The 123110-nt window shown below is 43.3% G+C and overlaps 5 protein-coding genes across 10 annotated transcripts; 2 read left to right on the plus strand and 3 right to left on the minus strand.

Moving 5' to 3' along the window:
- Positions 1 to 6009: 6009 nt before the first annotated feature.
- LOC115163185 (hypoxia-inducible factor 1-alpha) lies at positions 6010 to 30707 on the plus strand. 2 transcript variants are annotated; one of them, XM_029714859.1, is made up of 16 exons: positions 6010 to 6191; positions 6387 to 6486; positions 15332 to 15519; positions 15706 to 15860; positions 17989 to 18073; positions 18202 to 18317; positions 18858 to 19045; positions 22253 to 22359; positions 26347 to 26494; positions 26611 to 26816; positions 27083 to 27222; positions 27323 to 27415; positions 27603 to 27733; positions 28397 to 28508; positions 29166 to 29289; positions 29418 to 30707. In XM_029714859.1, exons 3-16 carry the CDS (start codon positions 15474 to 15476, stop codon positions 29477 to 29479), a joined length of 1713 nt encoding a protein of 570 aa, XP_029570719.1. In that variant the 5' UTR covers positions 6010 to 6191; positions 6387 to 6486; positions 15332 to 15473; the 3' UTR covers positions 29480 to 30707. The 2 variants fall into 2 exon arrangements, with proteins under 2 accessions (XP_029570719.1, XP_029570717.1); XM_029714857.1 differs by lacking the exon at positions 6387 to 6486.
- Positions 30708 to 34195: 3488 nt separating this feature from the next.
- On the minus strand, positions 34196 to 40820 carry LOC115163186 (sushi domain-containing protein 6). Its single transcript, XM_029714860.1, has 5 exons — positions 40172 to 40820; positions 38240 to 38346; positions 37430 to 37636; positions 35597 to 35738; positions 34196 to 35129 (listed from the first exon to the last, which is right to left on the minus strand). Exons 2-5 carry the CDS (start codon positions 38331 to 38333, stop codon positions 34808 to 34810), a joined length of 765 nt encoding a protein of 254 aa, XP_029570720.1. The 5' UTR covers positions 38334 to 38346; positions 40172 to 40820; the 3' UTR covers positions 34196 to 34807.
- Positions 40821 to 41851: 1031 nt separating this feature from the next.
- LOC115163187 (serine/threonine-protein kinase PAK 4) lies at positions 41852 to 74251 on the minus strand. Of its 3 annotated transcripts, none has more exons than XM_029714862.1 (10): positions 74093 to 74251; positions 54772 to 54993; positions 54018 to 54238; positions 53474 to 53897; positions 52889 to 53332; positions 52421 to 52554; positions 51675 to 51801; positions 45963 to 46088; positions 45737 to 45871; positions 41852 to 45609 (listed from the first exon to the last, which is right to left on the minus strand). In XM_029714862.1, exons 2-10 carry the CDS (start codon positions 54970 to 54972, stop codon positions 45454 to 45456), a joined length of 1968 nt encoding a protein of 655 aa, XP_029570722.1. In that variant the 5' UTR covers positions 54973 to 54993; positions 74093 to 74251; the 3' UTR covers positions 41852 to 45453. The 3 variants fall into 3 exon arrangements, with proteins under 3 accessions (XP_029570722.1, XP_029570721.1, XP_029570723.1); XM_029714861.1 differs by lacking the exon at positions 74093 to 74251 and adding an exon at positions 58758 to 59065; XM_029714863.1 differs by lacking the exon at positions 74093 to 74251 and adding an exon at positions 55672 to 55903.
- A 9660-nt stretch (positions 74252 to 83911) lies between these two features.
- On the minus strand, positions 83912 to 98121 carry LOC115163188 (coiled-coil domain-containing protein 9). Of its 2 annotated transcripts, none has more exons than XM_029714865.1 (15): positions 97997 to 98120; positions 97391 to 97484; positions 96925 to 97029; positions 96371 to 96532; positions 93575 to 93952; positions 93152 to 93235; positions 92863 to 93030; positions 92429 to 92613; positions 91562 to 91620; positions 90650 to 90755; positions 90441 to 90555; positions 89649 to 90156; positions 89311 to 89466; positions 88584 to 88691; positions 83912 to 85712 (listed from the first exon to the last, which is right to left on the minus strand). In XM_029714865.1, the coding sequence occupies exons 2-15, from the start codon at positions 97391 to 97393 to the stop codon at positions 85708 to 85710; spliced, it is 2142 nt and encodes a 713-aa protein (XP_029570725.1). In that variant the 5' UTR covers positions 97394 to 97484; positions 97997 to 98120; the 3' UTR covers positions 83912 to 85707. The 2 variants fall into 2 exon arrangements, with proteins under 2 accessions (XP_029570725.1, XP_029570724.1); XM_029714864.1 differs by lacking the exon at positions 83912 to 85712 and adding an exon at positions 87656 to 88417 and having other exon boundaries at positions 97997 to 98121.
- Positions 98122 to 109063: 10942 nt separating this feature from the next.
- On the plus strand, positions 109064 to 120245 carry bbc3 (BCL2 binding component 3). 2 transcript variants are annotated; one of them, XM_029714866.1, is made up of 4 exons: positions 109064 to 109470; positions 112106 to 112379; positions 115191 to 115396; positions 117555 to 120245. In XM_029714866.1, exons 1-4 carry the CDS (start codon positions 109402 to 109404, stop codon positions 117648 to 117650), a joined length of 645 nt encoding a protein of 214 aa, XP_029570726.1. In that variant the 5' UTR covers positions 109064 to 109401; the 3' UTR covers positions 117651 to 120245. The 2 variants fall into 2 exon arrangements, with proteins under 2 accessions (XP_029570726.1, XP_029570727.1); XM_029714867.1 differs by having other exon boundaries at positions 109065 to 109474.
- Positions 120246 to 123110: the final 2865 nt, after the last annotated feature.

The raw sequence follows: 123110 nt of genomic DNA on the forward strand, positions 1-123110 counted from the left end.
AGTGTGAAGGTGAACGGAAAGGCTGGAGCAACGAACCGCCCTTGCTGTCTCTGCCTTGCCGGTTCCCCTCTTTCCACTGGGATTCTCTGCCTCTAACCCTATTACAGGGGCTGAGTCACTGACTTACTGGTGTTCTTCCATGCCGTCCATGGGAGGGGTGCGTCACTTGAGTGGGTTGAGTCACTGACGTGGTCTTCCTGTCTGGGTTGGCGCCCCCCCCTTGGGTTGTGCCATGGCGGAGATTTTTGTGGGCTATACTCAGCCTTGTCTTCGGACGGTAAGTTGGTGGTTGTAGACATCCCTCTAGTGGTGTGGGGGCTGTGCTTTGGCAAAGTGGGTGGGGTTATATCCTGCCTGTTTGGCCCTGTCCGGGGGTATCATCGGATGGGGCCACAGTGTCTTCTGATCCCTCCTGTCTCAGCCTCCAGTATTTATGCTGCAGTAGTTTATGTGCCGGGGGGCTAGGGTCAGTCTGTTTCATCTGGAGTATTCTCTTGTCTTATCCGGTGTCCTGTGTGAATTTAAATATGCTCTCTCTAATTCTCTCTTTCTCTCTTTCTTTCTTTCTCTTGGAGGACCTGAGCCCTAGGACCATGCCTCAGGACTACCTGGCATGATGACTCCTTGCTGTCCCTAGTCCACCTGGCCATGCTGCTGCTCCAGTTTCAACTGTTCTGCCTGCGGCTATGGAACCCTGACCTGTTCACCGGACGTGCTTGTTGCACCCTCGACAACTACAATGATTATTATTATTTGACCATGCTGGTCATTTATGAACATTTTAACATCTTGACCATGTTCTGTTATCATATCCACCCGGCACAGCCAGAAGAGGACTGGCCACCCCTCATAGCCTGGTTCCTCTCTAGGTTTCTTCCTAGGTTTTTGGCTTTTCTAGGGAGTTTTTCCTAGGGAGTTTTTCCTAGCCACCGTGCCTCTTTCACATGCATTGCTTGCTGTTTGGGGTTTTAGGCTGGGTTTTTGTACAGCACTTTGAGATTTCAGCTGATATACGAAGGGCTATATAAATAAATTTGATTTGATTTGATTTGAGGATGACTTCCAGAGAGTGGCGAAGTGATCAATAAGCACATCGAGTGTGTTCGAGCAGTAAGGCTTTAACGCTGCCGGCTAGACGAAAGTCAACGAGTGAAGTCGGGGAGGGGCATGGTTTACAAACAGCAAGAGAGAGACTATAAGGACACTGCTGACCTGCAACACAACTAACCACAATCTAAAACTGACCCTTAACTCTAACCTTAACTAAATCCTTAACTACTTTGGTCCCAGAACTAAATCCTTAACTACTTTGGTCCCAGAACTAAATCCTTAACTACATTGGTCCCAGAGATTCTCACAATGAAAAAGCTGAAATTCATAATTTCATTCATCTGCTTGCTCTGCCCTCATATTTTCAGGAGTATTGAATAACAATGAAGTACCCCTCAAGATACACATGATTTAGCGAGTTAAAATGAAGTGTAACACCTAGTAATTACATTGTACTTCTGCAGATATTACATGTACTCTGTAGTGTACTAGTGCAGGGTTTCTTAAACTTTTTGTAGACTTGATGCTAAGTACAGATTGGACATTTTTTGCTTTAGTGTGTGTGTCCAAAAACCACTTGCCCAACATCTTCTTAGTTATGTTAGGAAGTTTGCCATCTTCATGACCGCCCTGGTAACTTCACCCCAACTTCTCTTATCCCCAGAACACAGTAACTTAAAACAAGTGTTTTTCTGATATTTGAGGGAAATTTAACTGAAGAAAAAAAAATACAGCCATAGCAGAGCCCAAAGTCCCATGGGGACATCCTCTAGGGCCCGGATGTTCTCCCCATCAAAGGCCAGCGTGATTTCACTCTCATGGTGAAATGGATTTCTGCCAATGTGCAGTAAAGGACTGGGAAGCGGTGTCAACAAAGTAATAAAAGATAAATACACATACATAGAACATAACAAATGTTCAGCTGTAGTTTTATATAAGCATACACACTTATTTTTATGAAAAAATATTATTTGTTTATAGGCATACCTTGTCACGGATATACTGCAAAGGCCACTCGGGTCCTCATTGTAAAGGTAGGGCAAGAGCAGGATCGCTGCTGTGGTGTCGAGTCCTAGTAAAGTAAAGCAATGATCTTGCTCATTTTATAACAAAATACACATTTTGAATGTACTATGTATAGGCTACATTACAGAAAGGGAAGAAATAAGAGCAAATACCTGTGTGCCTCTTCTGTATTGTCCTTCAGCGACTGTCGAAATAGCAGGATGATGTCCTCACCCCTGCCTCGCCTCTCTACCTCTGCTATCATTTTGCCACTAGCCTTGTGGAGTCCTTGAATTATCTTTTTGCCTATATCCATTCCATGTTCTTGCTTAATTTATGAGAAGATCTGAAAACATAATTTTTACACATTGTATTTCTGGAGGTTTAACTTAATTCACATACACTTTCAAAAAAATAGCAAATGTGTGAGCTAACTCACAATGCTGCAGTGAAGCAGTGCAGGAAACTCATTAAGGCTCTCTTTGAAACACTTAGGTTGGAGTCATTAAAACTCGTTTTTCAACCACTCCACAAATTTCTTGTTAACAAACTATAGTTTTGGCAAGTCGGTTAGGACATCTACTTTGTGCATGACACAAGTAATTTTTCCAACAATTGTTTACAGACAGATTATTTCACTTATAATTCACTGTATCACAATTCCAGTGGGTCAGAAGTTTACATACACTACGGTGACTGTGCCTTTAAACAGCTTGGACAATTCCAGAAAATGGTGTCATGGCTTTAGAAGCTTCTGATAGGCTAATTGACATCATTTGAGTCAATTGGAGGTGTACCTGTGGATGTATTTCAAGGCCTACCGTCAAACTCAGTGCCTCTTTGCTTGACATCATGGGAAAATCAAAAGAAATCAGCCAAGACCTCAGAAAAAAATTGTAGACCTCCACAAGTCTGGTTCATCCTTGGGAGCAATTTCCAAATGCCTGAAGGTACCACATTCATCTGTACAAACAATAGAACGCAAGTATTAAGACCATGGGACCACGTAGCCGTCATACCGCTCAGGAAGGAGACAAGTTCTGTCTCCTAGAAATGAACGTACTTTGGTACAGAAAGTGCAAATCAATCCCAGAACAACAGCAAAGGACCTTGTGAAGATGCTGGAGGAAACAGGTACAAAAGTATCTATAAACAGTAAAACAAGTCCTATATCGACATAACCTGAAAGGCCGCTCAGCAAGAAAGAAGCCACTGCTCCAAAACCGCCATAAAAAAGCCAGACTACGGTTTGCAACTGCACATGGTGACAAAGATCATACTTTTTGGAGAAATGTCCTCTGGTCTGATGAAACAAAAATAGAACTGTTTGGCCATAATGACCATCGTTATGTTTGGAGGAAAAAGGGGGGCACTTGCAAGCCGAAGAACACCATCCCAACCGTGAAGCACAGAGTTGTGGGGGTGCTTTGCTGCAGGAGGGACTGGTGCACTTCACAAAATAGATGGCATCATGAGGCAGGAAAATGATGTAGATATATTGAAGCAACATCTCAAGACATCAGTCAGGAAGTTAAAGCTTGGTCGCAAATGGGTCTTCCAAATGGACAATGACCCCAAGCATACTTCCAAAGTTGTGACAAAATGGCTTAACGACAACAAAGTCAAGGTATTGGAGTGGCCATCACAAAGCCCTGACCTCAATCCTATAGAAAATTTGGGGGCAGAACTGAAATAGCTTGTGCGAGCAAGGAGGCCTACAAACCTGACTCAGTTACACCAGCTCTGTCCGGAGGAATGGGCCAAAATTCACCCAACTTATTGTGGGAAGCTTGTGGAAGGCTACCCGAAACGTTTGACCCAAGTTAAACAGTTTAAAGGCAATGCTACCAAATACTAATTGACTCTATGTAAACTTCTGACCCACTGGGAATGTGATGAAAGAAATAAAAGCTGAAATAAATCATTCTCTCTACTATTATTCTGACATTTCACATTCTTAAAATAAAGTGGTGATCCTAACTGACCTAAGACAGGGAATTTTTTCTAGGATTAAATGTCAGGAATTGTGAAAAACTGAGTTTAAATGTATTTGGCTAAGGTGTATGTAAACCTCCGACTTCAACTGTACACAGCTGAAATATTGTTTTCCTTTTATTGATCCAAGTGGATTGACAACCTCAAATTAATCTATATAAAAATGAGGCCACATCGTTTGTTTTGCGTGAGCAAGGGATTGCTCTTGAAAAATCCCTCATCTGTGAAATCACTCACGATTTTATCATTGGCATGTTCTTCTTCTTCTCTATTTAAGCTCGCCCAAACATCTTCATTTTGTGCCACCTTCTTCAAAAGGTCAGGTAGTGGGATGTGTTGAAAACTGCCTCTGTCCTGTTCTTCACCACTCAGATGTATCTCACTCAGTCTAACCATTCTCATTTCTTTACAGCAGTATTGCTCCAGTATCCACTCTGTGTTGATGCTTCTCATGCACTCTTCAAAAACCTTTATCTGGTTTAAAAGCTCACACAAGTTATTGTCCTCATCTATATTGATATATTGCCAAACTGATTAGAGACACGGCTGCTACGCAGAGGGTGCATTGGAAAGAGAACGCAGTTGCACTTGGCCAAATCAGTTCCAGTAATGAATGAAATAATTACACTCAGACACGTCGCGACCCATACTTTAAGAAAGGCTGTACGTGTGTGTTTATCTTCCCACTTGGATCGCGCTTCCAAAAGCTTTCAAATTAGGGGCAGGTTGGGACTTAGACCCTAACCAAATTTTTACAAATTATGAAATTAAATATCGGTTTGCAGGTCAGGAGTGTCCTATAGCCTTTTCCCTGCAGCATGCTCCGAGCAACATGGCAGTGTTGCCATTGTCTATAAAAGTTATTTGTAATGTCGAAATATACATATCCAACGCCCATATCACACACTCACAAACTGTACATATATATGTGTACATTGTACTATCAAGTAGTGAGACTGAGAGCCTCAAAATAATATCACATTAAATTGTACATATCCACTGTATAGCCTACATATGAGTCGTGGAAAAGGTGGTTCCAGTCAGGTCTTTAGCGCCGTTTGCGTGGGTCAAACAAAAACACCATAATGAATAGTGCCTCCCACTTGGTAGGCTAACTGCATGGTGCAGTCAGTGACAAGCAACTGCAGTGACTTGAAGGTGACTGCATAAAAAAATGCATGACCTTTGATCACATGTTTTTGCAAAGTTCACGTAGTGTACATGTAAATGCAAGTTAGATTGTTTTCTTCCTATAACGCAACACACTTTGAAAGGCGTGACCACCGATTTAGCGAAACGCATCCATAGGAAGGATAATGGGCGTGCTCAAACGGATCACTTTTGTCAGTCACCGGCTTTCAATGTGTGTTGCATTATGGGGACACAGATTGCCTGACTTGCAACTACATGTCGACTGCATGCACTTTACATAAATCATGTGATCCGATTTCATGACGTTTTGACTACAGTCAACTGTTAGTTTCTGCAGTTGCTCTTTACCAAATTCAACCAATCATTAGGATGTTTTTGTCTGTCCTACATGAACGTGACCAAAGACGTTACTAAAACAGGAACCAACTTAGCTGCCATTCATGTACACAGTAGATACATACAAATTCATGTGATATTTGAGACTGTCACTAATTGATTGTACAATGTGCACACATTTGATTTCAGTTTGTGAGTGTGTGATATGGGGGTTGCAGGCATACCTAACGGAGCAAACGTACCTAAAAGTCTGTTCAAAAACGTTCTTCAACAGACTTTTTAGGTACGTTTGCTCCGGTGCTTGAAGCAATGAGTTACGTATTGAAAGGACAGCGGAGCGTTCTCCAACCCTAAACCCTCTCCGTTTTTCAAATTGTCGTTTAGAACAGCACCATTTCCCTTTAATTGAACGTTGCCGTGCTTTTTTTCGTACTGAACGCAGCCCTGTTGTTCACATGGGAATCTGCCCCCTCATTGGCTAGAATGTCTGCAAAGACGGAAAGCAGGCAGTACGAGGCGTTGTGGTTAGATCTTTCTCGAGTTGAACAAAACAGTCAGTGTAGAATAAAACAATAATAAAATAAAACCTGAAGTCTTAGACTTAAAGTTTACGATTTGAATATGGATACGAAAGAAAAGCCTGTTGGAAAACGGTAAGACATTTGTAAATGAGTTATACATGTACGTTTTCAGTTAGACATCGTCGACGTATTCCAAGTGTTCTCGTAGCCCATTGTCTGCTGACTCCAAAATAACTTGGACATGCGCAACCTTGTACACATCCGAAATATCAAAATGTCTAACAAAGTTTTTAAAAAAAGTACAATTCACTTATTCTATTTTTCAAGTCTTGTCTCCCAGGGGCGTCATGTACCCCAAAAATCTGAGGGGGCACAAAGTCCATGAGGAGGAACTGCTTTTTCCTGCTATGTAGGGCCAAAAATCTGGGTAAGGAATGTAAGTCTTATTCAGTACATTAAGTTATTGCTTGCATTTCTGAAGTCTACCAACCTTGCCGCACAGGCATGTGTAGCTGATGGGGATGTGTGAAACTTACTCCTCATCAGCTATCTTTTCATGTGGTGTTGACTGGTAAGACTCTTCAGGAGAGTGGTTACTTGTGCTAGCAAGGCAGAGGATCTGAGCTCGCTCCAGGTATGGTCTGAATCGGGAGGAAGTAGTACTCGCTAAGCAAGCAGCGTGATGTCCTTTACACTTGCCAGCTAAGATAGTTAGCCAAGCTTGCTACTCTAACTTGATTGATAGCCTGAAATGGCTTCTTGGTAGCTAGTTATGAGGTTGGGAGATTGGGAACCTATCTGGGCTAGCTAAAGCCAACTTGATAAAAACTATGGCTAGTAGTATTACAGACAAATGTTATTATCCTTTATATATATATATTTTTTTTTTTACACAGGACAACACTGAGGGGGCTTGTGCCCCCTATGGGCATGACACCAATGTGTCACTGCATTTAGCTCGTGGCTTTGTAAATTGTCCAACAACTATTAGACAACCTTATTTTATTTGTTGTAGAACATGTTGAGCATGTTTAAGTATTTATTTTGATACATAGTTTTGGTTGAGGGAATAACTATAATTCAGGATAGGATTGAGCCTACCCAATTCACACATCTCAATATCATCAATCTTGCCCTTATCATGACTCCAATTGCATTGCATTGGGTCATTCCATGTAGGCTACTTATATACCGGGTGTGGGAAATGGTCTGACGCTGCCCAAATGCTCTATCTAAATAATGATACCCCTTGCTTGCGATCTACGGTTTTGGAACCCTTTGGAAGCTAACTTTTTTTATATCGAAGAGAAATCTTTTTAAAAAATCAAAAGGTTAAAGAGAGAGGCCTAGTTCAGTCAAAATCTATATTTGGGTTGATTTACCTTGAGTTGTCTGAACTGAAAGCCCATGGTGACAGAATCCACAATAATGTTTGGGGGGGGGGGGGGGGGGGTTTCAGCTTGCAGTGCAGCATTGTTAACATCGGTTTGGCTGTTTACATTCATGAAATGTGGCCGTGCTGGCTGTGGCAGAAGTAATAAATAGATGATTGTAGATTCTGTCACCATGGACCTTCAGACACAACTCAAGGTCAGGATAATTAGACCCAAATATAGATTTTGACTGAACTATCCCTGAACTGAACACCTTTTATAGGACTCTATTGTGTTTCTGCAGAGGGCTTAGACAGGTTCACAGTGTTTGGTAGTCTTAAACAAATCTTTACCTTTTCAAAAGTATACATCTCACACAGTATGGGCTTCAATTGAAGACACATATACCATGTCAAATACAGATGTAAATGTATTTAAGTTTGAGTTTACATCCCAATATTACATTGAAATATAACAAAATGCCTTGTTTCTTTATTGAGCGGTACATGAAGAGACTATTCAGAAATGCTCAGTGCTTGCCTGGCTACGCAAACTCCTTTCCCCGGCCAAACACTACGCCACGCCCATGGACATTAGTTTCTTCTCCGCAATGAGTCGATCTGAGTACCTCCCCGACGATTTCTAGAACACAAAAACATTCTAACCGTTCTGGTTGGTCCCAGAAACCGATGGGTTGGGCCAGAGCGAGAACACGTGGCTAAAGCGGCGTTTTGAAAATTAGTCATTGGTTTTGATACTCTGGTTAGAGATGATCCAATCGCTGATTACTTTGTTTTGTACAATACCACTCCTTTTGACATCACCACAAACGACTTCAACGATGGTAGTCTGAGATTGAAGTATGTAGCAAACATAGAGCTGTGGAAAAATTCAGTTTGAGTCATAAGGCAAGCTCAGTGGGTCAATATTCCACTTCAGTGATTCCCCAATATCTTGTCAACATGTGGACAAATAAGGGAGCAGATATCTCATAACAATCTGTCTGTATAAATGTTTAACTGTAACAAGGCCCAAGTGTTCTTTAGGTGTAAAACATCTCTCAAATATCAAATTGTATAAAATCTTTCCATTCATTCCTGTAACTTAAGACAGTATTTTTATTGCCAAAATGGCATTCCTTGATATAGACCTTTTTTTTCCTAAATGCTTTTTCAACCCCTACAAATACAATTATGTTTTTAGACAGATTCACAAAATATCTTGCACTCTCTTTAATCATGTCAAAAGCTGACGAACAGGCTGGCTGAGAGGCGCCATCTCACTCAAATACCCCTCCCCCACTCCAGCATACCAGCCACAGCTATAAAGATCCCAGGAGTTAAAAGGATCTGGCTCCAATGAACTGACCAATCAGCAGTCGGGGCCTGGCAGGCAATGCACTCTGACCCCTTCAACACAACAACTGTTACTTCAATAGCAACAAGTACAGTATGGGTAGGCTGCAGTATTGCTGTGAGATAGGAGTGTGACATCGTAGCCTATACCAAGGCAGAAGATAGAAACACAGTCATCTTTTGACAAACAAAATGTTATTTTGCATAGTGTGGGCTGTAGCATTTACTTTTAAATTGTTTGAATAATTGAATAACAATCAAGCATGCAAAATGCATGGCCAGTGTGTTTGGAAAAAGTGACTGTAAAATATTAAAACATTCTGGCCACACCTCTACAGAAATGTGATCAAATTTTCTATTGTTCACAAGAGCACAAATATAATATGGTTCTGATTCATCAATGAAAACATGCGTATATGTTGCATATGACAGTTTGATAAATCCCAATCATTTGTGGCACACAAAAATCCTAGAATCTTCACGTACGCCAGAACCTAGTAAGACATTTACGCACGGTTGATAAATGAAGGCCCTGGGCTGGTTTTAATAGTGGAGGAGAGTTCAGTACAGCACACAATAGAGCACACGAGTTGAGTACACTAATGTACTTTACTGAACTATACTCTACTTGACTTTACTGAACTCTACTGTTCTGTTCCCTACTGTACTGTAGAGTGTTGAATCCCGCGGGTCCTACGGGTCCCTACAGAGAGCATTGAATCCCGCGGGACCTACGGGTCCCTACAGAGAGCATTGAATCCCGTGGGTCCTACGGGTCCCTACAGAGAGCATTGAATCCCGCGGGTCCTACGGGTCCCTACAGAGAGCATTGAATCCCGCGGGTCCTACGGGTCCCTACAGAGAGCATTGAATCCCGCGGGACCTACGGGTCCCTACAGAGAGCATTGAATCCTGCGGGACCTACGGGTCCCTACAGAGAGCATTGCCATTCGTTAGCATTTCTTTCATGCTGGGAGCGGGCGGTCAGACGGACAACTTTGGCATGATCATATTTTTTTAGTCCTGCAGATTATTTTGAACGGTTGTCTTTCTGTTTTATTTTTTATGTGTTATCTATTCTATTAAAGCACCTCTGTCGCACTATTCACAAACTCTCATAGGATAATTGTTCTTCAAGTCAAGTTCCTTACATCATCTCTTTTGTGTTGGGCGTGCAAGATCAAATGTTCCTAATGCGTGTTCTCAGTTAAATAACTGTAGGCCAGGACTCTCCAACCCTGTTCCTGGAGAGCTACCCTCCTGTAGGATTTAAATCCAACCCTGTTCCTGGAGAGCTACCCTCCTGTAGGATTTAAATCCAACCCCAGTTGGAACTAACCTGATTCAGTTTATCAACCAGCTATTGATTAGGATCAGGTGCGCTAGATTAGGGTTGGAGTTAAATACCTACCGTCCAGTAGGTCTCCAGGTACAGGGTTGGAGTTAAAACCTACCATCCAGTAGGTCTCCAGGTACAGGGTTGGAGTTAAAACCTACCGTCCAGTAGGTCTCCAGGTACAGGGTTGGAGTTAAAACCTACCGTCCAGTAGGTCTCCAGGTACAGGGTTGGAGTTAAAACCTACCGTCCAGTAGGTCTCCAGGTACAGGGTTGGAGTTAAAACCTACCGTCCAGTAGGTCTCCTGGTACAGGGTTGGAGTTAAAACCTACCGTCCAGTAGGTCTCCAGGTACAGGGTTGGAGTTAAAACCTACCGTCCAGTAGGTCTCCAGGTACAGGGTTGGAGCTAAAACCTACCGTCCAGTAGGTCTCCAGGTACAGGGTTGGAGTTAAAACCTACCGTCCAGTAGGTCTCCAGGTACAGGGTTGGAGTTAAAACCTACCGTCCAGTAGGTCTCCAGGTACAGGGTTGGAGTTAAAACCTACCGTCCAGTAGGTCTCCAGGTACAGGGTTGGAGCTAAAACCTACCGTCCAGTAGGTCTCCTGGTACAGGGTTGGAGTTAAAACCTACCGTCCAGTAGGTCTCCTGGTACAGGGTTGGAGTTAAAACCTACCGTCCAGTAGGTCTCCAGGTACAGGGTTGGAGCTAAAACCTACCGTCCAGTAGGTCTCCTGGTACAGGGTTGGAGTTAAAACCTACCGTCCAGTAGGTCTCCTGGTACAGGGTTGGAGTTAAAACCTACCGTCCAGTAGGTCTCCTGGTACAGGGTTGGAGTTAAAACCTACCGTCCAGTAGGTCTCCAGGTACAGGGTTGGAGTTAAAACCTACCGTCCAGTAGGTCTCCAGGTACAGGGTTGGAGTTAAAACCTACCGTCCAGTAGGTCTCCAGGTACAGGGTTGGAGTTAAAACCTACCGTCCAGTAGGTCTCCTGGTACAGGGTTGGAGTTAAAACCTACCGTCCAGTAGGTCTCCAGGTACAGGGTTGGAGCTAAAACCTACCGTCCAGTAGGTCTCCAGGTACAGGGTTGGAAAGCCCTGTAGCTATAGGCTATATGCATGGGCGGGGAATCACATACAGTTGTTTTTCCATGGAAATTAACTTCTTAAATAAGATGGGCCGGTGGTTCCTAACCGGTTTTCCACTGCCCGCTGGTGTGCCTTGAATAACTCTTAAGTGTGCCATGAAATTTTTCCTAATCTTGATTATTTACATTTTTTGTCATTAAAAAATGAGCTCATTTATAAACGTGGAATGCACATGGAATTTTGACTTGGGAGCACAAGTGTCGGTCAGATAATACATTAAATGGCTCATGGTTGCATCTGTACCCTTGTTTCAGGTCCAGTGCACTCAGGCTGTTACATTTGTATCATTTGAGGGGCATGCATCACCAGTCATTTGTATCATTTTACTTTGTCTTTGAAAACCATTAGCACAGGAATGTCTGATTAGGCTTAGCCAAAGTAATTTATTTATGTATGGCTTTGGGCATAGCTATACCACAGCCTCTGCCATAGAAACGAACAGAGCATGGCTTTGTGTCCCTGGTTGCACCTTAACAATGCAGAAAACCACTCATCTGTAGCCCAAACTGTTCAAAACTAAAGACCAGGGCTGCAAATCAAGCTGCCTCACATACACCTAAAATAACTTTGTGGGACTGTGGTCGGGTTCAGGACCAGTTCTTGCGGGAGGAGGTGGGCGGACAAGACATCAGTGGGAGCGGGCGGGCGTGGTATGAAAAGCAGCGGGAGCGGGATGAAGAAATCAGTTCTACACTGTACTGTATTCTACTGAGCTCTGAGCAAGTTTTGATGTCCAAACTTGTGAAACAGAAACTTCTATGATTGGTTAAGATTTTGTCCGGTCTGGACCAACCAAATTTGGTCTTGTTTGGTAGCGGATGGCATTAAAATAATAGCCAGTGTGTAGAATAATACCAAAATATGCGAAGGAGGATGTTGCTTATTTCTACCTTTTTTTGTGCACATATTTAGTATCCATCACCATGAAGAGAATGACATCCATAATTATGCATTTCTGTGTGGTACAGATCAGGGACCAATGATGAAATTCCGTTGCCGCATTTCTGTTACCGGGTGTAAATCCACTTTACTTACTGTAGTTCTGCAGCTTTGAATCTTAATTCGGAGCAAATTTTTTGAAAAACGTGGTCACATAAAAAGGGAGATTATACCGAAATTCTGTTACCAAACTTTGCATCTGCACAGTTCTTCTAGTAATAGTTTTTTTTTGTTGTTGTAAAATGTTTAGTGTAAATTGTTTAAAGTAGTTCTTGTGGATAGAGTTGTATGGTTTGTTAAACTTTGAAATCAATGTTTTTAGTTTAGCATATATTTTTAAGTGAAAATTCCATTGCCGTGGAAGTGCCCTTATGTTGCCTGTTACTTACGCTAATTCTTTGAGAACACTTATATATCTGACCATATTAAAATCAAACCGAGCACATTTTGTCACACCCTGGCCAATGACGAAACTCATTACTCTCACTTCATATTACCTCAGCTGGTAAGGATCCATTACACTTATTATATAATCAATAACATTTTCTTTGGATAAACACAGATTGGGGAGAATTCCTGAACCATTTCACCCAGCCTGCAGTCATACATCTAGATACACATCGCATCTGTTTTAAACTTCCTGTGAAAAGCCAGGGGGAAAGAAGTGGGCACAATCTCAGTAGCACTTTTGAGACTACTGGGGGGGGGCGCGGAAGTGGGGGTCCGACTGTTGATTGGGGTCAGATGCCATAAACAGGTTAACAGAGCCTGCCTGTGTCCCCGTGGAGCGAGGGAGGAAGATCAGGGGAGGGAGGTAAGAGGAGATTGAGGGCTGTGGTTTAGGTAGGATCGTTTCCCTTCTCCCTCCCAGACACAGTGTGACTCAGGGAACACGTAAACTACAAACGGTGGCCCCTACATGCTGAATCAAAGAGGAAACAATTTAGGAAATACATTTTGTTCCATCTGTTTGTATGTGTGAGTTTGAATATTTCGATATTTGCTTGTTTGGTTGTGGAGGTGTGATAGCGAGAGTAGAAAGAGGGTCAGAGAAGTTTGATAACGAAGAGTATTAAACAATGTTTGAAATTTAGAATTTTGTTTGGTGTCTGAGAAGGAAGTGGATATTACACTGTAGATAGTAAGTGGATGTTAAATATCTGGTTTGGCATTGTGGACCCAATGACTGATTTCACAGAAACAATATATTGAAATCTGTTGAAAGTGTTTTAGGTAGAGGTCGACCGATTAATCGGAATGGCCGATTAATTATGGCCGATTTCAAGTTTTCATAACAATCGGAAATCGGTATTTTTGGACGCCGATTTGGCCGATTTTAAATAATTGTAAAAAATATATATATATTTTTTATATATATATATAAAATATATATTTTTTTACACCTTTATTTAAACATCAATGCCTTTCTTAAAATCAATACACAAGTATATATTTTTAAACCTGCATATTTAGTTAATATTGCCTGCTAACATGAATTTCTTTTAACTAGGGAAAATGTGTCACTTCTCTTGCAACAGAGTCGGGGTATATGCAGCAGTTTGGGCCGCCTGGCTCGTTGCGAACTGTGAAGACTATTTCTTCCAATCAAAGACAGCCGACTTCGCCAAACGGGGGATGATTTAACAAAAGCGCATTTGCGAAAAAGCATAAATCATGCCTTTCTTAAAATCAATACACAGAAATATATGTTTTTAAACCTGCATATTTAGCTAAAAGAAATCCAGGTTAGCAGGCAATATTAACCAGGTGAAATTGTGTCACTTCTCTTGCGTTCATTGCACACAGTCAGGGTATATGCAACAGTTTGGGCCGCCTAGCTCGTTGCGAACTAATTTGCCAAAATTGTACATAATTATGACATAACATTGAAGGTTGTGCAATGTAACAGGAATATTTAGACTTAGGGATGCCACCCATTAGATAAAATACGGAACGGTTCCGTATTTCACTGAAAGGAAAAACGTTTTGTTTTTGAGATGATAGTTTCCGGATTCGACCATATTAATGACCTAAGGCTCGTATTTCTGTGTGTTTATTATATTATAATTAAGTCTATGATTTGATAGAGCAGTCTGACTGAGCGGTGGTAGGCAGCAGCAGGCTCGTAAGTATTCATTCAAACAGCACTTTCGTGCGTTTTGCCAGCAGCTCTTCGCTGTGCTTCAAGCGTTGCGCTGTTTATGACTTCAAGCCTATCAACTCCCAAGATTAGGCTGGTGTAACCCATGTGAAATGGCTAGCTTGTTAGCGGGTGCGCGCTAATAGCGTTTTCAAACGTCACTCGCTCTGAGACTTGGAGTAGTTGTTCCCCTTGCTCTGCATGGGTAAGGCTGCTTCGAGGGTGGCTGTTGTCGATGTGTTCCTGGTTTGAGCCCAGGTAGGAGCAAGGAGAGGGACGGAAGCTATACTGTTACACTGGCAATACTAAAGTGCCTATAAGAACATCCAATAGTCAAAGGTATATGAAATACAAATCGTATAGAGAGAAATAGTCCTATAATTCCTATAATAACTACAACCTAAAACTTCTTACCTGGGAATATTGAAGACTCATGTTAAAAGGAACTACCAGCTTTCGTATGTTCTCATGTTCTGAGCAAGGAACTTAAATGTTAGCTTTCTTACATGGCACATATTGCACTTTTACTTTGTTCTCCAACACTTTGTTTTTGCATTATTTAAACCAAATTGAACATGTTTCATTATTTATTTGAGGCTAAATTGATTTTATTGATGTATTATATTAAGTTAAAATAAGTGTTCATTCAGTATTGTTGTAATTGTCATTATTACAAATAAATAACAAAAAATCGGCCGATTTAATCGGTACTGGCTTTTTTTGGGCCATCCAATAATCGGTATCGGCGTTGAAAAATCATAATCGGTCAACCTCTAGTTTTACGCGTTTCATTGGTTCGAATTTCACACATCGGAAAATTCAATTACATTTGTGAGCGCAGGGATGTCAAGAAATCTCAAAGGATTTATCTTCCGGAATGAACACCCCCTCAGTATGCCTTGATCTGTTCTTCTACTTCTCTTCCTACCTCATCACTTCCTCACCATTTATTTTGGTCTCCCTCTTCCCTGTGTCCAGGTCGAGTACGGCTCAGCGGAAGGTGCGTTCCCGGGATGCGGCGCGCTGCAGGCGGAGTCTGGAGACAGAGCTGTTCTACAAGTTGGCCCACACCCTGCCCCTCCCCCGCAGAGTCTCCGCCGACCTGGACAAGGCCGCCATCATGAGGGTGACGCTCAGCTTCCTTCGCATGCACCACCTCCGCTCAGGTGGGCTCCCATTGGCCAGTTATGTCCATGTACTGTGACTGGTTGAGAGAGCCAGGCCTACTTTCTTTATTACTTTCCAAGTAGTAACCAACTCCCAAGGTGGTGGTAGTCCAGACCAAAAAGGTTCTGATTTGACATGACATTGGGTGTGTGTTTCATAATGACGTGTGTTTTATATCATTGCAGGGGATACGAGCGAGGAGCGCGTCACCGATGGAGACGAGGACACGGTGGATGGGTTCTACCCCCGGGCGTTGGCAGGCTTCATCATGGTGATGACCGAGGAGGGGGATATGATTTACCTGGGTGACAGCGTCAGCAAACACCTGGGCATCCCACAGGTACATACAGCCCCATCTTCCTGGCAACGTCCGGGTCATGGGTTCGATTCCCCCTGGGGCGATCCATATGAAAATGAATGCATTCACTGTTGTCTCTTTGAATATAAAGCATCTGCCTAATGGCATATAGTAGTACTATAGTAGTATACAATTCCACTGCTGTTGTGCGATGTTCCCATGTGTGAGTTTGTTTCCACAAAGCTCTGTTGAGTATAGTCAGGTAGAATGAATCAGTTAAAGACTCAATACAAAAAGTGGATACTCCCACGTAACGAATGGCAAAGAGTAATGTTAATATTATTCTGTTTTTACTGCATGTTTTACAGAGTTTCTATTCATGGCCTTTGATGAACAGTTTGGTTGTCCAATTGCGTAGTTCTATGTTGCGTTATTGATTTTAACATTTTGAAATCATGAGGCTTATTGGATATTTCAGTGTCTGACACGTGAGTTAAACCACACATGATACACTTCCTGCTCGTAGAACATCTCATTCTAAAATCAAGGGCTTTAATATGGAGTTGGTCCCCCCTTTGCTGCTATAACAGCCTCTACTCTTCGAGGAAGACTTTCCACTAGATGTTGGAACATTGCTGCCAGGACTTGCTTCCATTCAGCCCACGAGCATTAGTGAGGTCGGGCACTGATGTTTGGCAATTAGGCCTGGCTCGCAATCAGCGTTCCAGTTCATCCCGAAGGTGGTTGATGGGGTTGAGGTCAGGGCTCTGTGCAGGCCAGTTAAGTTATTCCAGACCAATCTTGACAAACCATTTCTGTATGGATCTCGCTTTGTGCACGGGGGCATTTTCATGCTGAAACAGGAAATGGCCTTCCCTAAACTGTTGCCATAAAATTGGAAGCACAGAATCGTTTAGAATGTCATTGTATGCTGTAGTGTTAAAATGTCCCTTCACTGGAACTAAGGGGCCTAGCCCGAACCATAAAAAACAGCCCCAGACCGTTATTCCTCCTCCACCAAACTTTACAATTGGCACTATGCATTCGGGCAGGTAGCGTTCTCCTAGCATCCGCCAAACCCAGATTCGTCCGTGGGACTGCCAGATGAAGCATGATTCATCACTCCAGAGAACGCTTTACACTACTCCAGCCAACGCTTGGCATTGTACATGGTGATCTTAGGCTTGTGTGCTGCTGCTTGGCCATGGAAACCCATTTCATGAATCTCACCAATGAACAGTTTTTGTACTTACGTTGCTTCCAGAGGCAGTTTGGAACTCGGTAGTGAGTGTTGCAAACGAGGACAGGCGATTTTCACACTTTGCGACCTTCCGCACTCGGCGGTCCCGTTCTGTGTGCTTGTGTGGCCTACCACTTCGCTGCTGAGCCGTTGTTGCTCCTAGACGTTTCCACTTCACATTAACAGCACTTAGTTGACCAGGGGAGACATTTGACGAACTGACTTGTTGGAAAGGTGGCATCCTATGACGGTGCCACTTTGAAAGTCACTGACCTTTTAAGTAAGGCCAATCTACTGCCAATGTTTGTCTATGGAGATTGCATGGCGGTGTGCTCAATTTTATACACCTGTCAGCAATGGGGGTAGCTGAAATAGCCGAATCCACTCATTTGAAGGGTTGCCCACATACTTTTGTATATATAGTGTGTGTGTTCCATATACGTGCTTCCTTTTCTTCTTTCAGAATAGGTTGTCGTCTCTGAGGACCCTCAAGTTCTACAGAATATATATATATATATATATCACTTTTTTACACTTTTCTTACAATTATTATATTTATATATATGTGTGTGTGTGTGTGTGTGTGTGTGTGTGTGTGTGTGTGTTTTATCATAAATTGAAGTGTAGCCCCATGTAATACAATCAACAGCCATTACAAAGAATCATCCCACAATAGTGAAGTGGGAGCTAAAAGTTAATAGTCCCATAGATTACCCTGCAGAACAAATCTAAGAGTCTGTTTGGATTACCAAGAAAATGCAGACATCATCCTGTTTGTAGAAGTTAGCAAATACAAGCTACAAAGCACCTGGTGATATTCTCTGACTTAGTATTTTGAGAGAACCTGCACTGCAGCTTTTCAGAGTCTGTAATTCATGGGAAGGGGCCTGTGTGGTATTGACATGGTTGTATTGTTGTTATGTTGTCTAGTTGGAGTTGCTGGGTCAGAGTGTGTATGACTTTGTCCACCCATGTGACCAAGAGGAGCTACGGGATCTCCTGGCTCCTAGGCCAGGTGAGAAAAAACACCCTTTGTGTGTGTGTGGGTGTGTGTGTGAGCGACTGTGTGTGTGTGTGTTCATCATGCATGCTCACATAGGTTCCAGGCTTTAGGTATACAACTCTACCATCTCTCCAACCCAGGTGTGTCCAAGAAGAAACCAGCGCAGCAACACACAGAGATGAACTTCTTCCTTAGGATGAAGAGCACTCTGACTAGTAGAGGCCGCACTGTCAACATAAAGTCTGCCACCTGGAAGGTACGTTTGCCCCCAAGAATCCTCCAGATGTGACGCTTGGCATTCAGGCCAAAGAGTTCAATATTGTTTTCATCAGACCAGAGAATCTTTTTTCTCATGGTCTGAGAGTCCTTTAGGTTCTTTTTGGCAAACTCCAAGCGGGCTGTCTTGTGCCTTTTACTGAGGAGTGTCTTCCGTCTGGCCTCTCTACCATAAAGGCCTGATTGGTAGAGTGAGGCAGAGATGGTTGTCCTTATGAAAGGTTCTCCCATCTCCACACAGGAACTCTTAACATAGTCCATCTGCCCTGAGTTGACGCTACAACAGAGATGGGCTTCACGCGGCCCCCCCCCCCTTTTAGTTTAAAGACCCTCGTATCAATTCCCACACAAAATAAAGCGAGCAACTGCAGCCCCTTACGATGACTTCAGATTTGTTTGTGTCCCCCATCAAAGTTGCCCATCCCTGCTCTACAACAATCACATGGGTCCTGATGCCCATTCATGTGCCCTGTAAGTATATATGGATAGCCATTATCTTAGTGCGGTCTGTGGCCCCCAGGTGCTGCACTGTACAGGCCACATGCGTGTGTGCTGCAGTGGCGAGGATTCGTCACCTCCTGCAGGAAGCTTCATGACAGTGCTGTGTGAGCCCATCCCCCACCCGTCTAGTGTGGAGTTCCCCCTGGACCGGAGCACCTTCCTCACTCGACACAGCATGGACCTGCGCTTCACACACTGCGATGGCAGGTGAGGCTGAGCGAACACACACACGGGGAGTATTCTTTTACGTCGGTTCTGTTGCAAAACGTTTCTTCAACGTGATGTAAAAGCTGTTGGGTTGTTAAAACGGAAGTTGTAGTTTATTTAAATGTTATGGTTTCCACACGTTTCCATTCCAATCTGAAAAGTATTTGGCTCAAGCTGCCCATCTATAAATGATCAGTTCTTCCATGCTCTAAAGCACCCCCTATGGGTGCACATTTAGGTTTCGGGGGCCGAGTTTGGGAAACCCTGCTTGAAAGTGGAGTGAAGTCCTGGGGTCACTTCCAACTTCTTCCAGACACAATATTATTTTTTTTAGAGCAACACAACTGAACTGCAATTTCCGTTTAAGATCAAAATGCCACTCCACCGTGTATGGAGTAAAGTGTTGGTTGCAAAACCTTTTGCAACAGTATCGACGTAAGGAATACACCCATGATTAAACCAGACCGAACGCTCACTTTTAGGCAACAGAAACCTCACACACACACACACACACCCCAGGGTTTCCGTTAGCCGGTAATAGCAGGCTTTTGTCCGAACAAGTTACATTTATTTTTATTGCAGATGGAAATACATTTGACTGGGCATGCATATCGGTCTATAGGTTAATTTGCATAGTCTGGTGGAATTGAATTGCTGCGTGCGTACAGTATATTCGTTATGTAGGCTATCTTATTTATCATCCGCATACAGATACACAGCCTTTGAGTGGAAAATGTGTCAGACCTCGCAAGAGCTGGTGCCGCATCTTGTGGTGCTTTCACGACAACTGGAAACTCTGAAAATACGAGGTCTGTGATCTTCAGGTCTGAAAGTCGGAGCTCTAGCAAGAGGCCCGAGTTGGATGACTGTTCACAACAAATTTAAACAAAAGTTTTCCCGTTAATTGCATTCAGAACTCAGTAAGAAGGACCACACATCGCTGCATCCTGGACTTGCATGTTCTGTTAATATGAATGACCATATTCTAAAGGTGGTTTCTGTCATTCTGAGCACCGTGGGTGGACGCCCTAGTCAGGTTACGCACCCAATGCATATGGGTCCGGTACATTTCTCAAATGTCTGGTAAATTAAAATGTTGCCGGTCAAATGTCTGGCGCCACATTTTCCGAACAGAAACCCTGATACACACACACACACACTGTAAAGGGGATTGTCAAGTGAATAAAAGCAGAGGTTGGAACCAGTTCAGGGAACGGCACCAAAAAACGTAAAAGAGCAACATTTTTCGAGAAACGGAACCGGCAACGAAAGTGATCGATCTCTAGTGTTCCGGAAAATAACTGTTATTTTAATAACGTTTAATAATATTTTTTGTTTCAAATATATGCATAATATCTAGTATATAGTTCTGTTCAGTGAAGTTCTGATGCTAGTAATAGCCTAAACACATTCCAAGTCATGCCATGATGTTCAGAACTTCAAGCCCCCTACAATTTCACCCCTTTTTCTCGCTCTCTCACCACTCATGAAATTTCATTCGCACCTGCACTTGTATGACCAATCAAACATGTAAACCACTTGTTCACCCGTTCCGTAGCAAGCTTCTCCATCCACGCTAATTGGTGGAGTAAATGAATGAGCTGAATGTAAAATAATGTTGATTTCAAGTAAAAAAATGTACGAAAAGGAACTAAATTAACCATTACTTTTTGGCGGATTTGACCCGGTTCGGAACTTTATTACACTGGTCGGAACACTGTAACGGAACAAAACAAATAGGAGTTATATTCAGAACGGAATGTTTGGAAAATGATTTTGGTTCCCAACCCCTGAATAAAAGAGAAGAGCAGTCACGGATATAGTCAATCATAAATCAATTTGATTTCAGACAAGTTGCAACAGGGAGACAACCTCCAGCGTAGAAAAGTCTGCCTGGCCTCCTCGGATAAGGCCCTTATATCCACTATCAGCAGACAACTGTTCTGTCAACAAGGCCACTAAATCTTCTGACTGCAGCTAAGTCAGTGGCCTTAGCCACCGTCGGCACAGATTACCAGAAAGTATACCATCAGCACTTACAGGTCAAAGGTCTGTTTTTAAGAAGTAAAAGGATATCAGTAGTCAGTTAAAACAGATAATTATAGACTAAAAGAAGAAAACTACTTAACCAAACATGGCATTAACATGATGTTAACATGGGGGTACATGGTTCATGCCGGTTTCACCTCCTAGGGGAATGCCTCCCTCGGGGTGTCTCCACATATACAATTATATTTATAACATATCATTATCAAATCTAATTTTATTTGTCACATACACATGGTTAGCAGATGTTAATGCGAGTGTAGCGAAATGCTTGTGCTTCTAGTTCTGACCATACAATAATATCTAATAAGTAATCTAACAATTTCACAACAACTACCTTATACACACAAGTGTAAGAATATGTACATAAAAATATATATGGATGAGCGATGGCCGAACGGCATAGGCAAGATGCAGTTGATGGTATAGAGTACAGTATATACATTTGAGATGAGTAGTGTAGGGTATGTAAACATTATATAAAGTGGCATAGTTTAAAGTGACTAGTGATACATTTATTATATCCAATTTTGAATTATTAAAGTGGCTAGAGATTGAGTCAGTATGTTGGCAGCAGCCACTCAATGTTAGTGATGGCTGTTTAACAGTCTGATGGCCTTGAGATAGAAGCTGTTTTTCAGTCTCTCGGTCCCAGCTTTGATGCACCTGTACTGACCTCGCCTTCTGGATGGTAGCGGGGTGAACAGGCAGTGGCTCGGGTGGTTGTTGTCCTTGATGATCTTTTTGGCCTTCCTGTGACATCGGGTGGTGTAGGTGTCCTGGAGGGCAGGTAGTTTGCCCCCAGTGATGCGTTGTGCAGACCTCACTACCCTCTGGAGAGCCTTACGGTTGTGGGCGAAGCAGTTGCCGTACCAAATCAAATACAGGAAATCATTAATAAAATAATTTCCCACTACACACAAACAGACAGACAGCAGGAGATGGCCATCCCCAATCCGTGGGAAAGTTTATAACCATTGTTGCCCACTCTCAGCGGGGCTCAGAATTACAATAACTCGTAACTAATTTACCCCAGCAGATTAAGATACCATGTTATACCATTCCCTCTTGCAATACTACCATACTGCATCATCTCTGGTGGTTGACTCAAAGCTGACCTCTCACCCCTGACCCCTCCTTCTGTCTCCACTGTCTTGCCAGGGTGTCAGAGCTAGTGGGATACGAGCCAGAAGATCTGATTGGCAAATCTGCCTACAAATTCCATCATGCCCTGGACTCGGATCATGTGACCAAGAGCCTGCACATCCGTGAGTGTCTGAGAGCAGGGCAGATTGTAGGTGGAAGGGCCCATGCTAAAACATTGGTTTCACTGAACTAGACCGCAGTCCAAATTCAAAGTAGACAGCCCTCGGATCTAAACCCTCAGCTACAGCTGGCTAGCTAGTTTTATAGTTTGGTCATTTATTCCAATACATTTCAGAATTCCCAAACATGTTTATGAAGCTAGCTACGTTTTATAGGGTCCTCATTATGAGACTAAGCCAATTTTGCCAACGCTAAAATCAATGTAATCTATATATATATTTTTTTAATGCAAGTTAGCTTCAGAATTTTGTCTGACATGCCGAAAAATGCAGCAGTTTTGATTAAGTGTGACACTTTGCGGCCACCGAAGTATGACGTGACTACAGTTTGCATTGAATTGTGGGTCATATCAACCCCACAAGTGATCAAAGTTCTTCACTCGCTCCCTCGAGTAAAATCAAGTGCTGAGGGGGCAAAGTTACGCCTTGATCACACCGATAGTGTTTTTGCGTGAAATAGTAAGCAGCATCATCTGGATATGTGAGCAACAAAAGTTCAACATTCACCTTCTGCTACCATTTCTGTCAAGCCGTCTACGCAGACAGTTTGATGCATACGTTCTATAAATACAACGTATGCACCACACAGAACGCACTGCAACTGCCTCTGCAACACAACGCTGCAAGGAAATGAATGTACTTCTGGTGTACCAAAATGCTATGACGCTGTCAATCAAACTGCATCCGGTTTAGACTGGGATTCCCCCAAGGGAAAGTGGCGAGGGCTGAGGGGGGTCAAAATAACGTGTTTGGACTGCAGCCCTAGTCTCCTTTGTAACTTTATCATGTGACAAATGACAGTACTGTGAGAGTCAGTGTAACACTGTAATGTGTTATGCCTGTGAGTGATGCATAAGTAACTTGACACTGTGAGTACTTGATAATGCTACTGTTCAGCCTTTCCTCCTGGGTGTATGTGGGAAGTAGACTGATCAGTGTGGACAGAGCCATGGACAAAGACATCAGAGCTACTGCTAGGCTCTGCTCAAATACATAGGGCTGTTTCTCAATATGCATACTACCATGCTCCACGGTCTCATGCTCCGAGTGCATTCTCCGAGGACGTTCTCTTGAGCATGTTCTTGTGAGGATGACAGTGTGGAGAGCGCATAAAACATTACATTTAAGAAGCACTCGCACTCCCCCCTACTGTATTACCTCACGCTGCACCTCCCCCTACTGTATTACCTCACGCTGCACCTCCCCCTACTGTATTACCTCACACTGCACCTCCCCCCACTGTATTACCTCACGCTGCACCTCCCCCTACTGTATTACCTCACGCTGCACCTCCCCCTACTGTATTACCTCACGCTGCACCTCCCCCTACTGTGTTACCTCAAGCTGCTCCTCCCCCTACTGTATTACCTCATGCTGTACCTCCCCCTACTGTATTACCTGCACCTCCCCCTACTGTATTACCTGCACCTCCCCCTACTGTATTACCTGCACCTCCCCCTACTGTATTACCTGCACCTCCCCCTACTGTATTACCTGCACCTCCCCCTACTGTATTACCTCCCCCTACTGTATTACCTCCCCCTACTGTATTACCTCCCCCTACTGTATTACCTCCCCCTCCCCCTACTGTATAACCTCACGCTGCACCTCCCCCTACTGTGTTACCTCACGCTGCACCTCCCCCTACTGTATTACCTGCACCTCCCCCTACTGTATTACCTCCCCCTACTGTATTACCTCCCCCTCCCCCTACTGTATAACCTCACGCTGCACCTCCCCCTACTGTGTTACCTCACGCTGCACCTCCCCCTACTGTGTTACCTCACGCTGCACCTCCCTCTACTGTATTACCTCACGCTGCACCTCCCCCTACTGTGTTACCTCACGCTGCTCCTCCCCCTACTGTGTTACCTCACGCTGCTCCTCCCCCTACTGTGTTACCTCACGCTGCACCTCCCCCTACTGTGTTACCTCACGCTGCACCTCCCCCTACTGTGTTACCTCACGCTGCACCTCCCCCTACTGTGTTACCTCACGCTGCTCCTCCCCCTACTGTGTTACCTCACGCTGCACCTCCCCCTACTGTATTACCTCACGCTGCACCTCCCCCTACTGTATTACCTCACGCTGCACCTCCCCCTACTGTATTACCTCACACTGCACCTCCCCCCACTGTATTACCTCACGCTGCACCTCCCCCTACTGTATTACCTCACGCTGCACCTCCCCCTACTGTATTACCTCACGCTGCACCTCCCCCTACTGTGTTACCTCAAGCTGCGCCTCCCCCTACTGTATTACCTCATGCTGTACCTCCCCCTACTGTATTACCTGCACCTCCCCCTACTGTATTACCTGCACCTCCCCCTACTGTATTACCTGCACCTCCCCCTACTGTATTACCTCCCCCTACTGTATTACCTCCCCCTCCCCCTACTGTATAACCTCACGCTGCACCTCCCCCTACTGTGTTACCTCACGCTGCACCTCCCCCTACTGTGTTACCTCACGCTGCACCTCCCTCTACTGTATTACCTCACGCTGCACCTCCCCCTACTGTGTTACCTCACGCTGCACCTCCCCCTACTGTGTTACCTCACGCTGCACCTCCCCCTACTGTGTTACCTCACGCTGCACCTCCCCCTACTGTATTACCTCACGCTGCACCTCCCCCTACTGTATTACCTCACGCTGCACCTCCCCCTACTGTATTACCTCACGCTGCACCTCCCCCTACTGTATTACCTCACGCTGCACCTCCCCCTACTGTATTACCTCACGCTGCACCTCCCCCTACTGTGTTACCTCACGCTGCACCTCCCCCTACTGTGTTACCTCACGCTGCACCTCCCCCTACTGTATTACCTCACGCTGCACCTCCCCCTACTGTATTACCTCACGCTGCACCTCCCCCTACTGTGTTACCTCACGCTGCTCCTCCCCCTACTGTGTTACCTCACGCTGCACCTCCCCCTACTGTGTTACCTCACGCTGCACCTCCCCCTACTGTGTTACCTCACGCTGCATCTCCCCCTACTGTGTTACCTCACGCTGCACCTCCCCCTACTGTGTTACCTCACGCTGCTCCTCCCCCTACTGTGTTACCTCACGCTGCACCTCCCCCTACTGTATTACCTCACGCTGCACCTCCCCCTACTGTATTACCTCACGCTGCACCTCCCCCTACTGTGTTACCTCACGCTGCTCCTCCCCCTACTGTATTACCTCACGCTGCACCTCCCTCTACTGTATTACCTCACGCTGCACCTCCCTCTACTGTATTACCTCACGCTGTACCTCCCCCTACTGTATTACCTCACGCTGCACCTCCCCCTACTGTATTACCTCACGCTGCACCTCCCCCTACTGTATTACCTCACGCTGCATCTCCCCTACTGTATTACATCACGCTGTACCTCCCCCTACTGTATTACCTCACGCTGTACCTCCCCATTCACTGAACCTTCTTCCAGCCACTAGAAATCCAGCTTTCTCCTCTGTCTTGTGGTATAAATATTGTCTTTGTGCGTTTTAATCACCATCCAAGCGTCGGCGTTGTAAAAGATGCCGATCAAAATCCACGTTGCTGTTGACATTTTGAAGGGTACCAGCATGTGTTTGAGCGGTCATGACAGACATTAGCGCAAACGTAAAATCTACAGGAAAATTTGCTTTGTACAAGCAAGGAATGGGCATTGATTTTCTTTTTAAGCAAATCGACCCAGCAACAATTATGTGACATTCGTTTTACACCACACAAAAACAGGGAAGTAATGTCTGGAAAGGGGAATCCTGAGATGGGCGGGGCATGCGCTTTGCTTCCTTTTTAAGAGTGCTACAGTGAAGGGGTCAACTTGAAGTGTGCGTGCCGGTGGGTGTATACACATGTTTTATCTGTGTACATTTATGTGTACATTTCTAATTGTCATCCACTGACCTGTCCTTCCCACTGTCCCCCCCCCATCCCAGTTCTGTCCAAAGGCCAGGTGTGCACCAGTCTATACCGTTTCTTGGCTAAGAGTGGGGGCTTCGTGTGGGCAGAGACCCAGGCTACAGTCATCTACAACAACAAGACCTCTCAACCAGAGGCTGTGGTCTGTCTTAACTTTATCCTCAGGTAATGCCTCATCTCCTTTTTCATGACACATACGTTCATCCCTTTCCATTCTCCCTACCCTACATCTTCTCCATCATCTGTCACTATCTGTATGTCTGTCTGTGTCTCTCTCTCAGTGTGGTGGAGCAGGCAGATGTGGTGTTCTCAGTAGAGCAGACTGGCTGTGGGCTGAAGAGTGATCCTGTCTCTGAGGCCTCCGAGGAGACCTTGTGTGACAGTGACAGCAGCAGCAGTGTAGAGCTTTCCCTCCAGCTGAAGGAGAACCCAGAGGACCTCCTCCAACTGGCCCCTGTCTCAGGAGACCCCATCGTACCCCTCACAGGTCATCCTCACACTTTAATTCACACCTTAGTACTATACCAACATGTGGTTAGTGTCTCCCCTGAGATTGGAAGGTTGGGAGTTTGATCCCCGGTCGAATGCGACAGACTAGTGTACTAGTAGATCAAGCTGCCTCGCGCTACAGAAGCAGCCTCCTGCCCTATGGGCCATTCTGGCTCAGACAAGGCTTACTTACTACAAATGAATTCACTCTCATGAGTGCTCACAGGGCTTTTTATGTTTGTGCCTTGACATGTGTTTCTGCAGACTTTGCGGAGCTGTCGTTCAGTCTTCCATCAAGCCCTGACTCCGCCCCAGATTTCCCTCAGGAACTGTGCACCCCTGAGCTGTGGACGCTCCTCTCACCCATATTCAGCAAGCTCACCTCATCACCAGCACCAGCGCTGGTAAGAACTTTAGTTGATTCTTAAATGTCAGTAAAGATACAGTATCTAGAGTCTAGTGTTCTCACTGATGAGGAGTCCACTATATATCTGTCCTCGTCAGATCCCCATTGAGGAGCTGCCAATAGAGGACGAGGTGGAGAAGTTGTTTGCCGTCTGTCCAGATGAGAGTGTGCAGAATAAAAACCAGCCTGAGGTACATGCAGTATACAGCTGAACACATAATGATGTGCGTGGTCGCCACACAATTACCTAGCTAGACCACACACAACAGAGCTGGATTTCTAGTGCTTTCTTCAATACCTGAAACTATTTTGAGAGAAGGAAATTAGTAGGAGGGAGCCTATACCTGTGAATGAGCAGTCTGTCTCCTGTGCTGGTAGGACGTGGAAGTGGTTGATCTGGACATGCTGGCTCCGTATATCTCCATGGATGATGATTTCCTGCTCAGCGTCCAGCTCCCTGAGACCCCTGACAGCCCCTCCCCAGAGCCCCCCACTGCTACCAGGAAACGGTAACCATCTACTCTACTGCACCACTGTCTGGGTCACACCAGTGAGAGAGACAAGACGACCGGTTGGATTTAGTGACAGTGGTGTTTGGATGTTTTGGAGTGACAGTGGTGTTTGGATGTTTTGGAGTGACAGTGGTGTTTGGATGTTTTGGAGTGACAGTGGTGTTTGGATGTTTTGGAGTGACAGTGGTGTTTGGATGTTTTGGAGTGACAGTGGTGTTTGGATGTTTTGGAGTGACAGTGGTGTTTGGATGTTTTGGAGTGACAGTGGTGTTTGGATGTTTTGGAGTGACAGTGGTGTTTGAATGTTTTAGAGTGACAGTGGTGTTTGAATGTTTTGGAGTGACAGTGGTGTTTGGATGTTATAGAGTGACAGTGGTGTTTGGATGTTTTGGAGTGACAGTGGTGTTTGGATGTTTTAGAGTGACAGACAGTGGTGTTTGGATGTTTTAGAGTGACAGACAGTGGTGTTTGGATGTTTTAGAGTGACAGACAGTGGTGTTTGGATGTTTTAGAGTGACAGACATTTACATTTAAGTCATTTAGCAGACGCTCTTATCCAGAGCGGCTGTTTGGATGTTTTAGAGTGACAGACAGTGGTGTTGGATGTTTTAGAGTGAGTGTGTTGCTGAATGTTAACGTTCCAAACTGTAACTTCCACAGGAGTCATGAGCAGGATGAAGACATGCCCTCCCAGTTGATGAGTCAGGACAAGAGACCGAGACACTTGGTGTCCCCCATCGAGCACAAACTGCCTCTCAGCTACGCCCTGCTGGTGAGGAGGGGGTTTAAGGTTGGGGGAGGAGGGGGTTTAAGGTTGGGGGAGGAGGGGGTTTAAGGTTGGGGGAGGAGGGGGTTTAAGGTTGGGGGAGGAGGGGGTTTAAGGTTGGGGGAGGAGGGGGTTTAAGGTTGGGGGAGGAGGGGGTTTAAGGTTAGGGGAGGAGGGGGTTTTGGGTTGGGGGAGGAGGGGGTTTTGGGTTGGGGAGGAGGGGGTTTAAGGTTAGGGGAGGAGGGGGTTTTGGGTTGGGGGAGGAGGGGGTTTAGGTTGGGGGAGGAGGGGGTTTAGGTTGGGGGAGGAGGGGGTTTAAGGTTGGGGGAGGAGGGGGTTTTGGGTTGGGGAGGAGGGGGTTTTGGTTGGGGGAGGAGGGGGTTTTGGGTTGGGGAGGAGGGGGTTTGGGGTTGGGGGAGGAGGGGGTTTGGGGTTGGGGGAGGAGGGGGGTTGGGGTTGGGGGAGGAGGGGGGTTGGGGGAGGAGGGGGTTGGGAGATGGGAGAGAAGGGGGTTTTGGGTTGGGGAGGAGGGGGTTTAAGGTTGGGGGAGGAGGGGGTTTTGGGTTGGGAACAGTGGATAACATTTGTTCAAGGTATCATTAAAATGACTTCATGCACAATGATGTGTTATTAAAGTTGAAACGGTGTGTTTATTTGTTTCAGGACTGCCTGGAGGATGCAGACAACCCAGAGTTGGAGCTGGGGCCAATCCCCCACAGGCGGAGCCAACTGCTGACGGACAGAGACCCCATCCTCGGTGAAGCCCAGGGACTATGTGACACTGCAGGTACAAACACACGTCATGGTACTTACTGTACCAAATTCACCTTTGCTAATATCTACTGAAATAGGTGATGTTGACCAGTCCACCTCAGTTCTCCACCTCTTCCCCTTCTCTCTCATGTTCTCCCCCAGCCTTGATGAGGGACCTCTTCTTGTCCCGCCCACCTGACCCCCTGACCTCCTCTCTGACTTGAGGAAGCAGCTGCCAATCTTCCCCTGCCAGCTGGGGAGTGCTGAGATCAGAGCCTCAACAGGATTCACACACTCCCCAACCAAACCAGCACCTCCAACTCAGACTTCCTCACGCTTGCCAGCCCATGTTCACAACAACAGTCTGCTATGGTTTTCCTTGTTTTCTCTCTGTTTCATGTCTCATAGAGTAGGTGGCAGTGCTATGTTCAGCCCCTCCCCCTTCTCATTCAGGGTTGATAAAAGTGTTCTCCTCTATTCTTGTGAACACTTGTAGACTTTAGTCTAAACACTACACTTGACCCCATGGTGCTTCCGAGGTCAGAACAGACAAAAAAACCTGCCTAAGACACATGCGTCCAGTACGTCTGACAAAGTGGTGTTTTAGGACAGTGATGACCCTTCAGATGGTCTACTGTTGTTTAGTACGGTATGTGGACCTAGCAGTCTGTACAGGACATTTAGGTTTATTATTATTGATATTATTATTTTGTAACAAACGCACAACGGTTATAATATATTCCAATAATACCTCAGAACAATCGTCAGTGGCATATATGGGTCATTTTTATAAGAAAAGATCAAATGAATTCCTATTAACACAAGCCATTGCTATTGACCATTTGGATGCAGTACTCAGGCAGTTGTTACCTCAACAAATAATCTGTATGTCACAAACTCGCCTGTCATACAAGGGCTCTTTGACTGCCATCTCTTTCCAACCAAACGGACAAATGATTTCAGAGGCATCTTTTTACCTAGTCTTTTTTTTATATACTTTCATGCTAGACTTTAGAACAGTTTGATGTATTAAATGAATGTTTTGTATGCTCGCTTATAGACTACTATTGTATAAACCGCAATGTTTGTTGTTTTTATCATGTATCTCTAGGTGGCGCCAGATGATCACCTTGTCATATTTAATCAGTAATTATTTCTTTTCGGAATATGGTTGCTATTTTGCAAATCCAGTGGATAAATATCTGATGTACGCCTTTTGCGCATTCATTTCACACCAAGTCGAAATGATTACTTAACAACTTATCAATTACTCCCCCGTTGTCTTTATTATCAATCTATCCTTTAGCAAAGAGAAAAGATTATTGGTTTCATCTCCATTAGATTCATCTCAATGTATTAGTTCCATTTAGACATTTGCCTTTTATCATAACTTTCATTTTCAAAGACTAGTGTTTGTATGTATTATTGACTGAATAAACTGATATAGACAAATTCAGGTTTTATTATTATTTCATTCACGTTTTAGGATTTAATGTAAAGAAATACTGCCATCTTGTGGTGTTAATGGTAGATTGATATTTTGGTTGCTGCCTGACTTCAGATTGCATCTTGTTGCTTTAATTGATGTTCAATAATGCTCCTTTATCAGGGCAAACTGATATCGGAAACTCAGAACTAAAATCTCAGTTATGTTACATTTGTCTGTCCACGAGAGATTAGGGCACTTCTGACCTTGTTTTATTCTAAGTTTAGTCAGGGGAAGTTGACCATTTTCCAAGTGTGTGCCATGACCATAACACCCATATCAATACTGGCCACAATACTTCACCATAGCTACAAAGTAACTGGCACTTTAGAGCAGGGTTGTCCGGCCCAAGAGGGGTTCAATCCAGCCGTGTGTGTAACTCAATATACTTTAGAATTACTGAAACCAAATCAAAAATGTTTAGAAAAGATAATGGACCTACATTCATAGTTTGACTGTGTCCAGCTCTCTAATAATGGAAAGCTAGACAGTCAGGGAGCATCGAAAATTACAAGGACAATCTTTTTTTTGTTGCACATTTTAATGGCAAGGAAAATAAAATAAAAAATTCAGCGCGATCTTCAGGATCTCGTTGAAGACCGAATGCGGCCCCCAGGGCAAAAATAGTTTGACACCCCTGCTTTAGAGGGAAGGTAAAGAATGCTGTGAAGCATGATCTGTTGTGGAGACCCAAACTGATGCTGACAAACCTTGTTCTATTGCATATCACTTCCTGCTTAAAACTGTTTGATGTGGAAACAACCATAATGCAACAACTCTGTTTTGTCAATGGCTCTTCCCATTCATTCTAACTACAACCTCGATCAGGGTTAAACACTGATTATTCAACTGATTCCAATAAATAGTTCAGTTTAGTCTTTTTACATTCCTCAAGTGGTTTATGTACCTTCCATTTGAACACAGTCAGCAGGCTTAACATGTTAAAGTGAGTTTTAGTTTATTTTTATAGGGACAGTGCACATAAGTCTACTCCACTTCCCTCACAGTGCCTTGCCCTGGCCATCCTGCTTGTACAAAGTTGTTAGAACTTTAGCTCAGGCAGATTCTTGAAGAATATAACTAATGAGTTTATTTCAACTGTCATACCGCATCGGAACTCAAAATATAAGGGTCTCTATTCAATCTGTAAATTGAAGTGTTAACATTTCTATTGTGGAATCTGTAAGGTCATTTCCGATTGAGCCGACATATGCATATTTTACCGCGAATGCAGTCTCTTCTATTGCGGAATCTATAATGCTTCAGCTTTACAGATTGAACAGAGAGCCCTACGCTTGTTTGGCTAAAACTACTCATGACCAAAAGCATGTGGACACCTGCTCATTGAACATCACATTCCAAATTCATGGGCATTAATATGGAGTTGGTCCCCCCCTTTGCTGTGAAAACAGCCTCTACTCTTCTGGGAAGGCTTTCCACTAGATGTTGGAACATTGCTGCAGGGACTTGCTTCCATTTAGCCACAAGAGCATTAGTGTGGTCGGGTACTGATGTTGGGCGATTAGGCCTGGCTCGCAGTCGGCATTCCAATTCATCCCAAAGGTGTTCGATGGGGTTGAGGTCAGGAATCTATGCAGGCCAGTCAAGTTCTTCCACACCAATCTCGACAAACCATTTCTGTATGGACCTTGCTTTGTGCACAAGGGCATTGTCATGATGAAACAGGAAATGGCCTTCCCCAAACTGTTGCCACAAAGTTGGAAGCACAGAATTGTCTACAATGTCATTGTATACTGTAGCCTTAAGATTTCCCTTCACTGGATCTACGGGGCTTAGCCCGAACCATGAAAACATCCCCAGATCATTATTCCTCCTCCACCAAACTTTACAGTTCTTTACAGTCCTGTTATGTGAGCTTGTGTGGCCTACCACTTCACGGCTGAGCCGTTGTTGCTCCTAGACGTTTCCACTTTACAATAACAGCATTTACAGTTGACCGGGGCAGCTCTAGCAGGGTAGACATTTTACGAACTGACTTGTTGGAACGTTGGCATCCTATGACGGTGCCACGTTGAAAGTTACTGAGCTCTTCAGAAAGGCCGTTTAACTGCCAATGTTTTTGTCTATGGAGATTGCATGGCTCTGTGCTCAATTTTATAAACCTGTCAGCAACGGGTGTCGCCAAAATAGCCAAATCCACTCATTTGAAGGGTTATCCACATACTTTTGTAAATATAGTGTATAAGTTTTATATCATGAATGGTCAGTCCTTGCATCCATAGCTCTGTCTATGAATTTGAGAGTGGTTACATTTCTCCAGCCCCATCCCTCAGCTTTTTACCGAAATGAGGGTGGATTTTTATTGTTTCAACTGCTTATTGCTGCTTTTCCCCCCCATATAAATGTAACTTAATTATTCAACATGGTTATTGGAATAGCTCTGTCTGTACTGTGTCCTAAATGGCACCCTATATGGCTCTGGTCAAAAGTAGTGCACTTTATAGGTAATAGAGTGCCATTGATCGAAGACAGAGTCTGCACCCCAACCATGTGATCTACTTTCCTTTGACTAATTCGTCCTAGAGAGCACCATAACCGAGTAAGGCCAAGAGGTTTAACAATTAGAAACAATGTTGACTTTTAATCTTCTGTGCAATACGATAATTGCAATATTATGTGAAATGTTACATTACATAGTTCCATTTCATTTTTTCTATTGAAAAGAAAAACTACATTCAATAACTATAACAAATAAGTACATCCTGGGGGTTTCTGTCTCCGACCCTCCCCGTACTCTGTTCAATCATTCAAAGCAGATAGAGGAGAGGTGAAAGCTGTGAACAGGGCGGTGTAAGGGAGAGGTGGTTGGTACATACTCAGCGTGGGGTACACTTGGCATGGTGGAGGGTTTCATGTGTGTGCCTGGTGGGTGTAGAAAGTGCAGTGGTGTAAAGTATTTAAGTAAAAATACTTTGAAACGCTACTTAAGTAGTTTTTTTGAGTATCTGTACTTTGCTATTTATATTCTTGACAACTTTTACTTCCTAAAGTAAATGATGTACTTTTTACATTTTCTCTGACACCCAAAAGTACTCTTTACATTTTCAATGCCAAGCTGCACAGGAAAATGGTCCAATTCACACCCTTATCAAGAACATCCCTGGTCATCCCTACTGCCTCTAATCTTGCGGACTCACTAAACACAAATGCTTAATTTGTAAATGATGTCTGAGTGTTGGAGTGTGCCCCTGGCTATCCATAAATAGATCAAAACAAGAGAATTGTGCCATCTGGTTGGCTTGATATAAGGAATAAGAAACAATTTATACTTTTACTTGTACTTTTGATACTTAAGTATATTTTACCAATTACATTTACTTTTGATACTTAAGTATATTTAAAACCAAATACTTTTAGACTTTGACTCAAGTAGTATTTTACTGGGTGACTTTCACTTGAGTCATTTTCTATGAAGGTATCTTTTACTCAAGTATGACAACTGTGTACTTTTCCCACCACTGTGGTGAAAAAAAAGTGAAAACTCTTCCATGTGGTCAGTCAGTCACCACTCCCAGAAATGGCAGTCAAAATTGGACTGGGTTGTAGCTAGAGCTCAAAATATGTTTCAGGGGAGGGAGAACACAGATTTTACTCCTAAACTGACATCATGTGATCTCTGTGTACACTGTCCAGTCACCTGCTGGTTTCCATAATCGACGCTACAACTCTGCCATCATTGCAAATCATAATTCAACAAGAATGAAAGGAGAGCGAGTAACCTCCATTTCTACTCTCACCAGCTGGGTTTACCCACAGTGCACAATCAATCAGTCACAGTAGAGACGCACAGGTCCCTGTGATGTAACAGTAATGGCATTAAAGTCACCTCTACAAACGAGGCTCAGGTCCCATCCCTGATGGGATATAAACCATGTCTCCATGGCAGGATACACCTCATAACATTACAAATAACCAATCAGAACTGGTGTGCTGTGTATAAGGTTGAAATCCGATAAAGCTGGTAGGCTTGAATCTATATAAGTGCCTGAGCACATTATTAAAAAATCAGTACATGATTGGTGGGTAATACAAATACACCAGTCACTCAAATGTTCTTGTCATCGGAAAGTGCAACTTGTAAGGCCTGCACGTCCCCCTCATTCTGATCCTCTCTGGGATGGGATTCCATCTCCTCGTAAGGGGGCGGAAGGATATCGGGGCTTTGATTGGATGGATGGATACGGTGACTGGAATCTGATTGGTTGTGAGCTAATGATGGACCTGGAGCCGCCTGGGCTAGTAAGAGTTGGGTGGGCCCTCTGCAGGGTGGCAGGCGTTGCCCCCAGCTCCCATAGACAGCCTCTTCATAGCTGGGCAGAGACACAGGCAGGCCATCCACCATCAGATCCATCTGGTCAGAAGAGCGCCTGGTGAACAACAGTAGAGAGATAATCAGATGACTTCAGAGACAGGACACAGCACTCACACAGTGGGTGGCGTTATCACCAATCTAACAGACACTACAGCTTTGAAACAGCCACCGTTGATGATAACAAGATGACTATCAAACAACTGAATTAAATTCTTCCGTCTCCTCTTAAACGGTCTTTCAGCTTTCACTCATCAGATTATAAAAGGGGCTTTCATTACAGGATGTGATGTCTTTCCAAGCCTCTACAGCGCTGTAACCACCCCTACAGAGCAACACACCTGATTCAACCTAACATCAAGACCTTGATTAGCTGAATCAGGTGTGTTACTGGGCTGGAACAAAATCTACATACACTAACGCTCCAGGACCAGGGTGAGTAGTGACCACACTGCTATAGAGGCTCCAGTCATATGAATATAGCTGTGTGAGTGACAGGGATAAGAGCCAATCATATCTGCCTACCTGTGTGAGTGACAGGGGAAAAGGCGGGACTTAATCACCAAGCAGGCCGTGGTGGTGAGGAGGAATATGGACACGCCCACCGCAGTCGTGGCAACGCTGGGGATTGAGTGGGCCACCTGGTCCTCATAGTTAACATGTCTGTCTGAGAGAAAACACAACACAAACAATCAACACACACACACACACACACACCTACAACACACTTAGCTCTGGTCCAGGGCGTTAGTGCGTGGACGGCACACCTAGCGCCCTGGTCCACAGCTACAACACACTCAGCAAACACACTCAACAAACAATTTTTGATGAAGCACACTGCTGACACTCATATGGACAGTATAATACAGGGTCTTTCAAAGGGACTCATGCATGTGTAGGTGTGGTTTCTTATATCCATGACGCAGTACATTTCTGAGAGGTTTAATAGGGCAGAGGAAAGAGACTGGTTAGTTTGGTGACTTTGCTCACTTCCCGTTTCTTGATGCTGGTTTCCTGCCTCAATGCAGCACAGGTCTGAAAGAGGAAACACAAGGCTCAGCTCTATGACTCGAAAGTAAGGTGTTTAGAATCTGCTCTGTCGGCTTTTGCATCTAACATACTAGGTCACTGACCTAGGTTGTGTGGAACTAAGGGGTTGGTACCACAAAGTCCCAACAGTCAAATGTCAGCACTTAGCAGGGCACACACCATACTGTTAAGCACCCTACTGCTCAGCTCCTCTCTAGTGCCACGCAAAACCTATGTAGGCCATACTCACAGCCATTCAAAATAGTCATGCTTACATAAGGATTATAGCTTTTAAATCTACTGGTACAGAGTGGATAGAGTGCATGCTTCCACTTGACTCTTCCATGTCCAATAAGAGGACGAATGGAGGAGGGTGGTCATAGCATTGCTATTACTCAGCTCATGAGATGACTATGTAACATTTACATCATCAACCCATAACCTCTATGCATGCATCTAGCCAACCCGGAACCAGGCAAAGTAATTGTTAGGTGTCTGAGTTCATGCATTTACCAAGTCAGTGAGTCTGAGTACAGAGCCTACCTTAAATCACACTGCAACCTTTGACCTGACTGTAGTTTACCTAACACTTATCTCACATCAGTCACTCATGGACATACTCCACACACACGTTCTAGTCCAGGGAAGGGCAACTGGCGGCCCGCGCCCCCTTTTGTAGGCCCCCGGATCCATTTCCAAAAATAACAATAACAAAACAACAAAATAATAATAACAATTTCGAAATTTGTTTGTGTGCATCAGCAGTTTTTCTCTTGTTATTTCAGTCACTGATAGTCACTCAATTACCCCTTGTCACCTAAAATGTTTTAGATTGGTCTAGCAGCCAGCTATCTGAACTTATAATCATGGTAGAATTTCTGACCGGGGGCCCCCATTGATATTGTCAGTCACTTTCACTCAGATATCAAAATATTCTCTCCACCCCATGGCAAAACATGTAGAATTGCAGCAAACTTACTTTAAAACTGCAACCTTTTATCTACGCCCCATGGCAAAACGTGTAGGATTGCAGGAAATGACCTCTAAAACGTCATTTTTTTTCTCTCTGCTGTCAAGAGGGTGGCCACTAAAATATTTTGCTCACATGATGGGGGCTATGTCTGGCTCTGACTGCCTTTGTGGGTAAGGATGTGGGTAAGGATGTGGGTATGCAGACCCGCGAGCCACTGCAGCCCCTAATGATGAGTTCCGATTCTGTGGCCCCCGCCCCCATCAAAGTTGCCCATCCCTGCTCTAGTCCATTACACTAGGGGCAAAGGTTTCCCCCTCCTCCCCCTTGGCCGTGGTGACTCAGTACACTACACTCACCTCGCACGGCGAGACAGGTGGGCACGCTGGGGATCCATTTGCCGTGGCGGCAGCGCAAGCTGCGCACCATCTCTTTTGGGATGGCATAGCCGGGCTCACAGAAGAAGTAGATCAAGCTCTTCTGGGGGAAGCCTCTGCAGGGGGAGGGCTCGCAGCGGAAGCCCCCGTGTTCTGGCACCAACGGGTAGGTGCAGTTCCCTTGCCTGCCTGCAGATGAGGCATACAGTTCAGTTGTTAGACCTTACTGTTGAATCTAACCTGCAGTTATTGCATCTCAAAGATCTGTGATTCAGGTTTGGTATTTGCTATTTTATTAGGATCTCCATTAGCTGTTGCGAAAGCAGCAGCTACTCTTCCTGGGGTCCACACAGCATGATATACAGAACATTAATAGACAAGAACAGCTCATGGGTAGAACTACATCAATTTAAAAATGGCACACGTAGCCAACATAGCAATACATACAAACTATCTAGATCATATAGGGGAGAGGCGTTGTGCCGTGAGGTGTTGCTTTGAAGACGGGAAAAAGCTTTTGTTAGAGAGTTTATTATTAGATACAGTAGTTTGGATGGAGTAAGACAGGTGGATGTCTGGGAGGAGGAGTCTTGCAGGTCAGTGGAGAGGGCTGAGTGTCAATACACTGTGATGTAGGTTGTATGTCCAGATAGTTCACTAATTCCATGGATTACAGCTTCCGGGTGCAGTGGTGACTGTTTCAACTAGTGCATGGTGGTGCAACGTGGATGCCTAGCAGAGGTGATGACTGTGGGTGGGCAGTTGTGGGTGGTTGGAGAGGGAGATGGGTACCTGTGGTGAGGTCTGGAAGGGCGACCAGGAGAAAGAGCCCGTAGCCCAGAATGACATGTCCACACAGCCATGGAGACCCCCACCGCGCAGACATCAAAACAGTCTACCTGCAGACACAATAAACAGAGGACTCAGTGCCCTGCAGATAGTCATGCACACACTTATGCACACAAGCATGCATGTACACACACACAGTTGTTAAATACCAACAAATATCTAATCATGCACATGGAAATCATCCCCTTGCCCTAACAAAGGCAGGGGACAGCAGTTCACAACTGCAGCTACCATAAACACAGACAGTCTGACCCTGAATCAATGTCCTTTAATTTCCCAAAACTGAAACTAAACTTGGGTTATTGTTTAACACCTGACATTTACCAACATTACTTATATGACTGGTAGTTGGTTTTTTCACCGGGTCTATATTTCCTGTGTTAGCAATCTACTTGGCACATAGGTATGGCACGAACACAAATGCCATGGTGTGGTGGGTTTTGGAGTGCTTTCATATTGGGGGTAGTGCCAGTCATCTCTGGAGCAGCGGGGGAGGTCCCTGCCAACGCCATGTGTGCTGTTCTCACACAACCTACAGGTGTAGGGTCTTCATTTGAGGCAGTTTGCTACAGCAGGAAAATAATCCTGCAGCAATAGGAAATGTGAATTATTATGTGGATTATAATTAATGGACATTTTTGTAGGGGTTGATAACATTTTCGTAATGGAAAATCAAGTCTGAATTTTTTTAATGGAAATTACAAACTTCCAGAAGCCTGTCTATTAAACCTCAAATACACTACGAATGTTACATTTCCTGCATTGCTGGAAGTTTCTCCTGCACCAGGGTGATCAAATGAAGATCCTACACCTGTATCTATCAGGCAGTGAGCTGTGACCACAATGTAGGAGGGTGGCATATTACTCACCGTTATATTAAAAGAGAACTTCTGTTCTGCGCAAGCTGTGAAGTATGCCATTATACATTTCTCCAGCTCCATTACAAAGCATTACTTTAAAATGCGACACTATAAAATGAAATGTAATAAGTATGCATCAATAAATGCACTCATTTAAACACAATAAGTTGTCATCAACATATCTAGTAAAACTGATGCATTTCTCCTCTGTGTGGATTGGTAACTGTTTATCTTCTGTGTGCCGGCAATGATTCCCATGTTTGATAGCTAAGTTTGCGGTACTTTGCAGGCTCAGCTCTGATTTTCAAACTACTCAGCTGCATCCCTTAGAGATGTTACTGTCAGTGTAATACATGGATGACTGACACACAGTGACACTTTTCCTGCCATCCCACTGATCCAAGAGGAATAGGTGTGCCTTCTGTGGCTATACCCACATCCCATATAAGTGAACCATTAAAATATGACTCACACTACTTATGTCTTTGTGTTGTCATGGAAATTAGGACATGCAATCAATGGGGATTTTATGTGTCCTATCAAAACACATCCAGTCACAAATGATAAGGAAGGGCCTTGTAGACTGCGGCAGAATATGGTAAACTAAAGCTATTGTGTTCGTCAAAACCAGGTAGGCTCATAGAAATAAGGCTAGTGTTTGTGGAACGTTCATGAGAAACCAACTAAACAGCCGAGCAGCGCTCGCTGAACATAAACGCGCAACGGAGCTGAATGCACAGGTGCATACCCAGAAATAACCAGATACCCCCAAATAAATACAAATGCCAAAGCTGACGCATTTATACCATATCCAGAATGCTATTATATCAAACCACTAATTGAAAATCACAATTTCTCTAGCCGACTAAACACAACTCCCAATAATTCAAAAATGATTCCCACAACCTACAAGCTAGCCATATCTTAGGTTATATTATTGGGGTTAAACTGATTAAATGATGTCGAAAAAAAATGACTTGCCTAGAGATAACATCTCACAGATAAAGCTACTCACCTGTAGAATCTAGATATAGGAATATTCTGTCCAAGGATTAGTCCAAAATGGAATAAAGCAATACTTCTCCGTCTGTTTGATGTACGATCCGCTCGAGATTAATTTTTCTTTTTTTTATTCGACAAATCTCCTCCAGATGAATGTGGCATATATCAACAAGTGGATCTATTTCACAGCCGCTGACAATTGAATCATCGCTCAGCTGTGTTTTTGACAGGAACTGAGAGACTTATCATAGGCTCCCGTCCCGGACTACGCGCGCTGGTGACATTTGTCGATTCGTTTTTCATGGTCTGGTGCCACGGGTGGGCGGAGCTGCCTCATTTTAGACAATTCCATGGGTCCTTAAAATAAATCGTCAGCCAACCGGGGCACCGGGCCATGCAAAACGAACTCCACCACTGCAACCATTGACTTCACACACAAAAACCCCGCCCTGGACCAAACGTCCGCTGGACCTTCACATTCTGGAAATTCAAGCCCAATTTCGCAGAGCTGTGAAAATGTAACTTTCAGTTCACCGCAGTATAATGAGCGGTCAGTGTTTTGGACCACGCTTTTTACAAATTCTCAGTTTAATTAAAACAAGACTGTCCCCACCATGGACGCCTGCTAAAATGAGTGAACAAACAAAAAAGTATACAGTGCCAGGCCAGATGATGCAGAATCACATCTGATAGAATGACTAGGCGGAAGTGCTAAAAATAGTGCCGAGTGTGCCAATGCAACAGAATTTAGTTCCTCTCGGAGATACATTAATATTGTATGATGTCATATTTGATCTTATATTTCCCCAATGTATGAGGTTGATAAATATGAAAAGACAAACGTCTGGTTCTACATTAGACACAATATAACTGACTTATTAGCAATCAACCACCAGTACATGGGCTCCAGCCCATACCTTAAAATAGATGACGATTTAAAACCATAATCACAGCCAAATGTTATCATTCATCAACACCATCAAAATCATCCTCACATGGCCAAAAGTCAAGTCTAACATCATATGTGCTACACTGAAAATAACTGGGATGCAACTATTAATGTCTCTAAGACCATTTAACCAACTGTAATGTCATCAAGTTAACCTGTCATTTCTTATAAAGGCAGCACAACTTCAAAACAAGTTAATTCCTGGTACCTCTCTGGGAGTGGCATGTACAAGCCATAGTCCAAATTCTACACAGTATGAGATATCAGTGACTATGTCCCTCATTCTATCCTTTCTCACCACCTGTTAGGGCTATGCCTGTATTATGTTGTAACCCGATCTGTAAGATTAAGCCCTGTAGGGGAAAACATCCCTCATTAAAGATGGAATATGCTCTTTTTTCACTGCGAATACTGAGTGCGGACCTCATAGGGGTTGAAGACACATTTGGGTTGAATGCATTCAGTTGTGCAACTAACTAGGTATCCCCTTTCCCTTCCTTATTTTCCTTTTTGCAGTCACTGATGAAGCCACACCCCTCTATTTACTATTACAGTATTGCAGGATGTTTTTATACATAGCAGACTCTGGCTCTTTAGATGGGTTTTAGCAATGAGCAAACTAGTACCATCTGAGGAGATAAAGGCTATTGCTGTAACAACCTTTGAAATGGTTGACATCAATGGTCACACAATGACAGGGCATGACAAAAGTGACATTTTAGAAAAACTGTATTTGCAAAAAAATATTGAAAATCTGCAACGTTTATTTTTTTAATAACCAGTGGAAATTCAAAAACCAGAAGGGGTTTGGACTCTTCAGAAAAATGGTCAACTCTGACAAACTTGACAATACTGATGCATGAATGATTTAGCGTACAAGTGTGAAAAATGATCATACAGACAAGTTGGAGAAATTCACACATAAATATATTACCAAGTAGGCCAGTCAGTAGTCGTCACAGCTCCTAATTGGAATTTGAGCATCCTCAACAAACACAAACCAGCAAGAACAACGCTAAGTTTACGCTGAGGCACTAGACTCCTGGAGATGAGGAATATCATATTGTACATTTGCAATTAACAGTAATTGTAAAGAAAGGAAATCATATTAAATCATGTTACTCTTCTGAACGTTAAGGCATTAACACACAAAAACCGATAAAACTATGTTAAGCCGTTCTAACCTTGACAGCCATTCATTTAAGTAGAAGCTACAGGAATGTCAAATCCCAACTGAGAAATGTACGTGATTGGTTTCATACCAGCCACTGAAAACTGTGGTAGAAGTGAGTGAAACCAATGGCGATTGAACTCCTATGTAACATGTGGGGGTTAATGAGATGCTTCAATTCTGTAGTTTGAGGAACGATAAGCCTAGATTTTTTTTGCATTCATCATTATACAGTATTTAATAAAAAACACAAAATACCAAGTGTGTGCCATCACTTCATGGTACTTATTAGTTAAGTGATTTAGATATATACATGTAAAGATGGATTTAATGAGTATCAAAATAGGATTTGTTTAGAAAATTAGTTTGTGTTGTCAAAATGCTACACAATTAGAGTTACAAAACTTTGTGAGCAATGAAAAGTGATCAGTTTAGAATATTGTTGCAAAAGCAGACAGTTAATTACTCCTACTAACTTTGATTGTCATTCTTTCAGCCCATCTTTTCACTCAGTTTTGCTAAACTAAACAGGAAGAACATTCTTTTTTACACAGGGAACAGACGGATCACATCTTATTCAGGCATGCCAACCACCATGTCACTTAACAGACTCCACTTGTCTTTTGGAAAAATGGAATATTCTCTCACATTTCAATTCAACCAGACTACCTTTTGAGCATCAGTAAAAAAGTACTGAAATGGATTAAGTGAACGATGAATAAAATATTGTAAAACAATTAGTTAAATCTACATTAAATACTCCAATTTGCTACAAACAAGTACATTTGAGACAGAATGTTAAAGCAGTACACTAACCTCTGCTATGACACTTCAATTCTGTATCTAAATACAATACTTCACAATGTAGTGTTAGTGTCTACTTATGGAGAGTCTGTTCTGATTTCCCCACTGAAACGCAGAACAGACACATTGGCTACTCTTCGCTGTGCACTAAGGCCTCGTGGTCTTTGGATGCTCTCTATGGTACATGTGCGACTTGGTCTTGCTACTCTAGAATTGGAGGGGGAAGCTCAGAGAGAGAGAACAAAAATGGGGAGTAACGATGAATAATAATATAATATCTGTTTTGTTTTTCCAGGATCACACTTTTTAAATAGAAAAACAACATTTACTGTTCTAAATCCACAACAATTCTTAAACCACACCAGGTGAGCACTTTTGAGGTCTGGGGAAAATCTAAGACATTTCTATTTTTGGGTGTAGATACCCTTTAATTCAAGCATGCACCAGCCAAGAGACTTGTTTGGTTATCTGTGTTTCTATGGCGCACATGTGAATGCAGAGTTTGTTAAAAAACTATTTTTTAGAAAGTATTTACCAGAAGACGGTTATCATTAGCATCATTGCTAACGGCTACACAAAGTGGCAGACAACCGCGCACAGACAGGGGGATTCCCATGCCTTTGCTTTCCAGGAGTTACAAATCACTAAAGCAATTTGTTAATGTCTTATGATAATCTTGGCAAAATACATTTTCTAATACATTTAGTTGATTTCCTACTATTTTTGAATATTGTTGAATTCCGTTTTAAGGTCTGAATTTGTGATTCCACCCGCGTTCTCCGCACCGCAGACTTTTGTTAGGCCCTGCATGAAGTGTGTGTGGGTAATTGCGGTGAGTGTTTACTACTTGTGTTTGCGTCTGTGTTTTCTGCCATACAGTTCCTGTCCTTGCTACATTGTGGACACAATAGTTCAGTTCTAGCAGCTGTTGCACACTTCATTAAGCTAAACACGGATTTTCACCTTGTGTCCGTTTCTTGTTCTAATAAGCCCTTAAATCTGGAATCCTTAATGGTGAAACAGCCACGTCCGTTTGTGATATTACCTTCAACAAAGTAACTGCAAACAGTTTTTTCCCCACTTGGACATCTTTTCACGTGGGAGCACAATATGTACTGCTATTTTTTTTGTATACTATTTTTTTTTTTTAATGCTGAGCGACACTCCTTAGCTCAGCAACAAAAACAAATGACAACAGTGGTTTCAACCTACTGCAGATTCCATCTTTAAATGCAGAGCTTTTTGTGGCTCAGCACTACATTCATATAGTCCAGACCCATTGTCCAGGTCAGCCAGGTCAGGCAATAAAGAAATGCATCATTAGGGAAAAAAATACAAATATTTAACCGATCTGGAGAATTCCTGTATACACACACACACACACACACACACACGTATGGTAGCAGGGGTGCTTTCATAAGGGTTGTCCTTACATTGACCTAGTAGTCACTACTATAGACTAACAGTTGAGGCCTACAGCAGCGGATCGAGGGGTTACAGAGAGCACAATCTACACAGCTAAATCCCTAAAGTAAAAATAACAGCCAAAACTGCCTTGATGCTCACTTCACCATGATATTCTATTAAACACAGGTAAATTAAAAAACTAAACCATTCATCTTGTAATAAAAAATGATTTAAAGAACTAGACGATTTATTGGAATCAACCAGGAGTGCAGCTTCTATCGGAGAAGAGTGCTTTAAATCATCTCACTGTAACCTAAACAAAAATCACAAAATAGAGAAAACAAAGCAGATATATCTCTATGTTCATCATACTTACACAAGAAATATAAAGAAAAAATATCTAAAAAAACACAACTCCAGTGTTTACCTTTTCTTAGTGTTTGTAACAGGGATTAAGTGTTTATTTTCAGACTTGTACGCATCATGTGGGAAGAGAAAAGCATGGTCCTCCTTCAGTAGTAGTTTATGATGTCCTGTCTATTGCAATAGAGTTGAGACTGGGCCATATAGTGAGGAAGTCCTGTAGTGTGGAAGCATGCTTTTCAGACCATTCAGCTAGGATGCTAACAGTGCTTTTTGTGAGTCTCCCCAGCAGGTAGCTTAGGGTCTAATGATCCCACAACACTTTCCAAGCCTCATTCTGCACCAAACCGCTCAAGCTATAAATCCTTGTAGTGTCCAAATGTTTTTCCCCCACAGGAAAAAAGGGACAGAGAGAGATCCTTTTCATTTCGAAAGGTGCATTAAGACAATGCTTGACCAATAAAAACGCTAATACGAACTGGGCAGTGCTTCTCCGCTGCCCCCCCTCCAGATCAGTGCGAGTCCGAGGTGTGAGCTTGGGGTTCAGGGTCCATGTGACTACTACCACTTAGTGGGGAAGAGGCCTCTGCTCACTCTCATCTCATCTCATGCGGTTCTGCCTCATGAGAGGCACGATGCAGGAGGGAGGGCCAGCCTTGCTCAGGAAGGGGTGCTTGAGCAGCTCATTGGCTGAGGCCCTCTGGGTAGGGTCTCGCACCAGCAATTTGTCCAGGAAGCCCTTGAGGAGAGGAGAAACCTGGGAACGGAGAGAAGGAAAAACAACAAAGGATGAGTATCAACTTCAAAATGTTGAATAACAGGGACATAGTTATCCATGTTGGGGCCTTTTGTGAGAGAGGGGCTCTTTCTGGTGTGCCTAGTACCTTGTGTAAGTTCTTGAGTTTGGGTGGTAGGTTGTCACGGATCATCTTCATAGCTTTGAGGGGGGGCTCATTGAAATAGGGGGGTTCTCCGTCCACCATCTCGATCACCATCACCCCCAAGGACCAGATGTCCACCTACAGGGTAGAATATTGTATATACACACAGTGATCAACGATAGTTTAGAATTATAATGCACACACACAGACACAACTAATGGGACCTTACCTCAGGCCCATAAGGTAGTCGTGAGATGAGCTCTGGGGCCATCCAGTAGGGTGTGCCTACCAGGGACTTGCGCCGCTGGACCTCTTTAGACACCTGGGCGCAGAAGCCAAAGTCTGACAGTTTCACCTGGGGGGGGGGGGGGGGGGGGGGGCAGAGGAGAGGGTCAGAGCCACACTACAATTCACACACAGGACATTTTCAAAATAATGTCACCGCTGAGATTAAGACAACCTGAGTGACAGTTGATCAAATGCTTTGAAAATGTACCTAAAAACAGCAGTATTTTTAGAATATATCTTTGCAAATGACAGACTTTTTCGGCTGACATGGACGTTGTGTGTTATAGATTGACAGGCTCAACCCTTTGTGTACAAAGAACAATCCTCTATCTAGCAATGTGCTGCTTTACACATCACAGCGGAACAACTCCCACAGCTTTCTGAGAAAACCTTTGCAATACCTGGGTGGATAAATATCCTGTCTGCAAATGGTGACCTCTGAAGAACAGGGCTCACTCACTAAAGCATGCTTTGAATTGGTACGGGGAAATGAAACACGCCAGTGAACATACTCGCACCCGCACACACTGCTGAGAAACAGCTGAGGGTGACTGACTACACTTCCCCTTGGGTCAACCACAATATGAGTTAAGCGCAGACCGTAGCATGCTAACCATGACATCTACAAGTGGGGCTTGAGGTTGACACCTGGGCTCAATGAAACTGTTGTATCATCTGCAAACTGTTGCCGGGTAAATGAAGAACTAAATAAACAGCTTGAGCTTCAAGCCCTCCATTACCTCTCATATACAGTACCAGTCAAAAGTTTGGACACCTACTTTTTCTTTATTTTTACATTGTAGAATAGAAGACATCAAAACTATGAAATAACACATATGGAACCATGTAGTAACCAAAAAAGTGTTAACCTGTTAGGGTATAGGGGGCAGTATTTTCACGGCTGGATAAAAAAATTTACCCGATTTAATCTGGTTACTAATCCTACCCAGTAACTACAATATGCATATACTTATTATATATGGATAGAAAACACCCTAAAGTTTCAAAAACTGTTTGAATGGTGTCTGTGTATAACAGAACTCATTTGGCAGGCAAAACCCTGAGACAGATTCTGACAGGAAGTGGATACCTGATGTGTTGAATTGACTTTAAGCCTATACCATTGAAAAACAAAGGGAAGGAGGAATATTTTGGCACTTCCTATTGCTTCCACAAGATGTCCCCAGCCTTTACAAAGTGTTTTGAGTCTTCTACAGTGAGATCTGACTGAAGAAGAGCGTTGGAACGGCGATGGCCCATTAGACACCTGGCGCGCGATTTGATGGTGGGTACTCTCATTCCGAAACGTTTTAAAAGAGAACCCAATGGTCCGCCTTGAATTTTATTCATGTTCTGGTTAAAAAAGGCCCTAATGATTTATGCGATACAACGTTTGACATGTTTGAACGAACGAAAATATATTTTCTCCGTTCTTGAAGTGAAGTGAAGTCCGGCTGGCTTAGATCATGTGCTACAACACGGAGGTTTTTGGACATAAATTATGAGCTTTTTTGAACAAAACTACATTCGTTATGGACCTGGGATTCTTTGGAAGTGACATCTGATGAAGAGAATCAAAGGTAATGGATTATTTACATAGTATTTTCGATTTTAGATCTCTCCAACATGGCGGTTAGTCTGTATCGCAATGCGTATTTTTCTGGCGCAGTGCTCAGATTATTGCAAAGTGTGATTTCCCAGTAAGGTTAATTTTAAATCTGGCAAGTCCATTGCGTTCAAGAGATGTAAATCTATAATTCTTTGAAAAACAATATAATATTTTACCAATGTTTTCTAATATTAATTAATTATTTTGTTGTCATGACTTGACTGCCGGTATTGGAGGTAAACGATTTCCTGAACATCAACGCCATAGTAAAACGCTGTTTTTAGATATAAATATGAACTTGATAGAACTAAAAATGCATGCATTGTCTAACATAATGTCCTAGGAGTGTCATCTGATGGAGATTGTAAAAGGTTAGTGCATAATTTTAGCTGATTTTATGGTTTTGGTGACGCCTGTCTTTGAATCGACAATACACTACACACAGCTATTGTCAATGTACTCTCCTAACATAACCTAACTTTATGCTTTCCCCGTAAAACCTTTTTGAAATCGGTAAACGTGGTTAGATTAAGAAGATGTTTATCTTTCAAAGGCTGTAAGTTAGTTGTATGTTTGAGAAATTTGAATTTGGACATTTATTTGGTTTCAAATTTGCCGCTCTTGAAATGCACCTGCTGTTGATAGGGTGCGCCACGGGTGGCACGCTAACGTCCCACATAGCCCCAAGAAGTTAACCTCTACGGGCTAGGGGGCAGCATTGAGAATTTTGGAAAAAATATGTGCCCATTTTTAACTGCCTCCTACACCAACTCAGAAGCTAGAATATGCATATTATTGTTCAGGTTTGGATAGAAAACACCCTAAAGTTTCTAAAACTGTTTGAATGGTGTCTGTGAGTATAACAGAACTCCTATGGCAGGCAAAAACCTGAGAAGGTTTCATGCAGGAAGTGGCCTGTCTCACAAGGAGTCGTTCTTCTTGTCTCTGTTTATTGAAGAGTGGGGATCTTAGCTGTAATGTGACAATTCCTAGGGCTCCAATAGGCTCTCAGAACCCGGGAAAAACCTGAACGATGACGAGGCAGCCTCAGGCTGAAACACAGAATCCCCTTTTCCAAGTGTCGCATCAGAGGACAATAGAATTAGGCGCGTGTGCGATTTGACCCCGTGGAGTATTTTCCTTCGGGTGTTTAGCTCATTGCAGATTCCCGGTCGGAATATTATCGCTTTTCTACGAGATAAATTGCATAAAAATTGATTTTAAACAGCGGTTGACATGCTTCGAAGTACGGTAATGGAATATTTAGACATTTTTTGTCACGTTCTGCACCATGCGCACGACCGTGATTTAGCATTCTGATAGTGTCTAGAACGCACAAACAAAACGTCGCTGATGGAACATAACGATGGATTATTTGGGACCAAACCTACATTTGTTATTGAAGTAGAAGTCCTGGGAGTGCATTCTGACGAAGAACAGGAAAGGTAAGACCATTTTTCTTATAGGAAATATGATTTTGGTGAAGGCTAAACTTGCCGGGTGTCTAAATAGCCCAGCCATCACGGGCTAGCTATGTACTTAGAATATTGCAAAATGTGCTTCATCCGAAAAGCTATTTTAAAATCGGACATATCGAGTGCATAGAGGAGTAATGTATCTATAATTCTTAAAATAATTGTTATGCTTTTTGTGAACGTTTATCGTGAGTAATTTAGCAAATTGTTAGTAAATTCCCCGGATGTTTGCGGGGATATGCTTTTTCTGAACGTCACATGCTAATGTAAAAAGCTGGTTTTTGATATAAATATGAACTTGATTGAACAGACATGCATGTATTGTATAACATAATGTCCTAGGTGTGTCATCTGATGAAGATCATAAAAGGTTAGTGCTGCATTTAGCTGTGGTTTGGGTTTTTGTGACATTATATGCTAGCTTGAAAAATGGGTGTCTGATTATTTCTGGCTGGGCACTCTCCTGACATAATCTAATGTTTTGCTTTCGTTGTAAAGCCTTTTTGAAATCTGACAGTGTGGTTAGATTAACGAGAGTCTTGTCTTTAAATAGCTGTAAAATAGTCATATGTTTGAGAAATTGAAGTAATAGTATTTCAAACGTTTTAAAAATCGCGCCACTGGATTCAACTGGCTGTTACGTAGGTGGGACGAATTCGTCCCGCCGGTCCCATAGAGGTTAATCAAATCAAAATAAAATTATATATTTGAGATTCTTCAAAGTAGCCACACTTTGCCTTGATGACAGATTAGTAAAAATAAAGAAAAATACTTGAATGAGTAGGTGTGTCCAAGCTTTTGACTGGTACTGCATTACAATACTTTGGGAACAAACACGACTGAAACAAGTTACTCTTTTCCCATATCTTCATTTTGACGGATGGTTTTAAAGCAGACTTTCGTTTCCATATGAAAATGAAAGCCTGTTATGACTGGGTGGTATGGGGAGAGTTGTCACAATACTCTGAAGTATATCATGTCAAATAAACAAAACATGAAATCAGACTTCATTTCACACACAGCCTTATTATTCACTCAGATTCAGTTATTTCCCAAAGCTAGGCCTATATCACACAATATTTTATATCATACAGCAGGTTTTTCAAGGTCCATAGAGTTAAGTCGGTTTCGTGGTTTCTTTTTTTGCCATGGAAAATTATAATATTTGTGTCTATGAAGGAAGTAGTGATGTAGAGTTGGGGTCAGAGTTATGCGTACATATAATTGTCTGATGGAGGTAGTGATGCAGAGCTGGGGTCAGAGTTAGGCAGGGGTTAAAGCAACAAAATAATCCCAATGACTGAAACTTGAAGTCGATCTCAGATCAATTGTCTGGGGTCAAGTTCACCTCCCTTTCAAGTAAGAAAGTCATGACAATCATGTTTGACCAATTCCAATCCCCTTGCTTAGGACCCCGGGATCATCTTTATGTAGAAGGACTGAGAAGGTCAGTTCCGGCAAATCTTTGGAAGGACATTCTATTCCAAAATTAATGGAAATAACATGATGCCATCTAAAATTGTATTTCTACCTCCAGAAATGGGCCCAATAACATATTGGTATAAATGATTTTAACATATTGGAGCATGTGCATATAACCAATGCATGGTCTATATTATCAGATGTGCTATTACTAATATGCATGATCACCTGTAGCCCAACTGATGAGCATAGAGGCTATAAAATGTACATAGGCTGAAGCATGGGGGTTGTCCCCCTCCATTTACCCCACTGGACACAACATCCTGACTGTCATTATTAATAATTATAACGTTATTATAAATATGAATCTATAAATTATTCACTTGAAAAAAATGTATTTATTTGTTTTTATTACAAAGTATGCCGTTGCCCTTTTAAGACGACAACGCCCCTTTAAAGTGCTCTGTTGTGCAGCTGCCCCTAAACCATGCTTGAAACTCCAATTGCGCAACTGCATTTGTAAAACGATGCCACACGCAATTGAAAGAGTAGAGAAATAAACATGGTAGCAACGTAAAACTGCGATCCCCCAGCTTTCAAAAGTGTTCCCGGGATTGCATGAAGAATAGTTGTGCATTGACTGCTTGTCAGAATACGTTTCCTCTCCTATGGCTCTAGCAACTTGAACGTGCCTCAAGAGGAATATTTATCTCACATAGAACACGCAACAAGCCAACTAGGTAAAGTATTCTACTATCAGGTTGTCTGATTCTGTTTTAATAACATTACATGGCAAAAATAGTGTCACTGGAAAGTTCCATCCTGAATGATAAAGTAGAGGCTTTGAATGACTGCCAGCAGCTACAGAAGGCTAGACAGCGCTGTCTGAGCTTAGCGCTGCTGTGGTTCGCATTAAAGACTATTTCATTCCCTTCATCTGAACATCGGAGTGTCATCAACAATCATACAGTACATGTCAGTTCAGTGCACATAGCGTAACAGAGGAAAATTAAATATTTGGGAATATATTCTGTAGAAGAGACACGCTTCTGTCTGTATTAGGCTGTGTCATTTCCAAACTCCCCCATGTGACGGAAATCCGTCGCAGTAATGGAGAACTTTAACCCCTGGAGTTCGGTGTACTTACTCTGCCATCGTGGGTGAGAAGGATGGAGTCACTCTTGATGTCCCTGTGGATGACGCCCTGGGTGTGCAGCACTGACAGAGCCTTCAGCACAGACAGGCACACTGTGGCTATCTGCTCCTCATTCATCCTGGACACACACAGAGGTCATTAGCACTCCGAGTTGACAGAGAAATAACATCTCACACAGTACAGGTCGCATTGCTGTGTCATGATGGTGTAGCTATGCGACACTACCACCTAGTGGTGAAACGGATAACTAAACAAAAAACATTTTGAGTGGTTACCAATGCTTGTATTGTAAAAACAGCTACGATTTGAGCAGTTGAATATTATATGACTAGTATGAAACACAGACAATCTTAAATCACCATAGCCCAGGGCTGCCCGTGCCTCTTCCTGTAGATCTACCGTCCAGTAGGCTCACTCCAAATCTATTGAACACACCTGATTCTACTTATTAGCCGCTCACCAAGACCATTGCTAGCTGAATCAGGTATGTTAGGGTTGGCCTGAAAACCTACAGGATGGTATGTCTCCAGAAAGAGGGTTGGACAGCCCTACCATAGTCATTTGTCCTGCTGGTCAGTTGTCAGAGAAGCAGATCAACGGTCATGGCTATCCGGTATCCTTGGTACGTCCAACTCTGACTTCACCCCATTGAAGTCGAAATTTAAAAAGGTTAGGGTTAGGGTAGGGACATCCCAAAGATTCCAGATAGCACTAACCACCGATCAACAGACACACACCTGGTGTGTGTGACGATGTCAGTCAAAGCCCCTCCCTCCAGGAATTCCATGACGACCCAGAGTTCATCTCCCACCAGGTAGCTGTTGTACATCTCCACCACGTTGTCATGGTGATAGTCCCGCATTATCACCACCTGGAGATCACAGCAACCAGAGTTACTAAGGAGACCGTGGGAGATTACACGGCATATGACATCACTCATTACACCCCTGCAAAGATATGCATCAACCTCAACCTCCATGAAGGACACATTTTTACAAACGTCAGCAAATCAGCTCTGTAATAGCCAATTCCACTATAAAAAGGTTCTGGATCAGACAACTAATATCTTATAAATTCATGGCCTGTATTCCCTAAATATCCACAATCTTAAGACCTGTATCATCTCAATCGCATTCTGTTTAATTTAATAACAGGGTCAAAAACAAGACCCCCATCCAAGTCCATTACAGTGACCACGGTCCCACCTCGTTGAATAGCAGCTCCCGGCGCTGCTGCTTGCGCAGGTCCATCTTCTTGACAGCCACCAGTTTGCCAGTGCTCTTGACGGTGGCAATGCACACAATGCCGGTGGAGCCCTCTCCGATCTTGATGTAGTGATCCAGGTAGGTGCGCGGGTCACCCGGGTCCACCACCATCTGCAACGCGGCGCGGAACTGCTCATGGGACACCCGCTGGGGCTCCCTCTGGGGCGAGAGGGCCTGCTGTGGTGGTAGGGCAGGGGCAGGGGGGCGGGGAACAGGAGCCTTCAACTGCTGGTAGCCGTGGGGGGGCTCAGGGCCCAGGACAGGGTGGGAGGTGTGGTGGGGGTCCCCTCGTAGCTGGCCCTGCTGTGGGGCTTTGCCCCCGCTGCGGCCACTAGAGGGACCGTTGTGGCGCGGTGTTTCGTGTGGTCGGGCTGGCTTCAGCTCCTAGAACGGAGAGAAAATGATGACACTGTATGAACAACACCTTTATGTCTGAGAGGTCTGTCGATAAACATTAGCTACAATGGTTTCCATTCTCTCCATATCAACCAACATCCTGGTGTTCTCCTAGCAGCCTGTCAGTACCTGGCTGGTGGGGCTCCTTCCTCCTTCACTGTCAGTGCGGGGGTAGGTGTTGAATGGCCTGCTGCTCTGCTGTGCGGTCTTTATCACCCCCTCTGTGACAGGCAGGTTAGGCATACGGATGTTGGGCCCCGAGAGAGGCCTCTTATCCCGGGGCGATTGGGGGCTGCCGTCCCTGCCTGTGTAGCTGGACTTGGGCCTCTTGTCGCTGGGCCCGTCCCTGCGGACTACCTGGTCCCGTGGGTCCATGTCTCTGGGCTTTGGCGGGGGAGGTGGTGGGCATGGCCGCTCCCTCTCTCGGTGCCTGCTGCCTGGCTCCTGGCCCCGGGGCTGCTGCTGTGGCCGGCCGTCCTCTCGCTGAGAGCGGGGTTCCCGTTGGGGCTGCCGGGGGTCTCCACCAGCCAACTGGTCCGGCCTGGGCCACTCCCTAGTGCATCAGAGACACGGTAAATAGGTTACATCTCTCTGGAGTGGTGGAAACATTTCTGACAAGAGCCATTTTACAACAGATCTGGCCCCCCCTTCTACCGACACTGTACCCATGTACCTATCTCTGTCTCCATAGTGATCTGGGTGGTGGTGTGGCCGGTGGGTCAGGTCCCCGTTCTCATGGCCTCCTCCCCCCGAGGATCCGGAGTCTCTGCGGGGCTGGATAGGGGGGCTGCCTCGCCTCAGGGAGTTGGAGCGGGTCACCGACATGGTGTCAAACTCATCCAGCAGCCATGTCAGCGAGCCGTCCACAGCGATCTTACTACCCCGCACTATGGTCTACAGGAGGGAGAGACACCAAGTAAGGAGGGGTTGAGATCAGACCAGTCAGGACAAGAGAGACTTCCTGGACTGTCACAGCTTCATTCTAAAAAGAGATATGATGACAGGCAGATTCTATTTTCAGTGATGTCTTTTGCATTTGCGGTGTTTGTTTCGGAAAGACAATCACGTTTACTGTTTAGGTTCTGTGCATTCAGACTGTGATCCGAATCTGACGTACAGTAATCTGAGACAGTAATAGTTCAGTGCCGTTTCCCCATGACCTACACACTGAAGAAGGCCGTAAAGGTGAAACATCTGTGTACGCTATCCCTGATGCAGTGAAAAGAATAATACAAATAAAAACTTGGAAAATGAAGTAAGCTTTGCGTGACATCTTTTTGAGTGCATGACCCATCACACCTTTTTGCAATATCTCAAATTACAACTTAGCAAAATTTGTCAACAGAGAATGCCCCTACAGTGAAAACATCACTTCCGGTTTATGACACACCCCTTTCCTCCCACGTCCCTTTGTGACAAACCCTGACCTTGCGGGGCTCCACCGTGGTGATGACGGTGACGTCGATGAAGGGCTTGGGCCTCTTGGCCGTGTCCTCGATCAGAGACTGCCATTGCCGCGGCAGCCCCACAAACTTCTGTTCCTGCTCGTCAAAGTCTGTGTGCACGCGGTGCTCAAAGTTGGAAGGCGCCGAAATCTGGACGCGAGGCTTCTTCTTCTTGGTGAACATGGCGGCAGCCGGGCATCAGACCTGGAACACAGAGAGGAGAAACGGGGTGTATTCATTAGTGCACAGCGTAGTAAACAGTAGCAAAACATCTTGTAAGGAAAACGGTTTGCAACAAAAAAACAAGTTTCTTATTTGACAATTTCAGGTTGCTCCCTCCCCGTTTTGGTCTGTTTGCTTCCGTTTTTGAATACACCCCAGGAATGAGTTTGGGGGCTGCAATAGAACAGTGTTAAACACATCAGCAGTCCATGATGATAAGTGATAATATAAAGGATGTCCTGCTTCTTTTCAATAGCGCTGAGAGGCTAACGCATGAAAACTTGATCTGCCATGCGGCCATTGACACACTTCAGACTAGAGAGCATCTCTGAAAACCATTTAACGAGACTGACACAATCACACTGAGTGAATGTCCTTTGGCAAATGCAGAGAGAAACAATCAGAGTACACAACCGTGTATGTAACCTACACAAGTTGACCTCAGAAAATGACAGTATAATTTGTAGGGAGACCTCCTATAAAGACAAATGGCTTATACAAGCTGCAGCAATTTTCTTCAGAGACAAAAAATGTATTAGTCAGGTAAATATTACTCTGAGGTGAGCCCAAGGCCCCCAGCTGCAGAGAAAAATAACTTTCCCTTTCCTTCACTAGCACATTTTCCCTCCAGCGTATTTCTCTATACTCAAACACACACACCTTTTACATTCCGGATTCCTTCACTTGCTTTAGATATCAGAGAGGAGGCTCTCCCTGAATCCAAATGCTGGGCTGCCTGCCTGCGATATACTGCCTGTTCCTGAGCACGGTCCTAGACCCACCCAAGCTGCAGGGAAGGGGTGCTTGGCGAGGGGCTGAGGGATACCGTCTGACTGGCCCATAAAGCAGAACTGACTCAGCGAATGTTTGAAGTGTAATGGGATCATCCACCCATCTGCACTAACCTGTACAAAAAGGGCCACAGATGAGAGGTCAACATGGGCCTTCCATTAACTATTTAAAAGCCACTACTGCTGGTCAGAGTTGAACGCACAAGTCGGCATGATGACTATATCAAATAAGGTGGCAGCTACTGACAGTACTGCTAGATCATTTAGTTGTTTACAAAAACTGCTAGATGAGTTATCGGTTTTAAAAAAAATGGATTGAATGGGAAACATACTGAGCAGCAACCACAGAGCCCCACATGACAATCTTGCTGACAGGCCTGTAAAGTGGTTTGCTGAAGTATTGGGTTGCTCCTCTGAAACCCTGCCTTAGTGGAGCCAAGCAACGATGGGGGAAATAGTTTAACACAGCCAAGGAAAAAGGATTATTCAATGCCAGTAGGCCAAAGACCATCAGAAACTAAATTAGAGATGACGAAAAGAGCAATAATATGGCACCTTCCCTAGGATAAGTGACGGAATGAAAGTAGAGAGCAGCACAGACCATATGGTGGAGCTCAGGCAGCAGTCTGCAGGCAGTGCACCAGTGAGACAGGTTTGAACAGGTGAGGCCCAGCTGAGAGTCACAGCAGCAGGTGTAGTAGCACCTCCCCCAGAAGGCCCTAGGACACAGACCTCTCTCTTTCTTGTTCTACACTTCCCCCTACAGAGAAGGTAGCAGTGGGAGCGAGAGACAGGTGTTCACGCACTCAGACTAGACAGATACAGGACAGAAAATAAGAGGCCCAGAGGAAAACAAAGGATGGGCACATTTTCAAATGTATTATCTTCATTTTCTTCTTCCTGTCTGTCAGTAAAGCAGTCATAAAGCCTAGCTTATATCACTACCATTCATGAATAATTTCCCTCTGTATGTAGAGTAGAGCTGCAACCCCCCACAAAGTGAACAAAAAAATTAAAAGTTCAAAACACGCTCTCCCGGTTATGGAGTCCCTCACAATACATTAGCATACTATTATGCACCGGTGAGCAGCAAGAAAGACACTTCTGTGGCAGTGTAGACCCAGATGGGTCATGGCCAGAGAGCTGCTGTCTGTCCAAGCACAAGGGGTGTTCCACCAGACTCTAGGCACAGTCATGTGTGTCAAGTCTAATGTAGCAAAGCAAAAACACCCAATTTGAGCTCTTTGATCGGTTAAAGCGGGGCTTTCGGTCAAACCAGTTAACATCAAAACAATTGTGCTCAGGCCAGGCCCACTCTGGAGGATAAACAGTCAGGCATGACTGAAGCAGGAGCCATTAACAGGAAAACGCCTCATCATTCAGACTCCACTGTCACCACACAGACCCGGACAACGGCACGTCTACTCGTCAACTGCCTTATTCTGCCAACTCAAAATGCTTTTCCTCTTTCCCATGTAGGCATACCTCGCATACAATTTTTGGACTACAACACTTGGGAGGTTAAAGGACATGTAAGCACATTTCAAAACCAAAGAGATTCAGGTGATGACTCATTTCCAGGGAGACTTAAAAGATTGTATGAAACTGTTTGAGAAAGGCATAGCTAATCACAAAAGCACATGTTTATGTCAGAGTCTAAGACTACACACCTGGCTTAATGGTCTCACCATTGTTCAACGTTGCAAAACCTTGTCTTCATACAGAAATATGCCTGTATTGTATAGTACAACACACACATGCCTTTGACAACTATATTCATTGCATTTCTCTCTGCAATGTTCAGTGTGTTGCGCTCCCTCCTGAATGCAAAAGCAGTAGGCTGTGTCATCTCGGACACTATGCAGCCGAGTTGCACCTGGGTTCAGGGGTGATGAGGTCACATCTTCAGGGAATTGTCTCACCTTGCCCCGCATCACTCTGCCTGTAGTCAATAATTCTGTCAACTAATCAGGATGTAGCCTGGTCTAGATGTCTTTGGGCGTGCTCTACTGTTGCACTCTTTCACTTGAGGTTACTGCCCAGTGTTGAGTCAGAAGTGCAAACTAACTGAATTCTTCCTCCGATTGAGATTCCCAGATTTACAAAGTGCAGTGCAAACACAGTGTGACCTTGGAACCGACCCCCAATTCCAGCCAGATTGCTTCTCATCAGTCTTGCCTATCTGTTGTTTACCAAGCCTAGTGTTGGGCTGCAATTTGCTGTAAAACAAACGAGGAGTAGGTCTGTGAGCAATTACAGTAAATGTAGGAATTAAGATAAGCTTCCCTGCTTCCCATACTGTATGTAACTATACTGACAGTGTCTGATCCAACTAAATTACTACTACTACACCATTGTTTTGATTACTTTAGAAAAAAAAGCAAACATCAAACATGTGCGGAAAGCTAGTCTGAAAAATATTGTTACTTCAGGGTGTAGCCTACCTCCCTCAATTTCCTGAGTGCAATCCCGTTGTTTCTGATGACTGACAGTTGTTTACACGAGAAGAAACACTGGAGAAGTAGTGTTTCATGATTGTTTAGCAAAATACAACTACATTAACTTCAAAATAACAGACGTCAGCAGGTTTACGAAGCAAACGTCTGGTGGGAGTGACTGGATACCAGATGTTATGCATGGTATACCACATGCTGGTGGTAAAGATTGTGTAGCGAAATGTGTAGTGAGAAATCTCTGCGTTTATTACTAATGTAATAGGTAAATAGCGAATTTGTTGGATTTGACCTCTATAATAACTTGTTTCAATAACGTGCTGGCTAATCTTATGAATGTGTTTAGACCTCAGAAGTAAAGATTCATTTTTCGGCGGAGATTACATTTCTCACGGTCGAGAAGCATGTTAGGTTAGCTTCTATTCGCTATTTTGACATAAGAGTAAGTATGAAAACAATGAATAACTACAGTAAAACAACACGTTGGTTACGATCTACTCACCAGAATGTCTATCCAACGCGATACAATCCACTTGATATCATTTCAACGACACGCATGAGAACAAACGAGGGAAAAATGATCCAGGCAGCCTCGCTCTGTGAGAAGACTCCCCAAAGTGAGCTAAAGAAGTTATTTCCGCAGCGTTTCAAATCGATAAAGAGCTGCGGTTAGTGCACACGCCGTATTTACCCAAAAACACATTTATGACAGAACGAGTTATAAATAACTTAATCCGAAACAGAACAGTAAATCTCTCAGAAGATACATTTTGTCGCATTCCGATGGTTTCACAAATGCGGGCCAGTATCATGACGTCACCGGGAAAGGGGGGTAAAGAAAAGTCACGTAAGACTCTTTCAAATCCAGGAACGCCCACTGCCTTTAGCTGTGGTGTGTCTGTTCAATGATCATATCCAGGAACGCCCACTGCCTTTAGCTGTGGTGTGTCTGTTCAATGATCATATCCAGGAACGCCCACTGCCTTTAGCTGTGGTGTGTCTGTTCAATGATCATAACTTCGAACTATTCATTGTGGTTGAAAAGCAAGACAAATCATTCTCAATATTATGTAATCTATTATATGACACGACCAAACTGAAAGCTTGACTCACTTTGCCACAGTAGTGGGAAACTGGAATGTTCAATTACTGGTAAATACTAATGTACTCGCTTATTTATTATAGCACTGTTCTATCAAGGCTTTAAATGGCTTTAAATGGCACCCAGTGACTGCTAATTTGAACAGGATTGTAAACGGATGAACACAAGCAAACAGTGAAGAGAAATGCCTCTCAGGGAACAAAAACATGCATAGTAGCTTCCTCTATCAAAACTGTTCATAGTGTAAGCAAACGTAATCAAATAATGCTGATGAAGCAAATGTCACCAAGACTTGTAATGATCCCCTTTGACTTCCACCATAAAGAGTTGCTGCTAATGTGCAAGGGAATACAGTATGCTATAAATAGGGGTTGGAACCGAAATTATTTTCCAATTGTTTCGTTCTGAACAGAACCCCTATTTATTTCGTTCCACTGTACTTTAATAAAATATTTGTTTGATTATTATTTCATTCCAAGTCATTATCTCTATAGAGCTGCTGCCTATGCTCTCTGACAAAATCACTGTCAGTAGTTCTTAAAAGTATGCCTTATTTACTTTTATGACTGCTGAATACCGACCATCAATCACTTAGATCTTCGATTCCTCTCCATCTTGTGCGTTCTCTCTGTCTCGGTGTCTGCTCCACGCAGACCGGACAAGTTTAAGCGGGTGCGCAGTGGATTATGGTCATTGTAATTAATGACCAAGTATTCTGCACTAAACTACGTAGAATATTGGCCTTGGGTACTACAACATCGCACACTTCAGGCTTCATCTAATTGATCTCTACATAAACTACACATCAAGCTCACAGAAAAACTAAATATAATCCCAAATAAATTAACCACTGTTAATCAATTAGTTGTTTAAATAATGAACACATTAAAATGTTGGTTAATAGCTCAGCACTACTGTTTACATGCGCGATGGTTAGAAAAGTATAGAGCGCAAGATGTGACAAATTTTGCAGGTTGAGAGAGGGTGGAGGAGGCTAGGCTTGAAGCGCTGGCATTTTATGGCATGCATTAGCTATCTGAATTAGGCCCACAGAATTATACCTATGGAGAAGCGGCTTCTATGGAGGAACTTTGATCATCTCTGAACTCCCGAGAGTTGGCTTAACGTTGGACCAATGCTAACTAGCTAGTGTGGGCAGAAGCCACCAGAATTAAAAACAAGATATACCTTTTCGTAGTTAACAAATCCAATGTGAAACATAACTATAGTATCCGTAACTAGCATTGAAAAATGTAATCCATTCTTCCTACGGACGCTGAAACGTCAGTAGGTTACAGTATGCTTCGGAGGGGGAGGAGCAGGTAGTTTACACACACAGATTTTTAGCTGGCAGGCAGACACTGGAATACGTTTCTGAGTGAAGGCTTTGCATATGCGCCTTAATGCGTTTGTGGGACAGATTTTATTTTTTTTATTTTTTTACATAAAGTAAAAATAAACTTTATTAACCGGCTTCTATCCGTTTAAAATAAAGGTTATATGTTTACTGCCCTGGCTATAGCATAGTAACACCAGGAGTGTAAGGATGTTCTCACTTGGTCCCTTTCAGACAATTTTTTTTTGTAGGGTGAACACTCAAAGGAACTCAGACCCACAAAAATGACCAACCGAACTGAAAATAGCAAACTGAACTGAGACCATTGAGAGATTTGATTTGAGTTAGGTTTGCTTGAATTGTGTGATCCAGTTCCCTTGTTAGGCCAACGTACACCACCCACTAGACTACTGCAACACTGTTTCCCCTGCCATAAACCCTCATATTGGTACCACAAAAGAGAGATGTTTTGCAGAAAAAATCATGTTGTTTTTGGGATATTGAATAGCGATTTCCAAGGATGCACAGAAATTCCAAAATTGAGTTTTTAGTTGACTATTTGTTTACAAAATGTGCTAAGAATACTTCCTAATCTGTTTATTCGACTGTGGGGTTTGAAGTGTGAGAAGACAACATATTTGGTGAGAATCACAACATAAGAGCTAGAATAGATTTTCTATTCTAAAGGTAGGGTGTTAGGTGACGCAACAAACAAACAATGGACGCTCTGTGATAATTCTACAAAAAGCAGCAGGAAACAAGTCCGTTTTCTCTAAATGTCAATGTGGTCGTCAAAATATGCAGTGGTGTAAAGTACTTAAGTAAAAATACTTTGAAGTACTAGTTTGATTATCTGTACTTTACTATTTATATTTGACACATTTTACTTCACTACATTCCTAAAGAAAATGATGTACATTTACATTTTCCCTGACACCCAAAAGTACTAATTTCATTTTGAATGCCAAGCAGCACAGGGAAATGGTCCAATTCACACCCTTATCAAGAACATCCCTGGTCATCCCTACTGCCTCTAATCTAGTACCACTAAACACAAATGCTTAATTTGTAAATGATGTCTGAGTGTTGGAGTGTGCCCCTGGCTATCCATAAATAGATCAAAACAAGAGAATTGTGCCATCTGGTTGGCTTGATATAAGGAATAAGAAACAATTTATACTTTTACTTGTACTTTTGATACTTAAGTATATTTTACCAATTACATTTACTTTTGATACTTAAGTACATTTAAAACCAAATACTTTTAGACTTTGACTCAAGTAGTATTTTACTGGGTGACTTTCACTTTTACTTGAGTCATTTTCTATGAAGGTATCTTTTACTCAAGTATGACAATTGAGTACTTTTCCCACCACTGAAAATATATAATAAATCATTTGAAAACATGAATATGGCAGTTGTAAGCAATGTTTAAAAATCCCAATACTGTAAGTTATTAAAATGTATGCGACATGAGCCCAAATGTAACGCAACTGCCATGCCAAGAACTTTCAACACAGGGACAGACAAATTTGTGAAAACTGAAATCGGTGTGTTCATATTCTCTTGGCAGAAGGTATTCCTCAACCTACCAGAGTAAGATCGACGTGACATTGTATTGCAAAGTCCTGAGGGTGTTTCACAGTCATTTCACAGGGTGTTTCACAATCGTTAGTCCTTGGACTGAAATATGAGGTAAAACTTTTTTCGGCTCATTCATTAAAAAAATTGAGACAAAAAAAAAAAAAAATGGTTACAAAGTAGAGCTTTGCAGCTATGTTTTGATGTATGGGTTGTCAGGGATTGGTCCAAATTCACATTTCGCCACCCCCATTTCGATAACCACAAAGATCAGGGAGATTTTCAAATGCCTCGCAAAGAAGGGCACCTATTGGTACAAATAAAAAAAAGAGTAGACATTTAATACCCCTTTGAGCATGGTGAAGTTATTACACTTTGGATGGTTTATCAATACACCCAGTCACTACAAAGACACAGACGTCCTTCCGAACTCAGTTGCCGGAGAGGAAGGAATCCACTCAGGGATTGCACCATGCATCCAATGGCGACTTTAAAACAGAGTTTAATGGCTGTGATAGGAGAAAACTGAGGATGCATCAACAACATTGCAGTTACTCCACAATACTAACCTAAATGTCAGAGTGAAAAGAAGGAAGCCTGTACCGAATACAAATATTCCAAAACATGCATCCTGTTTGCAATAAGGCACCAAAGTAAAACTGCAAGAAATTCAGGAAAGAAATTAACTTTACATGCTGAAAACAAAGAATTATATTTGGTGCGAATCCAATTTAACAGATCACTGAGTACCACTTCATATTTTCAAGCATGGTGGTGGCTGCATCATGTTATGGGTATGCTTGTTATGGGCAAGGACTAGGGAGTTTTTGATAAAGAAACTGAATAGGTCTAAGCACAAGCAAAATACTACAGGAAAACCTGGTTTAGTCTGCTTTCCAACAGACACTGGCCAAATACACACGAGTTTCTTACTAAGACAACAATCAATGTTCTTGAGTGGCCTAGTTAGTTTTGTCTTAAAATCTGCTTTAAAATCTATTGCAACACTTGCAAATGGGTGTCTAGCAATGATCAATCATCCTGAATAATTCTTTAAATAATAATGTGCAAACATTGTCCAATCCAGGTGTGCAAAGCTCTTAGACTTAACCATAAAGGCTCAAAGCTGTAATCGCTGCCGAAGGTGATTCTGACATGCATTGCCTCAGGGGTGTGAATACTTATGTAAATTAGTTATTTAATTTAATACATTTGCAAACATTTCTAAAAAAACATGTTTTCACTGTCATTTTGGGGTATTGTGTGTAGATGGATGAGGGAAAAAAATCTATTTAATCCATTTTGAATTCAGGCTGCAACAAAATGTGGAATAAGGGGTGTGAATACTTTCTGAAGGCTCTGTAAACTATGTTATTAGACTAGTGCAGTACAGACTTGGTGAGAAGTGTCTGTCGGTGCTGGGCTGTGTGTCTCTCGGTGCTGGTGAAGATGCTGGGCACACATACACACACATGGTTGGCTGGGAGTATTATTTTGGCACTCTAGGCCTAATCAGTTGGGCTACTGAAGACAATATAACTATGATACAGCCTAACTGTTACTAATTGGTAAATAGTAACCCTGCTTTTTGTTCATGATCATGTAATCCCAATTACTCTGTTACCACACCTGGTGTGCGCACTTTACCCCTCAGTGTAGACTCCCAGTTCTGCATAAAACAGCAATAAATGTTAACATAACCACCTGAATATAAATTAATGTGTTTAACATGCTGCATTTTAGAATTCTGTATGAAGCAATTATCATATTATTTCACATCTCATTTGCATAAAGTAGTATAAAACGTTTTCTAATTTCATAACTTGTTTCAAATTGTTACAAACTCTGTTTTGCATAAAGCATGAAAATGTGTTAATATGACCACCCTACCCTAAATTATTGGGCTTAAATTAATGCATATTAAGTGCCTAATTTACATAATATTGCATATTAATTTCATAAATATTTTATATGAATAATCCCTATGTTCTACATCAATCCTGAAAATATCATAATATTTTGACCACTATATAAGAGATTGGACTAAACGTGTTGAAAAAAAGAATTCAGACAGATGATTTGCTGCCTTTTTAACAGGGATTATCATTGACCTGTCCACGACCTTTTTGACCTTTTCTGTTCATGTGAAAATAAGATCTCAGCCATGGTAAATCCTAACCTCAAACTAAAGTGTTCTGTGTCCTGATACGCTGATCTATACCATGGAATACAAAATATAATACCAGAAACAACGTTTGATTTTGACCCCTAACACTATTAAAAGGGACAGTAGCCTACATTTTCAATTACAGCATTATTTAATCTGCAGTTATTCTGACATATATTCTGTTACCAATAACATTTACATATTAATAGTATCTTCTGATTACAAATATGTCTCATCATTTAACTAAATGCTATCTATTAGATTCCAAAATGTAAGTACATATCTAGCTGTCCCATAACACATTCTGATGGAATGGCTTGTCCTGCACTTTCTAAAACCCAGAGTGCATTGAGTGAATGTTGGAAAAAGTACTTGGTTCTTTTCTAAACCTAGCAATGTGAAAGCAAAGATGACTCAGACCACAAAATATGTTAAGTGAACTGTCAAAAGAGTTGAGTCCTCATTCAAAGGCAAGGGTAGTGTAGATACAAAGAACAGTTTTCTATATGTGAAAACACCCTAACAATACAGTGTGAATGTGAATGGGGATACTAACCAATCCAGAAGCTGGGTTCAAACAAAGCCCTTGCTGCCTTGGCCAATCCATGCAGACTTCCAGGTCTGGCTGAGGAATGTGGAAAGGTCAATGATAAAGGATGGAATGTGAGCTTTAACTGGGATACAGGAGTCAGTCAGTTCAAAGTGCTTTGATAGCCAACTGATCTGTCTGGACTTCATGACAGTCAACGAGAAGGGCCTCCTTAAAATTGTCGTCATAAATACAAGTGGTCACATAGGCCAAGAAAAAGAGAGAACTAGATATATACTTAACCTTTATTTAACTAGGCAAGTCAGTTAAGAACAAATTCTTATTTTCAATGACGGCCTAGGAACAGTGGGCTAACTGCCTTCCTTGTTCAGGGGCAGAACGACAGATTTTTACCTTGTCAGCTTGGAGATTCGATCTTGCAACCTTCCGGTCACTAGTCCAACGCTCTAACCACTAGGCTACCTGGCCCCCATGAGATTAACTTCCTAAACTTCCAGCTTGCAACTCAATAGTCTTAATATTGGTTCTCCTTAGTTGAGCCTGCAGGGGTTTACAAGCCAGGGCTTACATTGCATAACGACTCTGGGGTCATTCCAATATCTTGTCAAACTAAGCTAACAAGCATGTTTGAGATATCAAGCTATGCTGATTCAGTTGAGAAACAAAACAATTACATTTCAAATTAGGACTTGATTGAATTAACTTGACTGACCAATTCAGTTAAAAGGTAGAGTCAGCAATTCACGAAGTAGACAGCCGTATCGGGCTGACCTCTGCAACAACTAAGAGCAACAAGAATTGTATATATTTTTTTTTATGTAACTTGGCAGTGAGGCTAAACTTCTCTGCTGTTTTTGTCTGGCTGCTATCACGTTGTAGCTTAGTGAAGCATACCCATGCACATGTGCAGGTAATCCATAGCTGTGTTCGAATACTCATACTAACCACACTATTTGTGACTTGAATTGAGTACATAGTATGCTTATTGGTCATAGTATGGATATAGTTGTATGCCAAAAGTTCCCAGATGACGTACCAAATTCACCAAAATACAAAGTATACATGCAGTGGACACTATTTCCATGCCTTTAGGGCCCATAATGCAATTCTTCCGAAAATGGGCGTGGCTTTTTAACTTTTCAGATTTTAAGAATTTAACGCCGCAGCCCATCTGGTGTTCAACCTTCCCAAGTTCTCTCACGTCACCCCGCTCCTCCGCTCTCTCCACTGGCTTCCAGTTGAAGCTCGCATCCGCTACAAGACCATGGTGCTTGCCTACGGAGCTGTGAGGGGAACGGCACCTCCATACCTTCAGGCTCTGATCAGGCCCTACACCCAAACAAGGGCACTGCGTTCATCCACCTCTGGCCTGCTGGCCCCCCTACCTCTGAGGAAGCACGGTTCCCGCTCAGCCCAGTCCAAACTGTTCGCTGCTCTGGCACCCCAATGGTGGAACAAGCTCCCTCATGATGCCAGGACAGCGGAGTCAATCACCACCTTCCGGAGACACCTGAAACCCCACCTCTTTAAGGAATACCTGGGATAGGATAAAGTAATCCTTCTAACCCCCCCCCCCTTAAAAGATTTAGATGCACTATTGTAAAGTGGTTGTTCCACTGGATATCATAAGGTGAATGCGCCAATTTGTAAGTCGCTCTGGATAAGAGCGTCTGCTAAATGACTTAAATGTAAATGTAAGAAAAATGGTGGAAAGCATGCAGCCAAAGTCCGACGAGAGTGGATACAAATCATTGCTTTAATTTAACTAATTATGACAAATGTTTTTAAAAAAAGTAATAAAGTAATGCCTTTCCAAATAAGTTGTTACACATTGGCTGACAATTTGTTAGCTACACTATCCTTACAAACCACATACCGATACATGCTGCTGTAATGCTATGTTAGCTAGTTACCTAACGTTTGTTGGCTACTAATACATCGAACTTGCCAGACAGCAGATAGTATATTAACTAACTACCCAACATTTGACATGATTATTTACATAATTCTGAGCTAAGTAGTATAGTTGTGCGATTCAATGGATATCTACTCCGATTTCAGAGCAGTCTCGCATAGAATAACTCATGAATTTACGAACGCTCAACCCCCTTTTGAATATGGCCGGCGTCAGTAAACGTTGGCAAAAAAAAAGCGTAATTAAATTGTTGGCAGCAGCACAGTTAGTCACCAACACTCTGGATAACATGAAAACAGCGTAAACAGCTCTGCTAGGGTGAGTACAACGGTCAGATTGGGTTGTTCTCTCATTTCAATCTGGAAGTAGCTAGCCAACGTTAGCCAGTTAGCTTGGGTGCTTGAATGCCGTTGAACGCTTGGAAAAACCCTACTCCTCGGCCAGAGCGTCCAGTGTGCTCTCTGACCACTCCGAGAGCGAAAACGCTCAGAATTTACGAACGGTCAATCTGACAACACTCTGGATTGACGAACGCCCAGAGATCACTCTGGCACTCCAGATTGAATTTACACCCGAAATCGTAAAATGTTTAGCAAGTCATTTGTTATGCTAACAAGCTAGCAAGAGGTTGCATAGCGACTGCATCAACTTCCAGTAGACAGGCGAAGCGCTAGTACCCTCAACTGAAACAATACCGTTCGCTTACAGTATACTAAAATGACCTAATAGTATATACTCATTAAGTATGTACTATACAGTATGGGTATTCAAAACAGCTTGTCACAGTATGCTATTGTGCTGCTGGGCCCAAGAACTAGTGGTATTGCTCAACCTCTAGAGCAGGGATGGGAAAATCTATTCCTCGGGGGCCTAATTTATGTCACTTTTGCACCGGCACCTGCTAACACACCTGACTCCAATAATCAACTAATCAGGACCTTCAGTTTAAAATGCAATTAGCGTACTCAGCTGTGTTTGCTAGGGATGGGGGGAAAGTGTGACGCCACTCCGGCCCCTGAGGACTGGAGTTACCCATCCCTGCTCTAGAGCTCTCTCCATCTCTCCAGTGCAAACAGTAAAACACACAAAGCCTAGCAGCCCATGGAGGGCTGCACCTTAACATAGTAGGTCCACACATCACAAAGGACCTGGGAGAAATCACAGCAAACAGTAAAGATGAAAAAATAAACCGTACTCGTCAACCCACAGTCTCCAATTTCAAAGAAGCTCCGTTTGGGGGAGAACATGGATGTACGAATCACGTAGCTACAGCTTACACACTGTAATTGGCAAGGTAATGTTGCGGTGCTTAGCCCTGTAATTAGCCTATGGTATGTTACCGTCATCAAAACAAAAATGAAGTCATACTGTCAAGCACTTGTATGACCACATGTAAACAAAGTAAAAGTTGGCCCCTGGGCTAATATCTAGCTTGTGCAGAGCAGCTTGGAAAGGTTGGTGTGAAATACAAAAATAAATATATGATACTAATATCAAAATGGCAGTCAAAGCTAAGTCTTTGCTCAGTCTGCACATTCAGTGCTCTTCTTTTCATGCATACAGTGGCAGGGCCTATTCACCAGCAGCAACAAAAACACTGCCTCATTCACTTAGAATATTCCAGGGTTATGCCTGCATAATGCAACAACAGCACCTTTTCTTCTGGTTTTGCACCCACAATTCATTATTCTATTCTCTCATTGTGCAACAGTTAAAGCAGAGGTGAAATGCGGCCAGCCCATTACCCACAATCCCCTGCCAAGCTGTGTACACAAGACCTTTCTATTGCCAGGGAAGCAGGTCCTGGCTTGATTGTGGACCTCTCCGATTGAAACGATTATACATTGCAAACAATTCACTGCACTGTGTGTAGCCTATAGTCTACTACACTGAGCCTATATTACAGTCAGGCTGACCTACACAGAGAGGGCTTTGTTTAAGAGACATAGATGACAAGAGATTCATGATGATATCACGGTTATCCACAGAGTGACATCAGCTTTGTCTGAAAACAATGCTAGCCAGCTACAATCACTGGTTAAAGGCAATGTGAAACTGAAATGCAGGAGTATGAGAATGTGAAGCGAGGGCTGAAGAGATGACCAGTCTACTCCACATATTCAGGACTACAGCATAATATTCTCTGGTCACTCTCCACTCAGTGAGACTAAGTTGCTCCGAAGAGAGTGAGGTAGGACTCAGTGAAAGAGAAAGCGAGACAGGAATGTGCAAGCGAGGGAGAGAGAAAAGCGCTACTGATGAGAAAGTCCATTAGATTCTGTGTTTTATAAAATCAAAGAGAGAAAGTGAGTTAAAGACTGAACAAAGGATAGACTCCATCTAGTTGAAAGTTGCAAAGTGAGGCGCCTCCCTGGGTCAAGGGCAGATGAAAGCATTTTTATAGCCAAATAGTGAGGCATGCTGTGAAAATAGCAGTAGCTGTGCTAAAGCCCTTCAAATGAAAAGCTGATTCCACCTTTCGCCAGGGGCAGAGAGGGAGAGGGCCCCTAAAAAATATGAAATAGTGCATTCAGAAGGTATTCAGACTCCTTGACTATTTACACATTTTGGTACGTTAAAGCCTTATTCTAAAATTGATAAAATACATTTTCCCCCTCAATCTACACACAACACCCCATAATGACAAAGCGAAAACCATTTTCCCCCCCAAAAAATCAGAAAAACCTTATTTACATAAATATTCAGACCCTTTGCTATGAGACTTGATATTGAGCTCAGGTGCATCCTGTTTCCATTGATCCTCCTACAACTTGATTTGAGTCCACCTGTGGTAAATTCAATTGATTGACATGATTTTGGAAGGCACACACCTGTCTATGTAAGGTCCCACAGTTGACAGTGCATGTCAGAGCAAAAACCAAGCCATGGGGTCGAAGGAATTGTCTGTAAAGCTCCGAGACAGGATTGGGTCGAGGCACAGATCTGGAGAAGGATAACAAAACATTTCTGCAGTATTGAAGGACCCGAGAACAAAGTGGCATTCATTATTTTTAAATGGAAGAAGTTTGAAACCACCAAGAGACTCTTCCTAGAGCTGGCCGCCCGGACAAACTGAGCAATCAGGGGAGAAGGGCCTTGGTCAGGGAGGTGACCAAGAACCCATTGGTCACTGACAGTGCTCCAGAGGTCCTCTGTGAAGATGGGAGAACCTTCCAGAAGGACAACCATCTCTGAGCTGATGAAACCAAGATTGAACTCTTTGGCCTGAATGCCAAGCGTCACGTCTGGAGGAAACCTGGCACCATCCATACAGTGAAGCATGGGTTGCAGCATCATGCTGTGGGGATGTTTTTCAGCGGCAGGGACTGGGAGACTAGTCATGATCGAGGGAAAGATGAACAGAGCAAAGTACAGAGAGATCCTTGATGAAAACCTGCTCCAGAGTGCTCAGGACCTCAGACTGGGGCAAAGGTTCACCTTCCAACAGGACAACGACCCTAAGCACACAGCCAAGACAAAGCAAAAGTGGCTTCAGGACAAGTCTCTGAATATCTTTGAGTTGCCCAGCCAGAGCCTGGACTTGAACCTGATCGGACATCTCTGGAGAGAGCTGAAAACAGCTGTGTAGCCACACTACCCAGCCAGCCTTACAGAGCTTGAGAGGATCTGCAGAGAAGAATGGGAGAAACTCCAAGTTCAGGTGTGCCAAGAAGACTAGAGGGTGTAATCACTGCCAAATGTGCTTCAAAGTACTGAGTTAAGGGTCTGAATACTTATGTAAATGTCATATTTCAGTTACATTTTTTTTATAACATTTGCAAAAATGTCAAATATGTTTTTGCTTTGGCATTGAGGTACTGTGTGTAGATTGATGAAGAAAAAATACTTTTAGAATAAGGCTGTAACGTAAGAAAATGTGAAAACAGTCAAGGGGTCTGAATACTTTTCGAATGCACTGTAAGTAGGCCTACAGGGTCTGGATTAGCAAGTAGGGAAAAAAACTAAACACCACATTATAGGCTAGCCTACATTACTTTGGTAGCTAAAATGATGAGAAGATGTCACACATAATGGCCATTAACATCTGTACATACGCTGAAAGTCTGGTTTTGGGCCTAGTCTATGCCCTACATGTTCAGGTTTAGCTCATCCACACGTTCGTAAGTGGTCTACAAACGCGACCAATGAAAGCGCATAGGGCGTCCTATATAAATCAGCACTAGAGGCAACTGATGCCTCCTATTTCTCTGTCTGATTTATACAGCTGTGTTTTTCTCCCCTATGGAGGCAACCGTAGGGCTCAGATCAAAAGAACGACAACATGCCGCCCGTGATCATGTGAACCCAGTGTGGCTGCAGCCTCTGATCTAGGGTGTCTCCACTACAACCCCACGCTGCTGCACCACTCCGCTCTCTACGAAAAGGGGATTTATGCAGGCAGAAAAAAGGGAAATGAGAGACGGGGCTAATTGAAGCCTCCTGTTAGAAAGAGAGTTACTATTGTAAGCCTAACTATCGGTGACCTGAATGGTCTGGACATGGAGTTCTCTGAATAACCACCACCAAAAAATACATCTGTGAGCACAGAGCAGTAATAAAACAGCTTTTCTACTGACCACCAGCGAAAGCATAGGCCGGGCGTCCTAGAATTTGCTTCCTATTTTATTCGCTTCCTTGCCAAACTCTCAGAATTCATGGGGCAAAATTAGCCTATGCCACACAAAAATGCTTATCAGAAACGTGTTAAATAACGTGATAAATAGCCACCTATCACAGCGGTTGTCGGTGAACAAACTAAAACAACGAGTCTGTTTCTGGGCAGTATGTAGATACCCTGTTGATGTCCTAACAGCACAAAACTGAAGAGCTTAATAACTTGACACATAGCCTAGGTGGTGGAGCACACTAGTCATGACTATTCCAAAACACCTTACAGCTTATCACTGTGTCTGTTGATCTCGAACACCCATCCCTAACAAACAGAGATGGCGTGGTGCTACAGATTGAGTTCTTGGGGGTGACTGGGTGTAGTGTAGGTCTTTGCGTGGGTAGAGTGCAGGGGTTCTGTCTGTGTGACCCTCAGCAGCACTCAGACATGCCAGGAATGTGTGGAGTGCCCGGCACTGATCGCACAACCCTGCTTACTTGCACCCTGTCACACCAGCACTATACACTTATCAGCTGCTAAGTCTCTGAAAGTAAGGATGGAAAAAGAGGGGGGGGGTTGTGTCTACACTTGACACTTACATGCAACTTCTGCTATCAGAATACGAAAATCGCATTAAAAAGACTGGTATAGATTCAAAAAGGCGCTTTGTGGTCTGATTGTGTTCAGATCCGGCTGACCATTTCAGGAGGTGGTCAGGGATGCATTGTGTGCGGACTTCTCCACAGTCTAGATGCAAATCAGGCTACCGAAAGCGCATACAGTGGGCGACATCATCAGCACTCCTCCCACAAGTCTCCAGAAAACCTGTGTTTTGGGACCAAGAGGCACCTTTTCATTGTAATGTGTGAGGAATGTGTATGCTGGCATCATAAATGCTACCCAGGTAGCTATTATTTAGAAGAGAAAAAAAAGTGTTTGGCAAGAGTTATGCTAACCGGTTTGCAATCCCTTTAGCGTTGCTTGCTAGCTAGCTACAGAGGTTAGCTAATGCCATCAGTTGTTATGTTATCATATTTCGCCTATTCCACCGATTGTAGAATGCATACTGGCATTTGAATATAAACTCAGCAAAAAAAGAAACATCCCTTTTTCAGGACCCTGTCTTTCAAAGATAATTCGTACAAAATCCAAATAACTTCACAGATCTTCATTGTAAAGGGTTTAAACACTGTTTCCCATGCTTGTTCAATGAACCATAAACAATTAATGAACATGCACCTGTGGAACGGTCGTTAAGACACTAACAGCTTACAGACGGTAGGCAATTAAAGTCAGTTATGAAAACTTAGGACACTAAAGAGGCCTTTCTACTAACTCTGAAAAACACCAAAAGAAAGATGCCTAGGGTCCCTGCTCATCTGTGTGAATGTGCCTTAGGCATGCTGCACGGAGGCATGAGGACTGCAGATGTGGCCAGGGCAATAAATTGCAATGTCCGTACTGTAAGACGCCTAAGACAGCGCTACAGGGAGACAGGATGGACAGCTGATCGTCCTCGCAGTGGCAGACCACATGTAACAACACCTGCACAGGATCAGTACAGGGCTAGAGTTCAGGATTTCATAGATCAAATAAATAATAATTAGGTGAGTGCTTACATTTGTCCTATGTCACACATGTACAAATGTGTATTGTGTGTGAATTAGACATTTGTTTTGCATACCCCACTGAGACACCGTCGGGGTGTGGGGTCACGGCCAGGGAACAGCCATTATTGATGGCGACCATGGAGCAATTAAGGTTAAGTGCCTTGCTCAAGGGCACAGACAGATTTTTCACCTAGTCGGCTCGGGAATTGGAACCAGCGACCTACGCTCTGAACCCCTAGGCTACCTGCAGACCTGTTCTACTTACAAGACATTACATAAGGCCATAATACAAGGCCTGAATTATTCAGTAGAGCAAATAGCTAGATTAGACTGCAGCTAACAAAGGTTAGAACCTCAAATCTTGACTTTCCAAACAAAGTAATTGCTCCTCCTAGTCCTACTACACTAACGTTACAGCAGAGACAACGCACATCACTTAGCTCCCCTAGACTTTAGGGCGTGTTTGAATCGTTAGAGGTAGCTAGCAAAAGCATTGTTTCTCAGCATAACAGCTATAGTATTTGAGGTACAAGGTTTCTCGCTATAGCAGTGGATTACTAACAAACTTTAACCAAGGTAATGTTAGTTTACCAGTTGGATTTGTCAGCTCACTAAACTAAGTTAGAGGTTCTTATTGGCTGCTTGCTAGTTATAGTAGCTGCTATATTTTTACAATAAAAGAGTAGCCTAACGTTAGCTCGTGACTCATTTTACTGGGTTAGCTGGGTTTCCCGATCCAACATGAATTACTTTATTGCATAAAGGTACTCTTATTGTAGAAAAGTTCGTTTTTGGTTCACTAGCCAAACTATCCAAACAAATTCACTTTAGCTAGCCACTTGTTAGCTAGTATTAATGGTAGCAACCAGCTAGCTAGCTTAACTTAGTTTGGGCTGGCTAGTTAAGATAGATAGCTAACAGTAGGCGCAACTGAATGAATGAAATAAATTATTAGTGTCATAATTACCTTAAATGTCCTTCGTGCACTGCTTAAAAGGCAGCAAATTGATAAATAGTTTATTGATTCGCTTAATAAAAGAAGCTGCCCAAAATTCAGTAACATTAGACGAAGTCTCACTTTCTTGTCGCCATGTTGAGGCTGCTGGTGGTAATACTACATCCGGGGAACTGCGACGACTACACGCTCGAGCTCCGTAGTAACCAATACAATCATACAAAAAGAAAGGAGGACCATGGCACTCTTCATATAATTGATTAAAATGCCTTTATTAGTATGGCATGTTCAATAGAAACAATGTTTTTAAAAAACCGACGCGTTTCGGCTGCCTATCATACTCAATCATTCTGATTGATTGAATTATTGATATATTTGATTTGACTGATATGACATCAGTCACTATTAACCTTGCCAAAATCATAGTTGGTTTAACACTAAAAGGAGGGTAATGACTAGGGAGTAGAGCATGGTTGCTTTATGGGTAACCCCATAAATGCAACTCTATGGACAAACCATGTTCAATCGAGAATTACCACTGAACATGCTTTTTAGTCCAGGGTATGCTACAAACCTCAATATAATGCCCTGGGTATATTACATCTCAACATAATGGAAGGTGAGCCCTTTAACTCGCCCTCATGGTCCCCTTACCAAAATACAAAGAGCCTACCTGTCATGTGCTTTTAGTGTCACCATAGCAACATACCACCTCCAATAAACTGAAAGAAGGTCCAGAAAGAGCATCAGCCCCACAAAAGGATGACGGTATTAGAATATATTTACATGGGTTAAAAAAAAGGTTAAAGGCTCATTGGCATCAAATATTTGAGAGAACAAAGAGAGAGAGGGAGAGAGAGAGGGAGAGAGGGACAGTAATGGAGAGTGTTGACAGCTGGGGGGTCTTTCCATCTAATCAATGTGTTATTGGGCACATTGCAATACAGACTGACCACATTCTGGCATGTTATAGTGAGTGTTGATGGAAAGAGAGTGAATGTGTTGAGCTCTTCTTCACACCTTGGCACACCTGCTGACATGATGCCCATGGATGCACCAGGTGGTCTGATCAAACAGCGATCTGGCGTGGGAATCTTCCTCCAGGCCATGGAAGAAGTGAAGGTCCAGATGGCCCACTTCATCCTAGCTGCACTGGGTGAGGCTGCGGTAAATGCCACCATAGACGAACAGCAGGGGCTGGCGACAGGCTGCTGCAAAACTCCCACGGACTGCAGATAACACCCATTTCTTGAGGCTGCTCCTTGCTAGTGGGGCGGAGGTGGACCGTAGAGACAACAAAGGTTGCACCGCCCTCAGCCTGGCCAGCGAATGCGGTCATTTGGATGCCGTCCGCCTCCTGGTCCTGCATGGGGCACACCCAGGCAGCTCAGACAGCCAGGGGAGGACGCCTCTCGCCTATGCTGCTCGCTGTCGCCACAGTGCCGTGGTCAAGTTCCTAGTGAAAGATCTAAAGAGCAGGGGGGAGAAGGGGATGGGGGAGAAGGCTGTGGGGGAAGAGACATGGCTGCTGGGAGAGGAAGAGGAATATGATGGTCACTCACTAGAAGATCTCCATGGAGGGGTAGAGGGGGTCAAGAAGAGCCAAGAGAACCCCTCAGAGGATGGACCCTCAGCAGTTGGAGCACAGGGTGGGCAGAGAAAGTTTATGGAGACTGCAGATGTTGAAGGGTCAGGTAGTGGCTCTTTCTAGTCCAGACTGAGTGCTCCACCAAAAGACATGGGTTACTTTCTCTGTGAGAACACTGTGGGTGACCTGCTCCTGGATGACAATGTGATTTGCAACCCCTATTCCCTGGATGAGGAGCCTGGGGATGGGTGTGTTAGTGGAATGAGCCGTGGCCACTGCTCCACTTGTTCAGCTATGTCCCCACTGCTCCTCCAGACACTGACTGACCAGGTCATCCAGAACTCTCTGCTCTGCCAGTCAGGAGCCAGAGAGGAGTATGTCTGCCACTCCCAACCCTACCAATCACCACAGGGCTCAGGGGAAATGCCCAGGAGTAGGTTAATCTCTAGCTGGCTGAAGAGAGGACACTCTTATAGTATTGACCAGCCTCCCACAGAGGTCATCTCCACCAAACCCCCTGGTAGCTCCTGGAAATGGATGACACCCAGACGAGTGCTGCTGAGCACTGCTGGGCCTGGACTTCACATCCCTCTGACTGACACCTCTCCAGAGCCACACTCAATCCTCTACAAGATGTGTCTTCCTCCACCACCTGTCTTGGAGTCCCACAACACATTTTACCTGTTGTTGTTGTCTTAGTTGATTAGCTGTTGTTGTCTTACCCGTTGTTGTCTTAGCTAGCTCTCCCAATCAACACCTGTGATTGCTTTATGCCTCGCTTTATGTCTCTCTCAAATGTCAATATGCCTTGCATACTGTTGTTTAGGATAGTTATCATTGTTTTAGTTTACTGTGGAGTCCCACTCAACATGCCTCAGACACCTCCTTTGTCCCACCTCCCACACATGCGGTGACCTCACCCAGCATAACTAGCGCGTCCAGAGATGCAACCTCTCTCATCATCACTCAGTGCCTGGGCTTACCTCCACTGTACCCGCACCCCACCATACCCCTGTCTGCACATTATGCCCTGAATCTATTCTACCACGGCCAAAAATCTGCTCCTTTTATTCTCTGTCCCCAACGCACCAGACGACCAGTTTTGATAGTCTTTAGCCGTACCCTCATCCTACTCCTCCTCTGTTCCTCGGGTGATGTGGAGGTTAACCCAGGCCCTGCGTGTCCCCAGGCACTCTCATTTGTTGACTTCTGTAACCAAAAAAGCCTTGGTTTCATGCATGTTAATATCAGAAGCCTCCTCCCTAAGTTTGTTTTACTCACTACTTTAGCACACTCTGCCAACCCTGATGTCCTTGCCGTGTCTGAATTCTGGCTTAGGAAGGCCACCAAAAATTCGGAAGCCAAGGCTTTCGACTCTAATCGGCAGACTCAACAGCCTTGGTTTCTCAAATGACTGCCTCGCCTGGTTCACCAACTACTTCTCAGACAGAGTTCAGTGCGTCAAATCGAAGGGCCTATTGTCCGGAGCTCTGGCAGTCTTTATGGGGGTACCACAGGGTTCAATTCTCGGGCTGACTCTTTTCTCTGTACATATCAATGATGTCGCTCTTGCTGCGGGTGATTCCCTGATCCACCTCTACGCAGACGACACCATTCTGTATACATCTGGCCCTTCTTTGGACACTGTGTTAACTAATCTCCAAACGAGCTTCAATGCCATACAACACTCCTTCTGTGGCCTCCAACTGCTCTTAAACACCAGTAAAACCAAATGCATGCTTTTCAACCGCTCGCTGCCCGCACCCGCCCGCCCGACCAGCATCACTACTCTGGACGGTTCTGACTTAGACTATGTGGACAACTACAAATACCTAGGTGTCTGGCTAGACTGTACACTCTCCTTCCAGACTCATATTAAACATCTCCAATCCAAAATTAAATCTAGAATCGGCTTCCGATTTTGCAACAAAGCATCCTTCACTCACGCCGCCAAACATACCCTCGTAAAACTGACTATCCTACCGATCCTCGACTTCGGTGATGTCATTTACAAAATAGCTTCCAATACTCTACTCAGCAAACTGGATGCAGTCTATCACAGTGCCATCCGTTTTGTCACCAAAGCCCCATATACTTCCCACCACTGCGACCTGTATGCTCTAGTCGGCTGGCCCTCGCTACATATTAGTCGCCAGACCCACTGGCTTCAGGTCATCTATGCTAGGTAAAGCTCCACCTTATCTCAGCTCACTGGTCACGATAACAACACCCACCCGTAGCATGCGCTCCAGCAGGTATATCTCACTGGTCATCCCCAAAGCCAACACCTCCTTTGGCCGCCTTTCCTTCCAGTTCTCTGTTGCCAATGACTGGAACTAATTGCAAAAATCGCTGAAGCTGGAGACTTATATTTCCCTCACTAACTTTAAACATCAGCTATCAGAGCAGCTAACCAATCGCTGCAGCTGTACATAGCCCATCTGTAAATAGCCCATCCAATCTACCTACCTCATCCCCATATTGTTTTTATTTACTTTTCTGCTCTTTTGCACACCAGTATTTCTACTTGCACATCATCATCTGCTCATCTATCACTCCAGTGTTCATTTGCTAAATTGTAATTACTTCGCTACTATGGCCTATTTATTGCCTTACCTCCTCACGCCATTTGCACACACTGTATATAGACTTTATTTTTTTCTATTGTGTTATTGACTGTACGCTTGTTTATTCCATGTGTAACTCTGTGTTGTTGTTTGTGTCGCACTGCTTTGCTTTATCTTGGCCAAGTCGCAGTTGTAAATGAGAACTTGTTCTCAACTAGCCTACCTGGTTAAATAAAGGTGAAATAAAATGTAAAAAATGTAAATGGTGCTTTCTAGAGGAGGGATATGTTGGGAGTAGGATGACAGATGGTTCTCTACAAACAGGGTATGGGAGACCTCACAGGGTCAAACGATGCAGGCTGCCTAATGAGATGTGTGGTGTGAACAGAGATAGAGACAGCAGACCCCCTCAGCAGGCAAAGTGTCACCGTTACTGTCACTCAGGATCTAGGTCTGGGTGTAACGTGTTCCGAGGACTCCGCCGCCACACATCCCCGGAGTTGAACTTCCAAAGGGAAGGGTCTTGACACTGATCTGGAAAAGATGGTTCCTGAGGAATACACTGAGACCGAGAGAGTCTCAGACTGAAGACTGGCTGACAACAATTCACTCCAAGAGATTTTAGAATGCCAACAAGATAATGTGAGTAGTCCATGTGAATTGTTTAGTTGTGTTACTATAATATCTAGTTTTGTACTTAACAGAATGTTAGAAAGGCAGCTTTTAATTATTAAAACTAGCAAGCAAATATTGATTGCTGAAAATGAGCAAATACAGTTGAAGTCGGAAGTTTACATACACCTTAGCCAAATACATTTAAACTCAGTTTTTCACAATTTCTGACATTTAATCCTAGTAAAAATTCCCTGTCTTAGGTCAGTTAGGATCACCACTTTATTTTAAGAATGTGAAATGTCAGAATAATAGTAGAGAGAATGATTTATTTAGGCTTTTATTTCTTTCATCACATTCCCAGTGGGTCAGAAGTACAGAAGTACACTCAATTAGTATTTGGTAGCATTGCCTTTAAATTGTTTAACTTGGGGTAAACGTTTCGGGTAGACTTCCACAAGCTTCCCACAATAAGTTGGGTGAATTTTGGCCCATTCCTCCTGACAGAGCTGGTGTAACTGAATCAGGTTTGTTGGCCTCCTTGCTCACACATGCTTTTTCAGTTCTGCCCACAAATGTTCTATAAGATTGAGGTCAGGGCTTTGTGATGGCCACTCCAATACCTTGACTTTGTTGTCCTTAAGCCATTTTGCCACAACTTTGGAAGTATGATTGGGGTCATTGTCCATTTGGAAGACCCATTTGCAACCAAGCATTAACTTCCTGACTGATGTCTTGAGACGTTGCTTCAATATATCCACATAATATTCCTTCCTCATGATGCCATCTATTTCGTGAAGTGCACCAGTCCCTCCTGCAGCAAAGCACCCCCACAACATTATTATATATATAGATATATTTTAACCTTTATTTAACTAGGCAAGTCAGTTAAGAACAAATTCTTATTCTCAATGACAGCCTAGGAACAATGGGTTAACTGCCTTGTTCAGGGGCAGAATGACAGATTTTTACCTTGTCAGCTCGGGGATTCAATCTTGCAACCTTTCGGTTACTAGTCCAGCGCTCTAACCACTAGGCTACCTGCCGCAACCTAAGTGTATGTAAACATGATGCTGCCACCCCTGTGCTTCACGGGATGGTGGTCTTCGTCTTGCAAGCCTCACCCTTTTTCCTCCAAACATAACGATGGCCAAATAGTTATATTTTTGTTTCATCAGACCAGAGAACATTTCTCCAAAAAGTATGATCTTTGTCCCCATGTGCAGTTGCAAACTGCAGTCTGGCTTTTTTATGGCGGTTTTGGAGCAGTGGCTTCTTTCTTGCTGAGTGGCCTTTCAGGTTATGTCGATATAGGACTCATTTTACTGTGGATATAGATACTTTTGTACCGGTTTCCTCCAGCACCTTCGCAAGGTCCTTTGCTGTTGTTCTGGGATTGATTTGCACTTTCACACCAAAGTACGTTCATCTCTAGGAGACAGAATGCGTCTCCTTCCTGAGCGGTATGACGACTGCGTGGTCCCATGGTGTTTATACTTGCGTACTATTGTTTGTACAGATGAACGTGGTACCTTCAGGCGTTTGGAAATTGCTCCCAAGGATGAACCAGACTTGTGGAGGTCTGCAATTTCTTTTCTGAAGTCTTGGCAGATTTCTTTTGATTTTCCCATGATGTCAAGCAAAGAGGCACTGAGTTTGAAGATAGGCCTTGAAATACATCCACAGCTACACCTCCAATTGACTCAAATGATGTAAATTAGCCAATCAGAAGCTTCTAAAGCCATGACATAATTTTCTGGAATTCTCCAAGCTGTTTAAAGACACAGTCAATTTAGTGTAATGTAAACTTCTGACTCACTGGAATTGTGATACAGTGAATTATAAGTGAAATAATCTGTCTGTAAACAATTGTTTGAAAAATGACTTGTGTCATTCACAAAGTAGATGTCCTAACCGACTTGCCAAAACTATAGTTTGTTAACGAGAAAATTTGTTTTAATGACTCCAACCTAAGTGTATGTAAACTTCCGAATTCAACTGTATACCATGTTAATTGTGTGCTTCCGTTACGTTGCAAACACTGATATTTTATTCACCATATTTTGTAGTCAAAATAAAATATTAATGTCCAACTGCAACTGGATATATTAGTATATAATTATTTTTGGAAGGTCACCAAGGACAACAGATACAGTGGTTCAGATAGGAACGGAAGACTGACATGATATGATAGTTCACGTACTTTTATATAACACTGACCTTTTATATAATACTGACCCCTAGTGGTGAAATAGGTATCTTCTCCCTCATTTAAATTGTTTTGAACGGGAAATGGTTGCAAATTATGACTTCACACATTTTACACATTTTCTAAACTGTAATGGAATATTCTTATTAATCATTTACAGTGTTCTATTAGAGCACAACAAATGCAATTCTGTGTTATTATTTTTATGCTGTTCTTCTATTAATTGATAACAAAATGATAGATAATAAAGACAATTCTACGTTTCTAATGACTTGAACTTATTGAATTTCCATTGGGCCAACGGTCTTGAATCCGGAGTGGATATTGTTATCAAGAGAATTCCCCAAAATCAAACTAAGAACTTTGAGGAAATTGCACCATTTATTGTGGAAATTAAACAATAGCAGTTACGGAGACAGGGAAAATGTCCAATCTTGTTTGCAGTGGATGTAATGAGAGAACATTAGGGCATAGTGCTACCATGGTAGGATCCCATGGCATTGTAGAGCACCAATGTCATTTTCAAATCAGCACTGTACAGTGTACATTTTAATATCAAGTACAGCAGTGTGGTTAATATTTATATCCCTACACAGAAGGCAGAACTCCAATAGAGCTGATCCTGATTGCAGGAAGCATGTCTGCAGACAGCCTTGAAGGAGTCAGATCCAGTCTGATCCAGCTCACATAGGTGCCTCAGTTCCCTTCTTACCTCTGTCATCTTCTTTCAGGATTGTCCGCACCTTCCCAGTTCCCACCTTGCTTAGTCAAAAGTTTGGTAAAAAAAAAGTTGTCAATTTAAAGGTTTTTATAGGAGCCATCACATCACAGCTGCTGAAAAAGCGTGACATGCTGAGTCATACATGGGTCTCGCCTCGGAGAGAGGAGATGGAAGCAAAGGCAGCTAGGGAGAAGGAACGGGTCCTGACAACTTCCCCTGCAATTTAATTATTGAATGGAGTGTTGCAGCTCTCTCCCGCTTCACCCATATGCCCCCGAGACATAGGGAGAGAGTATAGCGAGGCACAGCGACTGTTCAATGGTAACAATAATTGTCAATCATAGCTACTGTCGTGATGTTTGATAGCCTACTACTATCCCGCTGCTAAGTGTTTACTTCTCTTGGCAATATACCAACTGAGGTTTGATTAAACAAAGAAAGATAGACACACAATGAGGAAAATTGGACATCAAGATGAGTTTAGAAGCACCTGGGGCCCTTAGAGGACAAACTGCACTCTTTCATCAATATTGTGAACAATGAAGCATGGAGGATCGTAGGAGACGCTTGCCTCGTTAAAATACAGAGGCAGATGTAGTGTGCCTGTTATCCATGGAACAGTAACAAAGGATGCATCTGCCTGATTCTAAATGACTGTTGTTTGAGAATATATTACACACAATCATAAAATTCAAACATACATTGTGAATGTTTATTATGTACTTAGAAACTAAATGTTGTCTATAAATGAAAAAAAGTTAAAACTGTCACGTTATACCACCTATTTAAATAGTACAATGGGGTGGGGGGTACAGTGCCACATCATAGAAAACAGATACTCTATAGGGGTTTGTTACCGGTGACAGTTTCACTGTAGGTTAACTATTTATCTGGAGTTACGTGCTAAACTGTCTTTACATGTCTATTGTAACAGAGAGAATCTGAGTGGATGGGTTAACTGATTAAATGTCCATCCCTCTGCATCCGAAAAGCTACAGGCAATCACACGTGTTTCGGTTGTCAAACTATCATTTGATTCCTCGGTAGGCTAACCTGAATAGTTCAGCGGACTGCTGCAAAAATCCCAATATCCTTCTTCAAATAATGTCATGCTATCCCCTCTGTCGCGGTACACCATTGCTGCGTGTGCCTGTGTTCTCTCCAGGGGTCTGTCCTACAGCGGATCTAAAAAGTCTCAACCATTGCGCGGGCTATCACCGCGGAGGATAGCCTACCGATCTAACGCAGTCATAACCTCGGCTGGCACGTTGTGTTGTTGGTTAATGCCGGGATGGTGACATTGTCAGATGCCGGGCTATTGACAGGATCCGGACTCCAAAAGAACACATAGTAGATTGCCAGAATAAAGGCAGCTATTGACACGCATAGAAAATAAGCAATCGCCATCGCCACTTTAACCCAAATCTTTGTGGTTAAGTTGGCATGCTTCACCCGCTGGTCGCCCGGATAGCTCGGCCTTCTGTTCATGTTCCCGTTCTGCTTCACGGTGGTAACTTGTTTGTTGGCTTTCATCCTGCAATTGTTATATCCTTTTTTCTGGCGTCGAATGTAGTCTGGTTCTTTATCAGTGTCCAAAGCCTCCAAATTCTCTTTCCCCTTCAAGTCAGGTTTGTGGAAACGCTGTCACTGCTCCTAGTGGGACGATGCTTTAATTAACCCTCTCTATGAACAGGACGGGGCGTCAGGAGCGCACCAGCTATGCAGAACAGTTTACAATTTAATGGGATCAAATAGGGCGGGTGAAAAGCTATAAAAGCACATAAATTGGATTATAGTTTAACAGTTAGCCTACATCCCAGAAATATGATCGGTGCATTTGCCTATGATTATCGCACAGACGTCTATGAAAATGACGTCCATGAGGGTTGTTGATTAAAAAAAAATCAAGTTAGATTTATTTAATATTTCTGGTCTCGTGGATGGTGAAATAGCTTTAAAAGCATCACACAAAAAATATTCTCCCTTGAGCAAAATCATAAACTAAAAGCCTGGACACTCACTTTGTGGGACTGGCAGAAACATCATTATAATCCCTACAAATAGGCACAAGAGACGCAAAATACAGCAGTCTGCTGTTTGAAGTTGCACTTATTGTAAATCACGAGAAACATAATTGAGACCGGACCACCATACATTTATTTGATATGAAAACTTAGAAGCAAAATAAAACAGAATACATTTCATGTTGAAAATTTGACAGTTGCATAAGAAACAATGAGTTTCCTGACAAATCAAAAAGCTTTCAATTGTAATCTCCTGCTTGATTGATTAAAGTGTCAATATCTTGGAATAAAAAATAAAATAAATCATGGTTATTAACTGATGTATTCGATTTCGGGTCAAGCTAGTTTAGATAGGCCAGTTACATTTCACTCCAAAAACAAACCCAAATAACGCAGTTTTGTATTCAAACGAAGAAATTGCAGGTAAATTCGATGCTTATAATACAATCACTAAGTCATCAGAAACGGAAAACGAGGATATACGAATGCAAATGACAAAAATAGATCCCCCCCCACACACAAAACATTGGAATGTTTAGTTGCTTTCAAAATACTATAGGCTACATATTGCATTTCCTTGGGTTCTTGACTTCTCGTCTCACCTCTTCATTACTTTTTGAGAAATAAAATGAAAGCATAGTTCAATATCTGTGCTCCTGAACATTATAGGCGAGCCAGAGTTTGAGTTCATGACTAAGAGTAGGCTAAAAAAAGCCAACAAGATAAAAAAAATCTAACTAAAATATTGGTCTGTTGAGCTACATGTTCTGACGCCCCTTGATTAAAACTAGAAACGCCACTAGCGATCTATTGCAAATAAGAAATTAAAGAAAAGCTTTGGATTGTCATGGTTATCAACAAACGTAATTGCCAGGATCACATGATGCCTGTATTTAAGTACAGTGTACCCCACTTAAAAATAAACAAATAACATTTAACTATACTCCTCTTGGGGTCCCAAATGTAAACCAACTTTGTTACATTATCAGGAGACAGAATGTACATTTTTCAATGCCCATGGCTTATATTCGTTCACATTATCAGTTTCATGACAAAATATAACTGAAAAGTATTACATTTTAAGGCCAATCCTTATCCATGCACACTTCAAAGAGAGGGTTCGCGTTGCAAATGGCACCCTATTGCCTTTATAGTGCACTACTTTTGACCATGGCCCATAGGACTCAAAAGAAGTGCACTATATAGAGATTGTGCCATTTGGGACACTAACAGTGTCAAACATTTTTTTTGGGGGGGGGGGGGGGGTCTTGGCAATATTTAAAGTAAGGGCTATTAAAACAAGTGTGGATAAACTCATCACCAGGATGTCTACATTCAAGGAGGAGAATGCTCTTTCAACTGTTAGCATGCCAAATATGGCATTTTTAGCCATGTTGAAGGGGCATAGTCTCTTTGACCTTCCAAAAGAGGTGGTTTAAAAAAAATGCTAAAAAGGTTGAACAACTGAGGTAAGAGAATTTCATATTTTTCAGTTTTTGCGAAATGTAAAAGTTTGATTTGTTAAATCACACACAAACCAATAACACAAAAAGAAAAAAGGTAAAAACAAGTCAGGGCTTTGTTGACTTGACATCACAGTTACATCCTGATTGGCTGCATTAAAACCCAAGCCATTTACCACAGTGGCTCAAATGAACGGCAGAATCACTATTCTATGCAAGGTGCTGCTCCGAGTCAAACAGAACATACGTGGTCTGATTGTTGAGGAGAGGAAGCGGTTTGGAGGCCTGGTGCCCGACCACATCCCTCCAGGATGTCTGTGATGGCTGCTCCAGTCATGGTGCGCGAGACCCAGTTATCTTTCTTCTTGTCATTCTTTTCTCCCCTCATCCTCCCATCATCTGTGAACCACTAGTACTGAAAAGTCAGTTTCCTAGAGCAGATCTCAGCCTGTTGATAGAGAACAGAAGGGGGGGGGGGGGGGGGGGTCACTGCGCTGCAATCTGGATTAATCTGCCCTCTGTGTCCCCAACACAGCACCACATGCATGGGACAGCATGGTATGGCATGGTCCCAGACTGGTATTAGCTCTCAGCAGACAAAATAAGTACCAATGGTTGTCCAAGCATTTATATAATGCTCATACATGATATTATAGTACTACGATATATGGAATATGCTTAAATGAACGTAACCCAAGCTACTCACCATTGACTGTATGTGTCCTCAGCCAAATAGGCCTTTTCTGAAATGATCATTTGATTGCCTAGTCAACGTGGGATTGGGTAACAGTCCTCCCATGGACCAATATTAGTCTCGTAAACATCAAAGAACTCGAAGAGAGGCGGTTTTATTCAATCAGGCTCAGAGTTCAAAAGGGTTTCCATTACATCCACACCATCATGTCGGTCAGACCGCGGCTAATTTCCTCATAAAAGCCTTTCAACATTAATTGTGCCTCTTCTTCCCGTACTTCACCCTCACTAGACTAATCGGATTTGGTGTAGTGAGCGTCTTCATTCAGCCAAAGCATAGACACACAGGTCGAGTCCCAAATGGCACCCTATTCCCTTTATAGTGCGCTACTTGTGACCAGAGCCCTATAAAAAGTATTGCATCATCAAGGGAATAGGACGCTGTTTGGGATGCAGCCCCAGCCATTAGCTGGGGTGATTACCACCAGAGAAACACACTTACAAGGTTGTAAGGAGACGCCTAATAATGATGACAAGGACCAGACAACAAGGAAACATTTATCTACTCAGAAGAGCCTTTTACAGACTATGGGAGTTTTCACTGCCAGGGCTTCAATAAGAAAAACAGTCGGAACGGTATCATGTTGCGATACAGAGGGACAGCTGTCAATCACATCAAATGTGAAGTCATGGCGTCAGAAGGGTGCAATAACCTACAAAAACCAAAACGTCAATCCATGTTGAAGCAATCGGTCTACAACAGAACACTCAAGGGTTGGGGGATGTACTCGACATTTAGTACTCACGACTAGTATGGGAATTATTATTTTTTTAAATTATGAAATATATGCATTCACTACTGTAAGTCGCTCTGGATAAGAGTGTCTGCTAAATGACTAAAATGTAAAAATGTAAACATCTACAAAAATCTAGTCATACAATCCCACCTTCATAATGTTAATTTAATGGGCATTTAAGCTGCCTTGTCAAAGTGCAGTGCATTGTAGCTCCACAGAGAAATGCTCAATTCATTTGTTCTGTGTATCCCCAAAATATACCATCTGGGCTGTTACAGATAAACTCCACTCATGTAAAAAGCTTGAGTCATAAATAAATGATCCACTTCTAAAAAGGCATGTCATTGCTAATTCTAAGCACTCTGCCCTCAGAGACAAAGGGAGTGCAATGAATGCACATTATCCTACACATTGTTAAAAAACGATTTAGAGTGCATTTTACACTGTGCTAATGAGCCACATTTTGTAATGTGCTATTCCGTATATATATTTTAAACTAAGCTCATGAGAAAGCAATAAATGGTTTCTGAAACCATTAAAGCTAGAATCCTTAATTGAAACAATAACAAAGTGGTCACCCCGCTTCTGTTTGGGAATAAAGCTGAGGGAGGGGCCTGGAGAAATGTAACCACTTTCAAATTCATAGACAGAGCTATGGATGCAAAGACTGACCAGCCATGATATCAAGAGGATTGTTTTAAATCATTGAGGCTATAGTGTTCGTTTACAAACAATGGAGTAAAACAAGCTTATATTAGGGGTTCTCTCAGAGTACGACAGTTGAACTAAGTTCATGAGGCATTTGAGTTATATTCTTCAAGAATCAAATGAGTATACTGTACATCATTAATTTATACATCCAAAAATGGATGTAGCAAATAAGTGAGAAACACGGGAATCGTTTGTGTGTCATTGAAGAGCTTTACAGAGAGGTGCTATTCAACCTTCCTAGGTATGTCAAAGTGGAGACTTTGGGAAAGGCTAAATTATGCATTTTGATGACATTGAGACAAAATACATAAACACAGAGCTAAAACACACATGTTTGTTTGGTGGTTTCAATTGAGTAATGCGCTGTTTAAACATGTTCTGTTATCATCCAATGAGTGTCTGGTTCTGGTTAGCACAATTTGCATCATTCCATTTCAGGCCGACTGATAAGTCTTCGCCAAACAGACATCAATTTAAGAAGCAGACAGCATGACGAGGAGAAATTAATGGAAGAGCTAATTTGATTCTTAATCTTCTCAAGCCACTATTCATCCATATGTCAGTCATGCGATTAACAAACCCATGAAAAACAGAAAATATATGCGATTTTGCGCATTTGAGGTTGGGAACAGGGTGGGCAGCATGTATAGTAAATGCATTAACCCATAAAACAAGGAAATGAGAAGGAGAACCCAAAGGAAAGTGTTGAAGGGGTAAAACGGCAGGGGTTCACACAGTGAGGTGTTGTAGCCATCGTGAAGAGGTGGGAGGGTAGTACATTCGGCTCCCCAGGAGGAAATGGCAAGGCGGAGGAGTTTCACAGAGGATTGAGGAAAGAGAAGGCTCCCATTGGCCAGAAAATGCCGAGTGATGCAGTGAGCGACAGACAAGCCTTGGCCGTGTCCAAAAGACGTTGGTTGTGGGGTCATGCCAGCCAACTTCAGACAGACAGCTGGAGAGGACACACAGGAGAGCGGTGAGCGGCGAATTTAGAAAAATATATAAAAAAGGAGGCTAAGAAAGGGAAGGAGGGAGGTAGGTTGGTTTGTGGTTAGTGCTCGGTAGGAGTCAGAGACTTCATACAGAAACCATCTTAAAGTCATTGATGTGAACCGCACCTGAAGATGGCTGCTCTGAGGTGTCTGGGGCCGTCTCTGGGGCTGTGGCCGGCTCAGACAGGCCCTGGTCAGCCTCCAGGACAGGAGCGGCGGCAGGGGCCTCCTCATCTGGGTCAGACGATTCAGGGAAGGAAGAACGAGTCAGACATCATTCTATTTTTACCTCAACCTTCAGGTAGTCATAAAAATAAAACATCAGATGACCATAAGCAACAATACTTCTTTGCCTGCATTTTTATTCTGTGTGTAATTCAGCCTTTCAGCCTCACAGGATCTTCTAGCATTAAAAGGCACAGTGCAGTCAAAAACGTGAAATTCCTGTGTTTTATATACATTTCCACAACATGAAGTTGGAATAATGCTGTGAAATGTTGAAAATGACGATACTGTCCTTTTCGTGCAAGAGCCGTTTGAAAAGGCCGCCTGAAATTTCAGCCTGGTTTGGTAGGAAGGAGTTTTTGCCTTCCTGATGACATCATCAGGCGCTAAATTTGTTAATAGACCAACAAGAAAGTTCCAAACCTTTCTACAAATAACAGTTAGTTTTCCCCTCCCCACTCAGACCACTGCAAGACAGTCCTAGCTAAATTCTTGTTTGAGAAATTGCTCTTTGCTAAGAAGCTGACCATTTTAATTGAAAACAATCACAGTAAGGTACTTCATTGTTACCTAGAAATGATTTGATATTGAGATAAAAAAAACAGCTGCTTTGCAGTGGGACAGTTACCCTCTGTGGGGGTAGCAGGTGTCTCCTGGGCTGGTGGAATGGCTGTGGTCTCCTCTTTCTCTGCGGGGTCAGTGGGGGTAGAGACAGGATCTAATGATGATACAGGAGTTATGTCCTGGATCAGAGTCTCCTCTGGTGGAGCAGCAGTGACCACAACTGAGAGTTATATAGAGAACAATAGAGGGAGGGGGGAGATATGAGTGTGGATGAAGAAACCTATGATCAACTTTGCTGGTTTATCCTGAATTAAAATGGAAGCACATTCAACAGTATGCCAACTGTATGATATGATCTTGCAATATAATACAACGGTCAAACCAGTATATGAATATCGGTACCTGTCCGTTTGTCCCTCTCCTTCTCGTTGGGACTGGGGGTTGGGCTGGAGTTGCGGCTGTCTTCTTGGACCTTAACCTGGGCAGGGCCCTCATCAGTGCTGGGGGGTTTTGGGGGGCTTTCCCCCATACTGCTCCGGGGGGACTGCATCTCCATCTCCTCCCCCCAGTCTCTGACTGGCTGGTGGCCATCCAGGAGACAAAAGGGACTGAGGGGCTTGAGGCCATCGGGGGAGTTCTGAGCCTCCTGTGGGGAGGGGATGTAGACTTTGGGCCTTGGGGTGCGCTTCTCTTTGGGACTGGTTGAAGAGGGGGGAGTGAAGGGAAAGGGTGAGGTGGCGGCGGGCTTTAATGCTGTGGTTTCTGGGCGAGGTGTCTTATTCGTGGACTGTCCGCCTTTCCCTTCCCCCTCATCGTCTCCCTCGGAGTCGTCATCCCCGTCCATATCATCGTCCTCTTTGTCGCTGGCATCCTCCCACTCATCCTCATCTGCATCACCACTCTTCTCCATCTAAGAGGGAAAGAAGCAGGCAAGTCACCTGTTAATGTAGATCATGGAAAGAGATCATGTTCAAAAACAACACAGGTATACATTGTCCTGTATGGCTCAGTTGGTAGAGCATGGTGCTTGTACCGCCAAGGTGATGGATTCGTTTCCCGGGGCCAACCCTACGTAAAATGTATACAAGCACGACTAAGACGGTTTGGATAAGTGTCTGCTAAATGGCATTTATTAGATTATATATAATGTGCCAAAACACAGATCCCAGTGCATGGTGGTGGGAGACGACATACCTTTTGTGATGAGGGAGATTTGGCCTTCCATTCCTCCTTCTGAGTCTTCTCCTTCTTCTTGGGTTTGTCTTCCTTCTCTTTCTCCTCCTCCTCCTCCCAGCGGTTATCGTGCATGCTGTCAAAGAGATCCGGTCATTGGAATGGTGAGGAACGAAAGCAGAAAACAAAACACACGTTGTTCTAAAGCCTTAGAAGAAGAGGAGCTGTACCTGTAGCTCTGTCTCTGCCCTCGTCCCCTCCCCCCCTCCCTGGGTCCTCTACCCTGCCCCAGGAAGTCTCCGAACGTGGGCGCTTTGGGAGGCCCCTTCACATTGTCTGTGGAAGTGGAGGATGAGGAGAGTTCAAATTGGAGGGGTTGGGGTGGAAGAACAGGATTAAGGACCTTGAAAACAAAATGAATGGCAGCCCCAGTACTGACACAGCAGTGCATCATAATCCCTTTATAGTGAACTATTTTGACCAGGACCCATAGGGCTCTAGTCAAACGTAGTGTGTTATTGTGAATCAGATGCCATTCAGTACACATCCTAACACACAGCAGAATACAGGGGGGAAAGACACACTGAACACACACAAACTCAGTCCCATGCCATTGGCTAACCTGAGGCCCCGCCGTGAGGCTGTGGGCGGGAGCCACGCCTCCTGGCTATGGGGAGGACACACAGAGTGATGTCACTCACATCACTACACACAGGGCAACCACAACATCACCATACACAGATAATACACTATGTTAACAGGGCTCAGATAAAAGCGTTCTAAAATTAGTGTTGCACCAGGGAAGGCAGGTAGCCTGGCGGGTAGGAGCGTTGGACCAGTAACCGAACGGGCACCGATGATGTGGTGTCGATTAAGGCAGCCACCTGAGGGGTTAAATGCAGCTGACTAGGTATCCATTCCCAAAGCATCAATGAGAGTGTGCTGTGTCTAATGGAAAGGTTTGTAGTTACTTAGCAGAAGATCTGTTTGAGTGTAAGCACTGCTGTAAATGGGTGAATGCGTTTGTTTGGGATAGAGGGGGAGAAAGAGCTGAGTAAAGTCTGCCGTCCTTGTCCGTAACAGTGGCAACCAACAACGCCTTGTCATCAGAGTCTGGGGGGGGGGGGGGGGGTGTGACTTGCCTCTGCCTCCCTGGTCTGGCAGCATGCCCTCCACAGCCACAGCTGGGTCCTCCTTGAACCTGTGAAAGTACCACTGGGTCAGATCTCCTCACCTTCACACCCTGTCACACTGCATTACCACAGGACCTGTCAACCCCTCCCTGCCCCCACCCCCACACCTATTGCACAGTCACAAGAAACAAAGACATGGCTAAAAGACAATCCGACTTGTGAACATAATCCCTAGCTGTGTATCGCCGCTTTCCATGTTATTTGTTTGTAGCTTGTGAGGTGTGGAAACACTGTTTGTTGCTTTTATGTATTTTATTTTGTTGCTTTTTGTGCTATTGCTCTGTCTGTCTGCTACGTGTTGCTCTGCATGTGCTCACTGCTCATTGTTGATCTGTTATCATTGAAATCGTTTTTAATAACCTGCCCAGGGACTGCGTTTGAAAATTTGCCATCTGGCTAAAACTGACTTTTACTGAAACGTTGATTAAAATGTGCATTGTCCCTGTCAAAATACAAATAATCTCACACTGCCTCCACGCTCTTACAGCGAAAGAACGAACGAAAGAGAGGATGCTGAATGTGGTTCATGTTTATCCACTATTATTTAGATATGTTCTCTTGTGGCTCTCTCTTTCTGGGCTGCATCTCAGGATGTTCAGTAAATTGAACACAACATCTAAAACAAAGTGTGGCATCTGGTAATTTCATATTTTGGAGCGGTTTTGTCATCTTGGGGATTCAGTATGCACTGCCTGGTTTGGTTCACTGAATGCCTGCTGTTGTATTTTTGTGAATAAACCCATGGCTGTCTCCGAGGACATTTGTGAGCGAGGTGTGATCAGTGTGTCAGTGGTCCTCCCCCAGTCAGTCACTCACAAGCTGTCAGTCTTCTGGGCGTCCCATTCCCGTCTCCACTGGCCCGTGGCGTTCCTGTGCCTGGCCAGACGCTCCTCGTCAATCTCCTCACGCTCCTTCTTCCAGCAAAGGTACTCGGCACGCTCCCGGCCAGTCAGAGACATGGTCATATCCATGGAGCCCTTAGGGCCTCCTGGTCTCCGACTCTGTGGGAGAGAGAGAGAGAGAGAGAGAGAGAGAGAGAGAGAGAAGGGGAAAGGAAAGTAGCAGGATTGATAACAGGATTTAAGAGAGAAGGGAATTAATAACGATGCAAAGGAGAAAAAGGAAAGACATTATAAACCGATAAATCGAACTTTGTTATAATTTTCAATAAAGGAATCGTTTCAACCAAAAGAAGACAAACCCCACAGAACATTTGACCGATCATGCCTTCCACAAAACAGAACACTCACTGCCCACTCCTTCTCCAGCTCAGATCCCGCCTTCACGTTGTCAAAGTCTACGCCGCCCCAGTTTCGGACGTGTCGGCGGCTGCCCTCCTTGCGGTCCATGTCCGGGACTGGGCCGGAGCGCCGCGGGTCATCCAGGAAGTTACGGATGGGCTTGTCTCCCTCGGCAGGCTGCAGAGGGATTCCAAAGACAGCAACCTTACACTCCATCTATTTCACGTCTTCAATGCTAAACTGTCATCAAATAATCCGATTGTAATTGTATTTTTACAAAATGGCATCCTGTACATACCCTTTGTCCTCTTTCATACTCTGCAATCTTCTCCATCTCCTCGTTCATCTTCTCAATGTTCTGCCTCCTTTTCTCCTCCCACTCCTACAGAGAGGCACAACAGAGGCACACTATTTTAGAAAGAATAAAGAGAGAAGTGATACCCCATCCCAATTTGCTTCATTTCACACCCATATGTTTTAGCTATATCTGGTCTTTTTCTCCAATTACTAGTATGTAGTCATCTTCCCCATTACTCATGTCATTGCAAAGTAACCTACATCATCATCACTAAGACATACTGTACAACCAAAAGGTCGAACCTTCATTATGGAGACTATACCACTGGTAAACCTCCGTGAGGCTATTGAAACTATACAACCTGGCACATCTACAGCAACATTGCCTCGCTAATTATTAGCTGACATGGTTTTGCTCTCAGACCTTAGACTTCCTGTGTGGTGGTGGTCCTCCTTCTCTTTCTCTTCCTCCCCTTCCTCTCCTTCCTCCGTGTGGGGCACGTTCACTGCGGCCGGGGCCCTCTCCTGGCCCCTCCATGCTTGGACCCCTGTCCTCTCTTGGTGGTCTCTCCTCTCTTGGTGGCCTGTCATGGGACTGACGTGAGTCTGCTAGGGGTCTGTCAGGGCGTTGCCCTCTCCTCTCCTGCCGTGATCCTCCCCCTCTCTGTCCACCCCTGCTGAGCCGCCCGGACGAAGCCCTCCGCGGGGGGCTTTCACCTTGGGGTCTGGGGTCGTCTCCCTCCTCAGAGTCCCGCCTGTCTCGCGGTGGCCCTTGTTTCCAGTCATTGATCACCCGTTTCTCCTGCAGGGAGAACATACGTTTTGATTAGGTCCGCTTTATCCCACTGAGAGACCGGAAAAACCATGGCACACATACGTACATTTAGGGCAATACCACAGCACCCTAAACAAGTCCCTTCTTGTCTGAATGAGTGACCTTTACTGTGTGAAGAGTGGGGTGGATCACAGCTGTAGGGGCCATCTGGGACCGGACATGATCTCAACAGGCTTTGATTAAAATGCACTCCAGCCTGTCTCTCCACGGGAGGCTGATTAAAAAACATGCTGTCTGACAGGAGGTGGTATGTACTGGAATTACCTTCAAGAGCAGGAATGGCTTGAGAGCATCCCCTTCAGGTAGTAATACAGGGCGCTACCCAAATGGCACCCTATTCCCCCATAGGCACTGGTCAAAAGTAGTGCCTATGAAGGGAATAGGGTGCCATTTGGGACACAACCATAGCCAGGGATTTGCATTCACCTCCACCTATGTAGAATGTAATTATATAACTTTTACCCATCTGAACATAGATTTATAATCATCAAGCTGAAGCAGGGGTATAAAGTTGGAACCAGATGCACAATTTCCATGAGTGGTTTCCTAATATGGGCAGACACATGACGCATGTTCAAAACATCTCTCTGTTCATGGTGTACGTCATCACTTCCCTGTTGTGTGTCAGGTGTACCAGACTCAGCTAGCATCATTTCACCCAGCTGCTGTAAGATATATGGCCCTCTCAGGTCCACCTCATGTCAACGTCCTCCATTAGGCATCCCTAATCTCATTCAGCTGCCAGAGCAGGGGAAAATGTATGATTTGACTGACAGGAAATTGGATGTGGGCAGGCAAATAGACTTTTGCAGGCGCCCATCTATGAGACTTGTTCTGGTAGAGGCAATCTTTCAGAGCTCAGGAGGTTATCTCGAGGCCAAGTGTTTGAGAGTGGACATTGTCATGTTTTTGGTTTCTTAAATCATGTTTGTTCAATTGGCACAAACTTAAAACCTGTTGGGGCTAGGGGGCAGTATTTGCACAGCCGGATAAAAAACGTACCCGATTTAATCTGGTTACTACTCTTGCCCAGAAACGAGAATATGCATATAATTAGTAGATTTGGATAGAAAACACTAAAGTTTCTAAAACTGTTTGAATGGTGTCTGTGAGTATAACAGAACTCATATGGCAGGCCAAAACCTGAGAAGATTCCATACAGGAAGTGCCCTGTCTTACAATTTGTTGTCCTTCAGTTGCATCTCTATCAAAAATACAGCATCTCTGCTGTAACGTGACATTTTCTAAGGCTTCCATTGGCTCTCAGAAGGCGCCAGAAAGTGTAATGGGGTGTCTGCTGTCTCTGGGCGAAGAACAGCAGGAGAATTTGTGAGTAGTCAGCCTGGGAACAGTGACACTAGAGATGCGCGTTCATGAGAATTCTAAAAAATTTTCTTTCAGCCTTTGAATGAATACAACGTCACCCGGTTGGAATATTATCGCTATTTTACGAGAAAAATAGCATAAAAATTGATTTTAAACAGCATTTGACATGCTTCGAAGTACGGTAAGGGAATATTTTGATATGTTTTAGTAACCTGAACGCACAGATATTTGGATATAACTATGGATTATTTGGAACCAAAACAACATTTGTTGTTGAAGTAGAAGTCCTGGGAGTGCATTCTGACGAAGAACAGCAAAGGTAATCCAATTTTTCTAATAGTAATTCTGAGTTTGGTGAGGGCCAAACTTGGTGGGTGTCAAAATAGCTAGCCGTGATGGCCGGGCTATCTACTCAGAATATTGCAAAATGTGCTTTCACCGAAAAGCTATTTTAAAATCTGACACCGCGATTGCATAAAGGAGTTCTGTATCTATAATTCTTAAAATAATTGTTATGTATTTTGTGAACGTTAATCATGAGTAATTTAGTAAATTCACCGGAAGTTTGCGGTGGGTATGCTAGTTCTGAACATCACATGCTAATGAAAAAGCTGGTTTTTGATATAAATGAACTTGATTGAACAAAACATGCATGTATTGTATAACATAATGTCCTAGGAGTGTCATCTGATGAAGATCAAAGGTTAGTGCTGCATTTAGCTGTGGTTTTGGTTTTTGTGACATATATGCTTGCTTTGAAAATGGCTGTGTGATTATTTTTTGCAGGGTACTCTCCTGACATAATCTAATGTTGTATTTGTATTTCGCGCCACGTGATTCCACTGGCTGTTGACTAGGGTGGGACGCTTGCCCAGGGAAGTTAATAAATTGCTTTCAAATGGAAATAGCGTGCTCTTATTGGACAAGTTCAGGTAGTAACTAGTCCATATCTAATTTTTGTGCCTAATGAACATGACTGATTTGGTCATTAGTCAGCTTGGTCTGATATAGCCTGGTACTAAAGTATGCGCTGAGACAGAGCCCTCATCCTGATCTCACCCCTGCAGGTTTGGAGAGGTCTACGGTGACAGTGAAGTTCTCATTCTCTGTCCTCCATCGGTCTCCCTCTGGCGGCCCATCGTGAGGGCGGCCCTTCCTGGGTGGGTGCGTCTTCACGGCAATCCCCTCCTGCTCCGCCTTCTTTTTGTCCTCTTCTATTTCCTGTAAAAAGATAACAAAATAAAGGTTGGCTGATGATAGGCTCATCAGTGTCTCACCCTAACCTGATAAATCATGCATTCATTCTGAGAGAGTCAACAGAAAAGTGACCGATGACCATCATTTGAATATCTGGACAGTCAGAAAGCTATTTTAAAACATGGCTACGCAATTTAGCTGTGTGATATAAGCTAATAATATAATACAATAGGGTATACTATTTAGCAGACACTTTTATCCAAAGCAACTTATAGGGCATGCATACATTTTCGTATGGGTGGCCCCAACGGAGAATCGGGCCCACGGTCCTGACATTGCAAGTGCCATGCTCAACCAACTGAGCCACCCAGATGCTGCTACAACAGAACTATAAATCAGATCCTGTGGGAGCTCACCTGGTACCTCCGGACCAGAGCTGCATTCTTCTTGCGCAGAGCCTCGATCCGTCTGTCAAGCTCAGCATCCTTCTCCTCCTTTGTCTTGAGATCCAACACTGTAGACTGAGAATTTTAAGGTGTACATGCATTTAGAATAAGATTCTACAACGGGGTTGTTCAAAACAAGCACTGTGATTGGTGCTGATCTACGACTGCAGCACAGCATGCAAAAAAAAAGTAATTTAGCACACCCTCTCGTGTACAATTGCTTTAGTATTGCATGTCACGGTTAACCAACTGTGATACTAGTATCAGCACGTTTGATTCCCATTATGGTTTGGTTTGCATAATCACACTCTCAGAGAAGCTAGTATGTATGATTTTGGCAATGTCTGAAGTAAGACTAAAGCAATACATCAGCCTAAACTACAGTCAATCTGCAAAATTACAACACATAATATATAATTGCATTTCCGAAGCTCACCATGGCCTCTAGCCTGTCCTTATGCGCAGGTGGTGGACTGAAATCCTGCTTCTTCCAGATGATGTGGGTTTTTAAAAAGTCTGAGAAATTCAGCCTGGAAGGTTGTACACACATTACACAATAACCACTGCAGTACACCGGAGAAATAGAGATCCACAAATGTGAAACAGCCGTATTTGCAGCATGAACGGAGTACCAGAATGGAATTGGCCAAGCTATGGATAATTAATTAGCCTACATAAAGCGAAGGTGTTGTAGCCTAAGTTAATTCAAACATCCTTCACGAGTCCAGCTGCGTTCTGTGAGAAAGCCTTCTTAAGGGTATTAGTGAAAGCACATAACCTAGAAAGTAGTTTAGTATGACACGCAAATCACGTTATAGCAAATTACTTCCAAATTAGCCTACCGTTACAAATTAAACAAGTAAATAACATTGGTTTTAAAAGTTCTCTTTAGACACTTGAAGCGCACCACACCGGACCATGTCTACGCTACCGGTAAGGAGTCGTAGCCCCCTGCTGGAAGTAACTGCATTAAAATATGCAACATTGTTTACGAGGTTGGGGTAAAGTTACAAAGTATAACAATATATTCGAACTAGATTACCTTTATCAAAGTGCGTTGTGGTTACAGACAGTGTGCTCAATACAATGTGTCCCGATATTCATTCATTTCCTTCGTCTTGTTCTTCTTCTTCTTCGGTGGGGTTTATCAGCGGTTTTCATCCAACGTTATGGTGCATTACCGCCACCTACTGTTACTGGAGTGTGGGCCAGTGACAGGGTTAAACTAAATCCTACCTGCCAGCCCCGTTGCCCTTAAAAAAGATAACAAAATATTTGAGACTATATCTAATGACGTTCTACTCAATATACTCTTCAAACTAATTTCCTGTATCCCCTTCTCCCTCATACTAGATCTCAGCCTCTCTCTTTCCCTCGGATACTGCCCACACTGTAGCATGTGGGCAGTATGCTCCACTGTCTCTGTTTCCTGGCAATAATCACACTTTCTTGTTGGATGCTTTCCTATCACATGTAAGGTCTTATTCAACCAGCTGTATCCCACCCTTTATCTTGTAAAATGTCTTCCTCTCTTCAGTCCCTTCCTTCCGTCCTCCCCTCCCGACTTTCGTCTGTACTTGAAATAAATGCCTGCCCTTGGCATCTCTATTCCACTTCTCCTGCCATTTCTGCCACCGTATCTGTCCATATCAGGCTTTTTACCTCTGCCTTGCTAATTAAAACTACAACATCAACACCCCACTACTAAGTGCTTGTTTAGTCAGTTTCCCTCCTACCCCACATGGGCTGGGAACCAAGTAAATCTGATCTGTATACCCATTTGTCTAATCCTGCCATGATTTGTAGTACATCATAAAGCAGGTCTTGTCTGCTACATGAGCTAAAGGACTGGAGACTCATCAACACTGCATATGAATCAGAGGAAATAACTATTAGGAAATAACTCTGTCTGGCTTGACTTCCTCCACCCACTGCAAGGCCAACAGTATGGCCATCAGCTCTGCTATATACTGTATACAGCCAGATGATCTGTAATACATTTCCTGACTGTCTGGCTTGACTTCCTCCACCCACTGCAAGGCCAACAGTATGGCCATCAGCTCTGCTATATACTGTATACAGCCAGATGATCTGTAATACATTTCCTGACTGTCTGGCTTGACTTCCTCCACCCACTGCAAGGCCAACAGTATGGCCATCAGCTCTGCTATATACTGTATACAGCCAGATGATCTGTAATACATTTCCTGACTGTCAACCACCATTCCTTCACTACAAATGCTGACCCAGTATGTGCTGTCCTTGGATCTTTTTAACCATCTGTGTAAATGGTCACAAAATCCTGATAGACGGTATCCAGACATCTCTTAAACAAATCAGATGGATCAACACCCTCCTTATCTTTCTGTAGTCTCTCCAACACTTCTAGATCAACTACTGGAGGTGGTAGTAGCCATGCTGGGTTTACAGGAATAGCTACCATTGGACTAAACTCCCTTCTATACAGTCCCATCTCCCTCGCCTGGGTATTTCCCACCCACCCAAAGCTTGTGTTCTGTCTTCGCTCATGTTCCCAGCATGCCTGTAAAATCCCTTTCCCAGGATAAGACTCCCCGTGTCCCTGTAGGTTGACCCAATAATTAATTGCCAGCTGCTGTCTCCTAATCTGCAATGGCCTATCCCCATCTCCACCTGTAGTGCAGATACTGGGGAGGTCCGAAACGCCACACTACGTATTCTGAGTCCTTGCCCCTGTATGACATCTAGCCTTTCCAATGAGGTGCGGGTTGCCGAACCATACGCTATACTGCCATAGTCTATTACAAATTGGACCAATGCAACATACACGGTCCCACCACACACCGCACTGCATCTCAAAGCTAGAGGCATCACTACAGACACCCTGGTTTGAATCCAGGCTGTACCACAACCGGCCGTGATTGGGAGTCTCATAGGGCGGCGCACAGTTGTCCGGGTTTGGCTGATGTAGGCCGTTATTGTAAATAAGAATTTGTTCTTAACTGACTTGCCTAATTAAATAAAGGTTAAATGTAAAACAATAAATTAATAAATCAATTTCCTGCAAAATGTGGAACATTCACCGTTTTTAAACTGAAAGTAAGCATATCATACGGTTTCAAATCTGCCTCCATAATCTTGAAAATAACTTATCTATAGACCTGAAATGTAGGCTATATTATCGGATAACAACTGCCTATATATCTTGGAAATACATGAACGGATAGCAGTTTATGTTTGATAATGATTTACATTAGTGAAAATGCAGATAGTTTGCCTACATCTGCCAAATCCACAAGGAGGCGACAATGTCTACCAAATAGAAAAATACATAAATAATTCCTGCGTTGTCTGGTAATCTACATCAGTTTATTATGGTTATTATACAGGTTCGGTTATTAGAGTCAGTGGCCTTATAATTAAGATACTTAACTGGGTCAGGGACAGGGCAACATAACACCCCCTTCACATGTCAATGCCTTCAAATAGATCCTATGAACATATGAGATCATCTTCTGGCCACATGTTGCCAAATATTAATTATGGACACAAAGTGTGTAATTGTGGTGAAACGGGAATATACGATTTTTAAATAACAATAATGTATGGGTCTATAAGAACGGAAGCAACTTGGACAATTGAAGCACTTGGTCCCTAAACATTTTTTAAAAATAGGTGCATGTGTCACTATCGCCAGAATATGCAGGCAGACAAATGGAAAACCTTGATGTCGGTTGATGTTAAATTGCTGACAGCTTCCATGGCAAGGGATGCGGGGACTGCCGTCGCGTGCAGTTCCAACCAATCGCTCATTCCCTGCCACTGATGCCCACACCCTGTTTCTGGGCAGAAGAGTTTATCAAAGGAAAACAAACCGTGGTGAGATATGGTACCTCTTTCTCTCACTCGCTTGCTGTTGTGGGGGGCGCATAATTTGAGATTACCAATCATAATGCGATGCATTCAGCAGATTCATTCAGAAGAGGTCTTTTCCAGTGGTGTCATGCACCCCAAAAATCTGAGGGGGCACAAAGTACATGAGAATGTCTGGTGGCTGGTCAAGAAGGGTGCTACGCCCAGTCCATAAATTGGAGCCTATTGCATTCAAACACCTGAAACAGCTTTTCATGCAATCTAGCCATAATCATTATGCTTAATTCTATGTTAAAAAACATGTATATTTTTGGCATATCTAAACATACCTCTTGAGCTGTATGTATCCTCCTGACTGGTTGTTCTTTTTTTAAAGAAACAAAATGTGCTACTCTGCATATCTGCTCAAATCTGGGTAAAATATTGAAAGGAATGTGAGTCTTATTCAGTACATTTAGTTATTGCTTGCTTTTCTGAAGTCTACCTTGCCAGCAGGCATGCCAGCTAAGATAGTTAGCCAAGCTAGCTACTTTAACTTGGTAGGCTGAAATGGCTTCTTGGTAGCTAGTTATGAGGTTGGGAGATTGGGAACCTGTCTAGGCTAGCTAAACCCAATCTTGATAAAATTGTGCCCCTACAGGCATGACGCCTCTGGTCTTTTCTATGGCAGAAACTATGACTCAGGTGCAATATGTTAGAGAGTTGTTTGTCAAGTGTAGCCTACAAAGAAACCAATGAGTTAATCCCCTAATAACAATATATCAACCATCTTACCCTCCATGCACTGATGCACTGAACACCAGGTTGTGGGCCAATATTATATTTACATTTTACACATTTAGCACAGGGGTTCCCAAACTTTTTCACTCAAGTCCCCCTTCCAGCATTGGGGAACATCCCGAGGCGCACGCTCCACGTCTATTTCTATGGGCACAAGAATTGTTCATGACACAAACTGTTCACACCCCTCTTGTTGGAGGAGAGAAAATATTGCAGGTTTAAAGCTTATTTCCTGCAATTCTACACATTTGTCATGGGGTGCAGTGAATATTTTGCCGTTTTAAAGTTAATTTTCTTGCAATTTTATACATTTTGCCATGTCTAATGTGTATGTATTCATGTGATATTTTGAGTGACTTAAACCTTACAACAAAATCTATGGGCTAAAAAACCTAGCTAAAAAGCGTTAGTGGACATGGGTTAGTTGATCTGGACATTTCTGAAAGTTATAAATAGCTCTCTAAGATCTGCAATGACTGACATGACCAGAGGAAAACTGATGATGCATTACCTCATTTAGAAATTGCACCTTGTGCATTCTACTATTATAACTTTCAAGAGTAAATTGAAAGACGGACTGAGTTCCTTAAAAAAAAAGACACTTGTTAACCACTGATTTAGCAGACGCTCTTCTCCATAGCTACAATCATTATAAACTCAGCAAAAAAAGAAATGTCCTCTCACTGTCAACTGCGTTTATTTTCAGCAAACTTAACATGTATAAATATTTGTATGAACATAACAAGATTCAACAACTGAGACATAAACTGAACAAGTTCCACAGACATGTGACTAACAGAAATGTAATAATGTGACCCTGAACAAGACGGGGGGTCAAAATCAAAAGTAACAATCAGTATCTGGTGTGGCCACCAGCTGCATTAACTACTGCAGTGCATCTCCTCCTCGTGGACTGCACAAGATTTGCCAGTTCTTGCTGTGAGATGTTACCCCACTCTTCCACCAAGTCATCTGCAAGTTGCATTTCTGGGGAGAATAACCCTAGCCCTTACCCTCCGATCCAACAGGTCCCAGACGTGCTCAATGGGATTGAGATCCGGGCTCTTCGCTAGCCATGGCAGAACACTGACATTCCTGTCTTGCAGGAAATCACTCACAGAACGAGCAGTATGGCTGGTGGCATTGTCATGCTGGAGGGTCATGTCAGGATGAGCCTGCAGGAAGGGTACCACATGAGGGAGGAGGATGTCTTCCCTGTAACACACAGCGTTGAGATTGCCTGCAATGACAACAAGCTCAGTCCGATGATGCTGTGACACACCGCCCCAGACCATGACGGACCCTCCACCTCCAAATCGATCGCCCTCCAGAGTACAGGCCTCGGTGTAACGCTCATTCCTTCATCGATAAATGTGAATCCGACCATCACCCCTGGTGAGACAAAACCGCGACTCGTCAGTGAAGAGCACTTTTTGCCAGTCCTGTCTGGTCCAGCAACGGTGGGTTTGTGCCCATAGGCGATGTTGTTGCCAGTGATGTCTGGTGAGGACCTGCCTTACAACAGGCCTACAAGCCCTCAGTCCAGCCTCTCTCAGCCTAGTGCAGACAGTCTGAGCACTGAAGGAGGGATTGTGCGTTCCTGGTGTAACTCGGGCAGTTATTGTTGCCATCCTGTACCTGTGATGTTCGGATGTACCGATCTTGTACAGGTGTTGTTACAGACATGGTCTGCCACAGTGAGGACGATCAGCTGTCCGTCCTTTCTCCCTGTAGCTCTATCTTAGGCATCTCACAGTACGGACATTGCAATTTATTGCCCTGGCCACATCTGCAGTCCTCATGCCTCCTTGCAGCATGCCTTAGGCACGTTCACGCAGATGAGCAGGGACCCTGGGCATCTTTCTTTTGATGTTTTTCAGAGTGAGTAGAAAGGCCTCTTTAGTGTCCTAAGTTTTCATAACTGTGACCTTAATTGCCTACCGTCTGTAAGTTGTTAGTGTCTTAACGACTGTTCCACAGGTGCATGTTCATTAATTGTTTATGGTTCATTGAACAAGCATGGGAAACTGTGTTTAAACCCTTTACAATGAAGATCTGTGAAGTTATTTGGATTTTGTACGAATTATCTTTGAAAGACAGGGTCCTGAAAAAAGGACGTTTCCTTTTTTGCTGAGTTTAGTTTGTGCATTCATCTTAAGATAGCTAGGTGGGACAACTACGTATCTCAGTCATAGTAAGTCAATTTTTCCTCAATAAAGTAGCTATTAGCAGTCAGTGCTAAAAAAAGTGAGTTGATCTCTGTGTGACACACACAAACAATCCCATTGTTAAGCAAAAAAAACACTGCACGTAAGATTTGTGTATCAATAATTTTATAAGGGCACCATGTAACTTGATCCTGGTATCACTGCGTCAATACTTCAAGAGAGTGAGGAGGAGAGGAATCAGTTACAGGTTTGTATTGACCGATCTGTTGACACAGACAATGACGTTTGTTCGAATTCTGTTACAGACCGTAGTATTGTCTGTCCACCCACGATCCAAGACCCTGGACCTGTCACTGAGCGAAAGGGTGTCCTATTACTGCTGTGCAATGGCTACCACCTCTCTGAGATCTGTAAACAGAGCAACCCAACAGAGACCTGGTGATGACCTAATTGTTGTGATAAGCAAACAACAGGCCCTTGAGAGTCCATATGGGAACCCATGAGTCTACGGAGGGAGGAAAAAGTACAGTGGTTTGCATTGCTGGGCTGCTGATGCTGAGTATCCAAGAAATAGGGTAATCTTGTTCTACACTAAGCAAAAGGCCTATACAGATGAAGGATCTTAATTTGATCACTCTTTTTCTCAAGAATGTTCCTGCACATCAGGAAATGCAAACTTGTAGTGCATTCAAGGTTTAAAAATGCTTCTGAAGTTTGAAATTTCCACTTTAAAGTGTCAGACTTCATTTGCCCTAACGAACAATGTATCAACCCCTACAAAAATCCACATAATAATTCACATTTCCTGTTGCTGCAGGATAATTTTTCTGTGGTAGCAAACTGGCTCAAATTAAGATCCTACATCTGTATTGTCTGACACATTTTAGGATACATTAAAATAGCATACTCATATTTACTATGAGAGAACACATTGATTGATCAATTTGTGGCATAAAATCCAACATTTCTGATGAACAAGATGACATTTGAATTGAGCTTCTATTGCTAATCCTGGGTTTCAGCCTCGCTAGCGCATGGGGAAGCAGTCTGTGAATCTCATGTGGATTGCTGAAGATGCGCATTCCTTCACATTGTGTTCCACAGCCTTAAGATAACAAGGCATTGTAGGACTAAAGGAGTCACATGAGGGTACGATGGGAACAGCTGACCCCCCTCAGCCACGAGCCATCTGTCCAGCCAGCCCTGGGTGATGATGATGAGGTAATGGTTGTGCTTGAAGCATCACACCTCTTTATCACTAAAGCCCTATTCAAACAGGAGCATCACTTTACATATTTCATGAATTGTCAAACAATGCAACAGGCCCTCAACATAAAGTCATGTCTGGGTTAGCCTACACAAACAGTCATAAAAAAGTCAGTCACTGCTTTTTGTGACATGCATGAGATGTATTCAGAGATACAATATAGAGGAGGGGTGCAACATTAGAGCATCTGCTAATTTTGCCAGTGTATATACAATTTTAAAGAGAGAATATATATATATATATATATATATATATATTTGCATATTTGATAATCATGAACTATACTCAATTCACACAGAAATTCAGAATAGATTTAGCTGTTTTGTTTCTGATAGGGTCTAACTGAATTTGGTATTTACTGTCAAGGGGGCCATGGTTTCTTGAACCTTATCCAATAAGATAAGATTTTGATGAAGTTACTGCAGAGACAGCCATATGCACCATTTCAATTTTAATTTGGGATGAGAGAGGATGTCATTGGTCCTGTCGATCTTTCTGTTAGCCTACATGTTTCATTTGTTAAGGTGGTTTATGCATCTGTAAAACTAAAACATAGGATATACATTTGGTACACACAATATGTAAGGGATAATCAATGAGGAGCTATGCGTTCTATGGAACATAATGAACGACGTGGAAGGTGTGTTCTGGAGTGGAACTGACCTTCCACGGAGTTGCATTATTTTCCAATATACATATCTTCAATATACGGTTTCTATAATTTATGTTCAAATGACACTCTGTGCTAAAGATTTCCTATAAAGAATCAAAGTGTGAATATGGTACATAAGTAGCTTATTTCTTATTACCTTGTTATAATGTTGTTCAATTGATGGAACACTAGCTTAAATAGTTATGCAAGCCTGTTTATCATGCACTGTCTCCTACACAGTAGTGTAGTCCATGGTTGCTACAGTGACCCCATGGTAGGGGTGCTACCTGCTGATGGTTTGCTCAGGTCTCAGGTCTGTCTCTCAGCACTCTGCCATTACATTGCGTGTGGAGGCAGCTGTTTACCCCGTGGCATCTCATTGGCCCCAACTGTGCCTGTTTAGCAGCCAATTAAGGCAGCAGCAATGAAAAGTAATTTGTGAAATGGAGGTGGGAGGGAGGGGGGTGGAGGGTTCTGCAGTCTCCCATCTGAGTTGGAAAAAAAGGGGAGGGTGTGTGTGAAGGGGGGGGGTTGGATAATGGATGATGTCATTGTGGCAACGCAAACATTGGCTCGGCTTACAATGTGTGGGGAGACGTGCTGGGGCCTTCTGTTTTGGTTACTACTACCAGACTGATACAAATACACACAAATCACACACACACACACTCCTCACAGGACTGGCAGACTTGATCGGGTTGCTGTGACATTCAAGCAGGCTGCCCCCTGACACCCTCCCACCTAACGGAGAAAGTTTATGACCTCTTCTCAGCACCTGTAACACCTATAATAATAATAATAATAATAATAATAATACATGGGATTTATATAGCGACCCAAAGACGCATTTAGACACCTGTTACTGCTGGCCCTCCTACAGAGTTTTGACTAGATGGTATACAGTTTATGTCAGAATTGACTTTTCGTAGCAGTTTATGAGAATTTACACAGCAGGTTGGGATAATTAAAGTTGCAGGTTTGGAGAATTAGGTTAAGATTAGGGAAAGGGTTAAGATTAGGCTTAGCTCAAATGCAAAAAAGGACAACTTTGGATGTCAATTTGACATAAACTGTATCTCGTTTAGACATGGGGGTCTACTGGGGGTCAAGATGACCCAATGATGACGCACAGAACAGAGTGGGCCTGGGGAAAACAACAGGAAGATAACTCAGTACAAAGCAAATGATCTCATTTGCATGCTTGCCACTATCACAGAGGTGTAAATTACCTATTAGGGAGTGTGTATGTGCAGGTAAACAGACAGGGCAGATAAATGAGCGCATGTGGTTGTGGTGCTATCATGCCCTCATTTGAGTTGCATGGCCTCACTCAAGTTACGTGCCCTCGCTTAACGCATGATGCAGCCTGTAACAGAACACCAATCACATCTACCAGTATGGGCTTCGTCAGTGTGGCACCGCACAGCATACAGCAGCATTATATAGGCCTACAATTACATTGTTGACAGCTTGTTGTCACATTTGATTATGAGGTCTCAGTTCCCGAAAAGCATTCCGTGTGTATCACAGTCAAAATGTTCACATCGTGTTCTGTATCAGTGGAATTGAGCCCTAGAGCAGGATTCACTCATGTGTGAATACACTAAATGATTATGACTGACCAAGAAGGGGCAAAATTAACAAATCATTCAGCATTCAATTAATTACGACGTTTAATTACATGAGATGACCTAAGATCTGTCTGTATTTCATTCCTAGATATGCATACAGATAATGTCTCAATTAATTTAACGAGGTGTATGGCACTGTGGGGAGAGTTGGGCGACAATCACGTCTATTGTCTTCTGTTCTGGTGGTATGTCTTATGAGTTGTGCAAACTGCCAAGATGTCAAGCAAATTTGCCCATGATGGGATGTTCGCCCGGACATGTACCTGTGAGGGGATTTCCCTTTTGGTGGAAGGGGGGTCTCGAGACAATCTTCCATTTCCATCTGATTAGGCACCGCAACAAAACCCTCACAGTGAGCGCCCCGCAGCTGAGTTTTGGGGACAATAGTCGCACAGTCACATGTTTCACATCTGGGGTTAAAGGACAAGACAAGGGGATTTCCAATACTCAGTTTATGGTTGTTTTGACTGCGGGTATAGGCTACAATGTCTTGCCAATTATCATAATTAAACGTGTTAAATTAATGCATATATAGGCTATAGAGACATAGGCTATGATATTGAACATGCAATGAAGCCTAGGCTACAAACCCTTAGATCCTAAATCTGCTAAATGTTTCCAAACAAACCAAAACAACCACACAAAAAATTGGCCTTCAATTATATAAATTGTATATTGTGGTGTCATTTGAAAATGACAGAAAGATTACAATTGAATATCTCTAATCCAGTATCAACAAGCAGGTTGAATATCCCCGGATTAGGCGATTTGTCATAACTGGATTTCAGTGTTTGACAAAACATATCCTAATCCCATATTATAATTTGGGCATGTTTTCGTTTACTTGGAGGGGAATTTAAGGATTTGATTTAAAACATCAAAGCATAAACTGCGTAGGCCTGGTCATCATTTTGCATCATTTTGTGTCTTTAATGTAAGAGGTTACAAATACCATTTTTAATTGCATCATTGCAATTGTCGAAATGGGAAATAGAAAAATATACATTTGGGGGGTAAATCTTCCCCTAAAACGTAGTTTTTCCCCACACAAAAATACAAATTTAAATCAGATTAATTGAGAGAGAAAAAACATGATGTAAGTAAAACAAACAAGTATATTGTTCCCCTATGTGTGATCATAAAAATATCTAATCTCGAATAACAAACATGCAATTGATAAAGAAAAGGGGTTCAATGAGAACCTGGGTGACCTCCCCTAACAATGTGACAGGTTACGAGTGTCATTCAACCAACTGTTCAATAGGCCCACTCCACAGTTGTTCATGTATATGTCTGTGTTATTGTAATTTACAGCCCGTGGTTATAACGAGGTTATAACTTATTATGTCATGTATAACGGGTTATAACATGCAATGCAGAGGCACTTTGAACCCTTGTCATATACAGTCAATTGTCCTCATACCTCATCTCAACTTCACAACACACCAAAAGAGACAAACAATACTTTTATGGTCTGACAAAGGCATGCATTGATAATGATGCTGCTGCTGCTGATTTACTGATATGCAGTTGACAATCCAATGTATGCATAAAACAGGCTAAAATGTATTACAGATTTTTGCACCCATAGGCTAGAGGCACCAGCTACTATACAACCAGACTGTGTTTACCGTTAACACAACAGCTGCAACAGATGTGGTAAACTCACAGGAAAGCAAAAGGGGCGGGAAGGGGGCAGGGTTGGGCAAAAAGGTGTTTTGTTTCTTCCTTTATAATCTTGTCCGGGGTATTGAAAGAGAGTAGCAGCGTTTCTCTAGTCGAGGTGCATGTCAGGACATGTTGTCATGCATGGTGGAGAGGGCGTGGCGAAACAGGCAACCGCGGGAGTGAAAGCAAAGTGATACCACTATGAAACACTCTCCCCTGTAATCAACATTTGGACCATAGCTCCGTAGAAACGGGTTGGATAAGCATCGATTTCCATGGAATAAAAGAAGACTACACGGTTTGTATGTGCTGACTGTTTTGACAATCGTAGTGGGAAACGTGGAATGTCACAAACTACAAGTGGACTTTCTTCAACATCTAACGCAAGGACAAGCCGCGAGTCAAACAGCTTGTTGGACACATATTCTGATGTCAACAAGCAATCGACAGTGCCTCAACTACAGACAGATTTACAGTAATCACGAATCATCAGATAAAGCAAGTAAGTCTTAAAACTTAGCAAATGTTTTGGTGATGCTGCAGGACTTGGCTACAGACACAGCGGATGTTTTGACAGGCTGCTAACGTTAGCTACCGTACGTATCAAGATAGAGCTGTTATGTATAGCTAGCTAGCTATAGCACACTCTTAGAAAAATGGTGCTATCTAAACCCTAAAAGGGTTCTTCGGCTGTGGATTTAGCTAGCTGTCAAAATAACTTGACACGTCAAATTAGGCTATTATAGCTAGCATGCTACATTGTAATCGTAGTAGTTTCAGAAGATAGTTTTCGACGCAATCACTGTAGCTATTTCATAATATTTTGAAAATAAATTATTGACGTGGTAGGAGTCAGCGGCACGGATGGGTTTTTCTGTAATGTAAAAAGTGTGTTGGTGTGATATTCAAGTGGCATCTTCTTGTTGGTTGCTGCTTTCGCAAAATCGTTTGTGGTGTCTTGTTTAACACACTTGGCTGTCATGAGTTTGATGTGTGAACTTTAGTGGTTGTGTGGAGGAGAGGAACAGATAAGATAACACATGACAAAAGCCCAGTGATGCATTTCCACGTTCAACTTAGAGATATGGAATTCACATATTTTTATTCCATGTTGAGCGTTTTTTTTCATCTTCAATTACATGACACTCACAGGCAGTATTTCATCAAGTTTAGACCGAGGCAGACCCATGTTGCGTGGAACTGTTTCTCCTGCGCAATCACAATCCGCCTTCAATGTTTCTTTTCCATACTTCATCATTTCCGTGTGAAACGTTTTATGTATTTTGAGTCGGATAGGAATGATACGATGTGTGTGTTGCAACGTAAATACATGTATTAGTCGAGAAAAAAAATTACATCAAGCATTGCAATAGTGAGAATGACAAGCGGACGAACATTTTTTTGGTGTTACTGCTGACAGAGTTTGGCGCGCGCTGTAGTGTGAAGGAGCGCGTGTCAATCGGCTGCTGGATTTGTTTATAAACAACCGTCGAGCTCACGAGGGCGTAGCGGCTGCCATCTAGCGGCCACACGACACATGGGTTGGTGGGTCAAACTGTCTGTCGAGGAGGGAGGGGAAAAAACATGTTTTGAGAGGTAGCCCATCCTTTGGTCACTGTTTGAAAACGTACATATATATGCTAAGGCAACCTATATTTCCCGTGGAACAAGGTATTTTAAGCTTATACCTTTAAACCCAATTTAACGTAACATGTTGCTTGATATTTGGTTCTGAGAAATGTCCAGCTCTGCATTATGAATGACCCTAGCACCGAGACCCAATGATGTATATAAACCCTGGGTTGCTGATCCTATGTATTGGCCATTGAGAGGCTTTGAAGACACCGGTCGGCCATATTGGCACTCCCCAGTAAGGAGCAGCCCTCCATCAGTAGTAGTGCATGGGTAAAATCACAGGAGAAACCAAGTCAGAAAAAAAGCCATCATTTATTAAAACCTATGTGTTGTGATAATTGCGTTGTTTGCTCTATAACAATGTCATACTCTTTATGACCAGACAGAATCAGATAGATGGCCAACACATACAGAGACAGAGGGGCGCTGTTTCACTTGCTGGGATGCTTTCTCTGGTGAGATACAGTCAGCCTCTTGCGGATTGAAGGATAATTATGAAAACAGAGATGTTTTTATCTTTTTTCTTTCGTCATTTTTGGGTGAAGCCTGCCTTCCCTTGGCATCTGTGAATACACGCCACAGTCCGTAGGAATGAATGGAATTTTACAGTATTTCAATTAAATGCATCAAGAACAAAATGACATCTATTTAAGTCGTTTTTGTTGTAGTAGAGCCAGTACCATTAGTAATCTCGAAAAAATGATATTTTAAGGAAAATTATTGTATTTATTTTTTATTTTTTATGTTTAGCTCACTTAATATAATTTAAAGTATGCATTAAGGTGTTTGTAATAGAATACATGTGGCAAAAACGAATGTAGACATGAATAAATGCATTTCTATATCTTCCAAAATATATTATTACAACGTGTGGGAGTGCCAAGATGGAGGCTTCAACACAGCGCCCTCTATCAGTCATCTAGTGTATATATAAATCATTGGTATTACCTCCAGTCAAAGCAATCAGCCCAGCTGGTAATACACTCATGTCCCCAGTGACCGGTTCGTACATAAACATCCTCTTATCAGGCTGCAAAGGCGTCAGTTTCCTCAACTCCATTTAATGGGAGGGCCGCCAAACCCCCACCCCCCCACCCCCCCCAACACACACATGGAAAAATATGACTACTGTCTTAATAAAACACAATTTTCCACTACCATGCTAGGGTGGCTAGCCACTTCTGGACATTGTGTACAGCAGGGGTAAAAAACAGACAGGTGCCACCTGATTGGCTGAACGCTGTACACAACACATTTGCCATAGGAGGGTATTGCCGGCTACGTTATTTACGTTGGGAGGTGAAAGACCAGACGATGTATACTTTGGCAAACCTTGGGGCTAGAATGACCATTTAGAATGTTGATGCCTTATCTTACAGCTTAATGCCTTTACACACAAACATTCACCGCTCATAGTAACCAGGTGACAACGGTTTGTAAAAGAGGCAATCAGTCATTGTCTATTACAATTTTGTTATGCATTTGTAAACATCAACAGACTGCACCTGGTATGGCCCGCCCCCAGACGGAGAGTGGAGTGGACCACCATGGCCGGGGCAGACAACACAGCTGCCGCATGGAGGTCCAGCGGCCAGACACCTGGCCTGGTGGCAGCAACAACCCTCTCCAGGCTGCATACCACCAGTCCTGCCAACTGCTCCCCAACATGGACCCCCAGCCCAGGCAGGGCTCTCTGCCGCCCCAGCCCCAGAGAGAAGCCACCCCACCCCCCAGTGCCCATCCACTGGACACCCCCACAAGAGCAAGCACAGGTAGGCTATTACTACTAGTTGCTGGATGATGTTTCATGTAGTGTGTGTTGCTGCTAATACAGAGTTCTTAGGCATAGGCCTAAATGGTAAGCCACTGAGGCAGAAACCATGGTCATGTTAGAATAGGATTTCAAGTGGTAGCTGTGAATCGCTTACTGCTATGAGGAAATACTAGCATCAAAGGACATCATGCTCACGTCAGTGCAGTGGCATTGGATGGGAAAGTTCCCCCTCAACGTGTGATGGAATGTGTGAGTCGATCGAAAAGGTAAGTTGATGAAATAGAGATGCATTTTGCATATGAAGCAATAGACTTCAATGTGATTGTTATTGTACTTGTAAGACTCATTGATGCTTGTACATCTAAGTGAAGTTCCTCACCTGTTCATTTTCCACCAAGTAGAAATGGGTAGGCTAGTAGTCAAAAAACGGTTGTCATCACCTTAGGATGTAAATACAAGCAGTGCAGAAAATGCGCCATTTAGGCATCCTATAGCCTTAACCTATTGATGCTTTACCTAGATTGACTTTAGTATGACCTAAGAAGCTTGCCCTTGGAACCCAGATAGAAAGCTCTCAACCGAATGTTACACATTTGCTGCTGTTTTATGCACTCAGTTTGATCTGCTGTGTCCATGCTTGTGAAAGAGTAAACAAACCTAAACAATTGAGATGGAAACCAATGAGGGGAGGGGCCTGGAAGAAGGCAGTCACAGTATTGCATCTTGAATAGGAGCTTCACGTCCATTGACAGGAGTGGAAAGTTTAGCCTATGTTTTAACGGACACAAGCTACAGTATGTGGGGTACTGTCGCGGTAATTTATTGCAATGGTAAGTGTGGATTAGGCTATTTCTCTGAATCTTGTCAGAGAAGAGTTCAGGGTTGTACTGGTGTGGTGTGGTATTGGTGTGCCTGTGAGGATTTTAGGGCTGGAGGCTTTGGGCTACGGAGCTACTTAGGAGTCGAGGGAAGCATTTTGAGCACGTGGCTTTGCAACTGAAAGGAATAGTTTGGAATAGTATCTCTCTCTGGTGCTCTCTCTTTATGTCTGTAAGTCAAATGCTGTGGCTGGGGCATGTCGAGACTTGTCCCCTGCTCATGGCTTCCCATAGAGAGAGCAGTCTGTTCCCCTCCCTGGTTAGAGGCATAACCTACCCTCTCTCTCCCCGTTTCCTTCTGTTAGACCCGCCGCTGTTTCTACTCGACCATTTCTGTTTCCTCTGTAATCCCTCTTTCAGCCGCTCCCCTTCCTTGTGTTTCCCACCTTTGCGCTCTCTAGCTCTCACTGCCTCCTCCCCAGTCCCCGGGCAGACTGGTCCCACCCCGCCCCCCAGCCTGTCCACCCTATCCCAGCCTAGCCCCTGAATCCGTCCACCAATGGCTTGATTCCATCTCTGGGAGCACCATCTTATAGTTACCCTGGCAACAAGCCAGAGTTCCTCTGTTCTCTCTCTTGCTCTCTGTCTGTCTCAGAAAATACTCATGACAGCGACTCAAATCCCGCTGCTGCCAGGAGCCTTGCTTCCTGTGGAGCTCTCTATCAGGCTCCGTTCGCCCTCTCTCTCTCTCTCTCTCTCTCTCTCTCTCTCTCTCTCTCTGTCTCTCTCTCTCTCTCTCTCTGTCTCTCTCTGTCTCTCTCTGTCTCTCTCTCTGTCTCTGTCTCTGTCTCTCTCTCTCCTCTCGCTGTCTAGTCACCTGCATCTTAAGGATCAGAAAATACTCATGACAGAGACACAAATCCCTCTGTAGCCAGGAGCCTTGCTTCGTGTGGAGCTCTCTGTCAGGGTTGTGAACAAACAGTGGGGTTTGGGAGGAAATTGGATGGAAACCGTTCATAGGATGCACAGAGTTTTTTTCCCTCCACTTAATTTGAAGTGTCTTCCAATCTTGACAGAACGCAACAGTTTGTAAAAGGTCACTAAAGCATTTCATTGTACTGTGTACACCCATGTATACTGTGCATATGACAAATAAACTTGACTTGAATTGATTTAAATGTATTTTCTCGATGACAGTCGGCAGTGGCAGTGATGCGCACAGTAACTTTCAGTGTCGTCGGTTTGTGTTGCAGTAATCAGAGGGTAATAAAATATCATTTTTTATCACCTCTATGCAAATAGGCTTTATCCTATTGTGAATCTATACAGAGTAGACAGGAGTTCCTCCTTCTAACAAACACTGTAGTACACAAACACAAGTATTCCAGACTTAATAAGCAGATTAGAAGATTACATTCTAACTTTGAAGGGGAAAATACGGGGTCGACGGCGGCAACCCCCCAAGATTTAAAAAAGTCTTCAAGACTAGTCTGAACAGTCTGACAGGGGTGGTGGGGGGGTTTGCATTGTTAGTTTGACTTTCAAAAGAGGGGTGCTTTGGGGGGCAGGGGAGGGGGGGTACATGTTTACCCAGTAAACAATGGGTCTGTGTTGCTAAGCAGCCTAGCCACCATTAAGAGTGTAGCCTATATGGTTTAGACCAGACGACATGCTTGTCTCTAGACACCTAAGACTCTTATGGAGCCAGAGAAGTGAGGACGGGGGGCATCGCATTTTGGGGTGACGGAGGGGATGTTTTGGATCATGTTCTTGTTACTAGACAAACAACAATATACAGGAGACATGTTTTATGTCCCGGCAGGCTATCCACAATCTGCCTCCTACCGAAACTTGACCTGATTCAGCCTGGTCTGCGCGGCCTTTGATGTAGGCTAGTTGATGTTGTGTTTCAGAGCTGGTCGTTGTGGGCTATGGAGGTCCAGCTGTCTGCCAGAGGCAGTAATGGCACGCGTGTTGTTCTTTCTCCCCAGACCCAGACAGAGAGCTCCAGGACACCACAGCCAGGGATCCCCTGCCTGACCTGCTGCCCCAGAGAGAGCGCTCTCCCCAGGCTTCTCCCCAGCACAGAGCCCCTGGAGTAGCGGACCCGCGGTTGGACAACGAGGTGGTGGAAAGAGTGGCCAACCAGCTCAAGAGAATCGGCGACGACTTGAACGCTACGATCCTCCAGAGAATGGTAAGGACGAATGCGCACATGAATGATCTGTTTATGAGATGGTGTATTGTTTGGTGAGTTCTGATAAATGTGTAGAGGTGTTTTCAATTTAAATGTGCATGTGTAAGTCGGTGTGTGTGTGCGTGCGCATGATTGAGCATGTGTGCATGTGCCAGTGGTGTAAATGGATCAATCTGATATCCCATGAGCTGGGAGTGTTGTGACTGAAGTTCAGTTTCCAGTGGCCCTTCCCCCTCCCCCGTCCTCCCTCCCTCCCCCTGCTGGGCTGTATCGCGTGAGGAGCCAGTCAGTGAGGCAGCCGCAGGAGTAAACACAGGGTAATCCCCCCCCTCCCCCCTCCCCCGGCACCCGGCAACCTGCCTCCCCCTCTGCAGACAAACACAGCTGACGTCACCCTACTCCAGCGCTCACTCACATGCCTCTGCCGAGCCGAACATTCCCCTTCCGCGTGCACACACGCGTAGACGCAGACACAAACGCTCGCACACACACACACATAATAAACTGTCAAGTTTATTACAGTATAATAAAGCCCTTGGTCTGTGGATCAGGTTGGCAATGTTTTGTTTGCCCTGGTTAAACTGGCTCTTGCCCTGCTGTCTGGTAACAGTGGAAGGACAGGGGATTTTGGGAAACGTTGTTTACAGGCAGGCTAGCTAAAAGGACTTCCTTAGCGCGAGTAACAAAAGGCCTGCTTAGGACAGGGTGGGGGTTGGGGAGGGGTGACTAAACCACAGGCACGTGAGGGTCATAGTCCACTACAAACACACACTCACACACACACTCACACTCACCACCACCATTCTACTGTTTCTCTTGTCCAGGGCTTTTTTCCCCTGTAGCTTGTGTTGTGACCTCCTACTGTGCCCCTCTTTCTCTGTGTGGTCAGTGGTTCTCTATCTTCTCTTACCCTGTGTCCTCCTCTTCTCTGTTTTTCTCTCTCCCCACCTCTCAACCTCTCCTCTCTTTCTCCCTCCCTCTCTCTCTGAGTCTGAGCTGTAACTCTCTCCTCTCTTTCTCCCCCCCATCTCTCTGCTAGCATCTCTGTCTGTCAGTGTCTGGTTTTCACTACTTCTCTCTGTCTGTCAGTGTCTGGTTTTCATTACTTCTCTCTGTCTGTCAGTGTCTGGTTTTCATTACTTCTCTCTGTCTGTCAGTGTCTGGTTTTCATTACTTCTCTCTGTCTGTCAGTGTCTGGTTTTCATTACTTCTCTCTGTCTGTCAGTGTCTGGTTTTCATTACTTCTCTCTGTCTGTCAGTGTCTGGTTTTCACTACTTCTCTCTGTCTGTCAGTGTCTGGTTTTCACTACTTCTCTCTGTCTGTCAGTGTCTGGTTTTCATTACTTCTCTCTGTCTGTCAGTGTCTGGTTTTCATTACTTCTCTCTGTCTGTCAGTGTCTGGTTTTCACTACTTCTCTCTGTCTCTTTCCCACATTCACACACTCTCTCGTGTTCTCTTTTCCACCTCTCTCTCTCTCCTACTAAAGAGCAGGGTTATTTTTAGAGAGGCTGCTGTTGTCGGGCGATGTGTCGCCTCTCCTGGCTCTGTCTCTGAGACTGCCTAACTCCACCCAGGTGCACTGTATACACACACACACCCACACAGATGTACTCACAGACTCGCACGCGATAACATCTCAGCTGTTCCAGCAAGTGGATATTAAAGCCATTAAAAAGTATAGAATCTAGAAAGTCGTAAACAGTGTAATAGTGTTTTCACATAGCCACAACATCCAGTCATTATGATATAGGCTTTCTCTTAAAGCAGGGGACAGTGGATGCTATCCTATGGCATTTCTAAATGAATCTCTTGGTGAAATTGCGGATGTTTGTAAAGACCCAAGCTATTCTAAATATATCTTGAGAGCTAAGTCAGTTCAGTGTTAGGTCACTTATGTCCGTGTAGTGTTACACTGCAATCATCAACAATGTAACCTCTATCCCTTATTTACTGTCTCAGAGTCAGACTCTTCATTATATCCATGGTTTGCCAAGGTCACTTTGTCCACAATTGTTCATTTCAACAAGCGTCAAGACTGAAAGGCCAACCGTAAAAGACAATTATTTTGGGGCTGAGGACTAATTTCCCCTCTCTCTTCTTTTCTATTGCTCTCTCTCTCTCTCTCTCTCTCTCTCTCTCTCTCTCTCTCTCTCACAGGGTGGCATCCCCCAACAGCAGGACTGGAGAGGCCTATGTCTAGGAGTCCTCAACTTCCTCTCGGATACCCTCAGCATTCTGTACCGACTGAGATAGACTGACCCTAGGGATTGGACACGCCGGAGCTCCCTACTGGACCAATCACAGACTGCTTCAGAATGGACTCAGTCCGCTGGAACGGACGAACCCCTTTTGTTTAGTTTCTTTTGTACATCTTGTGTATATATATATATATTTTTCAATCTCTCTTTGGGACAGCTCTTGATGAAGCATTCTGACCCAGGTTGGTCTCCCAGACCACGTGGGCTTGTGTGTGTTCCTGTCCTTCCTTGTAAACTGTGAAGCACACTGATGTGTGGTGTGGTGGCGACGTGAGGGCTTTACCTGGTGGAGAGGCTATGGCTCCTGTATGTGTGTGTACAACTTCTTCCAATTAAGGTCATGGTACAGTAGAATGAGCAATTCAACTGCTCGACAGCATGGCTTGATGCGGGTACTGAGGGGCCTGTGTAGAATCCCCTGTAAGTCACACTATGGATAATACTACTCAGTTTATATCGCTGGATGAGCCAAGCTTACCGCTGGGATAAGTTATAGCGATATACTATATGGGATCTGCTGTAGAAGTCGGCCTATAGTTTCAGACAGGACCAACTTGACTTGGTAAACAATGCCAGTACACTCTTAGTAAAAATGCGGCTGTCCCCGTAGGAGAACCCTTTTTGATTCTACCTGGAACCAAAAAGGGTTCTTTAAAAGGGTTCTCCTATGGGCACAGCCGAAGAACCCTTTTAGGTTCTAGATAGCACCATTTTTTTCTAAGAGTGTAGTGGTGTATATAAATTGATATGTATGCTACTCTTCCCTTCAAATCTGAATACATTTCATTGACCTTTCTGTGCCTTTCTATCGCTCCCATCACCAGGACAATCAGTGGTTGGTGTGTGGGACCCTGGATGGAGCAGTGGTTCACACACACACACACACACACACACACACACACACACACACACACACACACACACACACACACACACACACACACACACACACACACACACACACACACACACACACACACACACACACACACACACACACACACACACAGAACACTATATGAGCCAGTTACCAGACCATCACCTCTATTGGAGGCTCTTAGTTGAGCTGTAGCACTGTCGGACAATCCCACTATTATTACCAGTGTTAAATTGTTTGTATATATTTGTTTTGGAAGATGGTGGTTTGGTTTGGAGGTGGATAGGAGGAGCCAGTAACAAGGCATCGTGAAGACCTGTTATCATTGGGTGAGATTCAATTAGCTTTAAACGTACTTAAATTGTAAGTTCTCTGTTTGTGTTTGAAACCTGCCATATATGCAGTTGTTTTTGTCTTTGGACCGACAGTTGGAAGCAGTTAGTGTATTTAAATCCAGTGGATTTGAGATGGTATTTCTGGTTAAAACATGACTTGGATGTTTATCTTTTCATGATTACCTAAGGTTACTAAATGATAATCAAATTGCCCCTCAATTGTATGATACATGTATTGTAGTTTGGGAGAAGAAAGTGAAGACCTTTGTTTATTTTGACGGTAACCACGTTTTGTAGCATTTTGTTTCGTTTTCAAAAATACAATTTGTATTTACTTTTTTTTGTGTGAAATAAGTTATTTTGTTCTGTTCGTTCCTAATAAAAAATGAATTCCAAATTTATTTGAAAGCCACGAACCCATAAAATGAGGATTGAAAAAGCTTAAAGATAAATATCTGACAATAGACGGGAATAACTTGACTAGTCAGTTCATCCCCAGTTACACGAAGGGTGAACCGTCAACTGTGTTAAAGCATTGATATCTGTCTTTGCAAAGGCATTCCATTGAAAAGTTTCCATGGTCAGTTTGTACACAAAGTTTTATTTCAAAGCATCCAGGAAAGCAGGCCTTTTAAGAAACACAAACCATTTTTGTGAAACAACAACTGTCCCTATCAATCCAACGCATTACAAAGAGGAACAACGTGTGTCCAAATGTCTAGAAAGAGGTCACAGCAAGCAATGTAGTGATTGAAATCAGTTGAGAACGTTTGCATGTCAAGTGGGAGAAACTGAGCCTTCACTGAAGCCAACAGTGTTAACATTGAACACAAGAGGTTAACACAGTCCCACCTTGCCATGTAAACCTGAAATAGACGTTCTGATGGATACAACTGTGATCATCCTATTTTCTGTGTTGCCATACTGTATCACTTATAAGGCCTTAACATTACTGCAGTCTGCTTTGTTTTCAGTTCAGGTTATTTATTTCTTTGAGCCCCTTTTTGCAATGTCATTACACCTTTAAGCAAAGAACCTGTGAGAATACCCAACCACCTTTTTTTTTCTGTGGGAAACTGGGCGTCCCCATAGCGTTCGGAGCACGTGTAGTTAATTTCCTGTGACAGCCTCATGACATCCTGTGGTGTGTGCTGTGGCGTGGTCCACTTCCTGTGGCGACTATGTGACTTCTTGTGGTTCCGTTCTCCAATGTACTCTCTCACAGAGGGATGGCACTGCTGTAAAGTAGCGGCTTTGTGGGAATCTCAATTTCAGTTTCATGCAGTGTAAATTTGCTGTTTTTGACTTTTTTTTAATGAACTTTCTACATGAATATTTTGTACAGATTTTTTTCCTAACAATAAAGATATGAAATCTATTTACTTGTTTTGGCTTGTATTTTTTAGTAAGATTATCAGATTTATTAAAGGTCCAGTGCAGTCAAAAATGTGATTTCTCACACTATGAGGTTGGAATAATACTCTGAAATTGTGACAATTATAATATAGCCCTTTTAGTGTAAGAGCTGTTTGAAAGGACTGCCTGAAATGTCTGCCTGTTTTGGTTCAATGGAGATTTGGCCTGCCAGGTGACATCACCAGGCAGTGAATGAGTTAATAGACCAATAAGAAAAATAGTTCCAAACCTGCCTGTGAATAACAGCTAGTTTTCCCGAGTCAGACCACTCCCAGACAGTTCTAGCAAAACCTTTGCTTGAGAAATTGCTCTTTGCTAAGATGCTATTTTTGTTTCTTTTTGACTATTTTAAGTGAATACAACTACAATAAGGTACTTAACTGTTACCCAAAAGTGATTTGATATTGAGATAAAAATGGCTGCATTGGACCTTTAAATAAAGATTATAATAGAATGATATGATTGTCTGTGATAAAAAGGTTAGTGGACCTTTACAGCGCAAGGTTAATACAATGACTTCAGTTGGTTCAAAAGTACTTTATCCTCATGGCTCTGGATTAAAGAACAATCTCAGGTTATGTTCTTTTCCTAGTCTACTGTTTCTCCTACTCTATTATACTGGTAAGATCTTATCACACCAATGACTGTAGTCTGTCACCTGATTCCTGTTGGTGGATGAATGGGGGACTGTGACTAGCGTGTGATGGTCAGTGGTGGTCTGGAGGTTCGTGACAAACAGTAACACCACATATTTGGAGAACATGTCAGGGATTCCCAGAAAACAGATCACATGAACACAGAGACATCTTGAGTAACTACACAGTAACGTAAGCTTAACAACATGTATGGGTGTAATTCTCTGATGCTGGCTGCTAATGATATTATGTGGGAATTTTTAGAGATTGTTGAACTGTAGGCTATGTCCTCTATTCAGGAAGGCTTTGTTGTTTTTTGTTCTCGTGGTTCTAAACATGGCCTGGATTGCACAGTCTCAAAAACAAGAACGACACCTACTTATAATGAATAAGTCCCCGACCCCCGTTGCAATGAGTCAACAGATAACATCTAGGCCAGAGGTCCTCACCTGCACTCTGTGCCATATATGAACCAATTGAATCTCTCCGCGTCAGCGGCAGAATGAGGTCCCCATTGTGATTGGTGTCGGGAGCGACCGCTTGGATCTTTGCTGCTCAAGTCTTTACAAAATGAATGACCAGTGCTGGAGGGGGTAGCTTTTTTTGGTGAGTGGGAGAGGGGGGGGGATTAGTGGGTTGGTCAGGGAGAGAAGATAAGAGACGTGCTTTAATTAAAAGGATGGGCTTAAAGCGATGTCCGTAATAAATCCTGCTTTTTCCTAATCCCAGGAAAAGAGCAGTGACTCTTTATGGGGCTTAATCAGTCATGGGTTTCATTTCAAGGCTCTGGCTGTTTTCCTTCCCACAAATTCCCTCTTCAGGCGAAAAACAAGACATTTATTTCCACCAAGGTGCTTTTTCTCCCTTCAATAAGTCACAAACAGATACACAAACAAACTATGTGGAATATCATGCTGCTTTGTCCCTCTGGGTTGAGAAGATACTTCTCTGCAGTTTCATGGTCAAGGACAAAAACACTTTGAGAAAAAAAACATCCTTTACATTGAGTTTCACCATACACGTGGTCATTTCTCACAAGGGCATTAAATGCAGAGAATAGTAGTCTACACAGCCAAGTAAAATTCACTTTCAAAATGCCTAGAGATTTCCTTTGTGTCTCATTTGGTAAAGCATGGCGCTTGAGGTTGTGGGTTCCATTCCCATGGGGGACCAGTATTAAAAAAACAAAATGTATGCACTCACTACTGTACGTCGCTTTGGATAATAGCGTCTGTAAATTACCAAAAGTGAATGACAAGTCGGTCAAATGTCAATAGCTCACCACTTCTAATGTACATGGGGCAGTCTGTGTAGGGGTTGCCACTCCCTCCAAGTACCTACCTATAGTACCTGCTAGACCAGTTCTACTGGTCCATCCACCTGCCGATGATGGAGGGAGAGATCCCTTGTTTGGGTGACCGAAGAGGAAACTATCCTGCTTATTATTGGCCTGTTTGGCATTTCTTAGAAGCACCTGGAACAGTCCCTTTGTTTTGCCGCTGCAGGGCACTGATACCTGCTCTTTCACCCACGTGGCATGACATCATGCACTTAACACCAGGCCGCGTATCCACTCATTTGAACCTCTATGACCCACTGCTACACAACCAGAGTCATTTAATGTCACTACTCAGTGGTGTAAAAATACTTTTAAGTACTATTTAAGTCGTTTTTTGGGATACCTGTAGTTCACTTTTCTAGTTATATTTTTTACAACTTCTACTTCACTACATTCCTAAAGAAAATAATGCACTTTTTACTCCATATATTTTCCTTGACACCCAAAAGTACTCATTACATTTTGAATGCTTAGTAGGATAGGAACATTTTCCAATTTACACACTTATCAAGAGAACATCCCTGGTCATCCCCATTTCCTCTGATCTGGTGGACTCACTAAAAACATGCTTCGTTTGTAAATTATGTCTGAGTGTTCAAGTGTGCCTCTGGCTATCCGTAAAAACCCCCCCAAAAAAAACAATAATGATTTATACGTTTCCTTCCACTTTTGATAGTTAAGTATATTTTAGCAATTACAATTACTTTTTATACTTAAGTATATTTAAAACCAAATACTTTTACGCAAGAAGTATTTTACTGGGTGATTTTCACTGGAATCATTTTTTTATTAAGAAATCTTTACTTTTACTCAAGCATTACATTTACATTTTACATTTTAGTCATTTAGCAGA

The sequence above is a fragment of the Salmo trutta genome, chromosome 26, assembly GCF_901001165.1.
Source record: "Salmo trutta chromosome 26, fSalTru1.1, whole genome shotgun sequence".
In the NCBI taxonomy this organism is placed as follows: Eukaryota; Metazoa; Chordata; class Actinopteri; order Salmoniformes; family Salmonidae; genus Salmo; species Salmo trutta.

Coding starts and splice junctions, on each gene's coding strand:
- LOC115163185 (XM_029714857.1), top strand. CDS start 6,160: ATGGATACGAAAGAAAAGCCTGTTGGAAAACG. Junction 22,360..26,346: donor GACCAAGAGCCTGCACATCC/GTGAGTGTCTGA, acceptor CCCCCATCCCAG/TTCTGTCCAAAGGCCAGGTG. Junction 26,495..26,610: donor TGTCTTAACTTTATCCTCAG/GTAATGCCTCAT, acceptor TCTCTCTCTCAG/TGTGGTGGAGCAGGCAGATG.
- LOC115163186 (XM_029714860.1), bottom strand. CDS start 38,333: ATGTCTGCGCGGTGGGGGTCTCCATGGCTGTGTGGACATGTCATTCTG. Junction 37,637..38,239: donor CCTTCCAGACCTCACCACAG/GTACCCATCTCC, acceptor CCTCATCTGCAG/GCAGGCAAGGGAACTGCACC. Junction 35,739..37,429: donor CACCTGTCTCGCCGTGCGAG/GTGAGTGTAGTG, acceptor GTTTTCTCTCAG/ACAGACATGTTAACTATGAG.
- LOC115163187 (XM_029714862.1), bottom strand. CDS start 54,972: ATGTTCACCAAGAAGAAGAAGCCTCGCGTCCAGATTTCGGCGCCTTCC. Junction 54,239..54,771: donor CCACGGTGGAGCCCCGCAAG/GTCAGGGTTTGT, acceptor TCCCTCCTGTAG/ACCATAGTGCGGGGTAGTAA. Junction 53,333..53,473: donor GAAGGAGCCCCACCAGCCAG/GTACTGACAGGC, acceptor TCTCCGTTCTAG/GAGCTGAAGCCAGCCCGACC.
- LOC115163188 (XM_029714864.1), bottom strand. Junction 93,953..96,370: donor ACCTCTCCAAACCTGCAGGG/GTGAGATCAGGA, acceptor TTCTCCCTGCAG/GAGAAACGGGTGATCAATGA. Junction 90,157..90,440: donor AATCTCCCTCATCACAAAAG/GTATGTCGTCTC, acceptor TTTCCCTCTTAG/ATGGAGAAGAGTGGTGATGC.
- bbc3 (XM_029714866.1), top strand. CDS start 109,402: ATGTCAACAAGCAATCGACAGTGCCTCAACTACAGACAGATTTACAGT. Junction 109,471..112,105: donor ATCACGAATCATCAGATAAA/GCAAGTAAGTCT, acceptor AAACATCAACAG/ACTGCACCTGGTATGGCCCG. Junction 112,380..115,190: donor CCCCACAAGAGCAAGCACAG/GTAGGCTATTAC, acceptor CTTTCTCCCCAG/ACCCAGACAGAGAGCTCCAG.